The sequence below is a fragment of the Halichoerus grypus genome, chromosome 2 (genome assembly GCF_964656455.1).
Source record: "Halichoerus grypus chromosome 2, mHalGry1.hap1.1, whole genome shotgun sequence".
Lineage (NCBI taxonomy): Eukaryota > Metazoa > Chordata > Mammalia > Carnivora > Phocidae > Halichoerus > Halichoerus grypus.
In genome coordinates, this window is record NC_135713.1 from 145197945 (window position 1) to 145340193 (window position 142249).

The following is a 142249-nucleotide window of genomic DNA, read 5'->3' on the forward strand; positions in this document are numbered from 1 at the left end:
CCTAATGGAGCCCAAGCCGGCTCAAGCCCCTGTGGGATGAGCCTGCAAATCCCTGGGGCTGGGAGCTCCCCACCTGTCTCCTGATGCCCTTTGCTCTCTCTCTCTCTTTGCATCAGAGAACCAAATCTGGGGCCTCAGACAGGAATGGTGGTAAAAGCATATTGTGGCTAAAGCCCCCACACTGTAGCCCTCAGTGATGAGATGGGGAAACTCAAGTCCAGAGCCTCACACTATGGAAGTCACTGCTTCAGACCCCAGAGCCCAGGAAGGCTTTCCCAATGACTAGAAGAACAGTTCTTTAGGGTTCCATCATCAGATGCGAGAGGTCGGGGCAGAAGCTGCAGGGTGAGCTGGCCCTGTCCCTCCAGCCTCCTCCATCGAAGGCCGTGTGGGCGACCGGTTTCATCCAGCCTGAGCGCAAATGCTGATGCTGACCCACGCCAACTGTGTGACCTTAGATGAGTCACTTCATTCCTCGAGGTCTCTATGTTCCCATCTGCCAAACGAGGCTCATGGTAAACGGCTCCTCTTTGTAGGGTTGTTGTGTGTGTATGAAGCAGAGTCCTTGCTAAGATTAAAGGTCTGCTTGCTGGTGCTTCCTTCCTGGCCAGCCCTGTTCTCCCTCCTGCTGCTCAGATGTACTCGGCTCATTCAGCCTGAGCTCTTTCTCCCTCCATTCCCCGGGGGTACTGCAGGGTTTTGCAAGGACAAAGCTGGGGAGCGCCTTGGGTAGCTGGAACCAAGGCCCTGGTGGCTAGGAAAGAGAGGAAGAGAGGGACAAAGAGAGAAAGAGAAATTGACAGAGACAGAAAGAGAAGAGACAGAGACGGGCAGGGGGCAGAGACAGAGATAGAGAAATAAACCAAGAGACAGAGAAGGACAGTGTGGGTGTCAGAGACAGCCAGAGAGAGTTGGGGTCAGACACACACCCAGAGAGGAAAGAAACAGCCCCAGGGGAGTAGGGCTCCCTCCTCTCCTAAGAGGGAGGGAAAGGAGATGGAGAGAGCGCCCCTTCTGCGCACACCCCATGTTCAGGAGGGGTCTCCACCCTCAGGGCGGCCTCTCATCCCGTCCCCAGAATCCCTAAATCCTCTCTGGGCCCTGCACATCTGTCACAGCCCGGTCCTGACGGACAGCGGCTGGCGCAGGTGAGCGTGGCTAGGGAGTGCATTTGCGTTTGGCTGTGCGCTGAGTACGAGGGGCACGGGGCTGTCCGGGAGAGGCAGGCCGGCGCGGTGGAGACGGTGGTCGGGCAGGGGGACCTGAGTGGTAAGATCCAGAGGGTGTGTGGGCGCGGTGGAGGCTGGGGAGGGCAGGGCCAACCGACACCCCGCCTCTGCCCCAACCGGCTCAGCCAACACTTACCGCGCGCCTCCCCTTCTCCGCGGGACCCGGGGCGCCTTCCCTTCCTCGCGACCCGGGGTTCTCCCTCCGCCAGGCGCTCAGAGCGTTCCCGCGTCTGTTCCCCTCCAGGCCCTGCCCTCCTCCCGCAGCGGGACGGCGGATGGCCCGGCCCCGGAGCGCCCGCGAGCCGCTGCGGGTGCCAGTGCCGGTGCTGGCGCTGGCCCTGGTGCTGGCTCTGGCGGGCGCGGCGGGCGCGGCGGGCTCGGTGCGCCTGGCGGGCGGCCTCACGCTGGGCGGCCTGTTCCCGGTGCACGCGCGGGGCGCGGCGGGCCGGGCGTGCGGGCAGCTCAAGAAGGAGCAGGGCGTGCACCGGCTGGAGGCCATGCTGTACGCGCTGGACCGCGTGAACGCCGACCCCGAGCTGCTGCCCGGCGTGCGCCTGGGCGCGCGGCTGCTCGACACCTGCTCGCGGGACACGTACGCGCTGGAGCAGGCGCTGAGCTTCGTGCAGGCGCTGATCCGCCGCCGCGGCGACAGCGACGAGGGCGCCGTGCGCTGCCCCGGCGGCGTCCCCCCGCTGCGCACCGCGCCCCCCGAGCGCGTCGTGGCTGTGGTTGGCGCCTCGGCCAGCTCCGTCTCCATCATGGTCGCCAACGTGCTGCGCCTGTTTGCGGTGAGGCCACTGTCTCCCCGTCCCCGTCCCGTCCTCGGCCTCGGGGTGGCTGATGTCTGGTCTCCTGGCAGAAGTCCTCACATTCGCAAAGAGGAACCGCTGCCTCAGAGAAACCCTGTCCCGTGCGCCAGATGCAAGCCTGGGCCACATCAACCCAACCGGTGCACCCTTCCTTGTCTGCTCTGGGGCCCTGCGAGAGCGGCCATCTGCGCACACGGCCCGTTGTGAGAATTAAGGAAACCTACCCTCTGCACGGTCAAGGCGGCCCCCTCCCAGACCTGGGGGCCGACTGACCAGAACAGGGCAGCCTCTAGTTTAGCGCTTGCTTGGTTGTCCTCGTTTGGGACACACACTGCACCCGCCCTGTGTGGTGGTCTCGCCCCGGGCCCTTGGGAGATCTCTGGGTAATGAGGTGCAAGTTTTTCCTGGAACCAGGGCCCTCCTTCTGGTGGGGCAACTAGGACATAGCCCAGACTGCTGGGGTGGGGAGAGGGTAATTCCCTCATCTTTAGGAAACCGTCTTAAATGCAGGGCAGCCCCTTCCTTGAACCCTGGGGGACAGTGACTGGGGGAGGGGCATAGGAATCAGGAATTGGGGGGCCTTTGGCATTAGAGTTTGGGGGTTTTCTGTAGTAGTCATTCACTGGGGTTCGGTGGGGGGAGGGGGCATTTCTGTCCTTCGATCTTTCTGTGAAGAGAGGAAGGCTTTGCTTCCATCTGGCTAGGGGAGGGGACTTCCGTTCCTTGAGAGTTTCTCTGATTCTCCCAGGCGTGGCCTCTGTTTCTACCATGCTGGGTAGGGGTTTTATCTGGGCCCCCCTCCATCATGTGCATCCATGTAATTCCCCCCACCCCGGTTCCCACTGAATAACAGCTTGTCATACAGACACACCTTCTAGTTGGGACAGGGAGAGCTTATGTGTGTGTTGGGGGGGGGGTAGTCTCCGTCTCACACGCCTGCCCATGTCAGTGTGTATTTGTACCTCTGTCCCCTGTCCTGCCTGGAGCTCTGGTTTCTGTCCCTTTCCCTGTGTCTGCCCCTCTAGACTGAGTGCAGAGATCTCAAACTCAGGGGCCTTCAGGGGCCAGGTTTGGGGTATAGATGAGTGAAGCAGGATCCCGCGAGTCCAGGGCCCACTGCTGCCCGCTCAGCCCAAGACTGGGGTGGTGCCCCACTCCCACATTTTAGACACTGGCTGCCAATCCAAAAATTTAGAAAAATGAAGACACTGGTGCGTGAAAGGCAACCAGGGGCCAGGTTTGGCTCCCTGGGGGGCCTTTTTGCAGTTGCTGGTCTAGGAGCAGAGCTGAGGGTTTCCGAGTTCACCTCCATATGTGTGTGCATCACTGTGATCGGCATTTTAGATGAACTTCCCGGAGGAGCTTCAACCTGTACAGGAAGGTGGTTCTGAAGATCAAACTTTAGCGTCTAGAGTGCCCGCAGTAGATGCAGTGTCCGTTAACTGCTCTGGGCCTTTCTCTGACCTTCCCTCCTTCTTTGTGGTTCTTGTTTTTCTCTATCTCCCTGTCTCTCTTCCCCCTTCCTCCTTCCCTCTTTCCTTCTCTCTCCCTCTTGCTCTTCCCATCATGTCTCCACACTCCACGCTTTCTTTCTGCCTTGCTTCAGACATCCCTGTCTCCCCTAGACCAACTCAGCCCACTCCTTCTGGAACATTCCCTCTCTTCTGCCCTTCACACCAGCTCCCACCTCATCCCTCTTCTCTGCTAGCCTCCTTCTCCCTGACTTCCTCAGCCTCCTGCTACCACTCTCCACTCTCCTTTCATACTTGCTCTTCCCCACCCCCCCTTCTCCAGGATCAGCTCAGCCCATCATCCCATGGAACTGGGCACACAGACAAACCCAGGTCCATGCGGGCCCCTCCATTAGGCCAGAAACAGCTCTGAATCAAATAACCCCTTCTCAGCTCCCCTGCCTGCCCTGACCCTGCCTGGGGCTGCCGCTTCCCTACACAGACTTGTCCCTTTGTGTGAATTAGGAGAATAGGTTGTCCCCTGGGGCTGACAAGGAGTCCCATTCCCCTTGCCAATGCAGCGTGTGCCCAGCAGCTGGATTGCTGCGGGCTGGACTTGAGGCCCTACTTCCCCTTTGCCTGGACACACCGGGCACCTGTGTATACGGGGCCTTGCCCTCTCCCCTAGACCCTCGTACCTCCCACGTTCCGTCAGGTCACCTCTCAAATACAGAGCGCTCCCCACACCCTTGGGCCTCTCCACCCGGCTCTCCCACATTGGCCCCTGGTGCCCTCATCCCAGACTTCCGTGCCCCGACCTGTGTCCTGGATCCCCGCTGCCCTCCCTCCCCCGGGGGTCACTGGCCCTCCATCCGTAGCCCAGGTGTCCTTCCCTATTCCAGATACCCCAGATCAGCTACGCCTCCACAGCTCCTGAGCTCAGCGACTCCACGCGCTACGACTTCTTCTCCCGAGTGGTGCCACCGGACTCCTACCAGGCCCAGGCCATGGTGGACATCGTGAGGGCACTGGGATGGAACTATGTGTCCACGCTGGCCTCCGAGGGCAACTATGGCGAGAGCGGGGTTGAGGCCTTTGTGCAGATCTCCCGGGAGGCTGGTGAGCTGGGAGCGGGGGGTCCAAGGCATCAAGGAGCCTATAGAGGGCTGAACCAGGGGCCATCGGGCAGGGCCAAAGCCAGGAGATGGGGCACTGACTGGGTCCATGGTGGGGAGCCTGGATGGTGCCCCTGTGGGCAGGCGCCCCTTTCCTTTGGAGCACTCAGCCCCTGCCACAGTATGGGCGGCCCCGGTGGGTGGGTGCTTGGGTAGAACAAGAGGTGACTCTGGCATCCCCGACACCCAGGGGGGGTCTGCATTGCCCAGTCCATCAAGATTCCCAGGGAACCGAAGCCAGGAGAATTCAATAAGGTGATCAAGAGGCTCATGGAGACGCCCAACGCCCGGGGCATCATCATCTTTGCCAATGAAGATGACATCAGGTGGGACAGTGGGTACATTCAATCACCGTAGTTATCAGAGGCTCTCCTTGAAGGCCCTGCCCCCTCTTCTTACACATCCCCCAGCCATGCACATCCTCCCTTCCTCCTCCTCCCTCTTCTTGACCCCCCCTTCTGCCCTTACACACTTTTCCAGCTGCCATCTGTCTGTCTGGTGCAGCCAGAAATGAACTGGGCCCAGCCTGGGTGGAGACGCTCCAGGACTAGACAAGGGGAACACACAGGAATAGCTGTCTGTTCTTATCATTCACAGTGGGGGAGAGACCCGGGGGCAGATCTAAGTGCCGAAAATGAGCTGTCAGAGAAGGAGGCCCGGGGGCAATTCAGGGGGTATCAGCAGGTGGCCATGGACCCTGGCCTGAGGCCTGTGTGGCTCCGAGCCAGCAGGAGCCTCTGCAAGAGAAGGGAGGCCCTTCTTCCAGGCATGTGAAGTGGGCTGCAGCGCACCGAACAGGAGGGCAGGCCTGGGGCCAGAGCCTGGCTGGAACCTTTACTACCTGAGAAGCCCGGGGCAAGTGTCCAAAACCCCCTTTGCCCCACTTTTCCTGATAAACGAGGGTCTGATGGGTGGTTTGGAATGGGATAGAAGGAGAGAGAAGAACAGGAAGTGGCCAGAGGTAAGTTGGAGGAGGATCTCAGGCCCTTCCTCACCCCTCGCCCTGTTCCTACCAGGAGGGTCCTGGAGGCCGCAAGCCAGGCCAACCTGACAGGTCACTTCTTATGGGTCGGCTCAGACAGCTGGGGAGCCAAGATCTCTCCCATCCTGAACCTGGAGGACGTGGCTGTGGGGGCCATCACCATCCTGCCCAAAAGAGCTTCCATAGATGGTGAGTGCAGGGATGCCCACCCCCACCACGTCCCAGGCCCCTGCTTGTCCTTCCCCACGATCCCCTCTTGGGGGTGTGCATTTTCCCCTTCTGTAAAATTGTATCCTGCTCCATGTCCCTTCCGGGATTCCCGAATTCTAGGATTCTGAGATTCTGTGAATACATCCCTCCAAGCAGTGTTTGATTTGGCAAAGGAGGAAAAGCCCACCCCACTGTACAGGGTCAAGAGTTAGTTGTGTCTTTTCTGTTTTTGTTTTTGTTTTAATTCAGTGTCTATCTTCCTGGTATTCCTGGTTCTGCAAAAGACACACTAATTTGACGGTGGGGGAAGAGGGAGCAAAACTGAGGATGGGGACCTATTGTCTTGTTGATCAAATCATGAAGCCTGCCTCCCCTCCCTTCCTCCACCATCCTTTACAACAGGATTGATTGTTTTCCCAAAACCTGAACTGAAGATGCCTTGACGAGGTGCTTCAGGGCTATTTTATGAAGCTAAACCTTGTAAAGACGAGAACCCTGACTTTCAGGGGCTCCCAGCCTCCCACCCACCCTCACACTCTTTCTTTCCTTTAGAGTGCACTTGGTTGCATTTGACAAATTAGAATGAGAGTGATTTTAGCAATAAAGGCATTTCATCAACAGATTAAGACATCTGAAAATAGGCCACTTCAGGTCTGGGACAGTGAGTTAATGATGTTCTCAAAGTCCCGAGCTCTGTCCCCGCTTCTGTTCCACCAGTCTCGGTGGTTGCTCTGTGCCTTCGTGACTCAGGTATCTTATTCACAAAGTGGCTGCTGAAGCTCCACCCATTAAATCTTTACCGCAGCATCCTAACCAGGAAAGAAGGAGCAGCATACGAGTCTTCAATGTGGCAAGGCTCTGAGTTTACAACAGGATGCACATTTTACCCTGAGGCCCCGAGGCGGCTTTGAAATCATGGGCCAGAAGCTGGTCACGTGGCCAGTCCTAGCTGCACAGTGAGCAAGTGGTGAAGGGACACAGAAGAGTCATTCAGATGGTTGCCGTCCTCTTTCCTCCCTGTCAGGATTTGACCAGTACTTCATGACCCGCTCCCTGGAGAACAACCGTCGGAACATCTGGTTTGCCGAGTTCTGGGAGGAGAATTTTAACTGCAAGCTGACCAGCTCAGGTACCCAGTCAGATGACGCCACCCGCAAGTGCACAGGTGAGAGCTGCCCAGGGTGGCACGGGAGATGAGGGAGAAGATGGGAGGCCGGGCGGGGCAGCCGGGAGGGCCGGGCACACTTCCTCTGGGCATCCCTAGGACAGGCGAGGAACGCATCGGCCGGGACTCGACCTACGAACAGGAGGGGAAGGTGCAGTTTGTGATCGACGCTGTGTACGCCATTGCCCACGCCCTCCACAGCATGCACCAGGCGCTCTGTCCCGGGCTCACTGGCCTGTGCCCCGCGATGGAGACCACCGATGGGCGGATGCTGCTGCAGTATATTCGAGCTGTCCGCTTCAATGGTGAGTGGGAGCCAGATCCGCTCCCACGGGGAAGGGACGTGCCTGGGATGGATCTCTGTGCCAGACCTGGGGTGACTCAGGATCAAAGGGATGGGAGAGGCAGAATGGGATCGTGTCCCCTGGTACCAGCAGAGGGCCTGGCACACAGGCAGGGCTCAGAATAAGGTCTGGAAAAGGCCTGAGTGGACTCAAGCCACACTCGTGGTTTGTGCGGAGAGATACACTTCTTGTTCAGTGACGATCCTTTGTAAAATTAAAAACTGTTCTCCCGCCAAATATTGAGCACCTTCTCTCTGCCAAGCTCTCTGCTAAATAGCACAGCTTAACATCACCCCAGACCAGCTTTATGAGCTGGTAGAACAAGCCTCTAAAAGAAATAAGGCTGATTGTTCTTTGTACAAGTCTGAACCCACCGTCTCTCTTGGCCGGCTAAGCCCTTTCCTTTTCTTTTTAAATTGCGGTAACATACACGGAGCGTCATGTCTACCATTTTCATTTTCAGGGGTACGGTTTAGTGTGTGCACTCTGTGCAACCGTTCTCCAGAACTTGTTTTATCTTCCGAGACTGAAATTCTGTCTCCATTAAACACTAACTCCCCATGCCCCCTCCTGCAGCTTCTGGCAACTTCCATCCTACTTTCTGTCCCTAAGATTTTGCCTACTCTACGTACCTGCTACGAGAGGGATCATGCAGTATTTGTCCTTTTGTTCCTGGCTCATTTCCCTCAGTATAACGTTCTCAACCTTCACCCATGCTGTGGCCCATGTCAGAATGTCTTTCCTTTTTAAGGCTGGAGAATAACCTTGCACGAAGGAATAGGCAACATTTTGTTTATCCATTCAACCCCCATTGCATCCACCTTTTGGCTACCAGGAATGATGCTGCCGTGAACATGGGTGACTCATCTCTGAGAGTCCTGGAGCTGAGTCTCTTCTTTGGGGCATAGGCCTGGAAGTGGGGTTGCGGGGTCAGGTGGTAATCCTACGCTCAGTTTTTGGAGGACGTGCCACACTTTTCCACAGTGACGGCACCATTTTCCATCCCCACCAGCAATGCCTCGGGGTTCCAGTTCCACCACATGCTCCCGAGGCTTGTTCTTTCCGGGGGTGGTCACAGTGGCCATCCTAATGGGTGTGAGGACACTGAGCGTCTTTGCGCCTGCCCGTTATACTCTTCCTTTATCCTGGCCGGGCCCTGGGCCTCTCCGGGAGGGGCTGGACAACCAGCTGAGGGTGCCGGGCTCTCGGTCCAGGCAGCGCGGGGACCCCCGTGATGTTCAACGAGAACGGGGACGCGCCGGGGAGATACGACATCTTCCAGTACCAGGCGGCCAACGGCAGCGCGGGCAGCGGCGGCTACAGGGCGGTGGGCCAGTGGGCAGAGACCCTCAGGCTGGACGTGAGTGGGCGCGGACACGCGAGCTCGGGGCGGCGGGGGCGCGCGGGCCGCACCGGCCCCCCCGGACGCAGGTGCCAGCCCCGCGCGTCTCCCGTGCCGCAGGTGGAAGCGCTCCAGTGGTCGGGGGAGCCCCGCGAGGTGCCCGCGTCCCAGTGCAGCCTCCCCTGCGGGCCGGGTGAGCGGAAGAAGATGGTGAAGGGCGTGCCCTGCTGCTGGCACTGCGAGCCGTGCGACGGGTACCGCTTCCAGGCGGACGAGTTCACGTGCGAGGCCTGCCCCGGGGACATGCGGCCCACGCGCAACCACACGGGCTGCCGGCCCACGCCCGTCGTGCGCCTCAGCTGGTCCTCGCCCTGGGCCGCGCCGCCCCTGCTGCTGGCCCTGCTGGGCAGCATGGCCACCACCACCGTGGTGGCCACCTTCGTGCGCCACAACAACACGCCCATCGTCCGGGCCTCGGGCCGCGAGCTCAGCTACGTGCTGCTCACCGGCATCTTCCTCATCTACGCCATCACCTTCCTCATGGTGGCCGAGCCCGGGGCGGCCGTGTGCGCGGCCCGCCGGCTCTTCCTCGGCCTGGGCACCACGCTCAGCTACTCGGCCCTGCTCACCAAGACCAACCGCATCTACCGCATCTTCGAGCAGGGGAAGCGCTCCGTCACGCCCCCGCCCTTCATCAGCCCCACCTCGCAGCTCGCCATCACCTTCAGCCTCACCTCGGTGCAGGTGGGCCTCGGGCTCCCAGGGCCACGCTGGGGGTGGGGGTGGGGGCGGGAAAAAAAAAAAAAGGCTGCAGGAGACAGGGCCCCACTGTTCTATAAGCGGAACTCCTCCTGCCTCCCCCCCTGCATCCTGCTCCATCCTGGAGGGAACTGGGTCAGTAAGATGGGGAGTGCCAGTATCCAGCTCCATTTCTGTAAAAAAAAAATGAGATTATTTTCCTACACGGAACAGGTTCTTCCACAATTTGGCTCCCATATAAAAATAAGGCAAAGAGGGGCATCTGGGTGGCTCAGTCGGTTGAGTGTCTGCCTTCGGCTCAGGTGGTGGTCCCGGGGTCCTGGTATCGAGCCCTGCGTAGGGCTCCCTGCTCGGTGGGGAGCCTACTTCTCCCTCTCTGTCTGCCTGCCACTCCCCCTGCTTGTGCTCTCCCTCTCTCTGTCCAATAAATAGGTAAAATCTTAAAAATAATAATAATAATAATAAGGCAGAGAGCTATCTGACAATTTTTCTCAAGCAGAAAAAGAATCAGTTTCCATAAAGGGAGTTCCTGCTGCCCAGTCACTGGGGTAACCTGGATGAGAGGCACGGCTCCAGCAACTCTACTGTGGAGTGGGGTGTCCAGCTCCATAAATGGCCAGGATTTCATGACATGTGTACAGCAAAAGCAGAGTTCCTTCAGGGGTTTCTCTAAGGTAGTAACATTATAGCACTGGAAATTATTCTCATGATCTGGGAAGCACTGGATGTTTTCAGTGCTCAGGTGTGGGCGACATTGCGGCACCGTAGAGCCAGGCCAGTTCTCAGGGCTACGTGGAGGGCCTTCGCTCAGCCTGCTTTGGACATGGCACACTCTACACTCCAGGCAAACCCTTCCCCCTACCTAGCTCTGTGTATGCCACGTTCATTCCCACCTGCAGGCCTTGGTCCATGCGATTCTCCACAACTGAAAGGTGTTGCCATCTTCCCGCAGAGAGCAGGGCCCAAGCTATCCCTGTGAGGGCCAGAACGCCAATGCCCAGTGCATCCCGACCTCTTACCTCCCTGCTTCCCTGCCCGAAACCCCTGCGGTGCCCCTGCCCCCAGGACAGAGGTACTTAGACTACAGTCAGTACTTCCTGGCTCATCTGTGGACTCCGCACATTATACCTTCCCTTCCGGAAATCCCAGGCTCCTGCAAAGAGGCACACCTGCAGTTTTACTAGGTTATTTATCAATATGGTGCACACGAAATGGCATCTCATTGTTTTAATTTGCATCTACTTAGTTACGAGTGCAGCTGGCCTTTGAAGTTTCCTCTTCTGTGATGTGCCTATTCCTGTGCTTTGCTCATTTTCTATTATTTTGTAGGAGGTGTCTTTTTTTTGTTTTTTGGTTTTTGTTTTTAACAGGTACTAGATGCTAGTTCCTTATCAATTACAGGGGTTGTGAAATTGGTGGAGTCCATTTTGGTTGCTATTCCGGTGTACCTCAGACCTTGGATAGGTTTCTCATAGGCAACTTTTTTCCCTACCTAGAAGCTTGTTCTAAGAGGCGCCTCCAGACTGCCTTCCTGGACGTTGGGTGGGGTGTTATTAGTCCCTTGTCCATGGAGCTACTGCCTCTGGAGAATCACAAAAAGGTTCTTCTTCTGGGTGTACAAATTATTAAAAAACATTCCTTCCTCCAGGATCACACAGCCCCACTCTAGGTACATAGCATGGCACTGAAGTGTTGGCTAAATTTCAGCCCTACCTGCCCCACAACACACACACACACACACACACACACACACACACACACACACACACACACACCAGGCAGTCTTGTACAGTGAACAACCTGCACAAACGAACGGGACAGCCCTTCCAGGGTCCTGCCTTCATACAGGTGTCTAAGTTCCTGCTCCCCAGCTTCCCTTGGCTCAAGGTCATGTCTCCTGTCACTGTGAGGGAATTGCTACTCCTTCTCCTCCCTGTTAGTGCTTGCGTTTGACTTTTTTTTTTTTTTTAAGATTTTATTTATTTATTTGTCAGAGAGAGAGAGAGAGAGAGTGCACAAGCAGGGAGAGCTGCAGGCAGAGGGAGAGCCAGGCTCCCTGATGAGCAAGGAGCCCGATGCGGGACTTGATTCCAGGACCCTGGGATCATGACCTGAGCCTAAGGCAGATGCTTAACCGACTGAGCCACCCAGGCGTCCCTGTGTTTGATTTTGATAACCTCCCGGGCCACCCGGCATCAGCTCACATCCTTACTACTCTCTATTTCGTGCCTCATTCTGAGCTTCACTCTGCATTCCCACATGATTTCATTACATTATGTTCAAAAGTTCTCTGGATCTGGAGAAGGAAGGGGTCCTCAGGAATGAGGTTTGCCATGTTGCTAGACGGGGTTAAGCTAGTGTTTTCACATCTACAGAATGGAGATGGTCCTGCCTACCTGGGGGGTAGAATACAGGAGGAGGACATCCAGGGGCCTGTTACCCAGCCAGCCCTGACATTGCCAGCACGTGCCTCCACTGTCCACCAGCCTTTGCATGGGCAGTCCCCTCCTGGATGGCCCGCCCCGCTCCATGGGGGCTCTCAGTCCTGAGCATCCCACTCAGTAGGCCAGGAGCCTCAAGGCGACCCTAACCTGCCAGAGACATTGGTGGGTGGCCAGGCTGGGTATGTCCCTGATCCGGTGTTGGCTCCTGCAGGTGGTGGGAGTGATGGCATGGCTGGGGGCCCAGCCCCCACACAGCGTGATCGACTATGAAGAGCAACGGACAGTGGACCCAGAGCAGGCCAGAGGGGTGCTCAAGTGCGACATGTCGGACCTGTCCCTCATCGGCTGCCTGGGCTACAGCCTCCTGCTCATGGTCACGTGCACGGTATATGCCATCAAAGCCCGTGGCGTGCCTGAGACCTTCAACGAGGCCAAGCCCATCGGTTTCACCATGTACACCACCTGCATCATCTGGCTGGCTTTTGTGCCTATCTTCTTTGGCACCGCCCAGTCAGCTGAAAAGGTAATCTGGGGTCCCCCGTTGGTTCCACTGCCTCCTTTGTTTCCTGCCTGTCCGAGGAAGGGCTCAATTGTCCCAGGAGCTGGGCCACCCACATGAATGATTGCTTGTTGGTTAATTCATTCATGTACTTAAAAACTCATTCACTTGTTTGTCAGTCTCCCTTTGCTGCTTCAGTCAGTCCCATTTTCCTTCATTCATTCATGTGTTCATCCGTGCTTCTAACCATCCATTAACTTGGATTTTTTTTTTAAAGATTTATTTATTTATTTTAGAGAGAGAGAGAGAGAGAGAGAGAGAGCATGTGAGCCAGGGAAGAGGCAGAGAGAGAGGGTGAGGGAGAATCTCGAACAGATTCCATGCTGAGCATGGAGCCCAGGACGGGGCTCAATCCCATGACCCGAGATTATGACCTGAGCTGAAACCAAGAATCAGATGCTTAACTGACTGAGCCACCCAAGTGCCCCTCCATTAACTTATTTTTATTCAGTTACTCCTTTATATACTTTATACCCATCAGTCCATTAATCTGTCAGTCTATTTGCTTGCTCATAATTCAGTGATTTATTTGTGTTTATAGTAGAACATGTTTATTCACCCCTGGCCTTCATATGTTTGCCCACTTGCTCTTTTATTCAATGTGTTCACTCATTTGTACATTTGAAAACATTCATCCATTCATTAACATGCTCTAGCGCTTTTTAGGCATACGGACCACTTCCCCAGGTGTCACTCGCTGTGAATGAGCCCTTCACTTCCCTTGGTCACTTGTCCACTTGGACCTGAATTATTCATCCTCCTTCCTGCCTACATCAGAGCCACACCATGACCATCACTTCTTCATGCCACAGGGCCTTTGCTTATATGGTTGCCCTTTCCATTCACCCGATGAACACAGACTCATGTGGGGGTGGAGGGTGGGAGAGAACAGGGCCGAGTCCCACCCAGTTCCTTCCTCCATGGCTCAGATCTACATCCAAACCACCACACTGACTGTGTCCTTGAGCCTGAGTGCATCAGTGTCCCTCGGCATGCTCTATGTGCCCAAAACCTACGTCATCCTGTTCCACCCGGAGCAGAACGTGCAGAAGCGGAAGCGGAGCCTCAAGACGACCTCGACAGTGGCAGCCGCACCCAAGGGCGAGGACACAGAGGCCCCCAAGTAGCGAGTGGGGAAGGAGTGGGGATGGTTGCTCCCTCCCTTCTGCTCTTTCCTTTCTCTTGCTTCACGGTGGAAGCTGTGGAAAGTCCAGGTCTGCAGTGAACAATCAGAAGGAGAGAGTCCCTGAAGCCCATGACCACCAGGATGGGGCTGGCCTCCAGAAAGACCTGCACCCACACACCACACTTCATCCCTGCTTTTCCGTGCCTGTTGGCATCATGCATACCCCCTGCAGACCAGACTTTCTACTCATGGTGGGAAACAGCTACCGAGAGGATCCTACTCTAGGGAGGGACTGAACTTACACCCCTGGTCTGAGTTCAGAGAGTGTGATGAAGCCCCTGGATGTGGCCCAGCGTGAGTGAGATTTCTACCCAAATAGCCATCAGAACGTGGGGATTGGGCAGGATGCAAGAATGTGTAGATCTCACTCTAGAAATACAGGGCTGGATTCGGGGAGGGGCAGTTTCCACAAGAGACCTGGGGTTCTGTCTTCTGGCCTGAGTAACTCAGGCTTGGCACTGAGGGATAGAACCTTGGGTGAGAGAGCCCTGTGAGCAAGGATGGACCTGGGACAGGACGTGGGAACCAGCAGAGGAACTGGGATGTACCCCATGGGGTTACTTGTGTTGAGGTCTTTTTCTTGGGACCTTCGCCCCTGGGGTCTGGGGCATGTCACACGTAGACCATAGCTTTTTGCCTTTCCTGTGCATACTCCCTTAAATGACCCCCAAACACTCGTGTGGTGTTAGTGGTGTGAGAATAAAGCAACAGGGTGACAGTTGCCCTCTTCTGATGCCCATGAGGGATTATGGTCAGGAGTTTCAGGTTGTATCCATGGTGATGATTAATTCCAAGTAGATATCTTAGGATGAACATCAAAACTTTCCTCTCGCAACATTTACTGAGAGGTCCCCTTTGAAAGGCAAACGTGAAGCATGGGGAGGAAGATACTTGGACTTCAGATGCATGGACATTTATTTTTCAGGTTTTTTTTCCCCCAAAAAGCTTGGTTTCAGTTATGGAATTGTATTTCCCTGTGGTACAATTTACATTTGTTAAATTGGCTCTTTTCATTTATCAGTTTGAATTCTCTAGTATCTAATGTCCAGAACTGATTCTGAGGGTCAACCACACTTCATACATAAAAGACTCTTTCCTCTTCCTCTGCTGCATAAATAGATTTTGACCCTGGGACCAGGTGTTTCTGTGTTCCTTAAGTTAATAGAGCTTCTCAGAATAACATTTTTGGTGTACAGATGCTCCTTCCTCACATTTTTTGCATTTCTCTGGTTTCTCCACAGTGTGAATTATGAAGTTTTATCTATCGCTCAGTGCTTTCCAAAATTCATTTATTTCATAGGACTTCTTTCCTGTGTGGGTTTTCTTATGTATAATGTGATGAGGTGTTTTCTTGCTGAAGGCTTTTCCACATTAGTGCTTTGATAGGGTTTTTCTCCTATATGAACTCTCAGAGAGCCGGTGAGCTCTGATATCAGAAGGAAGGTGTTCTTGTGTTTTTGTTGTTGTTGTTGTTTTCTTGGTGTTTCTCCCAGGATGAATTCCCTGTTGTGCAATAAGTGTTGACTTCTAGTTAAAAACTTTCCCACATATTTTACATATTTGTGGTTTTCCCCACTTTGAACTCTGTGACTTAGAGTTTGGAGGATTTCTTAGTATAACTTTTCTACATTTAGAGGATTTCTCCCCAGTGTGAGGTTTCTGCCTTAGAGTCCTGGCTTCCTACTGAAGACTTTCACACACTACCCACATTCGTTCATACCAGTCTCTCTGATGTGAATGCTTTGCCACAGGCAGGTTCTGGTTCCTTCTTATGGGCGTCTCATATTCAGTCCACTTGTAATGATTTCCACAGCAGGTGCGCCATTTTGTGTGCAGTGGGGAATCCTCTATTAGTAAACATGTTATCATGTGTAGCACACTTAGGAGGTTTCTCTCCTTTATGAGTTCTCTAATGTATGCAAAGTTTGGACTCCCAGGAGAAGGCTTTTCTGTGATCGGTGTGTACCAAGGATCATTTGATGTTCAGTGTGGGGTTGACAACTTCCTGAAGGTCTTCTCATGCTATTTACAAGCATAGTTTTGCCTTCTCTGAGGTTCAGTCAGTTTGAACCCCTGAATAAAGGCTTTTTTTTTTTTTTCAAATTTGTGAAATTTATAAGGCATTCTGCCTGTGTGGTTTCTTTTATGCTGAATAAGAACTGGGCTGTGCTTTTTGGCTTTCTCACATTCATTGCCCATGAATGATTTCTTCCCAATATGAATTCTGTGTTCCAGTGAAAATGGGGCTCTGGATTGGAGGCTTTCCCACATTACGATCACAGTGTTTCTCTCCAGTATGAGTTCTCTAAAGCAGAGGAAGATTACATTTTGGTATAAACTTTTATTCACCTATTCGCAAGGGTATCATCTGTGTCCAATGTGTGGAGAGTTGTATAAGGAGGGCCTCTCTCATATTAACTATGTGCTCATATCTTTTCACTAGTGTGAATTTTTCAACACATCTATTATATTTACTATAGCTTTGTTACATTTACTACATTTTGTGCTCTTTGGAAATTTTCCCCAAATTCATTACTTTCATTGTCTCTCACTCAGTGACTTCTTGTTGAATAAATATACATTTTTCCAGAAGTTTGACTTGCATTTTCTGCTGCTTTTTTATGTAGTCACCAATTTGCAAGACTCCTTCTAAACTGGAATAAAGTACACAATTCCAGGTGAATCTTTCCACCGTCATTTTATAGAAGGAAACCTCTTCAGAAATACTGTTTTATTGACACCTTTTTTCTAAATATGAAAAATTCCCAAGTGTAAACGTTTTCCATTTCCTGGGCTTTGAGGGGGGAAGCCTGCTGCCGTGTGGACAGAGTGCTGACAGCCATAGGAGGCTGGGAGTTTCAGAGATGACCTTTCAAGAGCAAAGGGCAGGAACCAAGATGGGGTGCAGCTCTGAACGCGGAGACACTGAGGGGAGGCTTGGATGAAAGGCAGTCGAGGGTGTGGAGAGGCAGATTAGTGAAGGGACTGGTTCTGGACACTGTGAGCCTCGTTGCTTCACTTGTGGATTACTCTGGTGGGATACTAACTAGTCTTTGCTTCCTGTGTCTTTCCCCTCCATCCCACACACCAGTATCAAAATCATCATTCCGGGGCACCAGCTCCCCACCCTCATAGGGATGCTGCTATGGGCCCTGCCCTCTTCCGGCACCTGTATCTGGCTGCGATTCATTCTCATATTTGCCTGCAGACTCAGAAACAGAAATAGCAGGAAGGACACATGGGTCCGGCCCCACATGCTGTTCACTGATACAACCTGGCAGATGAAATATTATTAGCTTATTCTACCAGGGCTCTTGAATGTTGAACTTACCCATACTATCAACTTCTGAGTTATTTTTTTTCCCATCCTGATCTGCCAGACAGGGAAATTTCCAGGGCCCACAGACTTTGTCTTGCCCCAGACACTGTAGACTTCCTCCAGTCAGCTTTTGTATCTAGAAATTGTACAGTGTCAAGGTTAAGACTTCTTGAGATCAATACCAGCTCTGCCACATTAGTAAGTGACCTTGGACAAGATGATTAGCCTCTCCCACAGTCGCTGACAGCCAGAGTCTCTTTGATCCCTGCAGATGCCCACATCACTGACCCCATTTCCCAACATCCACCCTCCCAGTCCTACCAGTCACTATCCATGCAGACCCCACTCATTACACAAACCCCACAGCCGACCGATCCCAAGACCCCATCTCAGACCCCTCAAATAGCATTCCTTCTTGGGCGCCTGGGTGGCTCAGTTGGTTGGGCGACTGCCTTCGGCTCAGGTCATGGTCCCGGAGTCCTGGGATCGAGTCCCGCATCGGGCTCCCGGCTCAGCAGGGAGCCTGCTTCTCCCTCTGACCCTCTCCCCTCTCATGCTGTTTCTCTCTCAATAAATAAATAAATAAATAAATAAATAAAATCTTAAAAAAAAAAAAAGCATTCCTTCTTCAAAACTGCTCTCTAGAGAAATGTGTGCTGTATTTCCCTCATAAAAATATGAATTCTACATGGGTCTGGCTGTGAAGGGTCTTGAAAGGCTTTGCTTCCCATGGTTGGCCAAGGGGAACCATGGAAGGGTTTACACAGGTGAGTGCCGTGACTGGATCTGTGGGGTGGACAAAGTCACTGGTGGCTGGAGTGGGAGGTGGTCCAGAGGGGACCAGAAAGATTGGTGAGGAGCCTGAGGCAATGCACCAAGGGGAATCTGGTGTATCCTCGCCTGTAAATATTTATAACCCCATTTCCCCCCCATCACAATGACTAGAAATGATAACATTAGGTAGCAGTGAGCAATGCTGTACCTTGGTTGAAGTATATTGCTGAAATAAATTAGCAATTGAAACTTACGTGATTTTTAAGTTCCCGTATTTAAGTTCTTCCAATTTTGGGATTTCTTATTCACTGCAAAGAAAATTAATTGGGAAAGAACAAACTAATTGGAAAACTTCCCAATATTTATGCTCTGGTAAAATTTATTCATCAATAGCAACAACTTGAAGCTTAGAAGTTTAAAGCACAAAACCTGACACCTGGCAATCACTTGTGCCAAGCTCACTGCAGTGGCTGATTGGGCTGTGGTCCTGCCTCTTCCTGTGGAACCTCATCCTGCTAACGCAAGTCCTCACCCTGGGCTCCACCCACACCTTTTTAATGGCACTTAACTAGCCCCTGCTAGTTCCTGCCTTGTGCATCCAAACCTCTTTCCCTGTCTCACTGAACTCAACAGCTTTGTGTCTGTTGTTAATTCTAGAGAAGTCCGATGCAACCACGCTATCTACAGCTGGGTCTCTCACACTCTCTTTCGTGGTACCCCATCTGTGTAAACATGCATCCCACAAACTACAATTATTTTGCTAATTATTTGTGTTTCATTTTGCAATACCTGTCTTCTGTATTTAAGTTCCATGAAAGCAGTACCTAGATGTACGCATACCAGCTGTGTATGTACTATGCTTGGCAGAAACGATTAATGGTTATTGCTGTTTCTCTAGCTACTAGCTTTGGCTTTCTGCTTTTGGAATACCTCCAGAAGGGCACTCCTAGTAATTACTCTCATTTGGCCTGCGTTCTGGACCCGCCATGGTTATCAGGCTGTGCCCACGAGACATCCCAGGGCTGATAGTTGTGAACCCATGGTTCTTGTACTCTCAGGCTAGAGGAGCACCTGAACCCTTTCCACCTTGCCAACCCAGGGCCAAGGAAAGGTCTTTTTGTGAAGGAAGTGGGTATGGAAAACCATGCTTGGAAGATAGCTGCAAGGCTGGGGACTTGCTACAATAGCCCTCCACCCATCAATAGCCACATCAGCCCCACTCCAGTGTCTGGAGCCAAGCGGCCTTTCCAGGGTGACCTAGAATGTGTCCATGAAGGAGGGGGGTGAGTGCAGCAGGGAGGCATGTGTGCCCTAGAGCTACAATGACTGGGTCACATCCTCAAATCATGCATGTTACCAGCTGTGCAACTTCCAAAATACTTTTAAACCTCTCTGTTCAACTTTCAAGTGGGGATGGGACAGTCTCACATAATTGTGAGGATTAAATGAGTTATTATGTGCAGAGTGCTTACAACAGTACCTGGTCTGAAGGATGTCCTCACATACTAGCTGCTGTCCCCAGCAACTGGGGACACAACTCTTTGTATTCCACAGCCTGAACTATGGTTTCTGGGGCCAGGTAGGTTTGGGTGCTCATTGTGGGCAGCTAGGACCAGACTGGCCATATAAAGATAAAAATACCTGGAAGCATTACTTTTGGCCATGTCTTAAGAGATAACCAGGTAACACAAATGCAGTTTGTACCTCTTAGAACACTGTACTTTTCTCATTTATTTTCAGAAAGACACACTGATGGATCATTCTATGGCAGCAGTTTTTAAGAACAGTGATGAGTGGCAGACAGGGTAATACACAGGATGAAGAACATGCCCAAGCAACCAAATCCTGGCACTGGCAGAGAATGGTCATTAGCACAATGGAGAAGTTCATGAGTGATGGGAAACAATCAAACCTTGTATTTTCTTTTTCCCTTCACAAACTGGTATAAAAATACTAAAGGTAAAAATACTACCAAAAATATATTTAGCAGGAGTTGAGGTGGGGCTAGAAGCTGGGACCTCTCCCAACTGCAGGCTAGAGTAGGGTGGGAGTGTTTCCTGTCCACATCGCCTTGCTGGTTAATCCAGTTAAAGGGAGGGGAGGGCAAAGTGCAGAGGGAAGAGGAGTCAAACGGCTGGAGGCTATGCACTTAGACTAAATTCATGTTCAAGGGAATTAAGTTGTTTTCTCAACCAAAGATGCATGCAATTTAGGGCTGTTTTATTCCAAGACTCTGAGGCTCAGGCACTGTAACCGGGAAGCCCTAGTCCGCTGAGGGTCAAGGTGCCATTCTAAAAGCTGTTGCTGAATGTGGAGGAAGGCAACATCTTGGGCAGACACTGCTGGCAGTGAGGCAAGCTCAGTCGGCGGGGAGAACCCAGGCGCCCAGAGTATCACCTGGAGATGGGGCGACCTGACAAGAGAGCATTGGAGGAATGTGAAAGGGGAAACTGGAGCAATTACTTTTCCCCCAAGAGCTGGCAGTTTCAGGGGTATTCATGGGAGCCCACAGACAAGGATGATTTTTAACAAAGTTTACGGTGCTAATCCTCTTCTCAAACCCTTCCCCCAGGCAGAGCGGAATTGGCCCTTCCACTGGGTTTGCCTACTGGGCGATTCCACAGTAGGCCAGGGGAGCTCTGATGTGTCAGATGTGGGAGGTGGGGTCTAGGTCTGCTTCTCTGGCTCCTCTTTCTCTCTAGTCCCGGCGAGGGGGTGGGGAGACTGGCTCAATCATTATCCTGCGATGGCGTAGTCATGCGTGCGCTGATAGGGCAGGGAGCAAACCCAGACTGAGGGCCTCCAGGCTGCACGGACTGTGGTGCAGGAACAGATGCTGGAGCCGTCCCCGGGACGGAGGAGGCTCTCAGAGGGCAGCCGGTCTTGGCCCCGGCTCAACTGCAGGCACAGGACCCGTGGCATCAGCTCTCATTAAATACAAACAAAATGAACAGTGAACTCAGCTGAGCAGTGTTCCACAGGGATTCAAGGTTTAGGAGCAGGCAGGCCCTATGGCTAGTACTGAAGGCAGGGATCTGTAGCAGCGAGTGAGTTTTTGGGTTTCTTGTGGAATCTGGGGTCTCCAGCCCTCTGAGGCTGCAGATGAACACGTGTGGGCCCAGCGTACAAAGAGCTCCAAGTCACCCCTTGAAATACTGCTTCACCTGCAGCTTAGCAGGGGAGAAAGTATGAGCTGCTGATCCCCCCCACAGGAGATGCCTGCCCACACTGGCGGCCTTTATTCGATGGAAGCTGAATTTAGAGAACTTAGGCTTTAGAGCGGCTGGAAGCTTCCAAGTCTGTGTTCAACCTGGAGTCTACTGATTCCACCAGGATACAGGCTATCCTCTTCTGCACTTCCACATACTAAGAACTTGCCACTCCGTCTCCCAGAACAACGGTTGACTTGCTCTTCCGTCTTCATGATGTGGTGTGTTCCAGTTTGCAGTGTGGGCTCCCCATCCTTTGTGGTGGGGAAGGGGACAGCGCTACCAGCGGCTGTGTGTGTGGAGGCACACGTTATTTTATCTCTGTGATTTCTACTGAGAGTAGTGAGGAACCAAAGATGGAGAAGGAACTGTACCTGCAGGAATAGAGTATCACTAAAACTTTTGGGCATGGACAATGCCCTGCCAGAGAATGTCATGATGCTCTCAACTTCTTCACCCATGGAATTACTCTACAGATAGCTCACCACTGTCAGAATGGGACAGTCTCTAAATAGTAGAATACCCAGATGGAGAAGAGGAAATGCCCACTTTCAAATGCCAAAGCATAAACTCCAAGCTGTTTGTCCTGTGAACACAGTCTAGACCTTCAGAAAATTGGACAGAAGGTCAGGGACCAGGATGCAGCAGTTAATATTCTGGGGGTAATGAATATATACTCTAGTGCAGTGGACACAGAGGACTGACAGCCAAGGGCAAGAGAGGGGGTCAGGGCCTTTGAGAAGTGGCTTTGGGGCTCTAACTTGTGTCAGCTGCATGTTAGGAAATGGCAAGTCACAGAAGCGGAGGGGGCCTAGAACACTGCTAGGTGGTTGGATTGTCACATCTGAAGCTGAGCAGTCCCCTGACTGCTGTGTGTGGGGTAAGTACAGCAAGGAACAATTGGAGGTAATGTCTACACAAACTAAGCCCCTACTTTAAGGTACCATCCCAGTGTCAGAGTCAAGGTGAGGCCCAGAGAAACTGGGGAACTCAAGAAGTTTGATTGACCTCTGCCTCCCAGGGCTCCCGAGTTCTGAATGCTGGGTCTGGGTGTGATATCCCAGAATCATGGACTGTTTATGAGGCCAGATCACCACATTCCCCAAGGCCAAATGGGGTGATGATGTGACACGATGTCACCAGTTAGGAGGTGCTAAATCAAGAGGGACACACCATTCAAATGAGTTGTCCCAGAAGGAGAATATGGGTAAGCAGCCAGTGGACACCTAAGTCAGGGAAATCTGAGAAGATGGTTTGAAGCAGAAGGTGGGAAAAATAATTTAAGTAACTCTGGGGCCAATGCATGGTGACTGCACTTTCCTTACACTGGGAAAGTGGGTGGGTGAGAACAAAGGGTTCCATTGAAAAGTAGAAACCCTCTTATATAAAAGAAGTGAGTGAAATGCTTATAGACCATTTTCTTTTTTGTTCCTTTGCTTCTCAACCTGGTCTTTTACAATTTTATAATTTCTCTTAACAGTCAAAATGTAAATTTGATAATCTAATTTCTATGTTGTTAATGAAGCTTCATTTTGGTTATGATATTTGATAATTCAGACTAATTAAACATTACTGGTATTCAGTTGAGGCAGTTCTGAACTAGGAGGGCATGCCATTCTTAAATTCTCAAACCCACAATACCGTGAAACTGGATTCTCCGTAAATAAAAATTCCATCTTTGGGTAGGCTTTCATGGCTATTCTCTGGAATGGATTCTCTTACATTCAATAATTAACATACTCAGTCTCAAAGCTCTGCCATATAAACTATAATCCTATCACTTTTCTCCAACATGATGTCTCTGATGCTGAATGAGGTTTGCAGTCTGGTTGAAAGCTTTCCCGCATTTATTACATTTATAGGGCTTCTCTCCTGTGTGAATCCTCTGATGTTGAGTAAGGTGTGTGCTTCGAATAAAGGCTTTCCCGCAGATTTTACATTTGTAAGGTTTTTCCCTGGTGTGGATTCTCTTATGCTGAGTGAGGGCTGAATGGTCACTGAAGGCTTTCTCACACATATTACATGTATAAGGTTTTTCCCCAGTATGAATTCTCTGATGCTGGGCTAGGGCTGACTGATCCCTGAACGCTTTCTCACACAAACCACATCTGTAAGGTTTCTCTCCAGTATGGATTTTCCGATGTCGAGCGAAGGATGAATTATCCCTGAAAGCTTTCCCACATTCACTACACTTATAAGGTTTCTCTCCAGTATGAATCCTCTGATGCTCAGTAAGGGAAGAGTTCACCCTGAAGGCCTTTCCACATTCGTTACATTCAAAGGGCTTCTCTCCAGTGTGAATTCTTTGATGCTGAAGAAAACTTGTACTCTGATTAAAGGCTTTCCCACATTCATTACATTTATAGGGTTTCTCTCCACTATGAATATTCTGGTGTTTGGTAAGATGTGCCCTGCACACAAAGGCTTTGTCACATATGTTACATTTAAAAGGTTTCTCTCCAGTGTGTATTCTATGATGGTGGGCAAGGTGTATGTTTCGGATAAAAGCTTTCCCACATAGATTGCATTCGAAAGGTTTCTCTCCAGTGTGAATTTTCTGATGGTAAGTGAGTGAGGAGCTCACGGAGAAGGCCTTGCCACATTCCTTACATTCGTACGGTTTCTCGCCAGTGTGAATTCTTTGGTGGTGGATGAGGTGTGTACTCTGGTGAAAGGCTTTCCCACATTCTCTACATTCATATCGTTTCTCTTTAATAACAGTTTTCCGATTTGCATTCAGTTTTTCAGTATGAACTTTCTGATGTTTATTAAGGGTTGAACTCTTAGTGAAGACTTTTCCACACTCACTACACTCGAAGGCTTTTTTGCTAGATTGAAATCCCTGACTCTGAACAACAGATGAGCTCACAGCGCAGTGCTTCCCAGGTTCATCCCTGGCCTGGGTGCTGAGCACAGAGGGGGTTTTCTGGTGAGCAAGTACCCCCTGGCCTCCATGCTGCCATTCCAACAGGCCATCGTATTTCCAGTGACTATCTCTAGCGAATCCTTTCTTTATCATCCACTGATCCAAGTCTCCGTCAGGAATATCCGCCTTGAGAGGAGAGTTCTTACTCACAGGCATAGTCATCCAGTCTGAAAGACATCAAACATAATCGTATGTTTTATCTACTTGGGGTAAGAAGATAAGCCTGTTTATAATGCTGACAAAGAGGCTGCAGTTTTGAAGGCGTCTTGAAGGGAAGATAGGACAGGAAAGGGGAAGAGAGGTGAACAGAGGACGTGGCAGGTAGGGGTTGATTTAATGTAAGATGTTTGAAGCAGGACAGCTTGGGAGCTTGAGTTCAGAAGTCACAGGCCTGGGTTGGGATCCTGAGTACAATATTCATTTTCTTTGTGATTACAGAGAAGTTACCTGACTTTCTAAGCCTCAAAAAGCCTACGCAGACCCTACTATGCTAATGGATTAAAAAAAAAAAGTACCTTGTCTATTTTAGTGGTATGGTCTTTATTTTTTTTTAAAGATTTTTTATTTATTTATTTGACAGAGAGAGACACAGCGAGAGAGGGAACACAAGCAGGGGGAGTGGGAGAGGGAGAAGCAGGCGTCCCGCAGAGCAGAAAGCCCAATGCAGGGCTCGATCCCAGGACTCTGGGATCACGACCTGAGCTTAAGGCAGATGCTCAACGACTGAGCCACCCAGGTGCCCCAGTGGTATGGTCTTTAAAATAACCTAGATAACCTAGGCCTAGGAAACCAGGGAAACTAGAGGTCAACACTTGGTAGAGAAGCAATTCAATTCCTGTAACTACTAAAAGCAACATTTTTATGTTTTATAGACTCATTTTAGCATTCAGATGGCTAATAAAAAGGCCACTATAAAGGTTGTATGAAACACTCATATCTGCTAATAAAATTAGGACCTCCTACTACTGGTGAGGAAGTAAAGTCTTTAAACCTATATGAATAATGTAACATCTATATGAGGAAAATGTACCATGAGGTATGTGAGGACAGAAAACGAGGAACAAAGCAGCAAATCTGCCTGGATATACGCAGTACATCTTACAGAGTGAGGCCCTGACTGGGGAAAGCAGTATACTAGTCACTGGAAATGGGACTCTGCTACTGGGATACGAGCCACGGTCCCATGCGTTATCTGACAGAATCACTTCTCTCCCCACAGACAAATTCTGTCCTTACTCAACAATTGTCTCACTTGGTTTCACGGTACAGGCAGACCTCAGAGATACTGCAGGTTCAGCTCCAGACTGCCACAATACAGTGAATTTTGCAATAAAGGGAGGTCGAACGAATTTTTTGGTTTCCCAGTGCATGTAAAAGTTTACACTATGCTGTAGTCTATTAAGTAGCACAGCTTTATGTCTAGAAAAACACTCTATGTACCATAATTATACAGTACTTTATTGCTAAAAAATGCTAACCAGCATTTGAGCTTTCCGCAAAATCTTTTTGCTAGTGGAGGGTCCTGCCTCAGTGTTGATGGCTGCTGAATGACGGTTGCTGAAGGCTGGGGTGACTATGGCAATTTCTTAAAATAAGACAACAATGAAATCTGCTGCATCGATGGACTCTTCTCTTTCAGGAATGATTTCTCTGTGGCATGAGGTGTTGTTGATAGCATTTTACCCACAGTAGAACTTCTTTCAAAATTGGAGTCAATCTCTCAAACCCTGCCTCAGTTTTATCAACTAACTTTATGTCATATTCTAAATATTGTGTTGTCATGTCAACAACCTTCACAGCATCCTCAGCAGTAGAGTCCATGCCAAGAAACCACTCTCTTTGCTCATCTGTAGGAAGCAACTCCTCATCCATTCAAGTTGTCTTACGAGCTTGCAGCAGTTCAGTCCCATCTTCAGGCTCCACTTCTAAGGCTAGTTCTCTTGCTCTTTCTACCACACCTGCAGTGACTTCCTCCACTGAAGGCTTGCACCCCTCCAAGTCATCCATGAGCATTGCAATCAACTTCCAAACTCCTATTAATATTGATTTTTTGACCTGTGACCATAAATTGTGAATGTTCTTGATGGTATCTAGAATAGTGCATCCTTTCCAGAGGTTTTCAATTTTATTGCCAGAATTACCAGAATGTGACCCAGAGACATGAAGTGAGCCAACACTGTGGGAAAACGGCGCCAACAGATGTGCTTGGCGCCGGATAACCACCAACCTTCGACTTGTAAGAAACACACATTTGCACAGCACAACGGAGTGAGGTCTGTCTGCATGAACAAGCACAGTTCTGGACTGCAAGCTAGTTTCTCCTATGTACTTGTGAATATCTGCCTGTGATGTTCAGTCTATTTAAGACTTTGTACTAAGAAATGAAATGATAAGAGCTAGACACTACTTTGCAGTGATCAAAGATGCCTGGAAAATCCTATCAAGAACAAGCCTCCTCATCAGTTTTTTTTCCTACACACTCCAGAAAATCTACAAAGAGCTATAATCAACAAAACCAAACTAAACTAAACTAATTCCTTTACTTATCTGGAAAAGACAGTTAAACAGGTGCATTTTAAAGCTAAAATCCTGGTGAGCTCACAATAATGTTGCTCAAAACAAAAATGGTCAGTTAAATGCCAGGATTGCCAAATCTTAACACCTTAAGGGCTGGCTTTCACTTCTGGACCTGGTAAAGTAGGCTGTGGCAGACATTCCTGCAGAAAACAACTGGAAAATCTTAAACGATAAACAAAAATTCTGTCTAAAGGCATCAGATGTCACTCGAGGCCAATCTGATAGTCTAATATTTGAGAGAGAAGGGAAATATAGAAAGGTAATCCCAATACTTACTGGTTTTTTTCCTTATAGAATTTGCTGAATTCTAAAACTTCTCAGGGCAAGAGACCAAAGCTAAGCAGAATTTCAAACTTTTCTAATCTTAAGAAAATATGGTGCCAAAAACTGAGATCAGGATCTTCCAAAGAAGGGGGTAGTGGTCACAGTAAACATGTAAAGCTCTCAGTAGGCACTCCTGGAGGGCTACAACCTAGTAGCAGGGCAAACAAGAGATAAGCAAAGCTTTATAAACACCACAACCCAATCTCCAGCTAACACGTCCCTGGTTGGATTAAGGTGGTTCCTGTACACTCACTATCTGCCAGAAGAAAAGGTAAATCTTCTCTGGAGGAATATAACATCACCCAGAGCCTCTTCACTTCTTCAAATACAGTATCAGGATTCAATCAAAATTTACCGGAGTACTAAGAAATTAAGTCAAGAGAAAAAACAGATAATACACAAAGACCCACAGAACCTGGTATCAGATACCAAAGTTATCAAACATGGGTTTTGAGATAACTGTGATTAGTATGTTCAATAAAACAAATAAGAATGAGAATTTCAACAGAAGATTGGAACCAATGAATCAAATGAAAATTCTAGAAAAGAATAATTGAAATTAAGAACTGAGCAGATAGATTTAATAGTATATTGGACATAGCAGAAGGGAGCAATAGTGCACTGGAAAAATACACAAGCAGAAAACATCTATGGTAAAACTTGCTGAAAAAAATTAAAAAGAAACATAGAAGACATGATGAAGAGACTGAACATATGTGTGACGAGTTCTAGAATGGAAGAAGGAAACAAATGGGACAAAAATACTATCTGAAAAATATAAAGGCTGAAAAATGAATTTGAGAAGCACTAGAGATTCCAAGCAGGATAAATACAAAGAAAATCCATCTAAACAAAACTACTGAAAACCTAAGTTTAATCTTGACAGTTACTTGAGAGGAAAACAAATACATTACTTTTAAAGAAGAAAAAAATAAGACTGACAGCCATCTTTTCAACAAAATCAATGGAAGCCAGAAAAAAATGAAACATCAGGAAGTGTTGAAAGAACATAATTGCCAAACAGAATTCAATAGAAAGAAAATATCCTTAAAAAATGAATATGAAATGGGTGTTTCTATACAAATAAAAACAAGAGACTGTGTCACCAGCAGACCCATATTTAAAAAAAACGGTAACAAGTATGTCTAGGCATAAGAAAATCCCAGGTGGAAACATGGAAATGTAAGAAGGAATGAAAAGCAATAGGAAAAGTAAATATGTTAATACATGTAAGTATTATTGCACACAATAATTATGTCTTGAGAGGTTGAAAATATATATGTAATTAAATATACATAGCAAAAATAACACGAAAGAGATGAATGGATAAAGAAGATGTGGTATATATATACAATGGAATATCACGCAGCCATCAAAAAAACCCAAAATCTTGCCATTTGCAACGACGTGGATGGAACTAGAGGGTATCATGCTGAGCGAAATAAGTCAATTAGAGAAAGACATGTATCATATGACCTCACTGATAGGAGGAATTCTTAATCTCAGGAAACAACCTGAGGGTTGCTGGAGTGGTGGGGGGTGGGAGGGATGGGGTGGCTGGGTGATAGACATTGGGGAGGGTATGTGCTATGGTGAGCGCTGTGAATTGTGTAAGACTGTTGAATTACAGACCTGTACCTCTGAAACAAATAATACATTATATGTTAAAAAAAAAAAAAAAGAAGATAGTAGGAAGGGAAAAATGAAGGGGGGGAAATCGGAGGGGGAGACGAACCATGAGAGACTGTGGACTCTGAGAAACAAACAGGGTTTTAGAGGGAGGGGGGTGGGGGATGGGTTAGCCTGGTGATGGGTATTAAAGAGGGCACACACTGAATGGAGCACTGGGTGTTGTAAGCAAACAATCAATCATGGAACACTACATCAAAAAAAATTAATTAATTACAAAAAAATAACACGAAAGATGGGAGAAAAAGGAGTTAATATTTTAAGGTACTAGCAATAAAGTCTAATAGTTAAAGAAGAATTAACAAGCATTAGGATGAAAATAAAGCAAGAGAAGGCAAAATGAAAGACAAAAGATAATTTAAAGCAGGTGAGTAAAACACAAAATAAATGTGAAGATAACAGATATCCAATCCCATACATATTATTATTATTTTTTTAAAAGATTTTATTTATTTATTTGACAGAGAGAGAGAGCATAAGCAGGCAGAGTGGCAGGCAGATGGAGAGGGAGAAGCAGAATCCCCGCTGAGCAGGGAGCCGGACATGGGGCTCGATCCCAAGACCCTAGGATCATGACCTGAGCCGAAGGCAGCCACTTAACCAACTGAGCCACCCAGGCGCCCCTCCCATACATATTAGTAACTGTTTTAAATATCCTATTAAAAAACTAAGATTGTAAGACTGGATTAAAAAAAAATCCAACTAGGGCACCTGGATGGCTCAGTTGGTTAAGCGACTGCTTTCAGCTCAGGTCATGATCCCAAAGTCCTGGGATCAAGTCCCATATCGGGCTCCCAGCTCAGCGGGGAGCCTGCTTCTCCCTCTGACCCTCTCCCCTCTCATGCTATTTCTCTCTCTCTCAAATAAATAAATAAATAAAATCTTAAAAAAAAAATCCAACTAAATGCTTATTAGAAGAGAAATACCAAAACATAGACATAGAAATATAGAAAAGAATAAAAAGGATTTATCATGCAAGCACTAACCACAAGAAAGCTGATGTATATATCAGACAAATCTTACAATATTAGAAAAAATAGACTTTCAGATATTTCATATTGACAGAAGGGACAGTTCTCCAGGAACATATTACAAATCTACATTTGCACTTAACTTCACAATGTATAAAGTAGAAACTGAGAAAATGAAAAGCAAAAATAGAGAGATCTTAACAATCCTAGTAATGTATGTTCACACACCACTCTCAATAACTCAGAAATCAAACCGTTAAGAATGGAGATGATCTGGGCGCCTGGGTGGCTCAGTTGGTTAAGTGACTGCCTTCAGCTCAGGTCATGATCCTGGAGTCCCACGATCGATTCCCGCATCAGGCTCCCTGCTCAGCGGGGAGTCTGCTTCTTCCTCTGACCCTCCCCCCTCTCATGCTCTCTTTCTCTCCCATTCTGTCTCTCAAATAAATAAAAAATCTTAAAAAAAAAAAAAAAGAAAGAATGGAGATGATCTCAACAATCTGATAAACAAATCTCAATTAATAGACTTGAAAATAGCATACCCAACAATGACAGAGTACGTATTATTAGTGCATACAGAACATTTACCAAAACTGACCTTATATTGAACTGTAAATGAATGCATTGCACAAGACTGAGAGCATTCAGAATATGTTCTCTGAACTCAGTAGAATTAAGCTGGAAATGAACACCAAAATACCAAAAAGATACTTAAAAAATCCACAGATATTTCTAAATTAAGCAATACATTTCTAAATAACTGATAGAGGAAAGAAAAAAAATCACAACAAAAATTAGAAAATAATTTAAATGATAATAAAAAGATGAAATGAAACTGATGCAGCTATAGTCATGTGTAGAAGGAAATGTACATCTCAAGAAATTAGAAAAATAGCAAATGAAACACAAAGGAGAAGGAAAGAAATAATAAAGACAACAAATCAATAACTTAATAAAAACTGATAGACTTCTAGCAACACTAATCAAGAAGAGAGAAGGCACACAATAATTATGTGTGTGCCTTACTAATTACTAATTATCACTAATGACTAATTATCAATAATGATTACTAATATTACTAATTAATTGCTAATATCAATTACTAATATCAATAATGATAAAGATGACATCAGGACAGATTCCACAGAGACTTATAAGAACAATAACATAATAAGGAAACTTTATGCTAATAAGTTTGGGCACTTAGACAAAAGGCTCAGATTCCTAGAAATGTACAAAAAAAGAAACAGAAAATTTGAATGGTCCTACATCTAATAAATAAATTGAATTTCATTTTAAAACCTTCTCACAGGGGTGCTTGGGGTGGCTCAGTAGGTTAAGTGGCTGACTTTTGATTTCAGCTCAGGTCATAATCTCAGGGTCCTGGGATCAAGCCCCGTATTGGGCTCTTTGCTCAGTGGGCAGTCTGCTTAAGGATTCTCTCTCTCCCTCTCCCTCTGCCCCTCCCCCAGCTTGTGCTCACTCTCTCTCTCTTTCTCTCAGATAAATAAATCTTTAAAAAATAAATACATAGAAACTTCTCACAACGAAATTGCCAGGCAGAGCTGGCTTCACTAGTGAATTTGTCTAAACATTTAAAGGAGAAATAACACCAATCTTACACAAGCTCTTTCAGAGAACTGAAGAGAACAAACGTTTCTAATCGGTTTTATGAAGTTAGCACAACCTGCCAGATCTGATGAGGACAATTTAAAAAAAAAGAATCGCAGACCATTCTTTCTCTTCAACACAAATGCAAAATTCCTAAAAAAAATATTCAGCAAAAGGAATATAAAAAAGTGATATAAAAAAGGATAATGGAGGGGCACCTGGGTGGCTCAGACATTAAGCACCTGCCTTCGGCTCAGGTCATGGTCCCAGGGTCCTGGGATCAAGCCCCACATTGGGCTCCCTGCTCAGTGGGAAGCCGGCTTCTCCCTCTCCCACTCCCCCTGCTTGTGTTCCCTCTCTCGCTGTCTCTCTCTGTCAAGTAAATAAATAAAATCTTAAAAAAAAAAAAGGATAATGGATCACAAATAAGTTGAAATTCAACGTTGTCTTCACATTTCAATCACCCAGTGTCATTCACCATATTAACAAAATACAGGAGAAAAATGGTATCATTCTTTCAATAGATGCTGAAAAGGCATCTGACCCAATTCAATACCCAGTCATGATAAAAACTCAGTAAAGTAGAAGTAGAACATAACTTCCTTAATCTGATAAAAGTACCTACAAAAAATCTACACAAAACATCACAGTTAATTGCAAAATACTGAAAACATTCCCCTGAGACTACAGTGAAAAAAAATGTCTGTTATCACAATTTCTTTTTTTTTTTTTTAAGTTTAAGTAATCTTTACACCCAAAGTGGGGCTCAAACTCATGACCCTGAGATCAAGAGTCACATGCTCTTTGACTGAGTCAGCCAGGCGCCCTGTTATTACAATTTCTATTTAAAGTTGTACTAGAAGTCTTAACTGGTGCAAGTAAAGAAAGAAAAAAAATATCATTATTCTCAGATAATATGATTATATTCATATAAAACAACAAAATGATCTACAATCTATTAGAATTAATAAGGGAACTTAGTAAAGTTGCCGGACATAAGATCAATATATAAAAACCAATAGTCTATCTATATATCAGCAACAAATAATTGGAAAAGAAAACTTTCAGAAGATTTTATAATTGTATCAAAAACAAAAAATACTCAGAAATAAATATAATGAAAGATGTGCAAGAACCATACACATAAAATGACAAAAAATTTCAGAGAAATTATAAAGAAAACCTAACCAAATATAGGGATATAACATGTTCACAGAATGGAACACTACCAATTCTCCCCATTTGAGCTCCAGACTCAGGCCAATTCTTATTAAAATCCCAGCAGAAATTTTGTGGAAACTGAATAGTCAATTCAAAAATTCTAAAAGCAAAGAAAAGAATAAAGCTGGAAGACTTATATCATCAATTGTGAGACTAGTTATAATGTTAGAGTAATTAAAACAGTATTGTATTGACACAAGATTAGACAAAAAGAATGAAACAGAATAGAGTCTAGGAACAGTCCTATATTCCAACAGACCAATGCAAGAGATTACAGAATCCAGAATCAGACTCATGCACACGTAGTCGCCATATGACAAAGGAGATACTGCAATACAGTGAGGAGAAAGACCGTCTTTTCAGCAAACCATCCTGGGTCAACTGGATACCCATATGGAAAACAATGAACGATAAATCTTCCATGTTGATTTCAGACCAAAGTACGAAAGACAAAAGAAAAAAGCTGCTACAGGAAAACAAAGATGTTCATGGCCTTAAACGTCTTATGTAGGACACAAAAAGCATTAACCACAAGGGGCAAAAAGACAAAACAAAACAAAACCACAAAAACCCACACCCTGATTAACTGGACTATATTAAAAATTTAGAACTTATTTATCAAATGACACTATTATTCAGAGTGGGAAACAACATTTGCAATACACATACATATACATGACACTTGAGAACTCAAATCCCAAATATGCAATCCTATCAATCAATAAGAAAAGATCAGACAACTATATAGAAAATAATGGAAAGACTTACAGGTACTTTACAAAAGAGGATATTAGGGGCGCCTGAGTGGCGCAGTTGGTTAAGTGTCTGACTCTTGGTGTTGGCTCAGGTCATGATCTCAGGGTTGTGAGATCAAGCCCCAAGTTGGGCCCTGCACTCAGTGCGGAGTCTGCTTGAGATTCTCTCCCTCTCCCTCTGCCCCTCCCGCTTGTGCTCTCTCTCTCTCTACAATAAATAAATCTTCAAAAAAAAAAAAAAGAGGATATTAAAGAGATTACAAGTAAAGATGATCAATTTCATCAGTCATAAGTTAAGATACAATCAGATACTCCATAAACCCTCTAGAGTGGTGGGAGAAAAATTTAAATGGTAATACTAGGTCTATAGGAGAATATGGAACCCTCACATACTGCTGGTACACCCACTTTGTTTTTTTTTTGTTTGTTTTTTTTAAAGATTTTATTTATTTATTTGACAGAGAGAGACACAGTGAGAGAGGGAACACAAGCAGGGGGAGTGGGAGAGGGAGAAGCAGGCCTCCTGCGGAGCAGAGAGCCCGATATGGGACTCGATCCCAGGACCCTGGGACCATGACCTGAGCCGAAGGCAGTTGCTCAACAACTGAGCCACCCAGGCGCCCGGTATATCCACTTTGGAAAACTACTTGGCAGTGTCAACTAAAGCTTGCATACTCATGAACATAGTACTCCTAGCTACATGCCCAAGAGAAATGTACATTTATATTTTCTAACAGACGTATAGGCACGTTTAAAGCAGTACACTTCATAATACCTCCAAGCTAGAAATGAATCAAGTGTCTAGCAACAGTAGAAAGTAGAAATGTTGGTAGGTTTACAGAGTGAAATATTGTAAATCGGTGAGAATGATCGAACTATTGCCAGACATGGATGAATCTCAAACATACTGTATGCACAGAAGAGTAGATACTGTATGATTCCATTTATATAACCTTTAAAAACAGGCAAAACAAGTATATGGTCAGGGTAGTAGTTACCTTCAGAACAAAAGAAAGAGAGGGGATGGGAGGTTTCTGACATGCTGGTAACATTCTATTTCTTGTCACAGGTACCAGTTATACAATATTTACACTGCAAAAATTTGTTGAGTTTTACACATTACTACAAAACATTTTTACTTAAAAAAAATCCGGCAGATGGCTTTCAAAAAGGATACTGTGGCTCAACAAAAATAACCAATTGTTGGCTTTCTTTTCTAGCAGCTGCTGGATAGTTTTATCTATTAAAGCCTTTTCTTGATTGTGATAATAAAATCACATCATCTACATTTAAGAGAATATTTGTCTTCTGAATGTTTAGTGTTCCAGGAGAACACTCATCTAATCAAGAGGGGAGTCAAATGCACCCCGGTTTCCCCACACTGAAGATGAACTGAGGTCAGGAGAGACTGGACCCCCACTGAAGATCTAAGCCGGCAGGATCTGCTCTCCCTGGGGCCTCCAGGTCACTTCAGGGTGGGCTGAATTAAGAAGCAATACCCCTAGCTGCACTGTCCCACGTTACAAAAAACAAAGTATGGTCTTAAACTATGTAACTCCAGGGTTTCATGCAAGGCATGCAAGTGGTGTGATCCAAGCCCCTTTTACAATGTACTCAAAAGGTCACCCCTAGGGAGGGATCAGAAACTAACTCGATTTACTTCCAAATCACCTAGAGTTTCAGGAACTGGCACCATCACGTACATGCGGAAGTGGGGAGTGGATTATGGAGCACTGGTTTAAGGTCAGTTTACAAAAGCCTTTAGGCCCCCACATCCCTTCCCCAACTCAGAGGAGCTCAGGGACTCCCTCTCCCAACTTGGGAGAAGACTGGAGGCCTTTTCTCTTGGAGGGAGTAAATCGAAGGTGCTCTGGACTGAAGACACCAGCCAGCTGGTGGCAGGAGAGCGGTATTAGAGACTCAAGCCCCGCTCAACCACGAAGAGTTTCCAAAAAGGACCTTGATCCTCCCACCGTTTACCTGGGTAGACAATCGGGGACTACCAGATAGCGGAGGAAAGCTTCTAACAGGAAAGAGATACCAAAATAATCAAAGAGAAAAATTCGAGGACACAGAGCTTATGAAGGGAGAAGAAAATGTTTTCAAAAATCATTTATCTTTAGAGGTAAAAAATTTTAACTATAAAATGTGAATACCAGCGTACAAATAAAGCAACATCCAGAGGAACAAGAGTTCTTGGAAATTAAAAAATGATGGCAGGATTTGAAACTCTGAGAATTCCCGCTGTTAAACAATTAGAAAACCAGGGGGGAAGAAAAGAGAGAGAGAGAAAAACAAACAACTTTTTAGGCAATGGACAAATGACAGGGAAAGATGGAGATCCTTGGAAGAAAGGAAACAGACAAGGGAAGGCCTAGGGATTTAGCCCGTGAGGACAGTGTCCAGGTCACAGCACAGGGACCAAAACAGCCCAGGAGGCTCAGTGAATTGAAGTGACAGGGCTCAATATTCGGGGAGGCTGAGGCAGCTAACATTTGTGGCCCACTGAAGAGAAGCTGTGGAAACTGAATTTGCAGTTTAATACCTTCCCATGAGGAAAATTCCTGGCCTAGGAAACTTCACTGAGTTGACCAAGCATTTAACGAAGAAATAACACCAATTCTAAACAGATTTTCCCGAAAAATAATAGGGAAGGGGAAATGTCCAAATTCATTTTATGAGGCTAATGTTACTCTGATACCAAAAACAAAGATATTGCGAGGAACAGATCAGACTAATCTATCAGGAATACAGATGCAAAAATCCTTAACAAAATGTTAGCCAATTTAATCCAGCAATATTTTGAAAACAATAAATCAAAACTAAGTTGGGGTTTTCTGGGAATGCAAATCTCATTTGATATTTTAAAACTAATCAATGTAATTGATCAACCATAGCAGCATCATAATGATTCAGAAAAGCATTTGAAAAAAATGCAATATCCAGTCATGATAAAACTCTCATCAGATGTGTCAGCTTCTTCAACCTGGCATCAGAAAGGCATCTACAAAATAATCTACACCTGACATACTGAATTGTGAAAGATCGAGTGCTTTCCCAAGACAGGGGACAAGGAGGGATGGCCCCTCACACAGCTGCTGCTCAGCGTGGTGCTGGAGTCCTACCCAGTACAGTAAGGAGCACCTGGATTTCACGTCCACTGAAAACAGTTTCCCAGTTTAAACACAAAACTAGTACACAACATGGGATTCCTGCTTCTAGGCACATACCTTACTGAAACCGTATGTCTGCAAAGAGCATATGAACTAAAATACATCCCCATGAAGAAGCCTTGTACTGGAATGTTCATAGCAGCTTTAGCCAAAACCTGAAGATAGCCTAAATGCTCATTAACGACGACTGAACAGAGCTATTGCCATATGACAGGGTGCTAACTCAGCAACAGCAAAGAGTTTCTGACACGTGAAACGGCAAGGAAGAGTCTCAGAGATACTGTGCTAAGTGACAGAAGTCAGACACAGAAGGCTACGTGTCCAATCCTATGAAATCCTGGCAGATCAGGGTTGCCTGGGCTAGGGATGGGGGAGGGGATTAACTGCAAAGAGGTCAGAGGGACCTCTTAGGTTAGAGATAGCAAAAACATCATTATTTGGAAGCAAACACATCAAATAATCAGCTAAAAGAAAAGTGGCTATCTCTCCAGAGGGGAGAATGGGGAAAAGGGGGGACAAAGAGGCCACTCGTTTTTTTGTATTAAACACTATAGTTTCATGAAAGGCATGTATTAGTGTGATAAAACTTAATACCAAATATAAGAAGAACAGAATAAACTCTAAGAAAGTCAGAGGTACGAAATAAGGGGCAAAAAAAAAAATCAATGACCTAGATCAAGGTAAAATAGAAAGGATCAGCAGAGTCAAATATTCATTAAAAAGTCTATTAAAGGGGCACCTGGGTGGCTCAGTCAGTTAAGCGTCGACTCTTGATCTCAGCTTGGGTCTTAATATCGGGGTTGCGGGTTCAAGCCCCATATTAGGCTACTCAAAAAAAAAAAAAGTCTATTAAAAAGCAAACCTCTGACAAGATTTTATAGAAAAAAAAAGACAAAAGTTAAGTACTATTAGAAATTCATGCTTCCATTCAACAAATACACACTGGGACCTGGTGCGCTGAGGAAAGAAGAACAAGCAAGACCAAGTCCTTCCCTCATGGATCTAAGGGTAGAAAGGACCATTTCAACATGACACAAAAAGTATGAAGATAAAGACCATTAAAGCAAAAGACTGATACATTTTACTTCATTAAGAATTTCTGTTAGTAAAGAGAAAGGAGAAGCTATAGGGTGACACACATATTAACCGCTAAAATACTGGATTCCTGAATACATAGGACTTTTTACAAATGAATAAGACAAAGATAAACTATAATAGAAAAATGGGCAAAGAATATGAACATGTAAGTCACAGAACACAAATTAGCAACACACGAAAAGATGTTCAATTTCACTAGGAAACAAGGAAATATAATTTAAAAGCACAGGGAGATACCGTCTCGCAGGAATGGGACTGGGAAAAAGTCTAACAGTTCCCAATTTTGGCAAGAACGTGAAGTAACAAGAACTTGCATCAACTATCAGTAATCTGGGAAAACCTAGCAGAGCTGAAGAAGCATCTACCCTTAAAGCCAGTGTTTCTACGCCTATGAAGACGCCTAAAAAAGACTCCCGCAGAAGGCCCATGTGTCCGAGGAAACGTGCATAAGAATATGCAGTCAGCAAAGTGCGCAAACCACCTATAGGCCCAGCAGCAACAGAACGGAAAACCTGCGCTATCGCCGTTGGGGGTGTCGAAGTGCAGGGCCACGCACCTCAACAAGGGCTTGAGAAGTGCAACCCGTGGAAGGGGTCTGCTGTACACGACATGGGTCAAACGTGAAAGCGTGCACAGCTGAGCAGGACTGCTCCGAGCTACAGAGAAACGTGGAAAGCCCACGACGAGCAGCGTGGGGCTGCGGGTACCACTCAAGCCAGCGGCCGGGCTGGGCCGGGGGCAGTGATGCGGCGCACACACCGCTCCCCGCGCGCCCCAAGTTTTGTTTCTTCCGCCGGACAGTGGGGCACGGGTGCTGTTGCCCTACTCTTCGTAACTGTCACAAGATACCACGGATTCTCTTTCGTATACAGAACGTACAGCCATCAAAATACATTTATTTTAAAGTAAAACAAGGAAATGACCACAAGCATAGAAATAAAATTACAACCTGTAAGAGATGTAAATAAGAGCTGGATCTCTGAAAAAAATTCCCAACAAATTTAAGAGGGGGGGTGGGAAACAGCAGATAAGGTTGGAAATGAGGAAGAAGACACACTATAAAGTGTTAAATTTTTAGATGAATGCTATGCCCAGTTGTAAACGAATACACTTCAAGGCTCAAACAAACAAACAAACAAACAAAACCCCAAAAAACAAAAAAACAATAAAATAAAACCACCAACAGTTTAAAGCTAATTGGTAAAATGCACAACCAATGTAACAGAAAGAAACCTCAACAGATTAATAAATATGGAAGAACTATAAAAAGTCATTAGCACACGACCTAAATTAAGGGACCAGGTGGTTATCTGTAGGTTCACTGAGTAAACAATTTCTAGGTGACTGAAGCTATTTTGCAGGAGGGGAGAAAATGAGTTTGAGGGTCAGAAGGGTTTCAATGCTGGCTTCACCCCAATCCTGACTTGCCAGGAAATAGCAACATTAAATCTTTCCAAATGGGTTAACCATGCTGAGGCCTGGTTTTCTGTAAGTGGGGTTGATGTGACTTGCCTCACAGGTTGTAAGGACTGAATGGGGCAATTCGCCTAAATTCCCTGGGAAAACACCCAGCACGGTGATGGTCCCCAGGGGCTCAAATGCCAACTCTTTTCTCCCTCCGCTAGCGCAGGGCCCAGAGAAGAGAAACCTATCAGAAGGACTTTTTCTTCCTACCACTGAAAATAAATGTCTGTTCTAAACCAAGGGTAGCTGGTGCAACAATGGAGAAGTTCTAGATGGGTTTTTGAAGTCCCAGTCAGTCATTATGAAGTGAAACAGAAATAAGAAAAAAACCAAAACTAAAAATGATCTAATGAGTGCTTTAAGAATAGTAATAATGAGAGAGTGACAAGAGGGCGATAAGCATTTGGAAATGACTACCATTTCTCCATAGCAGCAATTCTGGCTAAAAAAAAAAAAAAGAGAAGATGGTTCTGTTCAAAAGTAAAAATATATCTTCCATAGATAATGAGAGGAACAGCTATAAAACTTCACTGGGAAGTGTAAAATAAGACTTCTTCCCATGCCTGATCAGTGCTGACCACTTATCATCCCTCAAGAATCGGCTCAAGGTTTGGGGTGTCCAGGCAACTTGGAAATAGGAGGTGCTGGACCCTGAGGGTCAGGAAAGGCACCTGGGAGGGCCTGAACCCTGACCACCTGGTTTTTCATGTCATTACCTACACCTGACTATCAAACTGCTTCTAGGCATAAAACTCCTCCATCTTCATATTCCCCCCACCCAAGTGCAAGAAAGAACTAGTGGTAATGATGAGTAATGGAAGAATGGATGATGTTATGCTAGAGCGGCAGGACAGTGGATGAATTTCTCTTGCTTAATTGCCCCCCCCTTCATTTGTTAGAACACTGCTTGCATAATACAGAATGAAATACTAAAAATGCCTTAGCTTGGGTATAATAGAACATACAAATTCAGAATGCTACTGCAGTAAGTTAGAAGATATTTTTTTGGATAACTGAGTTTTAGAGTTAAGACATTTAAATTCCATAACAGATTGGGTCCATAAATCCCTGCCTGTTTTGCTGGGTGAAAAATCAGTACCAAAAGGTTTTAAAAAAATACTTTCCAGCCTACAAAATGCCAGCCCAAAGGGAAATGTCGTCACATCTTGGATAAAGCAATACGCTCCCTACAATATTCAGGAGCAAGGGGAGGGGCACCCTTACTCCTGCTCTTAAGCTACCAGACCCACAGGGCTCCTTGAGACAAGTAACCACCACCAAACTGTCATGTTCTCTGTATCCTCAGGCTACAAGTCTATGCCACCCAGCAGGTGCGAAGTGAGCAACCCGGCAAAGTATAAACCTGGCCACATTCTCATGGTGCTTCCAGCCCAGTGTGGTGCTGACAATAGGCAGAGAATAATTAAATGCTGGCCGAATATATGTACATACAGATGAACAAATACGAAGGCGGTTGAAGAAGTGTGCAATGTTTAGCCAGAAGGGCTGCCTCAGAAGGCAGATGGTTAGCCGGCCCATCACACCCTGCTGTGTGTAACCTGGCACGGTTCCTCACCACTGAGAACCGTGAGCAGAGACTGCACTGTTAGATGCTAAAAGAGACATGGGCTGGTGGGAGAGGCCTGAATTACACCGGAGGCCTTTTCCCAACTGGAGACTATTAATCTACGCCAAAGAAGGGAGAAGAAAATTCATGGAGAAGAGAGCCCACATGCACAGGGGGACCAGTGTGGCAACCAGATATTGCAGTGAATGAGAAGGGAAAAGATGACGTTTCGCAGTCCATGGGCCTGGAGTGTTTGTGGGGTCCCTCCAGGTGCCTCCCACACGCAGGGCTCTTACCAAGACAGAAGCTTCCCGATGCATCCTCCAGCATCCATTCTTCTCCTTTTCCCAGCTGGGAAAACAGCTCTGGTTGAGGTCCTAAGAGTCCTGTTTTTGAGGGGAAAATGGACCACATCTGTTCATACCAGCGATAAATCATTGTAAGGAGGAGACCTGGTCCTCGGGACTTCCTGGGAAAGGTGACCCGATAGGAAGGCCAGGGGACAGGCGAGTCCCCAGAAGGAAGAACAGACAGTTGGGGCCTGACACCAACCATCTGTTCCCATGTCCTTCTCCCTGAAGGGCTGAAACGGAGAGAGAATTCAACCTCATCGCCTTCGAAGCATCTGCACTTAGACTCCAAAGGGGTCACGTCCCCAGGACACCAGGGGTAGGCATGCAGCAGCCCTGAAGAGAACATCCTCCATCAGCCCACTCCCAGCCCAGTCTTCTGTGTGGAACCAGTTTAAGAGTTTATAAGGGTCCCAAAGGGATCCCCAGATGTGAAGATCAGCCTTCGGAGGCCCCCCGCTTACCCAGTGAGACCAGGTTGCTGTAGTTCTCCAGCATCACATCCCTGTAAAGGGCCCTCTGAGTAGGGCTTAGCTGTGCCCACTCGTCCCGGGTGAAGAGCACGACCACGTCCTTGAAGGTCACTGATTCCTGTAACAGCAAATCCCATCCCTGGTGACCTGCGGCGACCCCCTCCCATGGCTCTCTGGGAAGTGCTGAGCCTGGCAGTCCCCAGAAGCCGGCTGAGAGGTGCGGGACTGTTAGCATAGAGCAGGACGGTATTCTGTGACAATGTAAGCATTTCCTCAGGGTGTCCTAGGGGCTGAATTTTTATCAGACCTTACTTCCTGTCTTGAAGAAACACGTATTGTGGAGAAGATATGCTTCCTCAGCACTGAGACTTCATACTTGCTGTTCATTTTGCCCTGGACATTTTCTCCCATCTCCCTCAATCTGCCCAGCCCTGCCTCCACCCCACCCCATGACCAAATCCTACCTAGGCCTCAGCCTCCACATTTCCTCCTGGGCAGAGCCTTCCTCAACTCCTGTGCAGGCCCAGCAAAGCACCGTCCCACTTTATTGTGAGTTCTCATTTGCTTTCGGATTCCCCCCACTGGACTGTTAACTCCAAGAAGCTAGGGACTGTTTCCACATCTCTCTTGTCTTCCTGGCACGTCTTGGAGAACATGGCCCAGCACCTATTACTTGTTGCTTAGCAACTCCTGCTTGTCTTCAGCTGCTCACCTGCTCACCCCCAACACACATACGTGGTTCGCACAGGAATAGTCATTCTGAACAATATGACCTTGTCCCCTCTGATCACAACTAGTGCCTTCCCTGGAAACTCTTGGCTGAGAAGCCAAGAAGCTGGTGTGCCCTGAGAAGAGTTAAGGAGAAGCCCAGAGAAGAAAGCCAATATATATATACATATATAAACATATACACATATATATCTCTTTCTTTATACATGTACATATAGGAGCAACGGGGTCAGGCCTCCAACTGAGACTGGATTAAGAGACCAGCTCTTGGTCAGGGTGAAAAAACAAGCGCACCCTTTTCAAACCTCTACATTCAAAACTTTTATAAGGCAAATTGGGGGCGGGGAACCCTGCAGCAACTCCCCACTCACCTGGACCATGGTTGGCAGGTGCCTGACGGCCATTCCTTCTCTGATAAGCCCTTTCAGGGACTGGCAGAGCAGGACTTAGGCTAGAAACTTCTACACACCTGTTATGAGGAGAACTGGGTTAAAAGAGATCACAGGACAGTCCAGACTGAGGCTGGGAGCACTCACGTCCCGGGAGTCCTCCAATACCCCGAAGCAGTAGATTCTTAGTCCCTATTTGCTCCCAATTCTCTCTCCTCTCTGAGGATAGTTCTGCTGGCCTCCACTGTAAAGCGAATCCCTCGGCATGCAGCCATTCCCAGCCCCACACTTTCCCCAGCATCTGGATCAAATCCGCCACATCTTCCCTTCTGTATCTTAAATACGTTGGCTTCTCCTTGCAGAAAGCACCCTTCAGTCCCAGATCTCAGGCTTTCTACCCACCCTCTGGCCTTTGCCCTTTAGTTACCCTGACAGAACTTTCCCCCCTGCCTGGGAGGGGAGTGGAAGAAGTGGGGAAGGATGGTCTTCTTTCTCCTCCAAAGGCAAGCCAAGAGGGCTGGATACTCACTGTCAAGGCCTCTCAGGCCAAGCCCACCTCCGACCTCAGGCCTCTCCCCCTCAGTGGCCCAGTGTGGGTGACAAAGAGCCAGAGGAGGGCGAGAGGCAGTGCATTTGTGTGGCTGGGTGGCGGGGAGGGGGCTGGGAGTCTCATTCCTAGAAGCCACCCTCCGGCCCCCTGCCCGGTCCCCGCGGGAGCTGCGGCTGCGGCTGCGGCTGCCCCGGCCTCGGCGAGGTCCGCAGACGGGGCTCCGAGACAGCCCGAAGCATCACCCCCGGAGCGTCCACCGGCTTCCCGGAGTCGGCTCGCAGAGGCCCGGACCGCATCCTCCTGCACATGCTCTCGCACATTTCGACCCTAAAACCAAAAGCCCGCACCTGGCCGTCCTCCCCTTTCCTCTTCAATCAAACCTCAGCCATACGTCCCGGGAAGTTTGGGGCATCCGATCAGCGTCCTCCAGGACAGACTACGACCTGTACCTCCTCGGCCTTCTTTCCCCCCGCCCTTGCCCCCCGGCCCGACCACCCCACGGCCGCTCCCGCTCTCCCGACGCGGCTCTGGCCACCGTGCCTGGTCACCACCGGATTGCCCTTCAAGGAGCCTCTGGCCGCGGCGAGGAACCGCAACCGCCACATCGCAGGCGGAACACAATGAGCGGGAGTCGGCAGCCCGGGTCGGAACTGCGCTTGCGCGTTGCCGGGGGCGCCGCGGAGCCGAATACCCGCGAGTCCGAGGGCTGCAACCCTTCGGCTTCCCAAGACTCCACTTCCCAGCGGCCGAAGCGGCGGCGAGCGCCAGCCCGTGCGCAGGGCCGAGAAGGTGATACCGTGCGCCTGCGCAGACAGGGCCTCGCCCTTCAACACGACTCCTGGGTGCTTTGCGTGCTGAAACTACATTTCCCAGAGGCCACGGCACGCTCGTCGCGGTTCCCCTTAGTCAGCTCTCCCCGGTGCGCTAACCCGCGCGTGCGGCTTTCGTTCCGTTCCAGTCAGACTCGGAGTCAGCCTCAGCCTTGAACTAACGCCCGGGAAAGGTAAAGACCAGCGAGAAGTTGACGACGGCGTGAAGTCTGTCGGTCGCCGTGGGGAGCGGATCGGGGGCGGTCCCCGAGGACGGAGTGAGAGGTGAGAAGCCGCAGCAGGCGCCTTCCTGACGGAGGACCGCGCGGGGACGACTTGAGAAGGCGGCGGGCGCAACCCGTTGTGGCGGTGTGGCCCGGGCGCGGGGCGGCGGCGGGGCCCGGGAGAAGCGCCGAGGAGGTGGGGCGGCCTGGGCTCGGTGCTCGCCGAGGGGAGGGAGCGAGCCGGGAGCGCGGGCAGGTGTTCGTTTCCGCGGGGCGGGCGGGAACGGGGGGGCCTGTGGAAAATCGCGCCGGGGACGATGAGGTGCCTTAGAACACACGTTTTCGCGAGCTCGGGGAGGAAAGAGGAGGTTTTAACTTTGTCGGTGGTGAATTAGGGGGAAAAAAAAAAAGTCAAAAATGTGACCTGAGGTTTGTCAGGGAGCTGTCAGCGTAGGAGGTGGTGTCAGGGACTCAGGAGCCACGGCGGCCTCCCGTGCGGGGTTTTACGGACGATTCCGTCCTCCTGACAGCTTGGGAGCCTCGGTGTGTCCGGCGCGGTCCTGGGGGCTGGGGAGGGACCGGTGGAACCTGCACGTAGGCGGTGTCGGGAAACCTGTGGCGGGGGGCGTGGGGGGCGTTGAGTCGCGTTTTGGAAACCCCCTTTTGAGGGGGGACGCGTGAGCGGGGACTGACTCCGGCGAGGGAGGGAACCGTGTGAACACGCGGGGAGGGCCGGCGAGCTCCCGAGACAGAAGTGTGTGCTCGCTGAGCCCGGAGGGACTGGAGAGGGCACGGGCAGCCGGCGGGAGCCGCACGGGAGGCCTGAAGGGGACCGTCGGCTTCGCTCCGCGCGTGCTGGGCGCCACCGAAGGCGTCTGCGCGAGAGGGGCGGGGCCGAGCGCCACCGAAGGAGTCTGCGCGAGAGGGGCGGGGCCGGGCGCCGCCGAAGGCGTCTGCGCGAGAGGGGCGGGGCCGAGCGCCACCGAAGGCGTCTGCGCGAGAGGGGCGGGGCCGAGCACACTTGGACGGGCTGGCGGGTCGGCCGGTGGGGGGCCGGAGGGACAGCCTCCCGCACCCGTGCAGCCTTGGTGTGTACGCGGCACTGGCTCGGAGGGCCTAGGGAGTCTAAGACAGTTTCTGGACGCCGTGCTAAGCAGTCTGGATGTCACTTTGTTTTCAGGTATATGCGGATGGTGAAAATCTGTTTATGGAGCACTATGTGTTGGGCACTTTTATAAGCACTTTACATGGGGACCTACTGTAATCCGAAGCTGTGCGGTTTGCACTACTAACAAGAGAAGTGGAGCACCGAGATGCTGAGTGTCCTGCCCGAGGCTTCGTGTCTAGTAAGTGGAACCCGGAGTCCTGGCCCTGGTGATGGAGGAGAGCTGCAGAGACTGCCCTCCTTACTTGTTGCCCAGAATGACCGAGAACTGACATACAAGGGCCTAAGGCTTCCAAAACTCCTGAAAAAGTAGTGCGACCTCCATGTTAATGACCCGTTTCTCCAGCTGCCTCCTCTAAAGGTTAGTATGTCACCAAATTTTGAGTTATTGCATCTTCTTAGGCTTCAGTATGTTTCATTCTTCCTCTCCCCCTTGTCCGGTGCCATCCTTCTGACCCTTTATTTTGCTTTATCATTTTCATCTACTTTCTATCCATCTCTTCTCTCTGCCTCCTCTAGAAAAAAATATGTGAAGGCAAAGGAGGAAACTAGGTATAAGGGACAAATATTAAAGATCTAAGTTTCCGAGGATATGGTTGTTCCATTCCCCTTCCATCTTTGTTCCAGCTCCCAAGAGTGAGAGCTTAGGGGTCACATAGCCCAAAGACCCTGACCTGCCTGGGGACCCAGCGTCTATGGGGAGCCTCTTCCATTGCCACCCACAAACATCTTCTGTACCCATCACTTATTGATTCCCACCTCTCCCAATGAAAAATTTCCTTCCTTTGAAAAATGTTCCTATAGGGGTGCTTGGGTGGCTCAGTCGGTTAAACAGCTGCCTTCGGCTCAGGTCATGATCCCAGGGTGCTGGGATCGAGTCCCGCATCAGGCTTCCTACGCAGTGGGGAGCCTGCTTCTCCCTTTGCCTGCCGCTCCCCCTACTTGTGCTCTCTGTCAAATAAATAAATAAAATCTTTAAAAAAAAATGAAAAAGGTTCCTATAGTTTCTACCTCTGCCCCAGTCCCGTTCTCCCACTTTGAGCCGCCCGTCCCCGCCATGCTGCACCTTTGACTCTCCACACCTTTCTTTTCAGTGGTCATATAAACACACTCATGCCAGACTGTTCATTGGCCAGATCAACACCTTGCTCAAACCTCCTTTGTTTTGCCTACCTCCACTTTAGAGGCTGGAAGAGTATTTATTTTTTCAGCCTCCTTTGCTACTGGCCTCCATATAACGCAGCTGTGGTCAGTGAGATGTAAGCTGAAGTTTGCTGAGGGGCTTCTGGGACAACCTTTCTTGATAAAAGGCACAGATGTGCTGGTGCTTCCCACCCCCATTCTTCCTACCTTGAATGCACATACTTTACCTGAAGCAGAGCAGCCATCATGTGACCGTGGTGGAAAAGCCATGGAACTAAAGACATTGAATTAATTTTGTCTTTGAAACGATGCCACCCACCTCCAGATTTGTTATGTGAGGAAAAAAAAAATCCCTGCTTGCTTGTAAGCCTTGTTAACTGGGCTTTCCAGTATTTGTAGCCATAAAGCTCTTCTGATAGATACACCCGCTCTCCATGCTGGTCTCCCTCTAGTTATCTTTCTCAGTGTCTCCTTTCTCAGGCAAGCGAATGAGTCCTTTTCAGCCTTTAACTCACTCTTCAACCCACTAATATTTAACAGAGGTTATCAGTAACCAAAACCAAAGGCCATTTTTAATTATCTTACTTTAACCCTCCATGGCATATGAAAATACTAACTATTCTTACCTTATGTGAAATTCTTTTACTTTTGTGCCACCATCTTCTAATTTTTCCTTTTGCGTTTCATTTTCATTTTGGTTGCTGTTTCCTCTCAGCTCTCACTGGTTCCCAGTATTTGTTATATTTATAGGTTTATAGCATTTTAGAGCTAATAGGGATCCTGGAGACCTTCTAAATTCAAAATCCCTCATTTACCAAATAAGGACACTGTGACCTGGTGAAAATAGGTGACTTGTCCAAGTTAGTGGCAGATCAGGACTACATACCAAGTCTTTGGGCTGTCCAGTTTAGCACTCTCACCTTTTCTCTCCAGTGTGAAGTCTCTGATATCCAAAGAAGATCTACAGTAAGATACAATAGAACTTACCTTCAGCATGAATCGTCATTGTTTAGAACATTAGCTATTTAAACCTTCTGGTGTAAAGGAATGTTTTACATTCTGAATTAAGATCTATTTTATATGGTTTCTTTGTGGTGGTATTATCTGATAGAGAAACTTCAACTTCAACTAAAAGATTCCTACAATCATTACATTTATTAGGTTTCTATGTTACATGACTTATCTGATTATCACCGAAGAGTTAATCCTGGTGAAGGGTTCAATGAAAAAACTCAGGTATGAGTTCTCTGATGTCGTGTAAGGTTTGTACTCCGACTGAAGGCTTTCCCACATTCGTTACACTGATAGGGTTTCTCTCCTGTATGAGTTCTCTGATGCACTATAAGGGATGAATTTTTAATGAAGGCTTTTCCACACTGATCACATTCATAGGGTTTTTCACCAGTATGAATTCTTTGATGTTCAATAAGGTATGCACTCTGGCTGAAGGCCTTTCCACATTCGTTGCATTCATAAGGTTTCTCTCCAGTATGAATAACCTGATGTACAGTAAGGGAAGATCGCCCAGTGAAATGTTTTCCACATACCATACATTCATAAGGTTTCTCTCCAGTATGAATTCTCCGATGTTGAGTAAGAGATGAATTCTTGCTGAAAGCTTTTCCACACTGATTACATTCAAAAGGTTTTACTCCAGAGTGAAGTCTCTGGTGTTCTATAAGGTATGTACTTTGGCTAAAGGATTTCCCACATTTGTTACATTTGTAGGGTTTTTCTCCAGTGTGATTTCGTTGATGCAGAGTTAGGGTTGAGCTTTTACTAAAGGCTTTTCCACATTCACTACACTCATAGGGTTTTTCTCCAGTATGACTTCTCTGATGTACAATAAGGTGCATGCTCTGACTAAAGGCTTTCCCACATTCATTGCACTCATAGGGTTTTTCTCCTGTGTGAGTTCTCTGATGAACTGTAAGATTCATGCTTTGGGTAAAAGCTTTCCCACATTCGTTACATTTGTATGGTTTCTCTCCAGTATGAATCCTTTCATGTTGAATAAGGGATGAATTCTTACGGAAAGCTTTTCCACACTCTTTACACTGATAGGGTTTCTCTCCAGTGTGAGTTCTTTGATGAACAGTAAGGTTCATGCTCTGGCTGAAGGTTTTCCCACATTCGTTACATTTGTAGGGTTTCTCTCCAGTATGAATTCTTTGATGTACAGTAAGGGAGGAGCGTTCAATGAAGTGCTTCCCACATACATTACACTTATAGGGTTTCTCCCCAGTATGAATCCTCTGGTGCTTAAGAAGAGATGAGCTCTGGCTGAAGGTTTTCCCGCATTCATTACATTCATAGATTTTCTTTCCTACAAACATACTCTGAGTTTTAATTAATTCAGAATTCTGTTTAGTGTCTTCTCCATGTGAATTCTGATTATGGGGCCTTTGTCCCACAGGAATACTTTGTTGTATATCAAGGATTGACCCCTGACTGGAACATCTTTCAAATTCACGACCTCCACGTGCCCTCCTCTCAGGGAGGGTTTCCTTATGAGTAACGGCCGCTCGGCGCAGATGTCTGTCCTGGTTTTTCTGTTGCCCGTCTAACCAATTATCAGGTTCCCAGGCTTCCCCTAAAGAAGAAGGCCAGAGACCTTCCCTTTCCATCATTACCCCATAGGATAAATATTCAGTAATGCTGGGCTTTGTAGTTGATTCTTTGGTTTCAAGTCTTGTCTCCCAGTCTGAAAAATATAAAAATTCAAATACACATCGGTTTCTGTGCTGGAAGACAAAAAACTGTCTAAGGTGGGAATGAGAGAAAGAAACTGAGAATAACCGTGGGGCACTTGTGAGAGCTTTCAAAGATGTCCCTACAATGAGGAAGAAAACCAGAAGGGAGGGAAAGAACAGTGAACCAGTTCATAAATAACAGGAGAACTAGAGGAGGCAGTAAGCAGAGAAAAGAGTAAGCCTGTGTATGCAGGAGGGATGGACACTGAAATCACTGACCTTTGGACAAGGCTGAATAATGAAGATGGAATGAAGGGAAAATATACAGACAAGCTGGGATCGGGGGAGGCAGATCAGAAAGCCTGGTATTCCCACCAGCAGTTTCTTCTCCCCTGCAATGCTGCCTCTAATTCTGACACTAAATCTTTGTACAACACCACAGTGTGACACCATGAAAGATTGTTGGCTCTGGAATCAGACACACTTGGGTTTAAACCCTGACTGTTAACTTACCCTCTTAACTAGTTGTTTCTCTGGGTTTTAGTTTTCACAGACCTAAAATAAAGATAAAAATAATCTGATGAGGATTAAGTAAGATAATGCATATAAACTACCCTTCAGGAATATGCTTGTTTGGAACATAAAATACCACAACCTACTTGAAACTTAAGGGAGGATGACACAATCTAAAGGTTCACCCTACCACCAACTTTCAACAGGCTGTACGTTTCTCATTCTCTTTAGGTAAGAGGGTCCTACAGGGCCCTACCATTTCCTACGAAATACCCATTCGTTAGAGATGTGAACTGCCCTCATTCAAAGATAAATGATACACAGAAAGTAACAAATTTGGAAACTATGTAGAGGTTCAAGAAAAAAAATTTTAAAGTAATAGGCAGGGAGAGGCAAAGCAGGATCTGTTGAGCTGCTTGAGATGGGGCTGAAGGAAGGACCTTGTGACCACTCTGACTTTATTTTATCAGATCCCCCTTCTTATCCTAGACAAAGTGGCTGGGGGTGGGGGCCGGGCAATGAGAGGCAGAGGACAGAAAACTACAATCTGAGAATCAGCTGTCAGCTTGATCAAAATTACCAGAGCCAAGATCAACACTGAACCACAAACCAAAGGCCTGTGAGCAGGAGGCTTTACTGTGAAGCATGAGGTATGCATTAACCGGACCACCTCCTTGCAACCTGACCTGCTTATGTAAAAAAAGAGAAAAAGTGGAAAGCCACACAGGCTCCTCTTCTAAAGCCACCAGGTAACCCCAGAAAGGACCTATCCAATTGAGTGTGAATATCAACAGGTAACACATGAACTGGAGGCTACCTCCTGTCCTGTCACTATATCACATCCAACTGTGCAACCAAAGCTCTACCCAATAAACAACATAAAGGGCAAAGGAGGAGCCATTCACACTGTTAGACAAATATAAACTCAAGACAGAACTGCCCTCATTCAAAGATAAATGATACACAGAAAGTAACAAATTTGGAAACTATGTAGAGGTTCAAGAAATAAAATTTTAAAATAATAAAAACAGGAGAATGAGGAAAAAAACATAAAAACCACCTGGAAAATAAACACTGGGAGAATAATGAAATGCTTCCAGTCATCAAAAGGCGTCAAAAAGGAAGTAAACAAAAACAGTGACATACTGGAAGGAGATCTTTGCAACACACAGCCCATACAGGAGGACTAGAACCTAGATCTGGAAAACAGTGTCGTGGAACACTAAGCCCACCAGAAAAATGGGCAAAAGACTTGAATAGGCACTTAAGAAAAGGAAACGGTGGTGGTGAGTAAACAAGCAAAGATACCCAATCTCAGCAGTAACCAGGAGAAGGGAGATTAAAACTCGAATGAGTAACATCCACCTGAATAAAAAAATAAAAAAGTGCAGACTGATAGCTTCAGATTTTAGAAAGATGTGCTGTAATGCAAACTTTCACATACTGCTGGTGGAGATGTAATTTGGTTCCGGTGTTTGAAAAAGTTTACCACCACCTAGTAATGTAGAACAGGCACACAGACTGTGATTTAGCAAACCCACTAGTAGGTACATACACTTAGGGAATCTGCTTTGCAAAGGTACACCACAATTCATAATTTTAAAGGTAACATCGTGCACAAGAGCAAAAAACTGGAAACAACCCAATTGCTACCAACAACAGAATGGATAACTAAGTTGTGAAATATTTATAACAACAGGATAACTGAAAACAGTGAATGTTAAGGATGTCATGTTTGTGTCTCCCCAAAACTCACGTGTTGAAGCGTAATCCCCAATGAGATAACTTTAGGGGGAGAACCTTTGGAAGTCATTAAGTCATGAAGGTAAAGCCCTTATAAGAAGTGACAGATGACAGAGCTTGCTTCCCCTCTCTCTGCTCTCTACCATGTGCAGATGCAGTGTGAAGGCAGCTGTCCATGAAGCAGGAGGAGAGCCCTCACCAGGAAGCCAACCATGCTGGCCCCCCCATCTCAGACTTCCAGCCTCCAGAACTATGAGAAATAGATGTCTGATGTTAGAGCTACCAAGTCTATGGTGTTCTGTGATAGCAGCCCGAACCAACAGAGAACATTAACTAAAACTACGTAGAATAATCAGAATTAATAAATAATTTAAGCAAAGTCACACAAAAATATATATAGTAAGAGGCCATTTAGATAAAGTTTAAAAACAGGCTAAGTGTATTGTTTAGAGATTCCTTTATGGATGGCAATACTGTAAGGAAAAGCAAGGAAAGAGAATTATCACAAATGTGGGAAGAATGGTTATGTCTTGGGTAAGAGGATGTGAATGAGAAGGCTCAAACAAAGCATTTCTAAGATACAAGCAACGGGGGCGCCTGTGTGGCTCAGTCGTTGAGCGTCTGCCTTCAGCTCAGGTCATGATCCCAGGGTCCTGGGATCGAGCCCCGCATCGGGCTCCCTGCTCAGCGGGAAGCCTGCTTCTCCCTCTCCCACTCCCCCTGCTTGTGTTCCCTCCCTGTCAAATAAATAAATAAAATCTTAAAAGAAAAAAAAAGATACAAGCAACGTTCTGTTTCCGAATCTGGGTTCTAGTGTCTGGGTGTTTGCTTTCCTTATTATTTGTTCATCTTTATCATCGTGAACTATAAAGAAAAGCAGTATGGCATAATGGTTAAGACAACTGTGGAGCCAGGCTACCTGGCTCCACTTAGCTGTGTGACCTTGGGCCTGTCTGTGTTCCTGTTTCCTCATCTGTTAAATGGCACCTATTGTATAAGTGTTGATGTAAGAACAAAAATTAGTTAATACTTATAAAGAGCTTAGAATATGTAGATTTTTGCTAAATAGTATATGTATTTTAGATATTCTTCTGTATATATGACATTTCTTAAATTGAGAACAATAAAATATTTGCTATTTTGGAAAATATTAACAATTTTAAGTTGAAACATCACTATGTACTAAAGAAAAGAGACTTAGTATATCTTCATGGAATTTGGAGATCTAATTTAAAAGTTAATTCTGGAGATTTGCTGCAGGAAATGAAAAATGGATTACCAACAATTTTTTTAAAACCTGACTGAAGTGATCCCTCCGGGTACATGGGATGCCAAAAACAGGGAAGCCATGTCTACAAGGGATTGAGGAAAGACCAATGTGACTCAAGAATTGCACATGGCCAGTACTCTATACATGTGTAGAGAAAACCAAAACACATTCTTAAATATGAAAGATTTAGTAATTATAGAACTCCTATGCCATTCCTGAAATACTACTTAGATAGTCGATTTGAACAAAGGATTTATCCAGGAGTTCCAGAATGCTCGCTATTAGGAATCTATTAATATATTAGTGGGACATGGGAAAAAGGACCTGTGACCAACCCAAGGGATGCTTCAGAAGTATTTGATAATATCCAATGTTGGATCCTGACTCAAAAACAAAATTATAAGCAGTGTACCAAGCATACACATAAAACTCTAGAATTCACACTAGCAACAGAATCAAAGAAAGGATGCTTACTATTTAATATTGTTCCCAAAGTGTGACCAGTACATTAGACAACTTAGAGGGGAGGAAATTTTACTTTTCTCAGATCACATGACTGTCTCCCTGGAAAACATAAAAGTGTTCGGGTAGCTGTACTCAGTGAAGTGTTGAAGGGCTGGGACCGGAGCACTAAGGATCAAAAACTATAGCTCTTCTAGGATTGGATGAGGTTTCAGATGCTTTTTATTTTGCTATCTCATTAAACAAGGACCCTGTAACGTGCACAGCAATGTGCCTGGCCAGGATAAGGGTTCATTGATTGTTAGCTGTTATCATTACCCTTATTATTTTGTGTTAAACAATATACAGCCCCCTCTTCCTTTTTTCCTAAACAGGACTTTGGAGTGATAGCCCATTCTCCCTTTTTGTCTTAGAATGTCTAGTTATAGGATTTATATAATTTTGGTACTCATCAGGCCATGAACAAGAGCCCCCAGGACTGAGGCATCTGGGAGAACACAGATCCTTCAGTCTTTATGGCTGACACTGGCCATAGTAGAGGCCAAGAGCCTGCAGAGAATTGGGGTGGGTACAGCTCTCGGGCAGCAGGTCCTGCTCTTCCTATGGCAAGTCGATTTATTTCTTTTTGTCTTTCTTCAATCCCCTGTGTAGTAGGTAAGTTACTCCTTCCACTCCACCACTTATTCACCTGACTGGACTTCCGACTTAACACTCTTGCTGCTGTACAGTGCATTCTCCATATAGCAGCCAGACGGATCCTCTGAACATGAAATATCTCTTTAAGAAATATCTATTGAGCCAGGTGCTGATTAGGGTGCTAGCAATGAACAAAACACATTTCTACCCTTAAGGAACTTATATTTCCATGAGAGCAAGAAGGGCAATCAACATAATAAGTAAAATACTTAGAATGTAAGTGGCATACCTTATGGAAAAAATAAAAGCAAGAAAATGGAAATAGGGAACATGATGGGTGAGGGGAATGGTTTGTAATTTTACAGTCTTCAGGAAAGGCCACAATGAAAAGGTGATATTGAAGCCAAGACTTGAGGGGGTGAGGAGAGGGAGTCACAGGACTATCAAAGGGAGAGCATCCCACACAGAAGGAAATACCAGTGCTGAGGCCCCGAGGCAGATGTGGGCCTGCCCTGTGTAAGGATCAGTGAACTGTGGATACTTCTATATTTATTATGGTCTTTTAGATTAGTTTTCCTACTAATGGAGGCAAAGATGTGTCTGTACTATACATGAGGGAGGCTCAGGTTAGCATGAAGGTAAATAGGGACTCTGTAACAATATATAAATTCTGTGTGTATGTGTACATGTATGTTAACATACACACGTGCACACAGACACAAGTAGTCACCCAGTACATTTCTGAGAATGATACAAAAGTCGTGTATAAAACACAAATAATAGGTTTCTGTGTTTGGGGTAGTAAAGGGTGGCTTCCTGGAGAGCTTAAAATGTTACAGAATCCCTAACTATCTTATTTTATAGACATAATCTTTGGTAATAGATTTTAATACTTTGCAAATGTTCTTGTTTGTATCCTTCATGACTACTTCACCAACAGATTTAAGTCTAATGACCACTGACTAGAGGGTAAAAATTCACTGCTTTCCACGTTACTAATAATTCCCATCTCTATTTCAACATTAACAAGTTTACTAGCAATAATGCTGTCTCTAACAGAACTTCTATCTCTACGTTTTCTACTCAGCTTTTATAAAATAGAGGCAAAATCTAATGAAGCATTCAAGGACTGTACACATGAAAACCTTAGTACAGAAAAAGAAAACAATCATCCAGGGCGCCTGGGTGGCTCAGTCGGTTGAGCATCCAACTCTTGATTTTGGCTCAGGTCATGATCTCGGTTGTGGGATTGAGCCTGTGTCGGGCTCTGCGCTGAGCATGGAGCCTGCTTAAGATTCTCTCTTTCCCTCTGCCCCTCCCCTCGTCCCTCCCCCCACAAGCTCACAAACACACTCTCTCTCTGTCTAAAAAGAAAGAAAGAGAGGAAGGAAGGAAGAAAACAATCATCTAAAAGAAAAATTGGGCCAGGATGTAGAGGTTCTATTTTTGCTAGATGTACTTGGAAATAAGAAGTCACAGCAAGGCAGGGAAAGAAAGTTATAACTTTTTTGTTTCAGAATTAGCATTAAACTTGAAGGCAGAAACAAAACAAGAAACCTGTGTTCAACTTCGGGCATGTCATTCCCCCTCTGAACCCATCTGTCCCACTGAGGGGCGCTGGCAGTACCTACCCCATAGGATGCTTATGAGGAGTGAGTCATGATGGCTGGAGAAGAGCTGAGCACAGCACTCAGTCCTCCACGCTTTCTTGTCTTGGTTTTGAACAGAAGAAGACTAAATGGTAGCTTAATCTGGCAGTTACATCGAAGAAAATCTGGAAAAAACAAGACCTGGAGTTAGCACACCACCAATTTTCCGGGCTTCATCCTCTGGCTCCACTTTTCTCGGTCTTAGGTTTCTCCTCTCTGCTCCCGTAAATACACTTGAGTCTCTTCGCTGGTAAACAAACCAGAGGCACTCGACCTCTGACTTGTCTCAGCTCTTGCCCTATCTTCCTTTTCCTCTAAAGTGAACCCTGTTGAAACAACTGTCTGTAATGTCTTTACTTGTTTGCTTCTTTACTCATCTACCCACAGCACATTTCCCTCTGCACCAAGAGTGCTCTTCCTCAGGCCACATCCTAGCGTCCTTCTGGCTAAGGCCAACAGCACCCTCCAGTTCTTGGTTGGCATGCAATACTCTCCCACTGCTTCTCTCTTCCCTTGGCTCTCCCTACATTCTCTTCTCCTCCTTTGACAACTCTTTCTGTCCTCTTCACTGGGGCATCTTTGGCCCCAAGTCAATCTTACTGTCCTTTAGGGTTCCATCCTTGCTGCTTTGCCCTTCTCATTCCCTCTCCCTGATAATTAATAATACTCATTGATATGAATGTCACGGATAGGATTATAACTTTCAAATCTGTATTTTCACCTAATGTCTAAAAATTCTACTTGATGTCATTCAATATTCATTTAACAAACATATATTAAATACCTACTCTGGCAGGCAACGTGCCAGGCAGGGTTATAAAGCAGTTAGCTCAATCATGACAATTCAGTGAGCCTGCACACTGGTGGCTGGACAGACATTCAGAGAGACAAGGCAAATATAATGTGAACTGCAATCATAAACAAATGAAGAATCTTTAGATTTAGCCCAGTGGAGAAGCCTGAAGACCAGTAAAGAAGATAGAGGAAAACCCAGGATCAAGAATATATGTGTTCACCTCTGCTGCCTCCAGAAAACCCACCAAAATGACAGTGGGATAATTAAAAAGTCATATATAAACCTACTAAAATAATCTAGAGAATAAGGGAAAAAATGCTGCATACATATACCAAAAAACAAAACAAACAAAAAATATTCTCATACAGACAAAATAAATTAATGCATGCATTAAAAAATATTGCTGTTAAGAAAGAAGGAACACTCAGAATGAAAAGAAGGCTCATAGAAATTTAAAAATATAATAGAAATAAATTTTTTTCAGAGAAGGACTGAAAGACTTTAAGGAATTTATTTAAGAAATATTATTAAGAAATAATATTAAGAAATATTAAGAAAGAAAAATTCCTTTAAGGAATTTATTTAAGAAATAAATTTAAGGAAATCTTTACATCTCCTGGCACTCTTCCCTTCAAACAAGACCATGCAGTCGACCACAGGGTCTTTGCACCTGCTGTTCCCTGGACCCAAAATGGTCTACATGGCCTATCACTTTGTGAATTATCTGTTCAACATCCACCTTCAAGGAGAGGCCCTCTCTGATCACTCCCTCTAAAATAAAGCTTCTGTTAACTGATCCAGTTCCCTTATTCTGCTTGCTTTTTCCACATAGCACTAGGACTCTACACTATTCATTCCCTTCCTTTCCTTTCCCTTCTCCCTCCATGCTTGCTTTCTTTATTAATTTATTTTTCCCCCACTAGACTATAAGCTCTAAGGGGAAACTGCCCGTCTTGTTTATTGCTATAGCCACAGTGCTAGGAACAGAGCCTAGTGCTCACAAAATGTTTGTTGAATAAAAAGATTATTTACATAAGAATAAATACAGATAGCAATAGTAGGGCGCCTGGGTGGCTCAGTTGGTTAAGCGACTGCCTTTGGCTCAGGTCATGATCCTGGAGTCCCTGGATCGAGTCCCGCATCGGGCTCCCTGCTCGTCGAGGAGCGTGCTTCTCCCTTTAACCCTCCCCCCTCTCATGTACTCTCTCTCTCATTCTCGCTCTCTCAAATAAATAAATCTTTAAAAAAAAAATTGCAATAATAATCAAACCACAGAATCTATAGTAAAGGCAATTAAAGCTACCTTAAGGGATCATTTTATACCTAATAAATTACCATTAAAAGGCATAAAGATATCCAAAGTTGTGCAATGTCTACAAGAGCCATAAAAAATACATCTTTTGACCCAGTGATTCTTGTAAAATCCTGTTCTTTAGAAACCTTATTAGAAACTAGCAGCAATGTTCGTAAGATTCTTTTTTTCCTGTCAATATGTTCTTTTACTGATTTCTTTTATTGCTTTATACTTAGGTAGTTATACACTATTCAGAGATAAAAATATGTGCCTAATATCTCTTTAATTTAAAAGATGTGTTAGAAGAAATGGTGATCAGTGCTTTCATATTGAGTAGAAAATATAAGGCTGTAAAGTGTATTTTTTCAGAGGAAATTCAGCGATAACCTCTAACAGAAATTTCATTTGTGAGGGGGATTAGGGGATTAGAAACTGGTTAACAAAGATTCAGAGGCATTAAATGCTTAGAGTAGAATGGGATGAAGACTGAAAGTTTAGGAATGAAAAAGGGAATGCATAAAACATGAGGTTACTAGTGAAAATAACAAGGCTAAAGTCTTCTTCATTTGTTTTTAAATGAAGACTATAAAACATGTATACAAGTTTGCAACTCAGGGAGAAAACATTAGTTTCCTTTAAGAAAGCTGACAAAGGTTTAAATGAATGAGGGAAAGAAAGCCATGGATAGAGGTTATGGCCGACAGGAGAGACTCGTGAAACAGGAAAGAGAATATAAAGTGGAGGAAGACAGAAAGACAGGGATTCAAAATACAGATGAAGACAGAAAAGCAATAATAACTGGTAACATTTACTGATATTCACAGCAATTAATAAGTGCTACAAATGTAGTAACTCATTTAATCCTCCTACACTATTACTTCCCTCCATGGTGAGGACTTTTGCAAGACAGAGGGAGGAGCGGTGACATGAGTAATGCAGAGGCCTTTGAGAGAATATATGTTGGGGGGTGCAGGTCTCTCCAGGAGACCCAGGGGGGTCCGCGGGGATTTCTCCCAAGTGGACACACTCAGGTAACAAGTACCTGCTGCCTGATCTGTACCTGGAGAGAGGCCCACTGGAAGTCCTTTTGTCATCCAGCTCAGTTCTTCGAGTTCCAGCTGAGAAATCACATTTGGTTTGGAAAGCTGATGCCCTGCTCGGGAGGAGAGCCACTAAATGTGGGTTCTGAACTGAGTATAACAACCACTCCCGGTACCTGTCCTTGTCCCTTCCCCGTCAGGCCTTCGGAAGGTTCTGTTTTCCATTCCATGTCCAGAGAGGACACCAAGCAACCACCCTAAAACAATGACCTATCACATCAGGATAGCAAGTGCGAATTCTTGAATTTCCGCGGTTGTACAAGGTGTCAGTAGGTAGGGAAAGATGTCAGTAGGGAGGTTTTGAGTTAGAATGAGAGGTCCTTACCCTGTGAAACCAAGTCCCTGTAGTTCTTCAGCATCACTGTCCCATACAAGTTCCTCTGAGCAGAATCTAGACAAATCCACTCCTCCCAAGTGCAATCCATAGACACATCCCTGAATGTCACTGACTCCTGAAACTATAAATTCCTGCTCAGAGGATTATGCCAATAAAACCTCCTGAGGGAAGTGAAAACAAACAAAAACAAGCAGCATTAAAAGGGAAGGATAAAGAGATCAGTGTGAGAAAAGTGTCTTATCTGCCTAAAGAAACTAAACAAAAATGTACATTATCATGAAATAATCAGAGATAAATGTAATAATAGAAAGTGCTTTGGGGCACCTGGGTGGCTCAGTCGGTTGAGCATCTGACTCTTGATTTCGGCTCAGGTCATGATCTCAAGGTCCCGAGGGCGTGGAGGGCATGGAGCCTGCTTAAGATTTCTCTCTCTCCCTCTGCCTCGTCCTCCCCCCCCATCATATGCTCTCTCTCAAATAATTAAATAAATGAGTAAATAAAAAGAAAGTGCTTTGACATGTAAGGACAGGAAGAGGAGCTATTAGAGAGTAATAGGGAAGGCTGCTCTAGATTACCACTGGAGAAGAGTAGGTACTGTTCTCACGGCCTCCCATTTACCCCATTGGTGAAGGAGGGATGGCGCGCCTTACAGAGCACAAGATGACTGAACACACGACACCCAGCACCAGACAGAAGAGACTGACAGCAGTTTACCAGTCACATATTCTCATAGCCTGGGCAAGCCTACCCACCATGCAGGGCCACTCAGGGACTGCACTGGTAAACCAGCAGGGGCTGCAGGAAGCAGGCTTTGTAGTGACGAGAGTGAGGGGACCCTTGGTTACCATGGGAAGATGCAGTCGGCTTGTTTGAATAATTTCATGGGCTGGGAGGGAGGCAAAAGCCATTAGCTTGAGGACTGGGAGGGCTGCACCCGGTCTGGCTGATAGGAGGGCTAGCTAGTAGGGTGCTTTTCCTGCTGGGCTGGGGCAGGGAGACCAGGGGAGCTCACAGCCAGATCTTTGGAGCCCTGCGAGGCTCAGCGTTGTCAAGGCGGCACATGGAATTTCAGGCTTTACAATATAGGCGGAGTCCCAGGTAATGGAGGGAAAGCACGTACAAACAGGATACATGCAGAATATGGTTAAGAGGACCAAGAAAACACCCAGCTTGACCTGAGAGTGGCATTTTGAATTTACAAGCCCATTTCAGCATTGTTCTTCTAGCCCTCAGACTAGAAAGTAAAACACAGTAGGTATTCAGTATCTGTTTAATGAGTGTGATGGTTAATTTTATGTGTCAGCTTGACTGGACTAAGGTATGCCCAGATAGCTGGTATAGTGTTGCTATTTCTAGGTGTTTCTGTGAGGGTGCTCCCAGTGAGTCAGGAGACCGAGAAAAGATCAGCCCGCAGCAATGTGGGAAGGCATCATCCAATCCATTGAGGGCCCAAATAGAACAAAAAGGCTGAGGAAGGACAAATATGCTGGCTCTGCTTGAGCTGCGGCAGCCCTCAGACAGTGCTCTTAGCTCTTGAGCCTTCAGACTCGGACCAGGACTTACCCCTCAGTCCCGGATCTCAGGCCTCTGGGTTCTCTTTCTTTGAAGAAGCCTGACTAGTACAAGGAGGGAGCACTGATTGAGTGCTCACAGTTATACTGAGTTTTGCACTAATAGGAGAGTCACACACCTCACCTCATTTAATCCATATGACAACCTGCTAAATTGTTAGCACTAAAGTCATCATTTTACAGAGGAGGAATCTGAGGATCAGAATGGCTAAATAACTTCTCCACGATCACACAGCTGGGACTCAAACCCAAGGCCATCTATCTCCTGGTGTTGTGAGAGGAAAAGGCCAAGAAAAGAACCCTTGCAGCCAACCCCCATCAGAGCAAGTGAGTGTGGGCTGGGGGGTGGGAGGAGGGAAGGAGATTCAGGACTGAAGGTCCAGGAGGAAGGAGTGGGTCAGACAGAATGATGACTGAAAGGAGAGCTGCTGGTTGGAAAATGAGCTAATTTCAGCAGAGTGATGAAGGCAGAAGTCAGCTTACAGTGGGTAAAAGGCTAAATGGAAGATAAGGAATCAGAAGCAGCTGTGAAATTACTTCAGCCTTATGTGGAAAAGATAAGAGAGGACGATATGGAAAGAAGTAAGGACAAGGAAATGGGGATAAAGCCATGGAAGAGGCTTTCATTTAAGGACAGAGAGCGCTGTGCTATATAAGTGGGCAAAGGGGAGAAACGTAATGGAGAGAAAAGGCCTGGATACCAGGGATGGGATGAAGCCCACGCTCAAGAAATATGTGTATTTTACATCCTGCTTGCTGTGAACTTCTAGAAAAAGTGTTAGCACTGAGGCAGAGTTCATTCTCTTTCTGCCTCATTATTTTTTGCTAATATTTATTTAATCAACATATCAACATAATGTGAAAAATCACAAATATTGTCAAGAAATGTAAAGGTAGCTTCTAGTAGGACATAATTATATGGCTGAATTTCCATTTTATGAAAGGAAAAAAAGGAACCAAGAAAAATCAGTTTAACAAATGTAAAGAAAGGAAACAAGAAAGCATAATAAACATAAATCCTTAAATAATCAGAAAAAGACATGATACTTGTATAACAACATATGTGAATGAGTTGACTTTCTCTACTAAAAGACAAAAACTCTAAAATTGGTTTCAAATCTAGCATATACAAGCACAAACCAGAATGTTAAAAAGTAAGGGGGGGAGGGCGGGTAGAGACAAGATATATCAGGCCAGTGTAAATAAAAAGAAAGCAAGGAGAAAAGAAAAAAGAAGAAACTGCGAGGAGAACATATGAATATCAGATAAGGTAGAATGTATGTGGAAACAAAGCATAAGCCCCTTCTTTGGGAAAAAAGGTAGCAGAAATAGGATATTCTCTTTCCAAAAATTAATCCACTTTGTTTTTTCAATAAATTGCCTTGTTAGAATATATTGAGCAAAATTAAAAACCCAGATTCAGACTCCTGTGGGCTGTATGCCAGTCTTCCCCACTTCCCTGGATCCTCGTGGGCTTCAGTGCAGAGCTTGTCTCTATTATGAAACATCCTGTGGCCCCCTGAGCTATAGAAGGGCTCTTGAAGACTGATTTAGAGAAGTACAGAAGAGCACTTTCAAAGGCTAATGTGAAACTTAATGATACTGTTCACAAAACGTATTTGTTGTTAATCTCTATTGTCCATAAAACATATTTGTCGTTTATCCCTTCAGAGGTTTTTCCCTTTTGCCTTTCCACTTAGTATGGTCTTTTCTCTCCAGCGCTACATTAAAAGCACAGGGTAATTCATGGTGTTTGAAATAAGCAGCTTCATGGGTTTGTCTCGTTTGTGCAAAAAGTTTTCTTAAACCTAAAGACATGGGTTTTTTGGTATTGTTATCCTTTGAAAAGGTTGAGGATCAAATGGAATAAATTGGGATATTTTAAATGATCAAAGTATAATTTATAAAGAAGGTATGACGGTGATGGACTTTGAGGCACCACAGCAACACAATGTCTTCAGATATAATTCTTAGCAATCTGATTTTTATTTTATTTTTTTAAGATTTACTTATTTGAGAGAGAGGGAGGGAGCACACGCACGACTGTGAGAGTTGGGGAGGGTGCAGATGCAGAGGGAGAGAATCTTAAGCAGACTCCCTGCTGAGCACGGAACCCAACATGGGGCTCAATCCCACAACACTGAGATCATGACCTGAGCCAAAACCAAGAGTTGGGTGCTTAACTGACTGAGCCACCCAGGCGCCCCAGCAATCCAGTTTTTTTTTTTTTTAAATCTCAATTGTGTTTAAATCACAATCACAATAGCAACAAAAAACGAAACACCTCAGAATACACTTAATATGAATATGCAAGATCCTTGTGATCAAACTTAACAAAAGCCATTATGAAGGATCTGAATAAAATGAAGGGTAGTTTTTTTATTCATTAGGAAGAATAAACACTGTAAAAGATGGTAGTCTTCCTCATATTGATATAGATTTAATGGAATTCAAATTGGAATTGCATACTTTTTAACTGTTACTGTTGGAACTTGATAATAGTTAATAAAATTTAACTATAAGGATAAATGTAAAAGAAAGGTACAGTAGGGGTGCCTGCGTGGCTCAGGTGGTTAAGCGACTACCTTCGGCTCAGGTCATGATCCTGGAGTCCCGGGATCGAGTCCCGCATCGGGCTCCCTGCTGAGCATTTCCAACCTATGGGGAAGCAGATTATTCAGGAGACTACATCGGTTGGAATGCCATGTCCTCTGGGGTGCCACTCTGGCTCTGCCCAGCTAAAAGAGATGTCACACTCCACCAGGCCGCCCTGCTGTGTGGCCTTCACAGCAGCTAACAATGTCCTCAGTAATTATTTCTTCTCTGCTGCCTCCCGTTTCTGTAAGACAGGATCTAGGAGAAAGGAACCTAGCCTGTCTCACTGCCATCTTCCCAGCGTCCAGAATACTGCCTAACACATGGTAGGCAGGTGCTCAGTCCCTGCTTAGTGAACGGATGGATGATGAAATGCTACACCACGTTGTTAAATGAAGTTAGATTCCGACCTCACTTATATATGATAAATTCTAGATAGTTCAAGGATGTCAATTTAAAATAATAAAACTAATAGAAAATGTAGAAAAATATTTATATAATCTTAGGGTACAGAAGGCCTTTCATAGCATGATTCCAAAGCCAAACAAAGGAAAAGGAAAGTTAACTGCATAAAACTTCAAAACTTACACGTAGCAGAAGAGGTTATAAACAGATTTAAGAGAAATGACAGAGAATAAATAATATTGGTGATTTATGGCAAAGGATTAATGTCCACACTGCATAAAAGGCTTCTTTTATATACAAACCACCCAGTATAAAACTGGGCAAGGATGTAAACAGATATTTAAAAGGCCAGAAGAATGTATGTCCATGCTTATTTCTGAGGGTTTAAGACCTGCAAATATATATTATAGTCTTAAAAAAATTTTTTATGATGACACAGCTAGTATGTATATTCAGAAAAAGAAGATATAATTTAAAAGCAAACACAAGTCCTACTTGGGCGATTCATAGTCCCATGACCAGCCTAAAAAGGAAAGATGGAAAAAGGGGAACAGCTCTAGGTCCAGGTGTCAAGGTCATCCAAAACAAAGACTGAGGAACTGTTCCAGGTTAAGGGAGGCTAAGGAGACGTGACAGCTGAATGCCAGCTGTGATCCGGATTGGGTCCTGCACCAGATAAAGGACCCAGTTTGTGGCAAAATATGTGTAAGGTTTGTAGGTTAACTAACAGTACTGCGTCCACGTAAGTGTCCTCATTTGGTAATTGTATTCTGGTGATGTAAAACGAGAGCTTGTTTTTAGGAAACACATACTGAAGTATTTAGAAATCAAACCAGTGATTGCCTGGGGTGGGGGTTGTGGACTGGAAGGGGGTGACGACACTTTCTGGGGTAAGGAAAATGTTCTATAGCTTGATTGGGGTGGCGATTATGTTAGTGCATAAATTTGTCAAAACTCAATGAATTATATGCTTAAAATGGGTTATCTTATGTAAAATTACACCTGGGAAAAAAGCTGATTTAAAAAATTAACACTACTTTAACTAAATAAAATAAAATCAAGGCTCCTGATAGCCAAACCACAACCTTCATCAACCAAAATCTTCTGAATGCTCCCCCTTTAAACCTTCTTTTCTGGAAACTCCCTCTTTCTTCTATTTTTGTGAGTTATGTTGCCTTTTATAACTGAGCTGATAATACTAAGGAGAGAAAGTAGTACAAACAGAAATCACAACAGTTAGTACTTGTCTTCATGTAGCCTTCTTTAAACTGGTTCTGTTGATAAATAAACCAGTGACATAGCTGAGAGAACCCTAATACATGATCTTATGAATAGAGAAAACACGACGAGTCCCGTGGGATAGCAGACAAAGTTAAATAAGCCTAACCTTAAAAAACAAAACAAAACTCAGGGTCTCCTGGGGCCAAGTCCCCCTGATACCTTCTTTTTCCAGAGGAGCAACAACTCCAGGTTCTAGTAAAAACTAGCAAATTCCATTTTCTTTTCTTTTTTTAAAAAAGATTTTATTCATTCATTCATTCATTTGAGAGAAGGAGAGGGAGAAGTAGACTCCCCACTGAGCAAGGAGCCCAATACCGGGCTTGATCCCAGGACCCTGGGATCATGACCTGAGCCCAAGGCAGACACTTAACCAACTGAGCCACCCAGGCGCCCCTAGCAGGTTCCGTTTTCAAGCCATCTCTCAGGGCAAAAAACCCCTGGGCTCCTCACTACTTTTACACTGCATGAATTTCTTTAGCTGATGGACACTGCTTCTTTCTTGGAACATGCCTTATCAAAATTCTTCCTCATCCCCCACCCCCATGCCTACCACCCAACCAGAAGCACAAACTCCTCCTTCCTGGAACTTGACCCCAAACTTTATATCTGATTCCCTCTCATCGCCAGTCACTGCTACATTTGCTCCACCTCTAAAACTAAAATACCAAGCTAGAATAATGTTAAGAATGCCTTACTGAGTACCTCTAACATTCTAGTAACCATGCTGGGCACTTTTTACATATGTTATTTCACTTGAACTTTCAACAAACCTATAAAGTATGTATTATTAAACGAAATAAGCCATGTGAAATGCTTACTAATGTCATGTAGGTGGCAAACACTCAGTTAATGCTGTTATTTCTATCATCACCATGAGGAACTTCAGGGAAGTCAGGTTACTTACCCAAGACAATGCAGCTATAAATGCTAGAGTCAGGATTTAAACTCAGGACACTTTAACTCCATTATAGCAAATCTTCTCCAGTTATCCCTATCTAACCCTACTTCTCCTGGTTGCCACAAGTCTTGGAACACTGACAATCTGAGTACCTGGCCATACTTGTTCTTATTATCATGTTCACATATAATTATCATGACTGTATCTTGTAGAGCTATAACCTCTCTTATGTTCCCCGAGGGTCCATAAACCCTGTAAGCACCCAGATCATCTTTCATATGATTTTTATTCCTTTGATGATGCTTGAATGGCACCAAAAGTTCAGGAGGCCAGGGCTCCCAGCTGAATAAGGAAGTAGGCTGCTGAGGACAGAGCTGAGGGACAGTAAGGGGGGCTGTATGGGAAATATCCAACATTCCGAGATCTCAGTAGCCCCATCCTCTGCAGTGAAGCCCACATACGGTACAGGAATAAGTGCTAAGGAGTAAGGGAGAGTGTTCAGTGAGAAATATGAGCTCACCGGAGCTGCCAGTGGCAGAGGCCCAATAGCCATTGCCTTCCCTTTCCTTCCTGCACGGTCCTTCCTAGGGGATGGGCAGGATCCAGAGGAGGCAGAGCTGACGGAAGGAAAAGAAGCCATGAGAAATGAGACTCCTGCAACAACAACAAATAAAATACCCACAGATCAACCAAATAAGAAATGCATGGTACCTACCTAAGGAAAACTGTATTTTTTATTCATGAAGTTTATTTTGCTAAGCTTATTTAGATATATAAAGGATGAACAGAGAGACATACCATATTCCTGGATAGGCTGTCACAATATCTAAGTTGTCACTTCTTTGAAATTAATTTATAAACTTAGCACATTCCTAACCAAGTTATACCTAAGTAATAGTATTTTAAAGATAATGATGGAAAAGATCTTATTTTAAGTTAATTGTGTCATTTAACAATAGCCAGGAAACATTTGAAAGGGAAGAGTGGTGAGGGAGAACCTGCCCACCAGATATCATAAAGCTACAATAATTAGAACATAGTGTGATGGAACAGGCTGAGTCATTGATTCACCAGATACAGTGCTGACCACCTACTGTGTACCTGGCACCATTCCTAGGGGAGAGGGTAAATACAGCCATAAACAAAACAGATAAACAAGTTCTCCATGCCCTCATGGATTATAGTCTAGCAGAGAAAAGGATCAGTAGAACAAATTAAAATCCTACCAACACAAACAATTCAGAAAACATTTTGTATGTAAGAATTCAGGATATGAAAAAGTGACATTTCACATCAGTGAAAAAAGAATGAATTAGTAACTTGGAACAAGGACTTACCATTTGGAAAAGAATAAAAATTTGCACATTAAATCAATTAAAGTACTAGAAGAAACTGCAGATGAACGGTTTTTGTGGTAATGGGATGGAAGTCCCCCTAACAGTGATGTCAAACACCCAAACGTGAAGGGATGGTTTTCATGTCTAACCATGTAAAAATGTAACATTTCTGCCTAGTAAGAAAACGCTGTATCAGATACAGAATTTAAAAACAAAACTCAAAATTGCATAAAATATTCATAAGTGTTCAAAACATACATTTAAACAACCCTATTGCTCCACCTCACAGGAAGTTGGAGAATAGGAACACCCAGACTTGGTGTGGGTCCATTAGGCACCCTTATATTGCAAATGTTTATAAACGACTACTTTTCTGGAGTAAGATGGAAGGGTATCAAGTCTTACAGTATGACCCAGAAATTTCATCTGAAGAGACTTAAAGAATGAGACAGGAATGCAAAGATGTGTGTAGCCAAATGGTCTATATGGTTTATAACATGAGGGGAAAAAAAAAACAAACCTGAGAAGGAATGTGAAGGCCTAAAGGGAGGATTGAATATGGCACAGACATACTTTTTCTCACGCTCTTTAAAATGACAATTGTTTTTCAAATATTAATGTTTTTTTAAAAAGTTTATTCTCTACCTGGTTCGAGTGGTACTTACACCAGATAAAAACATTTGTAAAAAATCATGGAGCTTAATATTTGTGCACTTTAAACCCTTTCCAAATGTATTTCAAAGCTCAGTTTTAAAAGTAAATGGAGAAAAGGACACTAATGTCCACATCTTTGTGTAAAAACAAAGCCTTTCTCTGTTTATACGCCGACGTGCAGATTTTGAGAGTTTTCAGATAATTTTTTTTTTAATGCTCCTCTGAAATTTCTAGTTTTCCTATAGTGAACTTATTCTTTTTGGGGGGCTGGGGGAAGCGGAGAAAAAATTGCTTTAAAAAAAAAAAAAGAGTCCTGAAATAGAAACCTGCACGGGGTCGAACTCCCCATTCTTAGATGGATCAAGGGGAGTCCACGCCAGCGCCGCTCGGAATCGGAGATCACAGAGGGCGCGTCCGCCGGACGAGGCGGACACAAAGGGCAGGTGCTGGAGCCCCGAGACCGCGCACCAGGTGCAGCACCCCCCGAGACTTCCGAAGCGCGGCCCGGGGAAAGCCCGCGGCGGGGAGGAACCCAGGATCTGAGCGACTCCCAGAGCCCTCGGGCCCGGGGCCGCCGCACCACGTCCCCCGCCCTCGCCGCTCCCGACAGGTGGCGGCCCTCAGCTCTCGGGGTTCCCACCCGGCCGGGCTCCCGGGGCGAGAGAGGGCGCACCTGGAGCGAGCGGCCCGGCGCCGCGCGGGGACGGAGGAGGACGCGGCCCCCAGCCCATCCACCGCTGGCCCCGCCCCTCAGGGGCCTCGCCCGGCCGTCCGGGCCTCCTCCTGCCTGGGCCTTCGCCTGGCGCCAACCCGATGCGGTGCGTCTTACCGCGGCCCAGCACTCACCCTCTCCCGGCTGGAGCGGGAGCAACCCGTGCGGACGCAGCCCTGCCCGGCGCCTACGCCCTGGGCGCCAGACTACATTTCCCACAAGGCTGCAGGGGCGCGGCGCGGCGCGGCAGTCGGAGTGCGCAGGCGCGAGCCCGCGGGAGGGCGGGGCGATCCCAACCGTAGAACCGTGGGGGCTTCCAGCATGGCTGCGCTTCGTTTGTCGGGTGTTGTCTTGGGAAGCTGGGAGGGGACCGGGTGACGACCTTACCCCGGCTACCCCAGAGAAGCCCCTCCTCGTTAGAGCCTGTCGGTGCTTAACCCATGCGGAGGGGAGAAGGGGCAGAGCGCCTTAAGTAAGCCTCACTTTTCTCTTGTGAGGTGAGTCCCCTGCACAGTCGTGCCGTGGACGGAGTGGGCCCTCCGTGAACGGTGATTACTGTCCCCCCGCCGCTAGCTCGGTGTCGGGCGCTGCGCTAGGTGCTCAGTGTCGCACGGTGTAGAATGCGGCGGCAACGTCTAGTTAAACGTGTGGCCAGAGTTGGTTCAGCTTTGTCTGTCGCCGGAACTTGGAGAAATACGTGACATTCGGGACTTATCAGTATGGTAGCGTAGATTGTGATACTTGTTTTTATCAAGATAAATGCTAATTTTCTCTGCCTCTTTCTATAGTTGTGACAGAGAGGGGACCACAAACTTGAGTTTCCTCTGAGTCCTCCTCTCCTAGGCCACATTGGGCCCAATCCTGGCCTGCGGTGCCCTGGTTTTAGCAAGAGTCCTGCCAAGTCAGTTTAGGTAGAAACCCCATTCTTGGTATCTGATCAATTTCCGTATCCCCTGCTCTTGATGTGTACGTCCTTGGCCTGCCTCTAACAAGAATCCCCCAACTTGCTGTCTCCTTTTGGTAATTTTCCATCCACTGATCCCCTTACTGTGTTCCTGTAAATCCCCAGCCGTCTTTGCTGTATTGGGAGTTGAGTTCAGTTTTACGTCTTTGCTGTATTGGGAGTTGAGTTCAGTTTTACTGAAGCCTCTCTCCCCTATTGCAGTAGTACTGAATAAAATATTTCTTTACTATTTTTAACTAGTGCCTTAATTCATTTAACTAACTTTATTTCCTCTTGAGAGTTGTGTGAACTATTGCAAAATATTGAAAAATATGAGTTTTCACAATTCATTTAATCAAGCTAAAGTAACCCAGATAGCACCAAACTAAGTAAAAATATGTCTCTACAGTAAGACAAATACCTTGAACCAGTTTCTCCACCATTACAGGTCATTCTTACATTAGAAACTACATGAACATATTCATCATAGTTGCTCTGATAGAGAAATGGTCCTTGATAAAACTCACAACATAGAGTGTGCAGTTTTCAAACAAGTAGGCAGAGGGAATGGGGTAGGGGAGAGGGAGGACAAAAAAATAAAAAGTAAAGTAAAATAGAATAGAATAAAATAAAATAAAATAAACCACATATGCAAAAAACCCAGAAACAAAAATTTGGACAAATTAAAGATACATAAGGAGATGGTAGCAATAAATCCAGGTCTATCAGTAATCACTAGATATGCACATGGACTGAACTTTCCAATTAAAAGTAAAATACTGTAAGACTACATTTTTAGAAACATAGCTATATGCTAAAACAAGGATACACACATCTTAAAAGTAGAATGTTGGGAAAAGATACATCTGGCAAATATTAACCAAAGAAAATTCATGTGGCTACATTTAGTTAAATAAAAAATAACACATTAAGAAAAAAATATTACTAGAAATAGGAAAGGTAATTACATATCAATAAAAAGTTAATTCACCAAGAAAAAATATTAATGAAATCTTACATATTTAACAATGTAGCTTCAAAATATATAAAGCAAAAGTTGACAGGAGAATTGACAAATCCATTACAGAGGTATTTTTAACCCGTCTTTATCAGTAACTGGTAGAAAAGCTGACCCCTCCCCCCAAAATGTCACTAAAGATACAGAATTTCTGAAGAGCAAAATAAACAACTTTGATTTAATGAATAGACATATAGAATACTGCATTCAAAAATTAATGAAAACACATTTTTCTTACACTTTTTTAAAAAAAATGACCTCATGCTAGGCTATGAAGTAGTCTTAAACATTTCAAAGAATTGGTATCATAAAAGCCATATAATTTCACAATGCCAATTAGATATTTTTTTTAAGATTTATTTATTTATTTTAGAGAGCACACAAGCAGGGGAAGGGGCAGAAGGAGAGGGAGAGGGAGAGAATCTAAAGTAGGCTCCAACTCCCTGTTGAGCATGCAGAGCCTGATGCAGGGCTCGATCCCATGACCCTGAGATCATGACCTGAGCAGAAATCGAGAGTTGGCAACTTAGCTGACTGAGCCACCCAGGCGCACCCCAATTAGACATTTTTAAAAAGACTAGAAACTTCTTTAAAAATTTAGGTAAAGGGACTGTTTAGAGATTGGGCCAGTCATGCTAACAGATTCTTTTACCAAACTCCCATTGGACTCCTCTGATTTTTTTTCAACTGCCCCTCATTGCAGCAAGTACCTCCTTGGTACTTGGACCCGAGGCTGCCTTTCTCTCCTCAAATTATCATCCCTGTTTCCTTAACTCAGGGGGACCCCCACTCTGCCTGGATCCCCTCCTCACTGCATCCTGGAAGCTCTGCAGGCTCTGAGCTGGGGCAGCCTTGGGGCTCCTGTCGTTTGGTTCCTGCCTCCAGACACTGTCCTGTTCTCCTATTGTTACATTTCATATAGTTAATCTGGCTCTTTACTCATTTGGTGCTGGAAGTCTGGATCTTAGGCTTTCATCACAGGCAGAAGGGGAAGCTTGGGACTCTTTATTACTTTAAAATGACATGATTCTAGGGGCGCCTGGGTGGCTCAGTCGGTTAAGTGTCTGCCTTCCACTTGGGTCATGATCTCCAGGTCCTGGGATCGAGTCCCACATCGGGCTTCCTCCTCAGCAGGGAGTCTGCTTCTCCCTGTCCCTCTGCTGCTCCCCTGCTTGTGCTCTCTCTCTCTCTCTCCCTCCCTCTCCCTCTGCCCCTCCCCACTGCTCATTCTCTCTCTCTCAAATAAATAAATAAAATCTCTCTCTCAAATAAATAAATAAATAAGTAAAAGTTCTCTCTCTCTCAAATAAAATAATAAAATAAATAAATAAATAAAATCTCAAATAAAATAAATAAAATCAGTTGAGCGGCTGCCTTCGACTCAGGTCATGGTCTCAGGGTCTTGGGATCGAGCCCCGCATCGGGCTCCCTGCTCAGTGGGGAGCCTGCTTCTCCCTCTGCCTCTGCCCCTCCCACCCTTCCTGCTCGTGCTGTCTCTGTCTCTCTTTCTCTCAAATAAATAAATACAATCTTTAAAAAAAAAAAATGACATGATTCTAGCTTACTTCCTAGAACATTAGATTATTATTTTCAATACTGTGACTTCCCATATTTTAACAGGTTCGCAGGTAAGACATTAATAGATTGCCTCATGTTAAAATAACTTTTATTATTAAATTTAAAATTTTTTTAAATTAATTAAAAAAAGGTGACTCCACTGAGATATTAAAAGTCTTTTTCTTTTTCTCAACTCGAGTATAGCTGACATAATGTTACATTAGTCTCGGTGTATAACACGGTGATTTGACAAGTTTTTACCCTTGTTCACCACACGTGCTCACCACAAGGGTAGCTCCTTCTGTCACCATTTAATCCTATTACCTTATCATTGAGTATATTCCTTATGCTGTGCCATTTATTTATTCCAGTGACTTTTCATTCCATAACTGGAAGACAGTATCTTCCACTCCCCTTTACCCATTTTGCCCATCTCTCCACTCCCCTCCATCAGTTTGTTCTCTATATTTATATTTATTGGTCTGATTCTGCTTGTTTGCTTATTCATGTGTTTTTTTTTTTTAGATTCCACACACAAGTGAAATCATATGGTATTTGTCTTTCTCAATCTGACTGAAGGAACCTTTGTGCACTCTTGGTGGGAATATAAATTGGTGCAGCGACTGTGGAATACAGTATGGAAATTCCTCAAAAATTAAAAACAGAAATACCGTATGATCCAATATTCCCACTACTGGGTATTTACCCAAAGAAAACAAAACCACTAATTTGAAAAGATATGTGCACCCCTATGTTTATTGCAGCATTATTTATAAGAGCCAAGATATGGAAACAGCCCAAATGTCCATCACTGATAGATGAATGGATAAGGAAGAGGTGGTATATAAACACAATAGATTATTACTCATCCATAAAGAAGGATGAGATCATGCCATTTGTGACAGCATGGATGGACCTAGGGCATTATGTTAACTGAAATATTAAAAATCTTAAGGCAGCAAAGGAAGAAAAAGAAACTCTGGGACAAGAGCAGCCTTCTGGTCACAATAATCTAACAGCCACTTTTCTTTTTCTCCATATTTCCCACCCTAGCCTTAGGACCTTCACCAGCCCTAAGTTCCTATCCTGGCCCACAGGGCAACTCCGTGGATGATAGGCGTGACTCTGGGTACCTGGAGCCCTGTCTTTGCCCACAGAATCCTGGTGAGTGGAAGGTAAATGAGGCCCCTTGCAAGGACAGGTACCACATTCCCTAAAACAAAGGAAGAGCCCCGTTCCAGGCCAGGAATTCCTTAGTTAAAATCCTTTTGTTCAGTCAGTTTTCAGATTTTTTTCATTCATGAACTTGAATAATATCCAGACACACAGATGCTTCCTGACAGGTTTATGAGTATGGGGATTGGACATTACTTGGCCCAGTGATGCTGGTTCCTGACCTTCCCATTTAAGGATTTCTCATCGCCCACCAGCAGACATAAAGGCATATATGGGCCTTATCAGCATAGAAGGAGAGTCTCTGAAAACCACTCACATATCAGGAGTGAGTCATGCCAAAGAGCATCCACATTTCTCTGGTCCTTCCAGGCCAGTCCTTGGAGAGATCAGGAAATCCAGAGTTTCCTACAAGAATGGGGAATACTTGGAAATGAGTTTCATCTTGAGTCAAGGAAGAAGAATCACATCCTTTTTTTTTTTTTTTTTAAGATTTTATTTATTTATTTGACAGAAACACAGCGAGAGAGGGAACACAAGCAGGGGGAGTGGGAGAGGGAGAAGCAGGCTTCCTGCGGAGCAGGGAGCCCGATGCGGGGCTTGATCCCAGGACCCCAGGATCATGACCTGAGCCAAAGGCAGACGCTTAACGACTGAGCCACCCAGGCGCCCAAGAATCACATCCTGACAAGGACAGTTGCTTTGTGCCCAAGCCCAGGGCCATGAAGAAGAGCTGGCAACAATGTCCCCAGATGCTGGTGAGTTTGCAGGACTTACCCTGGACTGACTACATGCGGCCAACAAGTGAACCCTGGCCTGTCCTTATGGAGAAGCCCTGCAGCAGATGCTGGGCCAGAACTGGGAGGAACATATCTCCTCAGGTAGGTCTCTTCTATATTCGACTTTATGGCCCTTAAGTGACCAGCGTGGGCTGGCCCACCACACTGTGCCCTGAGCAGGGTGGAGAATTATGAGACCAGCTTCTGCCCATGGCCCTATCTGCATGAGACTGGAAAGGATTTAACACTCTGAGCTTGTCCCTGCCTCTCTTTCCTGGTTCTTCCTCAACAACTTGGGCTCAAAGCAGTGGCGCCATGGGATTCTGCTGCCAGCCTGTTCAGAGTGGCCATGGCCCCTATGGAAGGCAAGTCTTGAGGCAGTAATCCAGGGACAGAGGTCTGGGCCACCTAACCCAGCCCTGAAAGTGTCTGTTCCATATAACTCTTCCCTGTGCACATGGCCATGTCCCACTTCCCAGGACCAGCTCCAGGCCTGGCCCGTTTCTATGTTCCTGAGGGTCAGTTTGGGGTCCCTCCCACAAAAAACTATATTGAGGACACCCAAGTACTGGGATGGATTCTGGGAACCTTGGGTCCTGGCTGGTCACATCTATACCCATTTTCTGTACTTCTGCTTGGAGACCTCAGGCCCCAGCAACAGTGGTGCTCTGACTCTGAACCAGATCTAGGACTTAAAGATGGGACTTAAAGTCATTTAAACCTGGATCCCACTTCTGTTTGAGAGGCCAGGGTTGCACCCATTGAATTGCAATATGAGAGGTTTAACACTGTGTTGGGTAGAGTTCACTAAAATAATCTAGCCAGTTAAAAAAATAAACCAGCAAATAGAAATAAAGATCTTGTGGGAGTGGTAAGTACTCAGATTTGCCACAATATTATCTACCATATTGCCACACATTATGTACAATGTCCAGTTTCCAACAAAAAATATGAGACAGGAAAGGATGCCCCATATGTACATTGGGAAATAAGCAGGCCCCAGAAACTGCCTGTTAATAGATGTTGGATTAAACAGAAAAAGACCTCAAAATAGCTGGAAGGTACAATCAAAATGAAAAATTTACTAGAGGGTCTTAACAGATTTGAACTAGTTAAAGAAAGAATTAGCAAACTTGAAAATAGATTGATGGACAGAAATTATGTAATCTGAAAGAGAGAGAAGAAAGAATAAAGAAAAATGAAAGGAGACTCAGGGAAAATGTAGGTCATGGTTAAGCACACCCACATATGTTTAGTGGCAGTACCAGGGGAGAGAAGGGAGCAGAAAAATATTTTGAGGAAATAGTGACTGAAAATATCCAAAATTTATTGAAAAACAACAACCCACAGAGTCAGGAAGGTCAACAAACTCCAAGTAAAATGAATTAAAAGAGATCCACAATTAGATACATTATATTAAAAATACAAAGAGCCAAAACCAAAGAGATAATCTTGAATACAGCAGGAGAATAATCACTCATCACTTAGGAGGGAAACTTAGTAAGAATAACAGCTGTCTTCTTATCAGAAACAATGGAGGCTACAAAGCGGTGGGCTAACATATTCAAAGAGCTCAAAGGAAAAAAAAATCTGTCAAAGAAGAATCACATATTCAGCAAAGCTATCTTTTTTTTTAAGATTTTATTTATTTATTTGAGAGAGAGCACACATGAATAAGCATGGGGAGTGGGAGAGGGGGAAGCAGGCTCCCCACTGAGCAGGGAGCCCGATGCGGGGCTCGATCCCAGGACCCTGGGATCATGACCTGAGCCGAAGGCAGATGCTTAACCGACTGAGCCACCCAGGCAACCCTCAGCAAAGCTATCTTTTAAAAATGAAGACAAAAATAAAGACAACCCCAGATAAACAAAAATAAAATTTGTTCCTACCAAACCCATCTTGCAAAACATTAAAGGAAGTTTTTCAGATGATAATTTAAATTGGCATGATAAAACAGAATGCTGGAAAAGGTAATTGTGTAATTATAAAAGTATATATTCATATTTCTTACCCTTTGCTTAACTGATTTACAAAGTAACAATATAAAGCAGTATGCAGGTAATGTATTGTCAGGCCTAACATTTAGAAATATGTATTTGTCAGTACAGCACAAAGAAGGTAGATGGAAGCAAAGCTGTTCGGGGCTAAGGATATTACTCGAGATAGTGTCTCATCGTGGTTATAATTTGCATTTCCCCAATAATTAATTTTGAATAGCTTTTTATTTACTGGAATGAAGAAAACCAGAAATGGTAAATAATGAGGTTAATATACAAAAAGCTATAAATATTTACTTGTTCTCCTTTCTTTTCTCAGCTTCAAAAGTCATAACATTACATAATAACTATAACAATGTACTTGTTGGGTTTGTAATATTTATAGATGTAGTATATCTAACAATAACACCATAAAAAGGGGCGAAGGGGAATAGTTATATAGGAGTAATGTTTCTATATCTCACTGGAACTAAGTTAAATAAATCTGAAGCTGAGTTTAGTAAGTTAAGATGTAGAAGGTAAGCCCTAGAGGAAACACTAAAGAAACAACTTTAAAAATTATAGTGAAATTCTTTATAGATTTTGGGTACTAGCCCTTTATCTGATATGTCGTTTGCAAATACCTTCTCCCATTCTGTTGGTTGTCTTTTGGTTTTGTTGACTGTTTCCTTTGCTTTGCAAACGCTTTTTATCTTGATGAAGTCCCAATAGTTCATTTTTGCCCTTGCTTCCCTTGCCTTTGGCGATGTTTCTAGGAAGAAGTTGCTGCAGCTGAGGTCGAAGAGGTCACTGCCTGTGTTCTCCTTTAGGATTTTGATGGACTCCTGTCTCACATTTAGGTCTTTCAACCATTTTGAGTCTATTTTTGTGTGTGGTGCAAGGAAATGGTCCAGTTTCATTCTTCTATATGTGGCTGTCCAATTTTCCCAACACCATTTGTTGAAGAGACTGTCTTTTTTCCATTGGACATTCTTTCCTGCTTTGTCAAAGATTAGTTGACCATAGAGTTGAGGGTCCATTTCTGGGCTCTCTATTCTGTTCCACTAATAATATGTGTCTGTTTTTGTGCCAGTACCATACTGTCTTGATGATGACAGCTTTGTAATAGAGCTGGAAGTCCGGAATTGTGATGCCGCCAGCTTTGCTTTTCTTTTTCAACATTCCTCTGGCTATTCGAGGTCTTTTCTGGTTCCATACAAATTTTAGGATTATTTGTTCCATTTCTTTGAAAAAAGAAGATGTGGTATATATATACAATGGAATATTATGCAGCCATCAAAAGGAATGAGATCTTGCCATTTGCAACAACGTGGATGGAACTGGAGGGTATTATGCTGAGCGAAATAAGTCAATCAGAGAAAGACATATATCATATGACCTCACTGATATGAGGAATTCTTAATCTCAGGAAACAAACTGAGGGTTGCTGGAGTGGTGAGGGGTGGGAGGGATGGGGTGGCTGGGTGATAGACATTGGGGAGGGTATGTGCTATGGTGGGCACTGTGAATTGTGCAAGACTGTTGAATCACAGACCTGTACCTGTGAAACAAATAATACATTATATGTTAAAAAAAAAGAAGAAGAAGAAGAAGAAGATAGCAGGAGGGGAAGAATGAAGGGGGAGAAATCGGAGGAGGAGATGAACCAAGAGAGACGATGGACTCTGAAAAACAAACTGAGGGTTCTAGAGGGGAGGGGGGTGGGAGGATGGGTTAGCCTGGTGATGGGTATTAAAGAGGGCACATTCTGCATGGAGCACTGGGTCTTATGCACAAACAATGAATCATGGAACACTACATCAAAAACTAATGATGTAATGTATGGTGATTAACATAACAATAAAAAATTTAAAAAATTATAGTGAAAAAAATCATAGAAATTAAAATGTTATTTTGTAAAATTTCCGCTTACTGTAAAAGAGGAATAGAGGAACAAAAACTACATAAGACATACAGAAAACAAAAGCTAAAATGCAGTTGTAAATAAAACTATGTCAATAAAAGCCTTAAATGTGAATGGAATACAACACATTCAAAAGGTGAGATTGGGCGCCTGGGTGGCTCAGTCGGTTAAGCATCTGCTTTCAGCTCAGGTCGTGATCTCAGGGTCTTGGGATCACGTCCCGTGTCAGGCTCCCTGCTCAATGGGGAGTCTGCTTTTCCTTCTACCTTTCCCCCCTACTCGTGATCTCTCTCTCTCTCTCTCAAATAAATAAATTAAAAAAAAAAAAAAGGTGAGATTGTCAGTCTAGATTTAAAAAAAAAAGATTGAACCATATGCTGTCTACAGGAGACACATTAGATTCAAAGATACAAATAGATAGAAAATAAAAGGATGAATAAATATATTTCATGCAAAGAGCAATCACAATAAAGCTGGACTAGCTATACTAGTAAAAGACAAGATAGACTTCTAAACAAAAAATGTTGAGGCACCTGGATGGCTCAGTCAGTTAAGGCTTCAACTCTTGATTTCGCCTCAGGTCAAGATGTCAGGGTTGTGAGATCGTGCCCCAACGTTGAAAAATAAAGTGCAACAAGAACAATCCAAAAGTTATTTTATTTCCAATGATTACATCTCCAGGGGATAAATTTTCAAATAGGAAATTTATGTGAGTAAATTTTGTTTCCTCCCTCTGTCTCTCTCCCCCCCCAAAAATGTTACTAGAGATGAAGAAGGACATTTTATAATGATGAAAAAGCCATTCCATTAAGAATATATAATAATTCAAGGGATGAACCATTCTGCATTCCTCTCAGTAATGTGTGACTGTTCTAATTGTACTATATTCTTGTCTACACTTGGCATTGTCAGTCTTCTAAATTTTAGGCATTCTGGGCTGTGTGTGTGTGTGTGTGTGATGATGTCTCATTGTGGTTATAATTTACATTTCCCCAACAATCAATTTTGAATAGCTTTTTATGTGCTTAATCGACGTTTGTGTATCTTCTTAAGTGAAGGGTCAGATCTTTTGGGGGGGGGACTGTTTGTGAATGTTCTTTATATATTCTGCATTAAAGCCCTTAATGAGAAAAGCAGGTATAATAATTAAAAATATAAATGCACCTAATAACAGAGCACTAAAAACATTAAGCAAAAACTGACAGAAAAGGGGGCACCTGGGTGGCTCAGTCAGTTAAGCATCCAACTCTTGATTTTGGCTCAGGTCATGATTTGGTTTGGTGAGTCTTTTGTTGAATCCTGCACATTTTGAATATTGCTGTGAAACTCTGGATCTTATTTGAACCTTCTATTTCACCTGGCTTGCTTTGATACTGCTCTAGCAAAGGAAGCGGAGGTGCTACTTCATTATGGCCATGGAGGGTAGAAGCCCTATTTCCCCATTTGCTGCCCCCGCCACCACCAAATACCCAAGGAGGTAAGGGTCTCCTTTTTATTGCTTGGTAGTGGGATTTCTAGTTCCGCAGTAGGCCTTCACTGACATTATTCTGGCTGAGGGGTTAGAGTGCCTTGTTCCTACTCTTTTGGCCTCCAGTGACACCATGAGGTGGGATTGTGGCCTCGTTACTGCTGGGCAGTAGTAAAAGTTCCGGCTCTGCACTAGGCGTCCTCTGATACCACCCCAGAAGGGAGGGGGAGGGGATGCTCTCTTACTAATACTGAGTGGGAATGGGGAATGTCCAGGTGCCCCACCTGGTCTCCACTGTCATTGCTGAGAAAGTGGGGTGTTTATTGCCAGCCAGCATGGATGCATGTCCTAGCACTTGGGCTTTTCGGACACCACCCAGCAGGGTTCTATGAGCTCTTTTTACAGCCTCACAAGCAGGGGGGACATCTAGGCTCCCCACTCAGCCTTTGCTGGTGCGGGTAGTGACAGGACCAGTTTTTTCTGTGTTGTTTGGCTAGAGTAGAGTGGTTAATGTCTAAGAGTTTTTTGTCTTGCTAGGGGTACCCCTTTCTTGGCCCTTTGGTTATAAAGAAAGCAGGTTCTTGTTGGGGCTTTGCAATATTTTTGTGTGTCTGTCTAGGTTTCTGCTTCTTCAGCTCCAAGTCTGGGGCATATGAGGCAAAAAACCCCACAATCACATCATTCCTCTTTTCCTGAGGTTCGTGAACTACCTGACCTATCTTCTCTCCACTTCTCAGTCTTTTTATGAGTTTTTAGGTGTACTTAGTGGGGAAAATAGGGAAAATTATATCTGTCTACTCCATCTTCCTACAACAATTCATTTTTAGGTTGAAATTTTTAGTTCATAATGTATAATTTAATTATTTTATCCAACAATATGTGCTAATAGTATTACTAACAATTTGATTGATGAAAATAGGATTTCTTTGTAGTTCTTTTTGTGCTCATCTCAACATTTCTACACAAAAGTGCATAAGATAGAAATATAAAATTTTGAGTTGATCTACACCATTAGGAACCATAAAGAAAGTAGATGCAGTAGATGAAACAACACAGTGGAATTTGTAGAGTTGAAAAGGCCAGAGACTATATAACTTGAAGCAGAATGGGGGCAGACAAATATGCAGGTCTCTTGACTCTTCGTCCGGTCTTCCAATAGGAAGTTATCTCTCAAAATGAAAAACTTTTTCTTATAGCTCTTAGAAAATGTATTCCTGACACACTTGATTTATAACCTGAAACATACTGGCCTACAATACTAACTGGATTGTATCTTCTGATTTTGAAAGTATAACTGCACCTTGATTTTGAAAAATGTCACAAGGTCAGCTTTGAGCGTTCTGTCATCTGTGGCATTTGACGTAAGACCAGGACAACTGTCCGGGACCAAGAATGGAGCGACCCTCTGCTCTCTTTGTGCTGCGCACTGAGAACATTTTTCACAGACTCTCCCAACGCCTACTCCCGAGAACCTGTCTTTCAGCCAGTTTCACAAGCCAGAAATTACCACATCATCCTTCAGTCCCAACAGACAACATAGTCTTCAAATTGACCATTTGCTCCTCAGATATAAATAGTGACTTAATATCTAAAGGATCATACCCCAGCTCTTACAGTTTCAGACAGCACTCAGGGTCTCTGATAACCTAATTCTAGCTTTCATTTCCAGTATTATTTTTTGTTTTATCCTATCAGGAGCCCTCTACACCAGCAAGGCTAGTTTCCCTGCTGGTCCCTACAGATGCTGTATTCACTCTCCCTCTGAGTCTTTTGCTCCTATAGGACACTTGTCCTTGCCTTTTCTTTCCTCTCCAGGTATTATGATTCCATCCATTCTTCAGATCTGAATGATAACAATTCTGCTCTGAATTCTTAGAATATAGTCTTGGTCAATTCTTCAGACTTCTATTTATTAAGGAAGAAACCTGATCTTACACACACATACACATATATGATGATATATTATGACCAAGTAGGATTTATTTCAGGAATGTGATGTTGGTTAACATAAAAATTCAATCAATGTACTTCTCTATTAAAGTATGAAGAGAAGGGGCGCCTGGGTGGCTCAGTCGTTAAGCGTCTGCCTTCAGCTCAGGTCATGATCCCAGGGTCCTGGGATGGAGCCCCGCATCGGGCTCCTTGCTCAGTGGGAAGCCTGCTTCTCCCTCTCCATCTCCCCCTGCTTGTGTTCCTTCTCTCGACGTCTCTGTCTGTCAAATAAATAAATAAAATCTTTAAAAAATAAAGTATGAAGAGAAAATAATATGGTCATTTTGATCCAATGCAGAAAATGAATATGACAAAATACTACCTTTTTTAGAAAAAGATTTATTTATTTATTTATTTGACAGTGAGAGAGACAGCAAGAGAGGGAACACAAGCAGGGGGAGTGGGAGGGGGAGAAGCAGGCTTCCTGCGGAGCAGGGAGCCCAATGCGGGGCTCGATCCCAGGACCCTGGGATCATGACCTGAGTCAAAGGCAGACGCTTAACGACTGAGCCACCCAGGCGCCCCAAATACTACCATTTGTGATTTAAAAAAAAAAACTCACAGCACACTAGGAATTCAAGGGAATGTCCTTATTCTGATAACAGATAACCACAAATTAAAGGTAACACATTAAATGGTAAAACACTGAATGTTAGTATTTGTATTCAACATTGCACTGGCTTGTGCCATATAGTACTATAATGTAAGAAAATAATTTAAAAGCTATTACAAGTAGAAAAGAAAAAATAAGTTAGCCATTATTTACAGATGATGATATGCAGAAAATCCAAAAGAATACACAAATAAGCTATCGGAAAAAAGTGAATTTATCAAGGTTACTGGATATAAGGTCAATATATAAAAATCAGTTGTATTTCTATGTACTAGTAACAAATAATTGGAAAATGAAGTTTAAAAAATACTTCCTACAGTAGTACGGTGAGCACATCCTGTCCTCTCATGATTCCTCATCATTGCACAAACTTTCTTCTGATGCCTCTGATGTGAATGCCTTTCCATCTACCTCCACACACCTGTTGAACATTTTTTTCCAGTCTCTCTTCAGGCTTATCACTCTTAAAGCATTCTTTCTTCCCCTTCCTAAGTAGTTTTTTTGTTTTTTAAGATTTTATTTATTAGACAGAGAGTGAGAGCACAAGCGGGGAGGAGAGGGAGAAGCAAGCTCCCCACTGAGCAGGGAGCCCAACTCAGGGCTCGATCCCAGGACCCCGGGATCGTGACCTGAGCCGAAGGCAGACGCTTAACCGACTGAGCCATCCAGGCACCCCCCCCCTTTCCTAAACAGTTTCTAAACTCTAATTCACAAGCACATTTTTTCTTAAAAAAAAAGTAACACAGGTGCCAGACATATAAAAGTGATAAAAGTGGAGCTTTTGACACGAGAATATAGAATGAACTCAGAGCCATGACTTTCTAAAAACATCTGCAAATCACAGATCGAAACTCATTAACATATTTTAGGCACCCAAAGACCCCAAAATTGCTAATATAATTAACATCTCTAAAAAATGACATCTTTCTCCTGCTTTACAGAAGGTCAGCAGGAGGAAATTTCTTCACCTCCAAATCAAACAGAAACTTAATCTGCATTCCCATCTTTCTGTAGGCTTTTCCCTCCAGCCTAAGGTAAGGTTAATTTCTTCACCTGTGCTCTAACCCTAATTCCCTTAGAACATCGCAGAAAATTTGTCTCACCTAATGATCTCTTCTTTAACTCACCCTCAGCATGTGTATACAGTTGTCCCATTAACATAGAAATCATTTTCTCCCCTCTAAATACAGCCCTCTTTTCTTCTCTTCCTTTAAGCTTCTTGAAACATGTCTAAAACAGCCCACTAGTTCTCACCTTCCTAGTAACAATCCAAACTAGAACAATCTGGCTTCCATTCACCGTAAATCACTGAAGTTGTCTCCAGTACCCTCCTGGTTACTATTCCAGCTTACTCCTCACTTGATTCGTGGCACCTAACACTACTGGACCATCTGACATTCATTTCTCCTTGGGCTCAGTGGCATCACTCTTCTGGCTGTAGAGCCATTCCTTTTCATCTAGTTCAATTCCTCCTCTTTCACCAACTCCTTATGTATTGATGTTTTCCTGAGTTTCATCTGTGACCCCTTTGTTTCTCATTCTAATCTGTACTCTGCTGACCAATTTCACGTACTATGGTTTTGACTACCAACTCTATTTTAATTACTCCTAATTCTAGTCTACTGACTCAAAATTCCCTTTTGGACCCGAACGATCAACTTAACATGTGCCAAATCACACTTGTTCACTCCTGTATTTCCTGCTTAGTGAATGGCACCATCATCCATCCAGTTAACCAGGAAGAAGCCTGGGAGTCAACCTACCTTCCTTCTTAACTCACCTCTTCCAGTTATTTGATTGTAAAAACCATGCCATATTTTACTGCATTAGTACCCGTTACATATTCTTCGCTTCCACTGCCCCTGCCTGAGTTTAGAGCCTCGTTTACCAATCATTCAAGTTACTGTAACAGCCCATACTTCTAGGCTCCAGCTGCTCGTTGTCCTCAACCTCCTAAACTCATTCTCCGTACGTTGTCAGAGCAATTTCCCTTACATATCATCTTTCATCAGTGCCATATTTCAGAATCAATTCAAGCTCCTTAGAATGGCAGTTAAGACCTTTGGTTATCGGGTCTCTGCCTCCTTCTCAAGCTTCAACATCTGTCATTCTCATTACTTAATAGATGTTCTTAATAGATGTTCTACAAATGCGCCATGCTGTCACCCACCTGTACCTTTACCTTTGTGGCTCCCTCTCTTTTAAGTATTTATCTCACGCTCTGGAGAATTCCTGTTCTTCCAGCGTCGGGCTCAGGCATCCCTGTCTCTGGGACACTGTATCTGGTCAAGCTCCCTTGGTTAGGCTCCATTCCCTTCTTTCTGAATCCTGTGCAAATCTCTACAAGATGTTTTGTAACACAGTATCATTGTAACATCTCTTTCTCTGTGAAAACTTCAACACATTATGATAATTTGCTTAATTACTCTCTATTCCCTTCAACCCCATCCTCTCAATTCCTGACTTCTTGAAGATTAGGACCTGTTTCTTCTGTACAATTTCCAGTGCCCGGGATAGTACCTGGCTCAACCCTAGGATTAAGCAAACATTTACTGAGTAAACCATTTCTAAGGCTTAGAATTATTTCCTTTATTTGCTTTTGCAGTCTGAATTTTTTTTTAAAAAATTTGAAAACCTCAAGTAGGGAAAACATGCTTTTATTTCATGAAATGGATTTCTTTTCAAGACTTTGCCACAGTGACATGTTCTTTAAATTATTTCTTAGGATTTCTTTTGCAGCCAACTAAAAAAAATATTAATAGCTTTAACCTTGAAGTGACTGCCAAAAAACTGTATTTTTTCTACTTAAATTAACATGCTGTTCAGAACACAGCAAGTACAGCTCAATAATAAATAACTTCAAGGCAACAAAGAAAAGTAATTTTGAGAAAATTAGAAATTGTGCAAAAAAATTTTGGGAGACTGTTAGATGTAGTTTGGAAATGACTAGAAGAATAAAGGAGTAAGAGAACACATTTTTTTCTTTCTCTTTTTTAATGAAAACCATGCACAAAGTTTGACAACAACTTAGGAAAAGGCAAATTCCAGAGACTGAGGTAGTTTGCAGGTTTTTTTTTTTTTTTTAATCTATTATTTGGTCTACATATGCATATATTTTAAGATCAGTTCTGTTTGCTATTAAAATGTTAGTTCTAATAAATATGCTGCTGGCTTATACAATTGGTGTCTTTCTAAGGAGAAATCCAGCACTCCTACACCCAGATTTTTCTCATGTTTACATATCACATATAGTGTATAATGCTGTATAAAGAGATAGAAAAACCCCACCTTTTATCTTACAAATGGTCAAAACTGTGATTTTGCAATCAAATTACAATTGTGATTTCCTTGTCTTAGGATATTTTAAAAAGTGACTGACAGGTACGAAAGTTTTCCACATATTTATCACATAGAGCTTTTTATCCTTAGAATTTAATATCTGATGAAACAAAATTAAAATTTAAAAGTTTTCTCATGTTCATGACATTTATTAAATCAATCTCAAGTATGTATACTCTGCTGAGCTTTGGTTTAAGGCTTTCACACATGCAAATCTGCTTTCAAGGAATCCTCTTCAGTGTGGATTTTATAATGATTAGTAAGGGATGACCTCTGGCTGAATAGTTTCCCACATGCATTACATTCATATGGTTTCTCTCCAGTATGAATTCTCTGATGGGCAATAAGTGATGAGCTTTGTCTAAAAGTTTTCCCACATGTGTTACATTCAAAGGGTTTTTCTCCTGTATGAATCCTTTGATGCTGAATAAGAGCTGCACTTTGGCCGAAAGATATCCCACATTCCAGACATCGATACGGTTTCTCTCCTGTGTGAATTCTCTGATGATTACTAAGGGATGAGTTACACCTGAATGTTTTCCCACACTCGTTGCATTTATAGGGTCTTTCTCCGGTATGCATCCTCTGATGTTGAATGAGAGCTGAACTCTGTCGGAAGGCTTTCCCACACACTTTACATTTACACGGTTTCTCTCCAGTGTGAATTCTTTCATGAATGATAAGCGTCGAGTGAGAACTTAAGGCTTTGCCACATTCATTACAATTATACAGTTTCTCACCGGTATGAATTATCCGGTGTCTATTAAGTCTTGAAATAGAAGTGAAACCTTTTCCACATTCATTACACCGATAGGGCTTTTCTCCAGTGTGAATTCTTTCGTGCTGGATAAGAGATGCACTCTGACTGAAGGCTCTCCCACATTCACTGCACTTGAAAGGTTTCTCTCCCGTGTGAATCCTCTGATGATAACGAAGGGATGAGCTAGACTTAAAGGTGTTGCCACATTCATTACATAAATAGGACTTCTTTCTGAGATGAATTCTCTGACATCCGGGAAGGGATGTGCTGGATGCCTTCCTACCTGGATTGTATCTATGGGGATTTTCTCCAGCGTGGATTTTTTGATGTATAAAAAGGCCAGACCTTCTGCTGAAGGATTTACCACATTCTTTACATCTGTAGGATTTCTCCACAGTGTGGGTTCTTAGGTGTTTACAAAGGGATGCACTATGACTGAAAGCTTTCCCACATTCTTTACAGATGTAGGGTTTCTCTCCAGTATGAGTTCTTTGATGCTGAATGAGAGCTGAACTTTGGCTGAAAGCTTTCAAACATTCTCTACATTTAAATAATTTCTCTCCAGTGTGGTTTTTCTGATGTTTACGAAGGGAAGAATTGTGAATGAAAGCTTTTTCACATATGCTACATTTATACCGCTTCTCTGCTGTTTTGATTTTTGGTTGGTTAAGTAAGTTTGAATTCTGCTTGAAACTATTTCTTTGTATTTCATATTTTGAGGGTGTTTTTTCTCTAGCAACCCTCTGTTGCTTAACAAAGACTGATTTCAGGCTGAAATTTTGGCCAAAGTCAATATTTTTATGGTTTCTTTCTACAGTGAGGATTTTTGTATGGGTGATTGAAATTATTTGTAAACTTTCTTTTTTGTCCTTTTGTTTCTTTAATCTGTCTTCATATATGCAGGGTTTTTCGGATATGAAATTCCAGGGTTCATCCCTTTTGAGTCTTTTCCTTCTTAGCCCCTGAAATGATGAATCTTGGGTTTGAGTTGACTTTGTAGTTTTAGGACTGCTCTTACATCCTGGAAAACAAAAAATCACTAATGATTCACATGATTGGCTGAGACTTAATGTGTAGAAAGAATAAATATTAATGGTATTTAAATAAGGGCTTGCTTTCTAATAGATACTAGCAAGAGGAGTAAATAGGAAAGTAACACATAGAAAACAATAATGGAAGAGGGCAGAAGGACAGCGTGACTAAAAGAATAAAGGAAGCTAATTTAAGGAAGGCGAAAGTGTATGAGTGACCAGAAGAATGAACGGGGAGACAGGATTAGGAGGGTATGAATTAAGTGCAGTCTGGTATCCAAAGCCTATGACAGACTTACACATTATTTATATGACATTGTTCTCATTTATGTAATTATTTCTAATGTTGAATATCATTCCTCCTTTTTCTACACACCAAACTTCTCTGTAGCCTTCAGACTCAGTTCCAGTGTTAATTGCTCTGTGTACCCTTTGGTGAATCCAGCTCCAACAATCCGTTCCCCTTATTATACCACTTACTAAGGTATATTATAATGTACGTACCTAAGGGGGGAAATTATGAGTATATTTAGAGACAATGAGAAAACCTTCAAAAAAATTCAGCACCACTGATAGTAAAAACATTCAAGAAAATAGGAATTGAGGGATACTTCCTCAATATGCTAAAATACATATAGTTTAGTCCTAAAACCAGTATCCTATTTAATGAAGAAAGACTAGAGGCATTTCCACTATGATCAAGAACAAGGGGTGCCTGGCTAGCTCAGTAGGTAGAGCGTGACTCTTGATCTTGGGTTTTTGAGTTTGAGCACCACGTTGAGATTACTTAAAAATAAAATCTTAAAAAAAAAAAGAACAAGACAAGGATGCCCATTATTTTCACTTCTATTCACATTCTACTAGATGTCTTAATCAATTCAGTTACATAAGAAAAACCAATTAGATGCACAAGGATGAGTAAAGAGGAAATGAGGAAATAAAACTACCTCTATTTGCTGGTGTTATAATACCCTGTCTACATAACTCCAGAAAATCAATGATAAAACTTGATCAGTGATGTAGCAGGATATGAAATTAACATGCTAAAGTCAATAACCTTCATTGACACTAGCAAAGAATTGGAGGAATGAATTTACAAGAAACATAAAAAAACTTATATGAGGAAAATTTTAAAACAGTCTTGAATGACATTAAAGTACATCTGAACAATGGAACAGCCTTTCCTATTCTTGGATAGAACAACTCAGTGTTATAAAAATATAAAGATATTTTATTTTATTTTATTTTTTTTTTTTTAAAGATTTATTTATTTATTTATTTAAGACAGAGAGAATGAGAGAGAGAGAGCACATGAGAGGGGGGAGGGTCAGAGGGTGAAGCAGGCTCCCTGCCGAGCAGGGAGCCCGATGCGGGACTCGATCCAGGGACTCCAGGATCATGACCTGAGCCGAAGGCAGTCGCTTAACCAACTGAGCCACCCAGGCGCCCAAAAATATAAAGATATTTTAAAGAAAATATGTAAAGATATTTTAAGTCCTGTATAGAGGTCAGGATTTTTTAACCTCAGCTTACATTTGAGGACAGATAATTCTTTGCTGTAGGGCTGCCCTGTGTATTACCACCTACCCTTTCTACCACTCGCACCCTTCCTCAAGCTGTGACAATCCAAAATGTTTCAAATATGCATATAATATATATATATACATATATATATGCTTAAAGTTTTCATAATAAAACTAAAAATTAAGTCTTCCATTTTCTGTCAGTCCTTGCAATAAGATTGAGTAGGTTAATCTTTTTCCTCTTAAAGATCATATCTAATAAGAAACTTGCAATTTTAAAAGGTTTCTGCACATGAATTTAAACATATCAATATTACAAAGGAAAAGATCTTTAAAAACTACTTTCACTTTAAAAAATACTTTCTAAGTAGAAAATAAGAATACTTACAGAATGATAAAACTTATGTTTAAATAGTAAATACCATAGCCTTCTGGGTAACTAAAGACAATGTTAGGTGGATAGTAAGCAAACTATCAAAATTACTTCCCCAAATGATAAGAAATAACTTCATAACTGTGAGACTTCTTTGTTTGTTTGTTTATTGAAATTTTTATTTAAATTCTAGTCAGTTAACATATAGTGTGATATTGGTTTCAGGAGTAGAATTTCGTGATTCTTCACTTACATATAATACCCAGTGCTCATCATAACAAGTGCCCACCCATCACCCACTTAGACCATCCCCCACCCAGCTAACTGTGAGACTTCTATCCAAATCTTCATCTTCAACATTACTTGAGAAAGAAGAAGGAAAATGCCAAAACTTGTAAAATAAATGTGAGTTAAGAGAGGGAAAAGTAGATATGAAGGAAGATAGCAGAGTAGGAAGCTCCAGGATTCTGTTTCCCCACCTAGACAACAATTGAACTGGCAGAATCTGGCTGCTCCAATAATTCTGAAACTGTAGAATCTACCTGAAGGCTGGCAGCTTCTAGGGGAAAGCCTGGTTGATAAATTACAGGTAATTTCAGTCACTGGCAGCCACCGTGCCCCAGCCCCCAGCCCCAGGGCAGGCAGCTGTACTGACAGTCCTTAGGTTGCTCGCAGGAGCAGGTGACAAGAGCCTTGCTGTTCAATTGTAGATCTGGGTTCTGACGGAGGAGTATTCTTGGGGGCATGGAGGTGCAGATACAAAAGCAACCTGCCCTTGTTGCCCCACTGGCTGAAGCAGCTGCCAGGGGATTTAAGGGACAGGGCCGGTCTTCCCTCTACCCTCTCACGCTCACATTTTACCTTTTTCCCACATTGGGGAACCACATATTTAAGTACAAGGACATTCAAAAGTAACCACATACATGGGAAATTTAGAAAGTCACCATACATGCCAAGGGAAAGATAAAGGCTTGGAAAAGACATGAGAAAACCTTTAGTTTATATCTCAGGCTGGTCCATGGCACAAAGACACCTGACAACAATAAAAAAATCAGTTCTATATAAAAATATATGTATTCATATATACAACTACCATTTTTCCCTGTTATAAAGTGATTTTACTGAATTGATTTGGACATACTGTAGGTCAAATAATATTTTCCAAAGATAACAATTATGGACTTTAAAACTCGACATAAAATTAGTAGCTTCAATAGTATTAGTCATACTCCCCATCAACAGCATGATAAAATAATTCAATTATGTAGAAATACAGAACTCTAGGACTAGCTGGAAACTTGGGAATTGCTTAGCATAATATTTTCATTTCATGAGAAAACTAGACTCAAAGATTAAGTGATTTACCCAAACTGAAATACCTAATAGTAATAAAGCTGGAAATCAAACCAATTTTTCCTAAAACTAAAATTTGATAAATATTTCAACTGATTCTCTATCAGCTAAAAATCGAGGCTATTCTCTAATGCTCCTGGCTGCCATGACATGAAAGTGTTCAGACGCTACGATAAGTCATAGTCAGGAGATTCAGGCCTGGAAGAGGCTTTATCAAACAATTAAGCTAGCCTTCTCCTTGTGAAAAGGAAATATATGAGAAGGAAATCACTCTGGGGAAGGGGGAGATTCTAATTCCCAGACTTATGACATTATAAAATTCAAATGTCTAGTTTGCAACAAAAAAATCACAAGGCACTTAAAATAAAAGATATGACTCAGTCAAAGCAACAAAATAAATAGATAAAAACATCTATGAGGAAGAGAAGATGGTGGGCATACTACACAAAAACATTTAAACAGCACTTTTCAAGATGCTCAGGAGAGCTAAAGAAAGATACGGGTAAAGGTCATGAAAATGATTTTAAAAATGAAAATATCAATAAGAGATAGAAAATACAGAAAGAAACCAAAATGAAATTCTGGAGTTGAAAACTGCAATAACTGAAAATTTCACTAGAGAGATTAAAAAATCAGATTTCAGCAAGCAGAAGAATCAGTGTACTTGAAGACAGGCCATTAAAATTCTGAGTCTGAGGAAGAACAACAACAAAAAATACTGAAGAAAGTGAACAGAGCCTAAGAGACCTGTGGGACACCATCAAGTGAACCAAAATAGCATTGTGGAAATCCTGAAAGGGAAAAGGAAAAGGGGCAGAGATCATTTGAAGACAATGGCTGAAAACTTCCCAAATTTGATGTGAGATATGAATCTACAAATTTATGAAGTGTAATGAACTCCAAAAAGGATAAAGTCAAAGAGACCAAGACTGAGACACATTATCACCAAACTGTCAAAACCCAAAGCCAAAAAGAGAATATTGAAAGCAGCAAGAGAGAAACAAGACTCATAACATATAAGGGATCTTCAATAAGATTATCAGATTTCTCATCAGGAACTTTGGAGGCCAGAAAGTATCGAGCTGATATAGTCAAGGTCCTAAAAGAAAAAAAAAAAACTCTAAAAAGAGAATTCTCTATCTGGTAAACCATCCCTCAAAAATGATAAAGAAATTAAGACATTAAGACATTCCCATGCTGAGGGGGTTTATTACTAGTAGACCTGCCTTGCAAGAATTACTAAAGAGAGTCCTTCAAGTCGAAATGAAAGGATGCAAGGAAAAGTGATACAAAATAAAGATCTCTGGTAAGAGTAAATGCATGGTCAATATAAAAACCAGTATTAGTGTAAATTTGGCTTTTAACTCCACTTTATATTTTCCAGATGATTTAAAAGACAAATGCAAATTAGGCACACAATGTATAATGATGCAATTTGTGACATAACTGAAAGGGGATGAGGATGGAGGTATACAGAAGCAGAGATTTTGTACATTATTGTACTTAAGGTAGTATAAATTCAAATCAGTGTTATTAGTTTAGGATGTTAAACATAATCCCAATGGTAACCAAAAAGATAATACTTATTATATATATTATATATTTTATATATATAATATATATAATAAAATGGGAGGGGAATTAAAATGTTTCACTACAAAAAATGAACTAAACACAAAAGGTGACAGTAATGCAGGAAATCAGAGATGAAAAGATATAAGGTGTATAGAAACAAATGGCAAAATGGCAGAGTAAGTCCCTCATATCAGTAATTACCTCAAATATAAAAACATTAGCCTAATTCTCAGTCAAAATACAGATATTGGCAGAATGGGGGAAAACCCATAATCTAACTATATGCTGTCTATAAAAGACTCACTTCTTTTTTTTCTTTTTATTGAAGTATAACTAACATACAGTGTATGTTAGTTTCAGGTATACAATATAATGATTCAACAATTCTGTACATTACTCAGTGCTCATAAAATAGGTATACTCTTGATCCTCTTTATCTATTTCACCCCTCTCCCCACCCACCTCAACCACCAGTTTATTCTCTGTATTTGAGTCTGCTTTTTGTTTGAATAAGAGATTCACTTTAGATCCAAAGACACAAATAGGTTGAAAGTGAGAAGATGGAAAGATAACTTCACGCAAATAGAAGTACCAAAAGAGAGGTGGAGTGGTTATACTAGTATCGGACAAAATAAACTTTAGAAAACAGGTTGTAAGAGACAAAGAAGGATGATGTATATTCATAAAAGGTTCAATTCAGCAAGAAGACATTACAATTATAAACATTTACGTACCTAGTAACACATTCTCAAAACACATGGGGGGTGGGAGGATGGGTTAGCCTGGTGATGGGTATTGAGGAGGGCACGTTCTGCATGGAGCACTGGGTGTTATGCACAAACAATGAATCATGGAACACTATATCTAAAACTAATGATGTAATGTATGGGGATTAACATAACAATAAAAAATTTAAATGTAAAAAAACCTGAAGGGAGAAATAGTTCTACAATAACAGCTGGAGACTTCAGTACCCTACATTCAATAAGGAATAGAACAACCAGACAAAAAGAAGAAATAAAGGACTTGAACAACACAATAAACCAACTAGATCTAACGGATACATACAGAACGTGCTATCCATCAAAAACAGAGACAAACCAAAAAACAGACTTAACTGTAGAGAGCACACTGATGGTTACCAGGTGGGAGGTGGGTGGGGGGATGGGTGAAACAGTTGATGGGAATTAAAGAGTACACTTACCATGATGAGCACTGAGTAATGCACAGAAGTGTTGAATCATTAAATTGTACACCTGAAACTAATATAACACGGAAGGAGGAAGGAGGAGGGAAGGGAAGGGAAGGAGGAGGGAAGGGAAGGAAGAGGGAAGGAGGAGGGAAGGAGGAGGGAAGGGAAGGGAAGGGAAGGGAAGGGAAGGGAAGGGAAGGGATTATGAAGAACTTCTGCACCCGGATGGCGGGGATGGTTGCACAACACTAGGAATGAACTTAACGCCACCAAACTGTACACTTAAAAACAGTCAAAATGGTTAAATTTTACATGATTTGTATTTTACCATAATAAAAATGATTAGAGGACAATAAAAAGTTTTGTCAATGCTGTGGGTAAATCAGAACCTCCGTACATACTTGGCTGGTGGGAAGGTACAGTACACCTGTTCTGGAAAACAGTGTGGCGGGACCTCAAACGGGAAAGAGGGCTCTGTACCTTTTTCTCAAAGCATTTCTTTGAGAAAATTTGTATGTGTAAATCCTTCCTCTATGCTTTTGATATGAAAGGTATATAAACCTTGTAAAGCCTCTGTGAACATTATAACCCAAGGATGTTTCTGTTTGTTAAGTAGGCTCTGCTCAGTGTGGAGCTCAATGTCAGACCTGGGCTGAGATCAAGAGTCAGATGCTCAACTGTTTAACCGACTCAGCCACCCAGGCCCCCACCAAGGATGTTCAAGATCCTGGGAGCCATCTCTTTGCTGCCATGAAGAAGGAAGCCAGGAGAGGCTTTATGAAGGGGAGTGAGATGACCTGATTTACCTTTTAATAGAGCATTCTGGCAGCTACGGGAACAGAGGTTGGCGGCAGGAGGGAGGTGTAGGGCCAGCAGGAATATTGGGGGGGGGCGGCAGGGGACAAGGACAAGACTGACCAAACATACTAGAGAGGCCTACTGAGTTCCCGGGCTCTGCTTTCACCTCCTAAGAGATTCATTCTTTAAAACCACCACCTGCTGGGTCACTGGGCTGCTAAGGGCAGCACCTTTGTGCCAGTTAGAAAAAGATGCCTCGCCCTCTGTACGGGATCAGCCCCCAGGTGACCCCTCAGCTGACCACGTGGCACGGGTCCAGTCCGCCCACCAGGCTTCTTGCATTGAGATGACAAAGGAGGAGAAAATGACGGGAAAGAAAAACACATTTTTATTGGAGGCTAAGTGTCCACCCAGATCATCCCCGCATTTTTAAATTTTAGATTTCAGGAATATTTCCACATTTGGGCATAAAGCCAACTCATGATGTACAAGCTGGTTTAATCAGCTCATTACAACTTTTCCGGAAAAGCACCACCTTAATTGTGCTCACTTCTTAAGCAAGGGACTCAGAGGAGATGCACACTCTTCATGCCATCTCCTTCCATCTCTCACTTTAAACATACATACCGGGGATGACCGTTTGTTTTTCTTTGCTTTGTTTTTCCTATTTGTGAATAGTTCTGAAATAAAAATAATTAAAAAAAGAAAAAAAAAGGACTTTCAGAGGCCACTAGAGGTGCCAGGAATCCACCCTGGGAGCACAGGCTTTTCTGTCACTGGCTGTGCAAGGGGCAGGTTTCGGTTCTGGTCTAGAGTTAACAACCTGAGATACTTCCAGAACCCCCTGGTCCTTCACCCGTGCTCGCAGGGAAGCGAGCTACCTTCGGGAGGGAAGCCGTTCTGAGGCCACGTTAGTCCAGGCAGATGGAGACTCGCCAGGGGTGCGGGACAGACAAGCACATGCCGCCGGCACTCCCGGGGCGCCCCGGGTGACCGCCATCCCTGAGGAAGGAGAGGAGGTGCCTCCCGTCCAGAGACACACGCACATACTGCTCAGCCGTGCTGTCCTTCCTTCAGACGCCCCCCCCCCCGCCCCCCTCCGTGGTCCACCCTCAGGGATGTCTCCCGGAGCCCGAGGAGGAGGCTTGGTGGAGGACTCCAGCCCCATTCCCCCATGGCCCCAGCGCCTCTCTGCATAGCTCTGGACCCCAGTCACACTTCCTACTCCCCTTGACCCACCCAAGACTCGCTTCACTCAGAGAGATGCATTCATGGATGAGAGGCTCCCGAGGCGTGGGGAAAGGGGAAGATCCTTCCTTCTCTTCCTCTGATCTTTCGTGCCAGACTTGGCCCACAGCCACCAGCGGGCCGGAAGCCCCTGCCGACCCTCGGCTGGTTCCCTGATGCCCGCCTGCTCTGGGCACTTTGTGGCGGCCTCGTCCAGCTTCCCAGACTTCGTGTCTTTCTCCCAAACCAGAGCTAAAAAGACAGCCATACAGACAAGGGTGGTTCCCACAGCAGAAACCTCAACGTCTGGTGGGAAGAAGGCTCCCCTGGCCTGGGGGCTTGGGGAAGGAGACCGCCTGGCCTACAGCTCCTCTGTGGGGCCCACGGGATGAAGGGTCATCACTGACACATCAGGACCCGACAAGAGCCGGGACAAGCCTCCACTTCCATACCAACAGGCCCCCCGTGGCCTGCAGGCTGCTCTCACACCTGGGGCCGTGGTCAGGCTACTTCCAAGTCCCCAGGTGCCCTGCCTGGCTCTCAGACACAGACCAAATCCTGTGCCTGGGCTGCCCCGGCTCAGTGGGGTCTGGTCCCTGCTGCTCTCTCCTGGCTCCCGGCAGCACATGCTGGCTTCCCCTCTCTGGACTCACACGGCCCCTTCCTGTGGCTGGACTCAGGCTCCACAGCCTCAGATCCCGCTCTCCTCGGTGAAGCCTCTGCCCACACCGCCCCTCCCACACTCTGCATCTTTCCTGTGGGGTCATTCCCCACCCCGTATGCGCTCAGTGCACGATCACCTGTCTCCCCACTTGACTGTGACCTTCAATCAGCAGCACCTGTGTCTTTCTGTCCAGTGTCGCATCGCCAGGACCCAGCATGGAGCTCACGCACCATCCATCACGGGACAGGAAAGCAGGGGGTGCGGGTCTGAACCCGGATTGTCCCCCTTTCAGCAGCTCTCCGTCCCCAACTTCCCTGTAAGCCGCCTCTCCCGTTTCTCTCCTCTGATGACTTCTCAGGCTCAGCCAGTCTTCTTTCCTAACCCACCTCGTAAATGGTGAGCTTTCCTGGCATTCTGTCCTCTGCTCTGTGTCCTCGCCTGGTCAGCTTGAGGCGTCAGATGCCACCATTGTACCGACGGCTCCCTGACCTCCCTTCCGAGTTCCCACAGACATCATACAACTGTCCGCCGGCATCTCTCCCCGAACATTCCACTCACATCTCCAGTGAGACCCATCCCGCAGCGAACTCGGCCTTCACCCTTCACAAAGGGGCCCCTCTTCTTCCCTCCTGGACCCCACTGCCCGTGCCTTTGTCCAGACCCTGGAAACGTCTCACCTACCTTATTGCAAGTGTCTCCGGGACGGTTCCACCTCGGGTTTTCCCTCACTTTAAATCTATCCCCACAAGGCTTCCAAAGTGACCATGCGTGTTCAACTCCAACTGCACAAGGACTTCACGAATCTATTCTCTATGAAATGCTAAGATTACAGGTAACTGAAGCCCTCTTTCGTCCCGCCCCTTCTCGATGCCATTCCCAGTGGAGGTCCTGGCACCAGCTCAGGTGTGTCCCCAGCCTTTCCATCTGCGCTTCCACACACACCAGACCCGCACAGCCACGTCCGCTCCCTTCAGCAGCAACGGGGACACATCAGCACGATGTTCCCCCCCCCCCGCCCCGCCCCAGCTCCGTCCACACCAGCTGCCCTCCTTTCTGACGGTGGCCCTCGGGGTCGGAGCGGGGACTCGCCCAGCTTCTCCCGCCACTATCGGAGGACCTTTCCATTGTTTCACAGTTAAGCCAACTTTCCTGAAATACCAAGAACTCCAGCATCTGCTGAAACTCCTTATTTCCATGGGACGGTCCCATGTCAGGTCTTGTCAAAGCCCGCTGTACCGCGGCCCGGCTAGCTTTCTGACACCGTTTCCTTCCTCGGCTCCTTCTCTCACGTACCCTGAGCCTCGGTCAGAAGGATTCCCTGCCATTCCTTAAGTACGCCGTTTGCTGACTGAATCCCCGATGTGCAGCCCTCCTCTGAAAACAGGAGCGAGTAAGAAGAGCTCCTGAGAGATTCATTGGCAAGTGACTACCAGAGAATAAGAGGAAGCTTGCGTCTGGGGCCCGAGCGTCCCCTCTCCGCCACTTCCCGAGGACAGAGACCCAGGGGAAACTTTCCCGAACCACATCTCCAAGCCGCACCATCCACTTACCACCCAGACTGCTGCCTGAGCCCATTCCCGGCCCCTCGGTCCCACCCACTCACCTAGAGAGGGGCCTCCAGGACTTTCTTTCTCTACCCTCCAGGGATCTTCTCCTTGCTGCAACAGGGAGATCACTTTTGGTTTGGAAAACAGGAGTCCTGCTCAGAGACAAAAAGAAAAGACTTGGTTTTGCTTTGACTCGAAAGAGGCATCACGGATCTGAGCGGAAAACTCAGGGGACGACACAATGAGCTTCGGTGGGGTGCTCGAGCCATGCCCCCGCGATGTGAGGGCCTTTGTGAGGGGAAAAGCAAGGGACCTGTAGGGCGTGGCTATGTAATTAGCTGTTGTAGGTTAGAGAAATACGATAAACATGCAGCTTTGATTACTAGAGTATCCATGGCTTTCTACAGGAGAGGGAATACGTTAATGTAAAGACTAAATATTTGTAAACAGGTACCCATACCGAGAGACTGTGTACCAAGTGCCCTGTTCAAAATGAGAAAGTGCTCTCTGACTCCCTTTCAAAGGTGGATTATACAACGTTCGTCAGGCAGGAAGGGAGAACTGGGAAAGGCTGGCGGCAGGTTAATGAAGACGGTTGGGGGATGCTCTCTGCTGTGAGCTGAGCAAACAAGATCAGCAGGAAAATGTTGCCTGAACTATGAGGGAATTTCTAACATGCAAGTATGTTAACTGTCCCATGCATGGGACAAATCCATGCCTATAGGGGAAAAGAAGTTTTAAACACTTATTTATTTACAATGTGTACAATCCTAAGGCAAAATTCAGCTAAAAGTTCCTGATGACCCACGGCTTTTATGCAGGGAGGCAGGTGCTGACTTATGCTAACGTCTGACCTTTTCATCTACAGGGAAAATTCCCTTACCCAGTGAGACCAGGTTACTGTAGTTCTCCAGCATCACTTCCTGGTACACGTTTCTCTGAGAAGGACCCAGCTTCCTCCACTCATCCCGTGTAAAGAGCACAGCCACATCCTCAAAGGTCACCGACACCTGTAATGACAAGCCATCCTGGCTCACCCAGGACCTCCCACCACACAGAGTGAAGGTAGCAGGGGGGAGTAGACGGGCTGCCACGAAAGGCTTCTGATGTCATTCTGGTTTCTGAAGATGTCAGGTCATTTGTTTAATGACCCATCGGCCAGTGACAAATACATACTGAGCAGCATGAAGTATTCACCAGGCCCTGTGTTAACTACCATAAGGAGATGTGGGGAGGAATTAAGACCACTGGAGTGTTAATTAGAATAATCTTGCTGATGGTGATTTGATAATACATATCAAAAGCTTTAAAAGATGTTTATTCTTTAACTCACCAATTATATTTCTATTATAATGAACAGTACACAAAAATGCACACAGAGCATTTATCATGGTTTTAGTAATAGCAAAAAATTAGAAACAAGCTAAGTCATCACGGATGATGAAGGGTAGGGTCACTAATGGAAGGTACTATCTGAGTGCTCACTGAAGCTGGAGGACGGAAATAATGGAAACTGAAATCTCTCTCTTCTACTGAATGCTTTACACAGGCCAGGTACAATCCTTAGAACTTTCTATTAATCTTTAATATAATCTTTATTTAAAAATCACGACAACTCTAAGAGAAGATTCATCAGTGTCTTCATTTTACATGAGAGAAAACAGCCACGGAGAGGATAAATTTGCCTAAAGTCCCATAGCTAGTCAGTGGTAGACCTGGGATTCCAATCCAGGTACATGACCAAGGCTCCATTCTTAACCATTCTGCAAAAATGCCTCTCAGAACCTACCACATAGAGCTATTAAATAAATGAGATAACCCACACAGTGTAATTAATACCATGTCTGGGTCATATTAAAGCTTCAGATGTTAGCTATTATCATATTCAATATAAAATACTATGCAACCAACACAACTGATGGTTAGGTCAATGTTTGTTAAAAAGACACCCAAGATAATGTTAAATACAAAAAGCAGGTTATATATCAGTGTGTAGTTTGTACTCAATTCTGATAAAAAATTACATATATATGTATATATATGTATAAATATATGTGTGTGCATATATATGTATATGCTAAGGGATACACAACAAAATGATTGACAGTGATTATCTCCAGATGGTGGGGTTAAGGGTGATTCTACTTTCTTTTGAATATATGAAAAAAAATATACAGCTGATTCTTGCACAAGGAGGGGGTTAGGGGCACTGACCTCGCACACAGACGAAAATCCACATATAACTTTTGACTCCCCAAAAACATAACTACTAATAGCCTACTGTTGACTGGAAGCCTTCCCAATAATGTAAACAGTTGATTAGCACATATTTTGCACGTTATATGTATTATATACTATATTCTTACACTAAAGTAAGCTAGAGAAAAGAAAATGTTATTAAGAAAATCATAAGGGGCACCTTGGTGGCTCAGTCGGTTAGCATCTGACTCTTGATTTCCACTCCGATCATGATCTCAGGGTCATGAGATCAAGCCCCACATCATGCTCTGCACTCAGCACAGAATCTCCTTGAGATTCATTCTCTCTCTCTCTCTGTCCCCCCTCATCTACTTGCACTCTCTCTCAAAAAATAAACCAAAAAAAAAAAAAAAAAACCTGTAAGAGAAATACATTTACAGTACTGTACTGTATTGATTGAAAAAAATCCACGTGTAAGTGGACCTACCCAGTTCAAACCTGTGTTGCTCAAGGGTCAACTCTACACACAAATACACACACATACATATATACATCAATGCATATATATGTACATATTTTATACTCTAAAATTTATACCATGATTATACAATATCTTTTTTTTTAAAGATTTTATTTATTTAGTTTAGAGAGAGAATGAGACAGAGAGAGAGAGAGCATGAGAGGGGGGAGGATCAGAGGGAGAAGCAGACTCCCTGCTGAGCAGGGAGCCCGCTGCGGGACTCGATCCTGGGACTCCAGGATCATGACCTGAGCCGAAGGCAGTCGCTTAACCAACTGAGCCACCCAGGTGCCCCTACAATATCTTTCTGGTAAGAAAAACAGTAAATTATTTACATATTGGGGAGGAATATAAGAGATAATTTTTGCTCTCAAAGAATTTACAATCCAGCTGGCAGACAAGATAAACACACAAAATAATTGGATCAATGAAAGAAAAATGTGTAGCTGGACAGGGCCATACACCATCTCCCGGCTCAATCCTCACTTCAGAGATGAGGATGAGAAGGTCCAGAGCAGCCAAGACCCCAGGTCACATACTTTATCAGTGGCAGAGGCAGGACAATGATTAAAGTTTTCTGTTAACCCAGCACTCAGTATATTCTCTCTCTGGTCTTAAACGCCTGTCACTGAGCTTTACACGCAAGCCCACGCAGTACGGACATAGGGGAGCAGGTGAGGTTAGGGAGAATGCCGCATGCATTAGCTCCTCTGCAGGGATGGAGAAGATTCTGGGCACGAGAGCAGCGTGGCTCTGTGGGAATGGAAGAGGAAAGCTTTAGAAAAAAGCAGCCCAGATATGCACTGGCCGGCCCCAGCCCGAAGATCAACCACCACCGCAATTCATGGGCCCAAAGACATGACAGCGGAGAAGAGCTCTGGGAACCCGGGGCTGGGGCTGCCCTGGGTTCTGAAAGAGGCACCAGGGGAATGGCTGGGCAGTGACGAGCCTGGACCCAGAAGCCAGACACACTGGGGTTGGAATTCAGGTTAATGGACGTCTCTGAGCTTCAGTTTGCTCATGTGTAACACCGGGATGATCACTGCTGTGCTGGCGTGAGAGTGAGAACAAAGGCCAAGCCCTCAGGCCGACCCCCAGCAGCATTAACTGTTACTGTCAGATGAAGATGAGCAATGAAAGGACAAGTCCTAGCAGCACGGTACAGCCGTTCCCATCTGTCGGCATGAGTGGTATTATTACTACAGTAACATCATCCAGCTCCCACAACCACCCCATGTTGGGCATCTGCTAGTGCCCAGCCCTGATCTAAACACTTTCCATGCACTAACTCACCTGACCCTGTCACCTACCCCATGAGGTAGACTAGACATGGATTGGCAGGGAGGAGGCAAACATTGCCTACAGAATCCACCCTCCACCTGGGTGGATCAACTCTTCAAGGAGAAAAGGGCTAGGTCTCCAAATCCTGGAGAAAACTGTATTGAGTAGAGAACTTCAGTTTAAGGGTAGGGTAAGTAAGCGAGTAAGTCAATCAACCAACCCATCAATCAATCAATCGATCTCTCTATCTGTAAGACCTGAGATGGCAATGAACTCACTCGAGACCTTGCTTCCCTCGGTCCAAGAGCCATATCTTCTTTCTGGGCTCTTCTGAGAGGACGGGTGGGGTCTCCAGAAGGCAGATCTGGAAGAGGAAATAGGGAGCCAGGAGGGAGAAGCCCCTTGTGCTTTCCACCCCTGAGAATCACCAGCTCTGAAATCCTTACACCGCCCGAGAACGAGGCCACGAGCCCTCGGACAGGGAAGTCCGAAGGAGCTGGGGCTAGACAGGCCCAGAGACGAGGGCCAGGCCCAGGGGTCCGGGACCCCCCTCTTGGCCGAGCGGCTCAGAGGAAAAGGACGTAGGACTCCAGCTGCAGTAGCGGCCGCAATAACTCACTGACCCTCCCCGGGCCAGGCGCCGCCCACACGCTCAGTCCCGCCGCCCCGCTGCCATTGTCCGCGCCCGGTTACAGCTCAGGAAACTGAGCGCACAGCCGGAGCCGCTCGGCCCGGGGCGCACACCCGCGAGGCTGCGCCGGGGTCCGTACCGCGCCCAGAGCGCCTGCTCTGACCTCACTGCCCGCAGGGGACAACTTGTCTCCACCCCAAGCTGCCCCCCCCGAGTCCTCCCCCTCCTGTCAAGGAATCTCCTTCCAGGCTTCCAGAGAAAAGTGCTTCGGGAAGGGGTGACAGCAGCTCTCCCGTGGCGGCCAGAGGGCTGCCGTCCAGAGGAGCAGGCACAGGAGCCGAAGACCTGGGTTCCCGTCCGGGCTCTGCCGTGGGGGGAGGCCGGCAACTCACTTCTGGCAGAAAACACACCTGGGCGCCCGCAGCCCGGGAGGGCAGCGGCGCCGGGAGGGGCGGGAACAGTTCCTCCCGTTCACTGACAGCCGGTGGCAGAGCCACACGCGCGCGGGGCCCGGCAGCTAGCGCGCTGGGCACGGGTCCGGAGGGAGCAGGAGGGCGCCCGGGGCCTGGGCCGGCGGGGACAAGTGCCCGACCTGCCGCGGTCAGGGGCGCGTCCGCGGGACGGCGGTGCGGGGCAGGCGGGCGCATCGGGGGTGCCGGCCCTCCGCCCCCGCCCGCGCCCGCAAAGGCCCCGCTCGCGCCCCTCGGGCCTGTGCCCCGCGCCCCGGCGCCGCATCCTCCCGAGGCCCCGGTCCTCCCTCCGTCCCGCATTCCGCCGACCCTCCGCCGCTCACCTCGCCCAGGCCCCGGGGTTCCGGGGGCTGCGCCTCCCCGGCCGTGCTCCGCAGGCGGAGGCTCCGGCACTGCCCCGGCGGACAGCGGCCTGGGGTCGGGACCCCTCCCCGGGCGATGCCTGGGCTGAACTCAGGCCCCGAGCCGCTGGCTGCAAAAGCCGGCTGCCTGTCTAGAGAGGCGGGGCGGGGGGGCGAGTTGGGGATGGCCGCTAATGCCCCTGGGGAATGTAGTCCACGCGAGGTCCTAAGTATTCTGGGAAGTGTAGTTCTCCGCTCTCGTCGGCGAGGCGGGGGCCGGGCGAGCCTGTCGCGTGCCCAGCTCCCGCTGCCCGGCTCGTGGTCGCACCCCTTCGGCTGCGAGGACTCTGGCTTCTGGGTCCCGGTGACGGGAACGCAGGGTCGCCGAGGGCAGTGTCTTGTGGCCGTGCGTCTGCATGAATGATGGTAAGGCAAGCAGACGACCGCCGAGAGCAAACCTACTTCCCCTTCCGTGACTCAGCCGGAGCGTCTCGAGCACCTGCTGAATTGAGGCTCGTGAAGCGCTGCCGTAGGTGGTTGGAGATCGGTCCGTGAACAAAACAGAGGTCGCTGCTTCCGAGAACTTCTTGGGGGCGTTGGCGGGGAGCGGACAGTAAGCCGTGAACGCAATTCCGTAACATTTTAGAAGGGAAGCGTCATGGGGAAAACGAAAGGGAAGCAGCGTGGTGGGTCTGGGCGCGTCCCCGAGTGGGAGTGGGTCCCCCGGCAGCCGAGCCGCGGGGCCGGGAAGGGGCGCTCCAGGCGCGGAGGGAGCCAGTGGTTCTCTCGTCTTCCGAACGAGCACGTCCCATTGAGAAGGTTTTATAAATAGAGAAAAAGTAAAAGAAAAAGGCACCCGATGCCACGGCCCAGAAGTGGTTAACGTTTTGGTGAACATCCGTGAACAGCCCCTCGGACTCCACATTAATCTCCATCGCTGCCAGCCCCCTGCTAACAAAACGGAAGCTTGCAGAGAGCAGGTGCGGCTTAGTTTGGGGTTTTCCCCACTTGAGAATGTACCTTGAGCATTTGAATTTGCCAGTAGAGACTCTCCGCCAGTAATGTTTTGAATGACTTCAGTGCATCCCATTTTGGCTACTTAAATTTTTTAGTTAAATATATTTAACTAAATTAAGCTTATTTAATGCCTATTGTTATATTTTTTCCAGTTTTTTGCTCCATTAATATTCTCGTACCTATATCTTTGAAGATTATTTTCTTTAGTTTAAATTTCTTGAATTGAATGGCTGGATCAAGGACTGGTGGCATTCTGCTCCCCTTGCCTAGTTGCCTTCCTGGAAGCTTTTACAATTTTTATTTCCATGAGCAGTTGGCGATGATATGTGCTGTGCCTAACACCCACGCCTACTCTGGGGGGGGGGTGTTTTGTTTTTAATGCTTAAAAAAAAAAACTTTTATTTATTCAAGAGGGCAAACTTTTTATATCTAATTTTGAGTACTTGTGAAATTAAATATGATCTCATATTTATTGAGCCATTTGGATATTTTCTGATATAAATAGCGTGTATATGTACTTTATTGAAATGTTCAAAATTTTGGTCATTTTTCAATACTGCATATGCATAATTTTTGGAAAGAGTAAAATGTTTTGTTGTTTACCTGATTGTGCAAATAAAATTATAAGAAATTTACACATAGTATGTGGAATGAAGAAAGAGTAATAAACACTGATTACATCTATTCATATATGCTATTATATGTGCTTACACACAGTTGTGTGTATGAAACAAAAATAGTCATATTTTTCATTCTTTTCAAAATGTGAAATATACAGAAAGGCAATTAGAACGTATAATCCAATAATAACACATAAAGAAAAAACCCCTGAAAACATCCACTCAAGTTGAGAGGTAGACCCCTTTTCATATTAATAGTAGAATCTAGGTGATAGTAAATGGGTGTTGACTGTAAAATTCTTTCAATTTTACTTTGTGTTTGAAATTTTTCATAATAAAATGTTGGAAAAAACTCTATATCAGGGGTTTTGAGCCAAAACACGTGACCACCATTCCTCCTAGGTCATCCCTCTTACAACTAAAAAACCTTGGGCATCAATAAACAAGCATAGGAAGACTCCAAAATGTGAAAAAAAGAAGACAAACTGTGAGAACTTGAGGGCGGAGGAGCAACATGGTAGTAAATTCCCTTTTTCTCCTCACCTCCCATATCTTTCAGCTAATGTGTTCCAGAAGCTTCCATGCCAGAACCTCCAACAGACACAGAACAAAAAAGCTCTAAGCCTGTTCCCCTTAGTAAAACCAGGAAAAGGGTGGCCAAACAGAGAACTTTGTTGGTAATACCCACCTTCCTTCAACCAGACACCAGTGGAGAAACCACCCTCCCGCCCCCATCTGAACCATGGAAGCCAGAGGAAGTTGCATATTTTTCTCAAGTGGAACGAAAGGAACTATCAGCAGTGAATTCTCTATCCAGTGAACATATTTAGGAATAAAAGGGAAATAAAGACATTCTCAAAAGATAACTAAGAGTATTGTCAGCAAGCCTATCCTTAAGGAAAAACCAAAGGAAATACTCTGAACAAAGTAAATGATAACAACAAAGGCTTAAAACTGTTGAAAGAAAAGAACATTAGAATGGGAAAAATGGGATATTATAAAATAGACTATCCTACTTACAAGTGTCTTACATCAGACATGATGGTTGAAGCAAAAAGAATACCATTTGATATTCTCCATCTATACAGTGGGAATACTTAAGACAATTATATTTTAAAAGTGGGGAGGCAAAGGGTCCTAAATGGAAGTAGGGTTTCTGCACTTGGCTGACTGCTAATTCATGTACGTATACTGTTGTATCTAGAGCAACCGAAAAAACTATACAGAGTGATATACTCTAAAACACTACATAAATCAGGATGGAATTCTGAAAATGTTGGAGTAACCCATGAGAAGGCCAGAAAAGAGACACAGAGGAACGAGAAGCAGGAAACAAACTAAAAATCCTTTGTCTCACATTAATCAAAGGTCTCACAATAGGCTAGATACTGAGCGTATCTCAAGGTTTGTTGTTTTTGTTTTTCATTTTCAGATCCGAGTAATAATAATTTTTAAGAAAACGTGCTGCTGTAATAAGCCAGTCACAAAAAAACAAATAGTGTGTGACTCTACGGAAAGTAAAACGGTGGTTGCCAGGAATAGAGTTTTAGTTCTGCAAGATGAAGAGTTCTGGAGATGGGTGGTGGGACGGTTGCACAACACTATGAATGAATTTAAGACCACTGATGTGGTTAAGATGGTAATTTTATGTTACTTGTATTTTACCACAATAAAAAACTTTTGAAAAAACATCGTGCTGCTGTAAACATTCTGTACCCACTGGTATACCCCTTCATGAGTTTTTTGAGGATTTGCAGATGACTGTGAATACATGAAGACTTCCCCAAGAGTGCATAGTTAATTGGTTGTTTTTTTCTTTTTTTTACTGAAGTGTAGTTGACGTGTACAAGCATAGTTATTCAACATTTATATAAGGAAGGGATCATTGTGATAAATGTAGTCTGACTTCTTTCACTTAACATAATATCATCTAAGTCCATCCATGTTGCCACACATTTTTTAAGGCTGAGAAATACTCTATTGTATACATATACCACATCTTCTTTATCCATTCATCTATTGTTGGACACAGAAGTTGTTTCCATTTCTTCACTATTGTAAATAATACTGAAATGAACATGGGGGTGCATATAACTTTTTGATTTAGAGGGTTCTTTTCCCCTTTGAGTGGAATTGCTGGATTACCTGGTATTTATACTTTTAACTTTTTGAGGAACCTCTGTACTGTTTTCCAGAGTGGTTGCACCAATTTACATTCCCACCAACAGAGCACAGGGTTCCCTTTTCTCCACATCCTCACCAACACTTTTATTTCTTGTCTTTCTGATAATAGCCATTCTGACAGGTTCGAGGTGGTATCTCGTTGTGGTTTTGATTTGTATTTCCCTGATAATTAGTGATGTTGAGCATCTTTTCATGTATTGTTGAATTCAGTTCTAATATTTTGTTGAGGATTTTTGCATCTGTGTTCATCAGGGATATTGGCCTGTAATTTCCCTTTTTGTGTGTGTTGTCTTTGGTTTTGATATCAGGGTAATGCTGGCCTCATAAAGTGAATTTGGAAGTGTTCCTTCCTCTTCAGTTTTTTTTGGAATAGCTTGAGAATGATAGATATTAACTCTTTAAATGTTTCAGAGAATAAATGTCCTATACTTTTGTTTGTTTGAAGTTTTTTGATTATTGATTTAATTTTATTAGTAATTGTCTGTTCAGATAGATCTATTTCTTCTTGATTCAGTGTTGGAAGATTTTCTGTTTCTAGAAATTTATCCATTCTAGGTTGGCACATTTGTTGGCATATAATTTTTTATAGTACTCTCTTATAATCCTTTGTATTTCTGTTGTGTTGGTTGCAACTTCTCTTCCATTTCTGATTTTCTTTATTTGAGTCCTCTCTTTTTCTTTCATGATTCTGGCTAAAGATTTATCAGTTTTGTTTATCTTTTCAAAGAATCAGCTCTTGGTTTCATTGGTCATTCCTATTGTTTTTTCTTTAGTCTCTATTTCATTTATTTGTGCTCTGGTCTGTACCAGTTTCTCGGTCTTTCCTTGCTTTTCATGACCTTTACACATCTGAAGAGTATTTTTTACAGTGACTTTCAATTTTGGGTTTTATACCTTTTCTCATGATTATACCTTTTATCATGGCTTTGGGAGAAGAATCCCACAGAGGTGGAGGACCCTTCTCATCACATCATATAGGGAGCACTTGATATCATCATGACTTTCAGTGATGATGTTAACCTTGATTACTTGGTTAAGGCAGTATCATCTGCCAGGTTTTTCTATTTTAAAGTTATTATTTTTCCTTTTCCATATTCTCGCCCTTGGAAGTAGGTCCCTAAATCCAGCCACCATGAAGGAGGGAGAAGAGGATTAAGTTCCACCTTTTGGCAGGTAGGGGTGGGAGAAGTATCTACATATATTACTTGGAGTTTTTCTGTAAGGAAAATTTATCCCCCACCCCACTTATTTGTTTATTCAATCATTTGTTTTCATCAGTATGGATTCATATATATTTATCTTATACTTTGGGTTATAATCCAGTACTACTTTATTTATTTTGTTGTGTGAATTGTTCTAGCTTTGGCCATTGAGAACTCTTTCTTGTTAGCTGCTCTTTCCCTTTGTTGCGCCCTCATCCTTTTTTTTAGCTTTTCCTTACTTTCTTAGACTACATGTCATGTCTGCTGACAACTTCAAGAAACTACTCTTTCTACCATATTCTGAAAGGTATTAACTGGCAGATTGTATTTGAACATCATTTATGGGAAGTCTGGATCATGTTCACATAACTTGGCTCAAAAGTGATTTATATGTCCATACTCAAAGACCTAAAAAGGAACAAAAATAACATCACATCCTTCTTGGCAAATATCTCCACGATGCGGGGGCAGGGATGTGCCTAAATATTACTTGTGTCACATTTAAAAATCAAGACGAGCCGGGCGGCTGGGCGGCTCAGTCGGTTCAGTGTCCGACTCTTGATCTCGGGCTTGCGAGATCAAGCCCCATGTCTGGCTTCACACCTTAGTGGGGAGTTTGCTTCTCTCTCCCTCTCCCTTTGCCCTTCCCCCTGCTCTCACTCACTCTTTCTCTAAAAAAATAAATAAATAAATCTTAAAAAAAAATTCAAGATGAGCCTGAATCAGTGGTTTTTGACTGTCAACATATGCCTGAAGTTTCGACCAAATAAAAGATGGCCTGTTTCTCAGATGTAGTAAATGAAATCCCTAATGTATATTGGTGCCAGTGGAAACCTGACTATGGGTGATAAACCTGATGTATCTTCCTGAACTGTAAGTTTGATTTGAGAAGTTTAGTGCTGAAATGGGTTTGGCAAGACACTTGATTACCTCCTTGTGGCTCACACATGAAAGGTTAACCTAGATAACCAGGAGTTAGAGTTCATCAATTAGAGAACTGGTTTTTAATATTCATGTGATAAAAGCTCGTGGCCAGAACAAAGTCATCTGCTGAAGGCTGACTGACATTGTGAGACAAAAGTCCATGTGGAGCTTAGCTCCTGCCCTCAAGCACAGGGCGACAAGTTCCTACAGGCAGGACGGTGACTTGCAATACTCAGGGAAAGGCTTCAGCTCCTAAGAGACAGTACCAGGCTCTCCTGGAAGACTCCATGGCTGGCGTGGCCTTGGAGTAGACACTTGAAGCACAAGTTGGAGGGAGATGGTTTCATGAACCTGGAAGACATCTCACTGCAATGGCCATGACATGGAGCGGTCCCTGCTCCCCTGGGGAGAGCAGTGTCAGAGGAAATGTGCTGGGAAGAGGAATGAGCCTCTCTTTCAACATTCAATGAGCTAAAATCAAACTTTTCTCTGCAAGTTGTTTCAATTGCTTGCGAAGAGCTGGCCCCTAGTGGCTCATTAGTGCGAGGTGGAAGTCGCCTATGAGGAAGAAGGATGGTGTCTGTTGGGGCCCCAGCTGCAGAGAGCAGACCCTGGAGGGTGAATTCCCAGACACAGTCCTGATTTCCTGGCTGCTCCCAGGGAGGACTCTGCCAGCCTGGCCCTGCACCTGCCTCAGTAGGGAAGAGGGCACTAGAGGCTGCAAATGACGCTGAGCTTTAATTTATGAGTTCATGAGTTCATGTCCTATGAGTGCCTCACATGCAGGAAACCACAACAAAAGCTGATTCTGCCCAGGCCCCTGGAATAAACTCCTTTCCTTATCGCCCCTACAGTCCCCTTATATAGTTGGCCCATGAAAAGTAATGCAAAAAGCCAGTGAAGATTTCAGGAGAAGGTGGTCCCCAGAATTAGGAGGATTGAAGACCTGAAGCCAGGGTAGAACTGACCAGCACACAGCCTCTCATACCATAGCCAGTCCAAGCAAGAAGGACGCATTTTCTCTTTCTGCTCATACCATGCTGCTGACATTTTAGAGAGTCTTTTCTCCTTTAAGGCAAATTTGCTGTATGGTGAATGACGACTTCTCCCCAAGATGAATTGGTGGGGACCATGAGGATAGAGAGTGATTTTCCCTTTGACTCTGCACCATCTAGTATGTTCATCGACTTCCCTCTATCTTCATCCTCCTTCTCATACCCAGCCTTTGATTATTGAGGGAGAGAGGGACTGAGGAATATAAAACTATATCCCAAACCATGGCTATTTTCCATTCAACCCTGCTGCCTATTTGGGTCCCAGAATTCAGTGAAATCTTTCCATGTTCTGGAGTACATTTGTCAGTACTCTAGTTCCCTAGATGTAAACATTTTACTGCTCTGATTTTTTGTGTCTAGGAATGTTCACTTTCCAGTCTTCCATTAGACTTGCCTACCCCATTATCAATGACTTGTCAACACATGATTATTTGGGATGAACAAAACTCCACTAAGCATTGTAGGGGATATGCCCATGCATAATCTATGGTACTTTCTTGAAATAAGTGTGTAATGTAATAACCAGGTGAGACGTGCATGTGGATAGATATGGGTAATGCAAAGAATATGATGAGTCTAAATGAGCCTTATAACCTTAAACACCAACATTGGTCTGTGTTATTATATCTCAAACACCGATATTGCGCTAAACTTCTCAAATCAAACTCACAGTTCAGGAAGATACATGAGGTTTATCACCCGTAGTCAGGTTTCCACTGGCACCAATATACATTAGGGATTTCATTTACTACATCTGAGAAGCACAGTTATGTGCTCGATATATGCCTATGGGATGTGATCAGTGAAGTTAAGGGAAACGCACAATTATTAGAGTCTTTAAAAATCAGGGGGAAAAAAAAACGGAGTCTTCCAGCAGAGAATGAATGAAGGAAAGAGAAAGGAGAGACAAGTCAGGGAACAGATGAATATGAGAGTTGACAAAATTGTGGGGACAGCTTGAGGCAAGTCATGTCAGGCCTTATATTCCAAAGTAATATTTGGATTTATTCTGGCTTCTTCAATATTTGATATAAGGACTGGCTAACAGGGTGCAATCAGTGATTTAGGAGGATTAAACAGATCCTGTATGCAGGATAGATAAGTGCAAGGAGACACGGGAAGCAGGCAGATCCACCATAAGCCTGTTGCTGTGGTCAAGGTAAGAGTTGGTCAGTATTGGGATGAAGTCAGAGAGGAGCTGATGGTGAGTATAAAGAGTACTGATTAACCATGAGATCAGAGGAGATTGAGAAAGGAGAGAAGCAAGAGGCAAGAAGGCCAGAGAGGGGCCTGAAGACTGGCCACTGGAGATCAGGGGAGTGACCTCTGGACACCAGGAAAGAGGAGGTGGGAACTGACTTACGGGTTCCTAGCCCTCAGGTGTAGAGTAGGAGAAGCTAGGACTCTTGGACGCTTGGCCTCATGGAGTAGAACAAACTCTAGACTTCAAGTCAGAAGTCCTGGGTCCCCACCCAAATCCTGTAATTCATATTTTCATGTCCCTAAGGTGATAGAGTAACTCTGGACACTTCAGCATCGAGGGAACCTGTTTCTCTTAGCCCATTTAAAGTTGAAGGGATACCAAAAGTTGCATGAGGAAGTCTAGCTACTATCTAAAGCTTCCTAACACTCACACTGAATAGCCAAGCACCAAAAATATAGAACGGTAGTCGGGGGGAGGAGTAGTGTAGGGGTAAGGTTCTGATCTGTGAGAGGTCCAGGGATTGCCTTGAGCCTAGGATAGAGGGAAAATTACCTAACTCAGTAATGACTAATGACCCTGAGAGTAGACAGGACCATATCGTAATCAACAATTACTAGTTGTACAGTCCTGGTAACAATAACCTTTCTGTGACTCAGTAAATTGGGAATAATTTTAGTATCTTCTAATGTGAGGCCAAGAGGGCAGTTGATGCTTTGTAGCGCCAGCTCTAAAGTCCTCTGAAATTCCCAGACTATTGTGGTGGGCACTGTCTCATGCGGTTGCTGGAGATCCAAATATCCAAATATGTCTTATCCTGAGTTTTTGTTGCATGTAAAATGAGTGTTTTATTTTTATTTTTTTTAAAATTTTTTTATTGTTATGTTAATCTAAAATGAGTGTTTTAGAATCAGCCCTTTTTATAGATAACAAACTGATGCTTTTATGACTTATGAGCAACTACCAACCTCATATTGAAAGTTTTAGCATGATCACATATCATGAATTAGAGGAATAGGCCTGGGTGAGTATATACCTATCTGGGACTCAGGTTCTCTGATTATAAAATGAAACAACATATGATATCCAAGAATCTTCTAAGCTCTAAAATTTTCTAATTCTAGAATCTAAGATTAGTTTCCTTAAGGCTCCCTTCATGTCCTGATTTCTCAGACTGTAGATGAAGGGATTGACCAGGGGAGTCACCACTGTGAAGATGACAGTGGCCACCGTGTCTTGGACTGAGTAGGAGGATGAAGGGCGCATATAGACCCCCAGGATTGCCCCATAGAAGAGGGAGACCACAGTGAGGTGGGATCCACATGTGGACAGGGCCCTCCTTATTCCATGGGCAGATGGCAGCTTCAGGACACTGGAGAGGATATAAGCGTATGAAAGGATGATACATGTAAACGGCGTCAGAAATATCAGTCCCCCCACAGTGAATACCATCAGGTCATTGATAAAGGTATCAGAACAAGACAGCCTTAGAATGGCATAGGGGTCACAGAAAAAGTGATACATGGTATTGTTGAAACAAAACGTGAGTTGGACCATGAGAAGAGTGTGCAGGAGAGCATGTAGGTTTGTAATGACCCACGATGCCGCCACCAGAAGGATACAGAGTTTGGGCTTCATGATCATGGTGTAGTGGAGTGAGCAACAAATGGCTACGTAACGGTCATAGGCCATCACACTCAGGAGGAACCCATCCATGTTGATGAAAGTGATGAAGAAGTAGATCTGGGTCATGCATTCCACATACGAGATAGCTTTGCTTCCCACTATGTGATTCACCAGCATCTTAGGGGTTGTGACTGACGAAAAGCAGATGTCGACACAGGAGAGGTTAGCCAAGAAGAAGTACATGGCGGTGTGGAGATGACTGTCCCCGCTGATGGCCAAGATGATGAGCAAGTTCCTGATGATGGTAACCAAGTACATTCCCAAGAACAGCCCAAAGAGAACGTCTTCCTGCTCTGACTGCCCAGAGAGTCCCAGGAGAAGGAATTCTGTGACTGTAGTCTGGTTGTCTCCGTCCATGTGTGCAGGGGAGAACACGTCATCACAGGGTCAGATCATATGTCAACATTTGAGCAAATATATTTTGGAATAGTTTATTCATTTGGTTGAAAATTAACTAAAGATGGGGAGCCTAGGTGGCTCAGTCGTTAAGCATCTGCCTTCGGCTCAGGTCATGATCTCAGGGTCCTGGGATCGAGCCCCGCATCGGGCTCCCTGCTCGGCGGGAAGCCTGCTTCTCCCTCTCCCACTCCCCCTGCTTGTGTTCCCTCTCTCGCTGTGTCTCTCTGTCAAATAAATAAATAAAGTCTTTAAAAAAGAGAAAATTAACTAAAGATGAATAATCATTTTACAGAAAAACCCTCAATTTCAAGAGTGCTTAATTACCAATGGCTCTTGTCTCATTTATTCCACTCTTATTTACTGAGTGTCCTATATTGATACTTCCATGTGTAGTATTTAACCTAGTCTAATAATTGAGATACCTAATTTCACTTAACAGATAAAGCAGCTGAGGCTCAGGGTAGTTAAATGATATTTCCAAATTCATGAGACAGTAAAAGTTAGATATCCAAATAGGGCGAAGTGCTTTTTTCTGTGTGGTATTATTTGATTAGCCTACCCTTTACTAGGACAACTTAACCATGTGGCAGGCTTTGTACTAAGTGCTGTATTACGAACCTACAAATGTTATCTGTGGCATTTATATTTTCCCAGATTATGGAGAATTTGTGGGTTTTGAAAGACCTGGTTGGCGGTTTGTCTCTAACATTTTAGCTGCTACCAAGTTGACCTAACCATAGATCACAGCTGTTGGGAAGGCTGTTCAGGGTGCTGTGGGAAACATTCCTCTAATTTCTGATAGAACAACAAAGGTATATTTTTGAAAATGATGTAGTCATTTATAGCATATATGTATTCAATAATATAGTCAGATTCTTTTTGCTATTGGACCAAAGGGATTTACTGATTGGTATAGAGCAAATTCATGTGGTACCTCCAGCCCATAATCCCAGGACTAAGAAATCATTGTGGGGGAGGGGGGAGGGAGTCAAGTAAAGGAGAGGGATTGCGTTCATTACTCGAGATAACAAAGGCCTGAGCCAAAGGGGGGAAAGAGAGGCAGGGAACTGGTTTGTGATGTGACCTCCGCTGCTTGGCCAGAGGACCTTGTAGGGAATATTCCTAGGAAGTTTGTTGTAAGATGCACATAAAATGGAGACAGCAGGGTGCCTATCACTGTGAGATTTCAATCAGGAAATCCAAGGGAAAAGTGCTGAGGTTGGATGTTGTTTATTACCTGGACTATTTCCCAGATCACGGGTAGCTAAAACAGTACTAGACGGAAGCTCGAAGAAGCTCCAGAAGGAGCATGGGTACTGTGGACTGCAGAAGTTGAGGGGTGAGGGAGATATGGCATCAAGAAAACAAGACAGTGGCTGGCCGGCACAGGTGAGTGTTCTGGCTGTCAAGACGTGGTTCCCCATAATGGAAACAGAAGAGAAGATAAAAGAGGGACAACAGGATATCAAATGAGATTCTTGCAGTCGCCTTTGGATAGCCACGAAGGCCAAATACTGAGTACAACAAGGTTAAAGTATCCCATGCTTCCTTGTGAGAGAGTTTCTATCCCAGCGTGGGGAGTGTGTGTTACATTGAGACTTACAGGGGCATCCAAGTAGCCTCCCTCTGGGACACCTCGATTCCGTGGTCACAGACAACAGTGGATGAACAATCCTAGGGAAGGAACTGCTGGGAGGGTGGAGAGTAGGGGCAGCAGAGGAGGGTCTGGAATGGCTGCCCGAAGAGCCTCTGTGGGGGGGAGGGGGTGGCTCTTGGGCAGGATATTTAGGAGCCCACAGTCACTGACCCCGACACCACTAACCTTAGCTCTCTCCTTTGTCCTCCACCGCTGCTTTCTCTGTCCACCTTGGGAGTGAGCTTGCTCTGTCCTGCCCTGGGCAGCACGCCCTGAAGCGAGAAAGGCTTGTACGGGTCAAACCAACACATGTGTCCCCTTCCCACCTGCTTAGGTGCAGCTGGATTTCGTGTGTCTGCTTTTCCAGAGGTACATCTGTGTGTTTGTGTCCTTGTGAATCTGTCTGTTGTTGGAGGTACCCTGCCCTTCTCACCTGGCTCTTCTCTGTTGCTGCGAGATATGGAGACACGCTCGTGGGACCTCCGTGTCCACTGGCTCCTTGCTCGACCCTCGATGATGGAAGGGTCTCTGCCAGGGCTGGGGACTGAGGGACCTTTTCTCAGTAGAGGTAGACGATGTGGCTTTCCCAGGTCTGGCTTGGAAGATTGGGAGCAAATAAACAGATCTTTGTTCCCTGGCGATTGGGATTTCTTAGGGATCCGGGCAGCAGTAGTTGCCAAGGTTGGGTGTCCCTACGGTGGATTCCCCATAGCTCCGCTGGGGGCACACACGCTAACTGCTTGTTCCTATTCTCTCTGGACACAGCTGTTTCTGTGGGAGAGCAACTCAGCTTCGTGCTCAGACTTACTGCTTCCAATTGCCTCAAGTCTGTCTTGTGCCCGTGTCCCAGAATGTACCTCATCTCTTGCTCTGTGCCCAAAGTGGGCCTGAAGAACAATCGTGGAGCTGGTGAAATTGGCCCACATTCGCTCATAGCAGCTCTGTTCTGTACACTTTGCCCCTGCACTGACTCTCTCGTAGAATCCTTAAGGTTTCAGGACCCCGCATTCTTTCTTCCCTCAAATACAAAGTTTGATTTGTGAATTTGTACTAAGAAAGTAATTATTAAGAACAGAACCTCAAATCTGTGTTTTAATCTCTGTAATAGTGACTGTGTCCCCGGCACAGGAAACCAGAGACACCGCCTAGAGATACTCGCCTGTAGACCGGGTAGGGGTCCTGGGGATGGGGTGTGTATGTGGTCATCTAAATGGTATCTGCTGGCTATTGGAACTTGGGTGTGTGTTTCTAAGTTTGGATTTGTATGTCATACACAACGCAAACTTTTTAAAAGATGTGTTTTCAAAACTCACCTTTAAAAAAGAAGAAAAAAAGAACACAAAGTTGGGCAGAGATGTTTGGGTAAAAATTGAGAGAATAAGAGTGACATTATTAATTATGGATAAAGCAGTAATTAAGTCAACCAGGAGCATAAGTCATAAAAGAGTAACAGCTTTTTTTTTTAAGATATTATTAATTAATTAATTAATTTATTTATTTGAGAGAGAGAAGGCGATAGAGAGGAGCAGAGGGAGAGGGACAAGCAGACTCCACACTGAGTGCAGAGCCCGGCTCTGGGCTCGAGCTCACGACCCTGAGATCTTGATCTGAGCTGAAATCAAGAGTCGGGCGCTTAACTGATTGAGCCACCCAGGCGCCCCACTTTTTTTTTTCTTACACAACTTCTGGATGTTCCTGAAATTAATCATTGCCTATTTTTTTCATTTGGTTAATTTTCATGCCTTTATTCTTCCCCTACTCCAAAATTAATTCTTCCAGGTTTTGAGTTATATTTGATAGACAATAAACAGCACCCATTTAAGGGTACACTTTGATGAGTTTTGATAGTCATGTGCAGTCATGTAACCACCACCACAATCAAGATAAGGAATGGTTCCATTATCCTAAAAGTTTTCTGGCTTCCCTCTGCAGCTAGTACTCTCCCATGACCAGATAGGTTCTTTGCATTATTATCTAAATTATTATATCAGTTTGCCAGTTTCTATGGAAAAGCCTGGTGAAGTTTTGATTGAGATTGCATGGAATTTTATCAATTAAGAATTGACAGCTTGGGGTGGCTGGCTGGCTCAGTGGGTGGAGGTTGCGATTCTTGATTTGGGCTCAGGTCATCTCAGGGTTGTGAGACTGAGCCCCAGATCAGGGAGTGTGGAGCCTGCTTGGGATTCTCTCTCCCTCTCCTCCTTCTGCCCCTCTGCCCACCTCGTGCTCTCTCTATCAAAAAAAAAAAAAAAAAAGGGAGGGAGGGAGGAAGGAAGGAAAGAAAGAAAAAGAAAAGAAAGAATTGATAGCTTACTTAACAGCATTTAGTCTCCTGACCTAAGAGCATAGCATATTTCTTCATTTTAAAAGGTTTTCTTTAATTTCTCTGATGAATGTTATTTTTAGTCTCCAGTGGACAGATTGCTCACATTTTTGACAGCTTTAAACACTAAACACTTCATATTTTTATGCTACTGTAAATGGTACTAGCTTTTTAATTTAAATTTCTTACTGTTTGTTGTTATATGATTTTTTAAAAATCTTGCTCTCGAATCCTAAAACTTTGCTAACCTCACTAATTAGCTCTAGTAGATTGTTTATAATTCCACCAGAAATTCTCCATGGTTGAGTATTTTGTCCACACACATAGGCAGTTTTACTTCTTTCTTTCTAATCCAGTTGCCCTTTAATAAAGATATTTTCTGCTCACAACACTTCTGACCCCAAATGTATGGGTTTTGTCGTGTTTTTTGTTTTTTTCTTTTCCTCCCACACTGACAACTAATTCTCTAATTCTCAGGATACCACTTGGGTGTCCTACAATTAAATTCAGTTCTGACACTTTCGTGACCTCACGTAGATCCCAGAGGTTAAGGGCTTGGTCCTACAAGTCTGCCCAAACCTCAGATGCCAGTTACAAGTAGTGGGTCCCCAGGTTACCCACACTCTGTCTAATTTGGTTACATATTGAGAGTTCCATGACCTCCTCCTCAGGTTGGATAATTTGCTATGATGGCTCACAGAACTTAAGGAAACACTTTACTATCACTGGTTTATTATAAAGGATATTATAAAAGATGCAAATAGCCAAATGGAGAGGCACCATAGGGATGGCCCTGAGCACACGAGCTTCTGGCCCCGTGGACTCTGGCATGTGCCACCCTCTGAACACTTGGGTGCTCTCTGAAGCTCTCTGAATCCTGTAGTTTAGGAATTTTGATGGAGGTTTCATTATGTTGGCATGTTGGTTAAATCACGGGCCATTGGTGATTAATTCAATCTCCAGTGTCTCCTCCCTCCCTGGAGGCGGGGGACTGGGGCTAAAGGTTATAACTGACTAACCCCCTCGTTGGTTCCTCTGGCAACCAGCCCCCGTCCTGAAGCTAGCTAGGGGCCCACCAAGAGTCATTTCATTAGCATACATTTAGGTATGGTCCAGGGCCTTATTATACATAACAAAATATGGTCCTCTCTCCCCATCACTCAGGAAATCCCAAGGGTTTTAGAAGCTCTTGTGTCAGGAACTAGGGATGAAGATTAAATACATATGGCCAATTACATCACATTTTTATTTCTTTTTATTGACTCATTGTACTGGCTGGAACCTCCAGTACAATATTGAATAGAAGTGGTAAGAATATACATTCCTGTCTTGTCCCGAATTTGTTAAAATTTATTTGAGAGAGAGAGAGAGACAGAGCTTGAGCATGAGCAGGGGGAGGGGCAGAGGGAGACAGAGAGGGGAAGTAGACTCCTTGCTGAGCACAGAGCCCCACGTGGGGCTGGATCCCAGGACCCTGAGGTCAAGACCTGAGCCTAAATCAACCGGTTAACCTACTGAACCCCTTGTTCCTAATTTTAAGGGGAAAGTAGTCTCCCTTTCAACATTAAGTATGATGTTAGCTGTAGGTTTTTCATATGTGACTTTAATCAAGTTGAGAAAATCTTCTGTTCCTATTTTACTCAGTGGTTTTATTATGAATGTATGCTAAATTTTGTCTGTTGCATTTGCTATGTCTATTGGGATGGTTTTCCTTTTTTAGTTTGTTAATATAGTGAATTGTATGTATTGAATTTCTAATGTTAATCCAACTTTGCATTCCTGGGGTAAAGCCCGTTTGGTCATATGTATTATCCCATTTAGATATGATGAGATACTGATTTTCTGAAGTTTTATCCAGGATCCCCAATGAATCTATATTCATAAAGAATATTGGCCTGTCATTATAATGTTTTATAAAATGAATTGGGAAGGTACTCACACCTTTTCAATTTTCTGAAAGAACTTGTGTCCAGTTTTATTATATATTTCTTAAAAGTTTGATAGAATTCACCAGTGTAGCCATCTGGGCCTGAAGTCTTCTTTGTGGGAAGTTCTTTTAAACTATAATTAAGTTATTAGTTATATATAGAGCTACCTCATTTATCTATTTATTGTTGGGTTAGCTTTGATAGATTGCCTTTCATAAGGTTGTCCATTTCATCTGATTTATCAACTTTACTGGAATAAAGGTGTTCTTAATATTCTCTTACTATCCTTTTACTATCTTTAGAATCTGTACTGATTTACCTCTGTCATTCTTTGTATTAGTCATTTGTCTTATCTTTGTCCTGATCGGCTTTGCTAGAGATTCTAGTGTTTTTCATTTTCTTAGGGAACCAGCCTTCAGTTTTATTAATTTTCACTATTACCTAAGTGTTTTCTATTTCATTGATTTAAATTGTCAAAGAAAAATCAGAATCAAAAACATTTTATTCAGGATTATTGCCATAAGGGAAAGGAGTCCTAAGTATAAGAACCAGGCTTAATTCAGAATATAGCATGTGCAAGTTGGAATTTATAGTCAAGGAACAAGGTGAAGGGCAGTGGATGGAAAGTTGCTAAGAGGGACACCAGGTATAGTAGAAGATTCTAGTTAGACTGACTGAACAGGATTCTTTGCTGAAGACAGCCCAGGGTGAACACACCTCACTTGAGGGAGGGTGGAAGTTGAGGAACCCTACCAGGGATGGAGGGTAACCAGATATCAAGGGTGGGAGATTCTGGTTAAACTGACTTTGAAGGGTTCTTGCTGAAACTGGGGTTTACAAGGAAGTACACGAGTGGGCCTAAGAGAAGGAGCTCAACTCAGGCTTTGTCCGGGAAAAATCTTCGTCAACAATCTGATCTCTATTACGTTCTTTTTTCTTCTTACTTTGGGTTTCATTTGCAACTAGACATTCATTTGTCTAGTTCGTTAAGATAAAGGTTAGTAATTGATTTAAGACCTTTCTCTTTCTTCCTCCCTCCCTCCCTCCCTCTCCCCCTTTCTCTCTTATCTCCTGCGTTGGGGGCCTTGGGGATTAAGTGGTTTTTCTATGTCAGCGTGCCCTTTGCAAAATAAGAGCCATCCGGGGTTTCTGAATGGACTGGGGGGCAGGATGCCTTTCAGTGTCTGGATCCTTTCAGGTCAGGGAATTCCTTATAGGGTCAGAGTTTTCCAAATCTCATCGTGCCTTTGTCTGGATATGTACATGTCCGTGGTCTAGGTTCTGGGTGCCCTAGAGGGTTGAGGAACATTGTGAGTTCAGGCCATTATGCTGACTGTAAGGTGTGGAAGTCAACACTTCTTGGAGGGCTCATGTATCCTAGGGACTGAATTCAACCCTGTGCCCTAGGGATTCAGGAATCAGATAAGGTCAGAATGACTCTGAGGGCTAGAGTCTCCCAGGGACTGTACTAGTAAGAAGAAGGATAATAAATGAAATAAAGTAGCATTTTTATTTTGTCTGTTGCATTTGCTATGTCTATTGGGATGGTTTTCAAGGGCTAGAGAGCACAGTATTTTCTCCCTAAAGCCTGTGTTTACTACGTTCAAGGTACGTCCTAAATGCTTCTCTTTCATTAACTCTCAATCCTCACGTCTTCCACCAGGTGGGTACAGGTGATCCTCACTATCTGTGGATTCCGTGTTTGGGAAGTCACCTACTCACTAAAATTTATTTGAAACCCCAAGGTCACTACTCTCTTGCAATACTCTGGCCCCTGGGTGGTCATTTGCAGCCGTGCGCAGTGGGATGAAAACTTTGAGCTGCCCCGTTCCCAGCTGAGGTCAAACAAAGCGGCGGCTCTGCCTTCTTATTTTAACTTCCATACTATAAACAGGTGTCTTTTTGCAGTCTCTTAAGTGCCGCCGTTTCTCGCATTTTTGTGCTTTTTTGGGTAATTTTGCTGCGTAATGTGGCTTCCAAGCGAAGTTCTTGAAGGGCTAAGCGCAGAAGGCCGCGATGTGCTTTAGGGAGAAAATACTGTGCTCTCTAGCCCTTGTTCAGGCGTGAGCCACAGTGCTGTTGGCCCTGAGGTCAGTGTTAGTAAGTTAGCAGTATATACCAAAATAAGGTATCTTTAAACAGAAACACATACAACAAGGTTATGTATTGACCAGTCGATGAAAATGTTGTGGCCTGGGGCGCCTGGGTGGCTCAGTGGGTTAAGCCTCCGACTCTAGGTTTTGGCTCTGCTGTCAGTCGTGAGATCCATCCTAGTGTTGGGCTCTGTGCTCAGCAGGGAATCTACTTAAGTTTCTCTCTCTGGTGTGTTGTAGCATGAGGGGATCCTGGGTGTCAGGCCTCCTTGATGGTCAGGGTTGGGGGTTGGAATCAGCATGCACCCTGGAAGACCAGATGCCTCTAAGCCTCCCAGCCCCTGAGGGATTGCGGTATTCTGGAATGGCAAGTCAAACTGGCAGGGTCTCAGCGTCCTTGCAGAGCGGGTGTAGTGGGTCAGAGTTTCTTCATAATATCAGAGCATCCTGGGGCAATCAGGCTGTCCTGGATGGCCCGGCAGAGTTTCCTTGTAGGGTTAGGGTATCTCGAGGCTGCAGGATGTTTTGGAATTCAGTGTTTGCTTGTATCCAAGCTGACTACTTGTTACTGGGTCTTAGGAGGTCAGGATGCCCTGGGGCTCGGGTTGCTCCAGGACATCACAGTCTACACTGGGGTTGGGGGAGAAAGGTGGGTGTCTTGGATCAATGCTGCTCAGCTTTAATACAGTTATGGACTAAATGTTTTCATCTTCCCCACCTCCATTCATATGTTGAAGCCCTAACCCCTGTGTGATGGCATTTGGAGGTGGGGCCTTTGATCGGGGTTAGATGAGATCATGAGGGGAGGGCCCCAGTGATGGGATTAGTGTCTGGACAGGAAGAAGAAGACAGATCAGAGGTGGTTCTGTCTCTGCCACGTGAAGACACAGAAGGCGTCTGTCTACAACCTGGGAATAGAGTCTTCACCAGGACCCGAATCAGCTGGCCCCTTGACCTTGGACTTTGCACTTCCAGAACTGTGAGAAATAATTGTCCACTGTGGAAGCCACCCATCCTTGGGTATTTTGTTACGGAAGCCTGAGCTGATGAAGAGAAATGTACATTCGTTTCTCCCAGGGCTTTTGTTACAATGCAGATTCTGGTTCAGTAGGACAAAGGGGGGCTGCTGAGTTCTGCATTTATAACAAGCTCCCCTGTGCTGCTGGTGCTGCTCATCGTGGGCCGTATTGGAAACATCAAGATCCTAGAGGATTTTTTTTTTTTTGGTCTTAAATTGTCAGGGTGCTTTTAAAGGTTGTGTGTGAGAGATTAGCATGACCTAGGGATCCAGATTGTCCCAAGAGGGGCAGGGTGTCCTCATTGGGTCAGTGTGTCCTGAGAGGTTAGGACCTCATGGCAGGGTCAGGGGTATCTTCTAGTAGAGGCAGAACATCCTGATTTCAGTGTGTCCTAGAGAATCCTAGAGTCCTGGGGTATCAGGTTGTCTTTAAAGGGTCAGGATGTCCTACAGGTGTCAGAATGGACCTCTTGGGTCTAAGTAATCTCAAGAAGCAGAATACTGTGGGTGTCAGGGTATCCTTCTGGGTGCTACAAGCTTTCCTTGAAGAATCGGAATGTCAGGGTGTGGTGGGACTCTCAGTCTCCTGCAGAGTCCACAAGTCCAAGGGGTCAGGATGCACCTGGAATTCCAATGCTCTTTGAGGGTCAGGGTTTTCCGAATGTCTGGGTGACCTTGGAAGGTCACGGAGTCTCCGGGGGTCTGAGTGAACGAGGAGGTGATGTTTGGGGGAAGAAAGCAGACCATACTTGAGAACTGCAGTGTCCTGCTGGACATTCATTCTGTGGTTCAGGTTGTCCTGTGGGGGTGGGGGTGGGGGTACATCTAGTATATTCTCAGAATCAGGGCATCTAGAAGGGGCCAGAATGCACTGGTGTCTTTTAGTTTTTTAGTTTCCTGGAAACAGGTCCTTGGATATCACCCACATGCTGAGATGCCAGGCAGGCCCTGCTCCTGGCCTGCATTTGCACCCCCTCTCCCCAAGGTGGGGTTCTGAGGAAGGGTCTTAGGAGGAATGCATTTACTTCTTATCCTGCCTGCTCCCAGGAGGGGATTTAACAGGACAAAAGAACTTGGTCCTCTGGGAATACGAGCTCTTGGCCCCAGTCCCTGGACCCTCCAACTGAGCACCTTCCCTCATCCGGCTTGTGATCCTCCCCTGAAGAAGGGGGCTCTGGTGGCCAGGCAATGATTGGACAGGCCCCCAGGGGCGAGGAGCAGGTCACTCCTCCAAGGCTCAGGGAGAAGGAGGTGGTGTGGGATTGCAAGCTGGGAAAGTAGGCAGCTGAGAGCAAAGGGATAGGACGGCATCACGGAGACAGGGAGCGGGAGACAGGGGGCAGGCAGCGGGAAGTTGAGGTACGAATGGAGAAACAGGGTCCGGGCAAGGCAGAGAGAATGCAGTGATACTCAGGCAAAGGAAGGGGGAATTAGAAAAAAATTTAGAAAAAAGGAGGGACAGTGAGAAAGGCCAAGACATCTATCTGTATCTACATCCACGCATAGAGCCAGAGGTATAAACAGAGGGAGAAGGAGACGTGGAGGGGAACCGACAGACCAGACAAAGACTGACCCAGGAGCAGAGACTCAGGGACACGGGAGACGGGACTGTCTTAGGTCTTTGTTGTTAGCCATGGAAGCGGAAGGCAGGAGTGAGCAGGGTAAGCACAAGAAGGGGCGACTTTGCAGCAGCCTCTGGCCCCAGAGCTACCCCGCCCCTGGGACTCTGACCTCCACGGTGGGTGAGTGAATCTCTGGGCTGGTTCTGAGGCAGCAGGTGGGGTGGCGGTGAGGAGCGGGGGCTCCATGCTTAGCCTCCTGGGGGGGCAGTGGTTCCCCACGAGGAAGGTGAGGAGGGGGCATAAAAAGCAGAATCCGAGAATGCTAAAACCTGGGGCATCTCAGAAAGCATGGGGAGGGACAAGTCCTGGGCTTCGCAGACGGGACCCGCAGATGGGACCCGAGCATGGACGGGCTGCTGAACAGCACCCGCGGTGGGGGGGGGGGGGGGGGGAGCTGAAATCCAGCTCCGCGCTCCTGAGCTCCCAGGTCGCCCACCGCACGGCCTCCTCGGAGGTGGGCAGCTGCAGGGGCCAGGGCTTGGGATCCCCTGTAACCAGCGGCTCGACGCATGTGTGTCCCACAGGTGGACAGGGAGCGCTGGCTGGGAGCCACACCCTTGGTCCCCATGGGGATGGGTGCCTCAGCTCCAGACATCTCCTTTTCACAGTGTGTGCCTTCCAGGTGTTTCCTTTCGCTCCGTGTTCTCCCTTCCCCGGCTGGCTCTCAGACTAATTAGTGTGGGGGCTTAGTGAGCCTGTGGGGAGGAGAGGCAAGCCTTTCCCACGAGCTCAGGTTCCTGCAGCCCGGCGGCCGGGCCAGGGCCAGGGCCGGGGTAGGGGAGAAGGCGAAGTGCGTGTGAGGGGAGGGCGGGCCTGAGCGGAAGAGGGAGGGATGTTTCATCTGCGCAGCTGGAGGGCCTAGGAGGGCGGGAGCGGGCTCCAGACGGCGTGCGCTGGACGTGAGCCTGGAGAGCCGGGAACGGGGTTAGGGGTGGGGGTCGTAGAGACCCGGACAGAGGAGCCCCAGGGGTGAGACCCGGGAGGCTAGTCCACGTGCCCAGAGAGGGGCGCCCGGTGCACGGGCATGTTCCGTGGGCGTGGGCATTCAGTGAAGGGAGGCAGACGGGGCCCCAGGGCGTGAGGTGGGTCTGCACCGCGTGTGGAGAGCAGAGCGCGGGTTAGGGCCCTCCGACGGGAGGCGGGGCGACGCTGAGCTGCGTTCCCGGCCGGTGCGAGCCGAAGGGTCTCTGGTCGGGGCAGAGCGCGTAAGCAGCAGCGGGGCGCTGAGGAGAATGGGGGCACAGGTGGGTCCACTCCGCACAACCTCTGCCCTCCCCTCCACCCTCAGACACGAGCCCTCGGCCCTACAGGAAGCTCTCTGGGGCAGGAGTGCGGAGAGCAAGGCTTTCCCCCGACGGAGGACAGAGGGGTCGCCCCCACTCCCGGCGCCGCCACCGTACCACCTTCAGTCCGGCCCAGTTGGAGCAGCTGGAGACAGCCTTTGGGAGGAGTCAGTACCCTGACATTTGGGCCCGAGAGGGCCTGGCCCGCGACACAGGCCTCAGCGAGGCCAGAATCCAGGTGATGCCCCAGGACCCCCCTCCTCTTCTGGGAAGAGATGCAGATTTGGCTCTGGGACTACTGGGGTCTAAATTCTCCTAGGCATTACAGCCGTCCCCTCAGCGTCCCCCAGAACACAGCCTCATCTGCATCGGGGATGTCCCTGGAACTGAACCCACGCTCTAACCTGGTCTAACTGGAGTTTCGACACCCTACCCGCAACCTTAACAGGGATGGGAATTCCAACAGAAATACGATCTTAACTGTTTGCATGCATACGTAGCCTTGTCCCTAACCATGGCCTTGAAACCCAGCCAGCCTGATGCTCCGTCCATCCGAACCATCGAGGTAGTTAATCTTAGGTGCAAACCCTACCCTAAATCCAGCCCCGTCTCTAACCGTTAAACTCATGTACGGTCTTAATCTCTAATAACCCTCGGGGACGTTTCCTGTTCTCTGTGGAGGGAAAAATGCCATTGTGTCATGATTGAGCTCTTTCTCGCGGGAAGTTGACATTTCGGACTCCCCCAGATTTGCAGTAGAACAAATTTAGACACAGGTTGGGGGTGACGGTGTGGGTCTCGCTTTGTGAGGAGGCCCAGCTCAGCTGTGCCTCTGGGAAGAGCTTTCCTTCCTCTTCGGTGTGGGAGAGGCTTATGCTAGGTACCTGAAGCTTCTGTCATCGACGGGGAGGGGGCTCTGACGTGACAGGGCCCCCATATGAGAGAGAGGCTCTGACGTGGCTGTTCTCCCCCTTCCTCAGGTCTGGTTCCAGAACCGCAGAGCTAAGCAGAGGAAGCAAGAGCGGTCGCTGCTCCAACCACTGGCCCATCTGTCTCCTGCCACCTTCTCTGGTTTCTTGCCCGAGTCCCCTGCTTGCCCCTACTCCTACCCAACACCGCCTCCACCCATGACCTGCTTCCCTCACCCCTACAACCACGCCCTTCCCTCTCAGCCCTCCACCGGCGGTTCCTTTGCTCGACCCCACCAGCCTGAAGACTGGTACCCCACCTTGCACCCAACCCCCGCTGGCCATCTGCCCTGCCCCCCACCCCCAACCATGCTTCCCCTCAGCCTTGAGCCACCAAAGTCCTGGAACTAAGGTGGTACAGGTGCTGATAAGGTAATTCCCCCAGCCCGTGGCCCTGGTGAAATGCACAGAAAGCTGGGTGGCTTCCCTTCCTTCCAAGGGTCAAGTCGAAATTTGGTGAGAGGCAGCTCAGAGATCGGGAATTTAGAAATGGGAGGTCCTGCTGAAGAAGGCCCACTGAGGTGATTAGTTGAGGGAATTTACGGAGGTGAACCTTCTAGAAGATAGAGGTAAAAAGCCTCAGTGGTGGTGTCCAGTGGAAGGGTGGATATTGATGGAAGCAACTTGAGTAATTGTTGCTGCTGGTGAATGGAAGTGACCGAACACGATAGAACTTTCGGGGCTTCGTTGATTAAGATCACAGTTGAAGATCTTCACCCAGCGGTTTCTAGCTGATTTCAATAAGGCTTTTGATTCAAAGTCCACCTGTTCATCCTTTCCCCGTCACCCACCCCACCACCCAAATCAGTCATTAACTTTTGTTCATTAATGTTCTAGAAATACATCTTGAATTTCTTTCTCTCTTTTCCATTCTAGCAGACACTTTGCCTTTTCCGGCCCCCCGTCTTCTAACTAATCCTCCTCAGTGGTTCCCTTAGTCCAGCCTTTCCCATTGCCAACAGGACCCTGCAAATCTGATCATCACAGAACAGCTCTCCAATGTCTTACAAACAATAAATAAGATCTGAGTCTTCGACATGACTTTGAAATCGACTGCATGTCGTAACATATGTGGTTTCTGATAGAGAAGAAACCATTTGATTCAGGGCTGACTTTTCCAAACGCCAGCCATGAGTCTTAAGGCTCGCAAGAGGTCATTCCCAGGAAAGAACCTGCCATGAAGTGCCTTGGTCTGAGCCCTCCTGGCAGAAACGTGGTGCAGCCTTGTTGTGGTACCACTTACATATCATATGGCTTATAATGTACTTATTTTACTCATAATGTACTTACTTACATGTAGGCCCACCTCACTTATTGGTAGGCCCATAGAAAAATTCTGAGTAAACAAGCCCCTAGGGATGGGTATTCATGTTATTTATGGAATTTTACATATTTAAAAGTCTGGAGTCAAAACCTCTGTGCTGTACCTTTGCCCTCCCATTGAATGACCTCCTTGGGCCAGGCTGCCTTCCAGAAACATTACACCAGCCTCCAAAATCCCCCGAGTGTTGGCTTCAGCACATCCTTGTTGCCCTGTACCATTTTGACGCTCTTGTCCACTGAGAGCGATGTCTCCTTGTTGCTTATTTGTAAGCTTTCATTTACTCAGTTGCTAGTGAGAGGTAAAATAGTTTCATGTTTATTGGCAATTTGTAGGTTTCCTGCCTTGCTTCTTGGAGGTATCTGTGTATTTGTTTATTGGTAGAGTCATTTTTTATTAGTGATTGAGAGCACTTTGTGCAGTAGGGACAGAAATATCTATTTAGATGTGTTGCGGCTGTTTTTGGCTATTTTTGTTACTTGTGTTCTAGCCTTTCTGAGCAAGGCTTTCCTGAGAGAATTAAGCTGTAGGTACCTGTCATGTGTAACTTCTGTTTTCAGCACCTGGAATGCTACCAGTTAGGTAGAATTGGTAGAACTTGAGAAAGTATTCACCCTGTTCATTCTCTGTGTTGTGTGGTTTGGATGAGGAACCCCAGCCGAGACCTCTCCCCTTGTTTTTACCAGCTCCACCCACATTTTCTCCACTATTTGGATCAAAATGTTACACTTGAATCATCTGAACTTTATTTTAGGATGCGCAGTCATGCAAAATAGTCATGTAATTTCCTCTCAACCTGCTAGCCAGTCTTACCGGTGTAACATTGATTTGCAAAGTCCTGCTTTTTCACACACTAAGTTCTCCTTTATACACAGGACTGCTGTAGACGCCTGGTTCTTTTCCATCAATTAGCTTGTCTCTTCTGGCACTACCACCACCATCGGGTTTTAATTATGCAAAATTTAAGGATTATTGATATCTTTAAAATCTTAAATCGTCTTATCCAAACACAGATGTGTCCTGTCATTTTTTCCAGACTCTTCTTATGTCATTCAGGAAAGTTCTTTATATATATATATATATACACATATATATATGTATATGCATGCATATACCTAAAACCAATCTTAATAGTTCTATAAATTACAAAAATAATATATACTCTCTGTAAAAGTCTACTCAATGTAGCATATATATAACATATATGACAGTATATTTATATGTATATTAGCCTGGATTGACCACAAAAGCCTTATGCTGAGCAAAAAAACCTTTTTTTCCCCCAGAAAAGTACCTTCACTATATCATACCATTTATATAAAGTTTTAACGGTGCAAAATGATTTTAAAAGTGATAAAAATTTAAATGCATATTAGGATGCATATATATTAAGTAAAAACTGAAGACCGGCAGTTTCTGGAGGACGTTTGCACCCTACGGGCCCCTTCTCTCTGCTCACCTGGGAACCCCGGTGCCTCCAGTGCGGGAGAATGACCTGGCAGGATGGAGCCTTCGGGGTTCACACGGCATCACAGAGGCCTGGCAGGTTTTCTTGTAAAGCCCAGGTGGAAGGGCAGGGTGCACCTCAACTCTTCTCCTTTCCCTGTCCTCCCTTCTTGGTAGAAGAGATACTCTTAAAACTGGCAGAGGGTTGGAAGCTGCCCCAATTGGGAATTAAAGAAAAGAAAAGGGCGAGCTCAGCTGGCTGAGTCAGTAGAGCATGTGACTCTTGATCTCAGGGTTGTGAGTTCGAGCCCCATGTTGGGTGTAGAGATTACCTAAAAAATAAATTAATAAACTTAAAAAAAAAGAAAAAGAACTGTCCTTCAAGCAGTAACAGCCCCTCCCACCTCCCCGCCAACCAGAGGGGAGATGCAGCTACACGAGGGAGAAAAGATCAGGGATTCATCTTTGCGTTGTGAAATCAAAATACCTGGTCTTTCGGGAAGATTCCCAGCAGGATCCAAATCCCAGTTTAGAAAACGGAAGCACTTGGAGCATGAAAAGGGGCGTGGGGAAGTTCTGGGGTTGCCTGGCCGGGCGCGTGGCTCCAGGGCACGGAGTGATGCACTGCCGAAGACCCAGGGGCTGGACCGCAGAGTCCCCGGCGCCGCCGCGAGGGGACTGCGAGGCTCGGTCGCGAAGACCCCCGTGGTGGGGCCTGGGAGCGCGCGGGGAGAGCACAGGCAGTGCGCACGCGGGGTCCAAGCGGGCCCCTGCGGGCGGCAGGTGCGGTCTACGCAACCTGGGCGACTGGCGATGGCAGTTTAACAACCAGGCGTAAGAAAGCAGAGGTTGTAAAACATTCAGCGGCCGTGAGAACCCTCGATTGCCAGGAGCATGCCAGGGAGGGACCGGCTGGAACCGGCAGGACGCCAGGTCGGGCCGCTTCCGGCGCCACCGGCCTCACCTTACCCTGGAGCTCGGAGCTCGGGGGCAGTGCGTTTCCGCAGGCTTCACCCCTTCTCGGCGGGAGTTTGGCGCATCTCTGGCCTGTGGGCCGTCTGGCCAGCGCACACCGTACCTGGCCGCCTTGCAGGCTGCAGCTCTCAGGCTCAGAGTTCGCAGTCCCCGAAACATGGCCAGCGCGTCACCCCTGACAGCAAGTCTTGAGAAGACTTTACAGGCGCATTTTCAGTTTTCCTTCAGAATGGGGACGCCTGGCTCCCGAGATTGGCAAGAGGACAAGTGAAGACCAGACCCCTGCTCAATGCTTGCCTGACATCTCTACCAGCCCCTGCTCCTTCCTGTACCACGAAAGACCTCTCCAGTTCGAGGGCGTACTCAGACTGCACGTCAAGGTGCCGCCTACACCACTCACCCACACAAACAGCGCCCCCCTTTGGCTCCCTGGGGACCAAGGCTCAGCCTGCTTTTGGGAGGATGGAACTGGGGAATACATCTTGCAGACCCTATAAAGGGGATCAGTGCCATTCAGGCAGGGAATCACCATACTGGGGGATCTGGGTATGAGACCTAATTGGGAAAAGGGGCCGGGACTGGGACCATGAGAACTTCTCACCAGGTGGAAGGGGACCAGAGAGGGCCCTCCAAGTGCTGGGCCCACACTAGGGGCCAGGTGCCAGGCTCTCAGATTGTACTAGGTGGGTGTCCCCCCACCCAGGGGCTTATCAGACCTCTCACTATTTTCCAAGTTCTCCCAGTACCCTTGGAATTAAAACCCCCACTCTCTCTTTGCTGAGTTAGGTGCAAAAGGTGAGCCCGAAGTCCCAGTAACAAGAGGGGCTCTGAGAATTTGCCCCTTTTGTATCTGGGTAGTTTCAGAATTTTCCAAGTTCCTGCTCCACGGAGGTCCCTCCTCCCTTCCCTCCCACCAGCCCCTGAGATTTACCCCCTTAACACTGGGCATCTAAAGGATGCACAACTAAGAAGCCCAAGTGGAATCAGGGTAGGGATCAGCTCCACAGGGTGACTCACTGAGGGTGAGTGTGTGTGTGTGTGTGTGTGTGTGTGTGTTTGGCTGCAGTGTCTGAATAGGCCTAGGAGGCCACATGGCCAAAGGCTTTGGGGTTTAGAGTACTCAAACCATGCCCTTATCAATTTATTTGCAGGACTCCTGGGTCCATCTGAGCCCTAGTGTCCTTGTACCAGCAAATGGGAGCTGGAGAGCTGGTGTAGGGTATCCCAACTAGCAGCCAAAACACCTCTGGGAGATTCTGGCATTTTCTAGGATGAGATGAGCCCATGTGCCCCAGGGTCAGGGGAACATGGACCCCTCAAGAACTCGGGCCTGGGACCTAAGGTTGGCCAGGTGAGGGAAGTGAAGGGGGTACACATGGGTGTAGACAGCTGCCTCTCCACCACATAGGCCCTTCAGCCACAGGGACAGGGACCCCAAGGTCAAAGAAGTCAGGTCCCCTTGCCCATCTCCAGAAGACAGAACTGACCCTTTAGCAAGCCACCTACCCTCAGAGCAGTGGGGAAGAGTCAACTAACTGCTCAGTGCTCATGACTCCCACTACCAACTCCCCCTGCACTGTTCTAAACACTTCTGCTTTTTTGTTAAGACTCCTCAGATACGGCAACTAGAACTCTAATTCTTTGCAAATATTTGTTGGCCACCCACCTTAGTGCCAAGATGGGGGTCAGATGCGGGAGAGTCCTCTTGAATCCAAGAAATCCTGCCAGACGCTGGGACATACCACGATGGGGAGGACAATATGAGCCCAGCCTCAGACCGAGAAAAAAAAAAGGCACTGGAAGGGGACTCCCACCCCACCCCCACTTTGGGGACCTTGTCCCCTTGTCCCCACTCTGAGCGCACCTGCAGGTGCTGCCACCGGTGAGGGGGGGGACGGAGGGGGGTAGAGGAAGGAATGGGAGGGTCACGGCAGCACCAGCTCAAGACAGGCCCCCGCAGAAGCCCTTGGCCAAAGCGCTTGAACCCAGCCGCTCTGGACACCGACCTTTGGGTACACTGGCCGCCCGGCGGGAAAGTCGCCTGCTCTTCTCCAGCGGCAGCGACCCTGAAGATCTAACCCTTCGTCCCCGCTTTCCAGGGCAACTTCCTGGCCGAGCTGGAGGCTCCCATCCCTGCCTCACTGTCGCAGCCCGGGGAGGGGGGCGGAGGGGGGACGGAGGGTGTCAGCCGCGGACTCGCGAGAGAACGCTCCTCGCAGCGGCACCTGCTCCGCGCTCCGCCGTCCTGTCTCGGCAAAGCCTTCAACTCACCGAGCCCCGGGTCTGCGCTGGAATCTCCCCGGCCGCTGCGAGGCTGTGTGTCCTTGAGTGCGGGGTGTCCTGGGAGGTAGACAGTGGTGCCCTGAAAGGAGAAAAATAGCCGTTAGGGGAAGATTGGGCCTGGGGCGTCCGGTGCAGCAGGCGGAGGAAGGCAGTGCCCTTGCTCCCTGTCTGTCTGGTTCTGGGAAGGGCCCCCCCTGGGCTCGGGACGGGGCGGGGGGAGGGGGACGCTTGGCCTCCTATTCATAGGGGCAGCTGCCTTTGGGTAGGGGTCTACTTCCTGTGCTCAGATCTCAGGAACCCTTCCTAGCTTCTGGATCTGGCGGGGCAGGGGATGGGGATAGGCAGCAGGGAGGGAGGCAGGAGAGGGAGGGACTGAAGGCCACCTGAGGTGTGGTCCATAACTTGCCTAGGTGGGGCAGGGCACATGAAAGGGACCCAGGCACCTGCCTCAGTGTTGATGGCCTTTCCGCCTCACTCTTAACAGGCTGTTCTTCTTGGAGGCTGTGAGCATTGGTCACTGCTTGGCATCCTGAGTGTTTGTCACCACCACCAGGCCACCTCCCCTGAGAGGGGCACTGAACACCACCTGGCTGTTCCTTGCCATCTAGTACCCAGTGGCACATGGTAAGGTCCCGCTTACAGGCTGTAGCCTTACCTCATCCCCCTCCCCAGAATCCTATGGGGGCTGCTTCCTCCCTGACCTTGAGACTGTGTGATAAAGCTCCGAACAGGCAGGGAGTAGCTAGGTGCCAGGATTCCCAGCAGCTATGGACTCCTGGTATAGCCCGGGGGCCATGCCCCTCTCTCTCAGTCCTAGACCCCCACCCCCTCCAGACTGGGCAGGGCAGGCTTCCCCTGTGCTCCAACCTTGGTAGACCAGGGCTAGTGACCTCAGGCCCCAGGTGCTGAGGAGGAGGGGTGCTGTAGAGGCTTCCTGCTCTAAGGCCAGGCCCAGTGAGCTGAGGGCCCCCCACATGGGGCTCCAGACTATATCTTCCCTTTGGTTGTTGGGGTATCCACAGGGCTAAAGCCCCCTCCTTGGAGGACAGAGCTGCAGGGGCGGGGGAGCCCCAAGAGAGACAGTGGGGGTAATAGGGCTTACAACCATCTCATTTAAAAGGAAATTCTCCAAACTGCCTTGTACTTGGCAACCTGATGGACTCCAGTCTGATTTTGTGACATAATGGTAGTGACGCTTCATGTGACTGTAGAGGCTAGAACCCTAGATGTTCATATCTCACCTTGTCAAGTCTTGCTTTTCATTGGCCACTGTTAAATACAGTTAGGTTGGAAATGTAAGCTGTCCCTCATCAGTTCTGTTTCACCACACACCCTGGATCTTTGCATGATCCTGTTTTTGTTGTTGTTGGAATATATATGGTCGTTACTAAGCTTTTCACTATTATAACAAAATTTTATAGGTGGTAATGTTTCCAAAAAGAGGACATGACCTTATTAATCTTACTGAATAGGGAGTGGAAGGTTTGTTCCCTTGTTTCTACATTCTCAGTGGAGTCGTGGATGTTTTGTTTCATTTGTAATCAGACCTGTCAGCCATCCATCCATCTGTGCAGAAATGTCATTTCTGTCTTTCCTGTTCCCAAAGAATGTAAGAGTCCTAAATACAGCCTGTAAGCAATGATGGGGGGGATGCAGTTTAGAGATCCCCAAGACCACCCCAGGCCCAGTGATTCATTAGAAGGACCCACAGAACGCAAGAAAGCCATTCTATTCACGGTTACTGTTTACTATAGCAAAGGGATATGGATTAAAATCAGCCACAGGAAAAAGCACATCGGGCAATGTCTAGGAGACCATCAGGTACAAGCCAACTTACAGTTGTCCTTTCCGAATGTTGTTGTGGGCAGTGCTCAGTTCTCTTATCATTGATGTGACAACAAGCGTTGCCAACCAGGGAAGCTCACCGAACCTTAGTATCCAGGGTCTTTAACTGGAGGTCAGTTATATAGGCATGACTTATCAACGATGTGCCTGACCTTCAATCTCCAGCCCCTCCAGAGGTCAAGGCCATACCGCCTGGCTCAAACCCCATCATAAATCACTGACTGGCGTGACCCAAGGCCTCCAAGTACGCAAAGACACTCTTATCAGGCAGGATAGGAGAGAACCTCCAACGAAGGACTTAGAGGTGACTTCCCAGGAGCAGAGCATGGGGCCAAATCCTTCTTTAGAATGTGAAAGGTCTGGACAATCCAGACTTGCTGAGATTATTCTTTTTCTTCATGGGGGTAAAGGGCGGGGGGCAGTTAAAAAGTCAATCTAAACTTTAATTGCTTATTTATTAACCTTGTGGATTTTAGACATTCATTTTGCCCACCCACCTCCCGGGGGTTGCTGGACCTGTTCCTTCTTTCTTATTCATGATTTCCTGTTGAAAACAAGGAAAGAGAGGATTAAAGAATTTGTGTGTCATAATTACATTTGCTTCACAAAGTGGTTGTAATGACTTTTGAGGGCATGAATACAGATATTCTGTAAACATGGTGGATTTTAAACCTTGAGATTTGTGGGCTCCAAGCTTCAAAGAGCATTTATGATATTATCTTATTTCATCTTCCAGTGGGCTTTGAATTTATATCCCCATTTGTCAGATGAGGAAACTGAAGTTCGGGAATGTAAGCTGACTTGCTAAAGGTCTCTGCACTCCCAGAGTAACCATGAACACCCACTGGGAAGTCACATGGGACCTAGTTAAGGCATTCTCAACGTATTCAAGAAGCTAGTGTTTCTGAGGACAAATGCAATGCATTTAAAAAGGTAACCATGTCCAACTACTTCTTCACAGAAATCCTTAGAAATCAACTGTTGATTCTATAAGTCAAAGAGAAAAATATTCTCAGGTCATAAACCTGGATATCTGAGCTACATTCATCTATTAAGTGCCCGTTTTTGCTAGAACTGTTGTACCACAAAGTAGCCCAAGCTAAGTGGCTTACAAACAGGAATTGCTCTACATCATATGTCATGAGGGAAATGCAAATTAAAACCACTCTACTCCTTATTAGAGCAGCTAAAATCCAGAACACTAACACCAAATGCTGGGGAGGATGCGGAGCGATAGGAGATCTTATTCACTGCTGGTGAGAATGAAAAATGGTACAGCCACTTTGGAAGACCAGCAATTTCTTATAAAACTAAACAATCTTGTCATAGGATCGTGCTCCTTGGTATTTACCCGAAGGAGTTGAAAACTTATATCCACTTACATTTTAGATAAGGTATCTAAATGTTATCTAAACATTATCTAAAACATTAAAAAAAAAACTTATGCCCGCAGAAAAGCCTGCACATGGATGTTTATAGCAGCTTCATTCATAATTGCCAATTAAGATATCCTTCAGGAGGTAAATGGATAAACAAACTGTGGTACATCCAAACAAGGGAGTATTATTTAGTACTAAATGGAAATGACCTATAAGTCATGAGAAGACGTAGAGGAAACTTAAGTGCATATCACTAAGTGAAAGAAGCCAGTCTGAAAAGTCTCTGTGATCCAACTATGTGGCATTCTTGTAAAGGCAAAACTGTGGAGACAGTGAAAAGATCAGTGGTTGTCAGGGGAGGGAGGGATGAGGAGGCAGAGGACAGAGGACTCTTAGGGCAGTGAAACTACTATAGGGCATCATACATTTGTCTAAGCCATAGAATGTACAACACCAAGAGTAGACCCTGAGGTGAACTATGGACTTTGGATGATCGTAAACAATCAGAAACGTATCGTCTCACAGTTACAGAGGATAGAAGTCCAAGATGGAGGGTTGGTTCCTTCTGATAGCTGTGAGGGAGAATCTGTTCCAGGCATCTTGCCTAGCTTCTGGCGGTTCGTTGGCCATCTTGGCTTATAGAAGCATCAACCCCAATTTCTGCCTTTATCTTCATATGGTGTCCTCCCAATGTGTGTGTGTGTCTCCAAATTTCCCCTTTTTTATAAGAGCACCAGTCCTATTGGATTAGGGCCCACCTTAATGCCCTTATTTTGACTTCATTACTTTTGAAAATACCTATCTCCAAATAAAGTCTCATTGTGAGGTACTGGAGTGAGGACTCCAGTTTAGGAATTTTTGTAGGACACAATATAGCACAGAACAGTTAGTAAACAATAATTTTAAAAAGTCAGTGGGCAGAATTCTGACTTCCACCTGATGTAGAGAGCTGCAAGAAGTGCAGCTCTCATTCTTGCTATAAAAAGGAGCTGCTCTAACATCAGATTTTTTTACTTTGTTTGAACCCATTGGAAGCTGGGATCATAGAGTAACCCACTAGCCTGAAATCCGAGAGCCAGTGCCTGGGATTGGACATGAGAAAGAAGACTTCAGTTAGGATACTTGACAAATTAGTGAAGAGTGAGTATAACCTGACAGGATGATATGAATCCCCTGGAATCTACCAAAAAAAAAAAAAAGGAAAAGTACACACCCTCTTGGAGACATTTTCTTCCATTAACCTCACTGGGTGCTCATCAGAACAAGCCTTAAAAAGTGGGCTGTGGACAAATATGGAACAGTGTAACATATGCATAATTGGAATCCCAGAAAGAGAAGAAAGAGAAAATGGGGCAGACATAATATTTGAAGAAATAATGGCTGAGATTTTTCTACATTAGTGACAGACACCAAACCACCAATCAATCCCACAAGCTCAGTGCACTCTGTATTAATCATGTTTTATCATTTCTGTAACTTGATGCATTAATATCTTCAAGATGGATGTCAATTACCTTAGGTAAACCACTAGAGACAGAAGATAACCATCTAACATCCCCACATTCCTAGCCCAGCATGAGGTCACAAGAGCGCTACTTTTATTTTATTTTTATTTTTTAAATTTTTTATTGTTATGTTAATCACTATACATTACATCATTAGTTTCTGATGTAGTGTTCCATGATTCATTGTTTGCTCATAACACCCAGTGCTCCATGCAGAACGTGCCCTCTTTAATACCCATCACCAGGCTAACCCATCCCCCCACCCCCCCTCCTCTCTAGAACCCTCAGTTTGTTTTTCAGAGTCCATTGTCTCTCATGGTTCGTCTCCCCTCTGATTTCCCCCTTCATTCTTCCCCTCCTGCTATCTTCTTCTTCTTCTTCTTTCTTCTTTCTTCTTCTTCTTCTTCTTCTTCTTCTTCTTCTTCTTTCTTCTTTCTTCTTCTTCTTTTTTCTTAACATATATTGCATTATTTGTTTCAGAGGTACAGATCTGTGATTCAACAGTCTTGCACAATTCACAGCGAAGAGCGCTACTTTTAAATATAGCTAGCCAATCCTGGAAACTCCTCCCTCCCTCCTTGCCTCCTTCTGGAAGGAACCACAATAAGGCACTAGCCCACATTTCCTCCCTCTCCCTCTGTCTTGTGACTGACCCCAGAGCTTCCCCTGAGCAGCCCTGTGTGGAGTGCTGCGTTCTTCCCGAAAAACTAGAGTACAATAATTTTATAATTACACGGTCATTCTCTCCTTCTGATTTGTGTTTGGCCTTACCATACTTTTGTTAAAATAAAAAACGAAGAGACCAACCTGGAAAATTTTCCTGAGCCAACAAAACCAGTTTAGGCACACAAGCAAAGCTTAATTTAGCCTATTTTTCAAGACTAACTTGGCCCCGGGTCATTTCTTGCTAATGCCTCTGGAAATCATAAGCAAAACCAACCACTGGCCATTTCCCTATCACTTAAGAAAATTCTATTATAACCAATCACTGTAAAGAATAAACAGTCACTGCTTTCTCACTATCTAAGCTGCTTTATAACCACATATCCCTGAGCCACATTCCATATTTTAGTTTGAGGGCTCCCAGTTTGCAAAATGTCTTGGTGTGTACACAATAAACTTCTACTAAGTACTACTTTGGTTATTGGTTTTATTTCTTTTATTTCTGAACTTTTGACAACTTTCTTAATAAATTATGACTAAAGCAAATTCCAAGAAGGATAGAACTACCCCCCCACCAAAATCACATATACTCATCATATTCAAACTGCTAAAAACGAAAACGAAGAAAATCTTTGAAGGCAGGCAGAGAGGGAAAAATGACACATTAACAAGAAATGAATGAGGATAAGAAGTACAGCAACTTCTCATCAGAATATGTACAAGCAAGAAGATGATAGTATCATCTTTACAGTGCTGAAAAACAAAGCTGTCAATCCAGAATTTTTACTTCATGAAAATGTCCCTCAAAAGTGAAGGAGAGGGGCACCTGGGTGGCTCAGTCGTTAAGCATCTGCCTTCGGCTCAGGTCCTGATCCCAGGGCCCTGGAATCGAGCCCCACATTGGGCTCCCTGCTCCTCGGGAAACCTACTTCTCTCTCTCCCACACCCCCTGATTATGTTCCCTCTCTCGCTGTGTCTCCGTCAAATAAATAAATAAAATCTTTTAAAAAAAAGTGAAGGAGAAATAATTTTTACAACAAGCAATAATTGAGAGAATTCATTGCCAGTAGACCTACTCTACATGTGAAAGTGATTCAGGCAAAAACAAAAACAGGGACATCTGGGCGGCTCAGTCAGTTAACTAAGTGTCTGCCTTTGGCTCAGGCCATGATCTCAGGGTCCTGGGATCGAGCTCCTGGGATCGAGTTCTGCATCAGGCTCCTTGCTCACCAGGGAGCCTGCTTATCCCTCTGCCCCTCCCCCTGCTTGTATTCACGTGTGCACGCACTCTCTCTGACAAATAAATAAAATCTTTAAAACAAACAAAAAACTAATATAGGTTGGAAATTTAGATCTACACAAAGAAATGATAAGCATTAGAAATAGAATAAATGAAGGCAAAGTAAAATATTTTTCTTATTTTTATCACTCTAAAAGCTACCTGCTTAAAGCAAAAATAACGTATTATGTATTTGTAGCATATTTTAAAGTGAGGTGTTTGACACAATGACAAAGGGATGGAAGGGAGGAATCAGAAATAAACACTTATGAGGTCCTTACACTACAAGTGAAATATTAAAAAAAGGAGGAATAAATAAGTCAAAAGAGGAGGTGAAGAGAAATAATAAAACTAAATCCATAAAGGCAAGAGAAGAGGAAAAAAAGAAGAGAAAACAAATAAAAAAACCACCTACCAATAACATAGATTTTAATCTAATCATACCAATAAACACCATTAATATGAATGGTCTAAAGGTTACCAGTTAAAAGACAGATTGTCAGATTGGATAAAAGAAAAAGACCCAACTGTATGGGGTCTACAAGAAACCTACTTTAAATACAAAGACATAGGTAGGTTAAAACAGTAGTTATAAAGGGGGAGAAGGGTAACTTTGCTTACCAGCGTACAGTTGACAATGTTTGGAGGCGTTTTTGGTTTTCAGAACTAGGAGGTGCTACTGACATCTGGTGGGTAGAGAGCCCAGGGACGCTGCTAAACATCCTATGATGGACAGAACAATCCCCCACAACAAAGAATTATTTATCCCAAAATGTCCTTAGTGCTGAGGTTGAAAAACTTTGGGATAAAAATTTAAAAATTGGAAAGATATCATGAGAAACAGTTACACCCCCAAAAAAGCTGAGGTCATCATGTTTATTTCAAATTGGATTTCAGAATAACAATGTTATCAGGGATAATGTGGGATATTACAAATGAAAAGGAGGTTAATTCTCCAAGAAGACATAACAATCCTAAATGTGTATGAACCTTCATACCCAAACTTCAAATTACATGCAGCAAAACAAATGGATCGGCAAAGAAAAATTGATGAATCCACGCCTGTGGTTGGGACATCAACATTCCTCTTACTAACTGAAAGAACAAGTAGGCAGAAACTTAGTAAAAATATAGATGACTTGAACAGAACCATCAATCAAATTGGCCTAATTGACATTGACAGAGCATTCCGACCCAACAGTAGTAGAATTCAGGTTCTTCTCAAGTGCACATGGAACATCGATCAAAATACATCATGGTGTAGGAAATAAACTTTAAAAAATTGAAAAAAAAGTTGAATTTATAGAAATGTATGTTCTCAAACTATAATGGAATTAAACTAAAAATCAGTAAGAGAAAGGTGAAAGGAAAATATACAAACATTTGGAAATCTAACAACATACTTGTAACATATGGGTCAAAGACAAGGTCTTATGGGAAATTAAAAGAATATTTTGAACTGAATGGAAATGAAAATCCAATACGTTCAAATCTGAGCAATGCAGCTAAAGCAATGCCTAGGGGGAAATATTTAGCACTAAATGATTTTATTAGAAAAGAAGTAAGTTCTAAAATCAGTAACCTGATTTCTACCTTAAGAAATTAGAGGAACAGGGCGCCTGGGTGGCTCAGTCTGCTAAGCATCTGCCTTTGGCTCAGGTCATGATCCCACGGTCCTTGCTCAACGGGGAGCCTGCTTCTTGCTCTCTCGTTCACAATCTCTCTCTCAAATAAATAAATAGAATCTTAAAAAAAAAAAGAAAGAAATTAGAGGAACAGATGAAAACTAAAGCAAGCAGAGAGAGGAAATAAAGATCAGAACAGTAGCTAATGAAATTGAAAACAAAAAAGCAATAGAGAATAAGCAATGAAATCAAAAGCAGATTCTTTGAAAAGATCAATAAAACTGATGACCCTCTAGCCAGTTTGACCAAGAAAATATGAGAGAAGACACAAATTACCAACACCGGTGATGAAACAGGAGACATGACTATTGATCCCTCAGACATGAAGAGGATTATAAGGGAATACTATGAAAACTCCATGTTTTTTGACAACTTAGATGAGACAGGCCAATTTATTGAAAGGCACAAACTATCAAAACTCACTCAAGAAGAAATAGATGTTATTTTTTAAAATGGATTTATAGTTTAAAACCTTCAAAAATAAAACACTCTAGGCCAAACAGGCTGAATTCCACCAAACAAAGTAATGCCAATTCAAAATAGTGTCTTCCAGAAAGTAGAAAAAGAGGATCACTTCCCAATTCGTTTGGTGAACACAGTACCACCCTAACGGCATAATCAGACAAAAGATATTACCAGAAAACTACAGACCAATAACCCTCATGAACACAGGTACAAAAATCAATAAAATATTAGAAATTGAATCCAGTAATACATGAAAAGAATACTACATCATGACAAAGTAAAGCTCAATGCAAGAAGGTAAGGCTGATTGAATATTTGAAAATCAATGTAATTAATTACAGTAACAAGTAAAAGCGACCCTATAATCATCTCAGTAGAAACAGAAAATGCATTTGACAAAGTTCCTCATCTGTTAAACATAGAAATTGTCAACAAAATAGAGGTGAGGGGGGACTTCCTTAACCAAACAAAAGACACCTACACAAACCTACAGCTAATATTCTACTTAATGGTGAGAGACTGAATCCATCCTCCCCTAGAATAGGGAACAGGGGAAGGGTATCCTCTCCAACCACTGCTATTCAATATTATACTAAAAGCTATAGCCAGTTCAATAAAAGAAAAGAAAACACATACAGGTTGGAATGGAAGAAATAAAACTGTCTTTGTTCTCAGAAAACATTATTACGCCAAAAATCTGCCCAAATCTACAAAATGAAACCAAAACAAAACCCTAGAACTAATGATCTTAAGAAGATTGCAGGATACAAGGTCAATGTACCTAAGCCTATTTTATTCCTTTATACTAGAAATTGGAAAACTGTAAAGGGCCAATTGGTACACATTTTAGTTTTGTAGACCTCATGGTCTCTGTGGCAACCAAACTCCACAAACCATATGTAAATGATAAGGGAGCTTGGCTGTGTTCCAATAATACCTTATTTATGGACACTGAAATTTGAATTTCATATGATCTTGTGCCCCAAACTATTCTTTTGTTTTTTGTTTTTTGTTTTTAACTGTCTACTAATGTAAAATACCCTTCTAAGCTTAACAAAAACAGGTGGGGGATCAGATTTGGCCCAAGGTTTGCAGACCATGTTATACACCAATTTTAATTTGAAATAATAAAAACATGATTTAAAATAGTAACAACAAAATTCAGTACTCAGGTATAAATTTAAATAAAATATGTGCAGGATTTGTATGCTGAAAACTATAAAATTCTGATAAACACAAGTAGATAACGCTTCAGTAAACAGGTACACTGTTCTCACTGCTCAGAAGACTGAATATTCTTAGGTCAGTTTTCCCTCATTTGATCCAGAGATTCAATGCAATGCTAATCAAAATCCCCGCAGGCTTCTTTTTTTTTTTTTTCTTTTGGAGATATTGACAAGCTGAGTACGAATTGTAAACAGCACTCTGAGAACCCTAGATCTAGAAAAGTGAGGATTGATTGGCTGATGAACAAATTTCACTTTTTCTCAGCCTACGTTGTGTCTCGTTGACGCACTCGCAGACCACAGCACACCCGCAGACGACCGTGGGACAGGCAGCCGGGTCCCTCTGAGAGCAGACACTGCAAACAGCGAACGCTGTCACTTTGAGGTTTGGGGGTCTGCGCGTCTCCTGCACTTCTCATCGCAGCCTTGAGAACCGTTCAGAAGGCGCGGGTTTCACGCCCTCCCCGGCTGCCCCGCTGGAGGGATTTGGGCCCGACCAGCTTCCGCGGACCAGGCGCGCGTCTGTGCGCGGAGCGCGAAGGGGCTGCAATCCCCGGGGAGCAAGCGCTGCGGGGTTTCCGCCCGCGCGGTCCCCAGGTCGCCCCGGGAGCGGCCTCCGACTTGCAAAGAAGTTGGCTGG

At 45.0% G+C, this 142249-nt stretch overlaps 6 protein-coding genes and 2 long non-coding RNA genes across 15 annotated transcripts; 4 read left to right on the forward strand and 4 right to left on the reverse strand.

Annotated features, from left to right (window-relative positions):
- Positions 1–1504: 1504 nt before the first annotated feature.
- Positions 1505–13596, forward strand: GRM6 (glutamate metabotropic receptor 6). The gene is made up of 10 exons (XM_036080124.2): positions 1505–2017; positions 4392–4608; positions 4855–4990; positions 5681–5835; positions 6881–7021; positions 7126–7326; positions 8580–8725; positions 8828–9451; positions 12122–12433; positions 13399–13596. Exons 1-10 carry the CDS (start codon positions 1505–1507, stop codon positions 13594–13596), a joined length of 2643 nt encoding a protein of 880 aa, XP_035936017.1.
- A 5865-nt stretch (positions 13597–19461) lies between these two features.
- On the reverse strand, positions 19462–43632 carry ZNF454 (zinc finger protein 454). Of its 2 annotated transcripts, none has more exons than XM_036080128.2 (5): positions 43365–43632; positions 42257–42354; positions 41148–41274; positions 40630–40719; positions 19462–24050 (listed from the first exon to the last, which is right to left on the reverse strand). In XM_036080128.2, exons 2-5 carry the CDS (start codon positions 42287–42289, stop codon positions 22735–22737), a joined length of 1566 nt encoding a protein of 521 aa, XP_035936021.1. In that variant the 5' UTR covers positions 42290–42354; positions 43365–43632; the 3' UTR covers positions 19462–22734. The 2 variants fall into 2 exon arrangements, with proteins under 2 accessions (XP_035936021.1, XP_077923791.1); XM_078067665.1 differs by lacking the exon at positions 43365–43632 and adding an exon at positions 43172–43300.
- A 130-nt stretch (positions 43633–43762) lies between these two features.
- LOC118528013 (uncharacterized) lies at positions 43763–52262 on the forward strand. The gene is made up of 3 exons (XR_004913400.2): positions 43763–43918; positions 45038–45383; positions 51267–52262. It is a non-coding gene; the product is annotated as an uncharacterized LOC118528013 (long non-coding RNA).
- ZFP2 (ZFP2 zinc finger protein) lies at positions 47302–68276 on the reverse strand. The gene is made up of 5 exons (XM_078067666.1): positions 68073–68276; positions 65929–66025; positions 58647–58819; positions 55114–55256; positions 47302–48869 (listed from the first exon to the last, which is right to left on the reverse strand). The coding sequence occupies exon 5, from the start codon at positions 48793–48795 to the stop codon at positions 47398–47400; it is 1398 nt and encodes a 465-aa protein (XP_077923792.1). The 5' UTR covers positions 48796–48869; positions 55114–55256; positions 58647–58819; positions 65929–66025; positions 68073–68276; the 3' UTR covers positions 47302–47397.
- A 71-nt stretch (positions 68277–68347) lies between these two features.
- LOC118528014 (uncharacterized) lies at positions 68348–76234 on the forward strand. Its single transcript, XR_004913402.2, has 3 exons — positions 68348–68583; positions 72683–72793; positions 73175–76234. It is a non-coding gene; the product is annotated as an uncharacterized LOC118528014 (long non-coding RNA).
- Positions 76235–84940: 8706 nt separating this feature from the next.
- On the reverse strand, positions 84941–102530 carry LOC118528008 (zinc finger protein 354A-like). Of its 7 annotated transcripts, none has more exons than XM_078067660.1 (6): positions 102361–102522; positions 101215–101300; positions 97820–97946; positions 96993–97088; positions 92713–92764; positions 86531–86674 (listed from the first exon to the last, which is right to left on the reverse strand). In XM_078067660.1, exons 2-6 carry the CDS (start codon positions 101245–101247, stop codon positions 86668–86670), a joined length of 315 nt encoding a protein of 104 aa, XP_077923786.1. In that variant the 5' UTR covers positions 101248–101300; positions 102361–102522; the 3' UTR covers positions 86531–86667. The 7 variants fall into 7 exon arrangements, with proteins under 7 accessions (XP_077923782.1, XP_035936019.2, XP_077923783.1 ...); XM_078067659.1 differs by lacking the exons at positions 86531–86674; positions 92713–92764 and adding exons at positions 94126–94178; positions 94738–94977 and having other exon boundaries at positions 102361–102530; XM_078067656.1 differs by lacking the exon at positions 92713–92764 and having other exon boundaries at positions 84941–86674; positions 102361–102520.
- A 9155-nt stretch (positions 102531–111685) lies between these two features.
- LOC118528005 (olfactory receptor 1f45-like) lies at positions 111686–112624 on the reverse strand. The gene has a single exon (XM_036080123.2). The coding sequence runs from the start codon at positions 112622–112624 to the stop codon at positions 111686–111688; it is 939 nt and encodes a 312-aa protein (XP_035936016.2).
- Positions 112625–123297: 10673 nt separating this feature from the next.
- Positions 123298–125888, forward strand: PROP1 (PROP paired-like homeobox 1). The gene is made up of 3 exons (XM_036080138.1): positions 123298–123406; positions 124575–124807; positions 125550–125888. The coding sequence occupies exons 1-3, from the start codon at positions 123298–123300 to the stop codon at positions 125886–125888; spliced, it is 681 nt and encodes a 226-aa protein (XP_035936031.1).
- Positions 125889–142249: the final 16361 nt, after the last annotated feature.

What these genes read in the sequence shown, in the direction of transcription:
- GRM6 (XM_036080124.2), top strand. Translation starts at nt 1,505, where the DNA reads ATGGCCCGGCCCCGGAGCGCCCGCGAGCCGCTGCGGGTGCCAGTGCCG. An exon ending in GCAGATCTCCCGGGAGGCTG is followed by an intron (nt 4,609 to 4,854) that starts GTGAGCTGGGAG and finishes CCCGACACCCAG; the next exon opens with GGGGGGTCTGCATTGCCCAG. An exon ending in CAGAGACCCTCAGGCTGGAC is followed by an intron (nt 8,726 to 8,827) that starts GTGAGTGGGCGC and finishes CCCGTGCCGCAG; the next exon opens with GTGGAAGCGCTCCAGTGGTC.
- ZNF454 (XM_036080128.2), bottom strand. Translation starts at nt 42,289, where the DNA reads ATGGCCGTCAGGCACCTGCCAACCATGGTCCAG. An exon ending in ACCTGCCAACCATGGTCCAG is followed by an intron (nt 41,275 to 42,256) that starts GTGAGTGGGGAG and finishes TTGCTGTTACAG; the next exon opens with GAATCAGTGACCTTCAAGGA. An exon ending in ATCGGGAAGCTTCTGTCTTG is followed by an intron (nt 24,051 to 40,629) that starts GTAAGAGCCCTG and finishes GATGTCTTTCAG; the next exon opens with ACTGGATGACTATGCCTGTG.
- ZFP2 (XM_078067666.1), bottom strand. Translation starts at nt 48,795, where the DNA reads ATGATGGAAAGGGAAGGTCTCTGGCCTTCTTCTTTAGGGGAAGCCTGG.
- LOC118528008 (XM_078067656.1), bottom strand. Translation starts at nt 101,247, where the DNA reads ATGGCTCTTGGACCGAGGGAAGCAAGGTCTCGA. An exon ending in CGAGGGAAGCAAGGTCTCGA is followed by an intron (nt 97,947 to 101,214) that starts GTGAGTTCATTG and finishes TTGTCATTACAG; the next exon opens with GTGTCGGTGACCTTTGAGGA. An exon ending in TCCTGGAGGCCCCTCTCTAG is followed by an intron (nt 86,675 to 96,992) that starts GTGAGTGGGTGG and finishes TTTGTTTTCCAG; the next exon opens with GATGTAAGAGCAGTCCTAAA.
- LOC118528005 (XM_036080123.2), bottom strand. Translation starts at nt 112,624, where the DNA reads ATGGACGGAGACAACCAGACTACAGTCACAGAATTCCTTCTCCTGGGA.
- PROP1 (XM_036080138.1), top strand. Translation starts at nt 123,298, where the DNA reads ATGGAAGCGGAAGGCAGGAGTGAGCAGGGTAAGCACAAGAAGGGGCGA. An exon ending in GACTCTGACCTCCACGGTGG is followed by an intron (nt 123,407 to 124,574) that starts GTGAGTGAATCT and finishes CTCCACCCTCAG; the next exon opens with ACACGAGCCCTCGGCCCTAC. An exon ending in TCAGCGAGGCCAGAATCCAG is followed by an intron (nt 124,808 to 125,549) that starts GTGATGCCCCAG and finishes CCCCTTCCTCAG; the next exon opens with GTCTGGTTCCAGAACCGCAG.